Consider the following 132,989-nt stretch of genomic DNA (forward strand, 5'->3'; position numbering starts at 1 on the left):
GGGGACCTGACCATCTCCTGAAGATCACAGAGCCGCTACCCTGTACTCATTACAGAGGTGAGGAAACGGGCCGAGGAGCTACATGGCACACTGAGGATCATGGAGGAGCAAAGTTCTCACCCAGGATGACGGGTTCTGGGCACTCTTGCCCACTCTTGCCCACGCCTGAATCGCAGGAGCTCACCCAACCACGGTCCCCGTCACCCTGGAGTCATGACACCAGTGGCATTGGGGAAGGGGAGAGGATGCTGTGGACCAAGTCCTGCCCCGGAGTCCTTCGTGTGTTACCTGTGTGACCCTATCCCTCCCCGGTCCTGCTGGCTACAGGCTATCAGGCTGTCCCTTCCCATTCAGCTCACTGTCAAGGTCCCTAGATTTTTCAGGCTTTCTGCAGGCCACTGGTAGAGGCAGCCAGAGGGCGGTGGCGTTTATAATTTCCACTATGGTGGTCTGCAGCCCCAAGCAGGGCCCTAGAGCCTCCGTGTGTTAAATGCTGTCTGGGAAAAGGCGCCCCGTGCTCTGATGGCACTTTTAAAATTTAATCGCTGCCAAACAAGGTTACAGAGCAGAGGTGGGCAGGTGGCCCTGGGGGGCGGCTGTCACGGAGCCGGGGATGAGGTAGAGACTACAATACTGTCAGCTGCAAAGTGTACGCACCCTGGGCTGGTACCACCTGGCCAGGCCCCTACCTGCAGCTTCTCCCTCCCCCAGCCCTACCTCCCCATGCCAACCCCTCCTCCCCAACCCTGTAGGGCACAATCTCAGGTTAGACCCCAGGAAGGACGGTTGGACCAGAACATGACCGAGTTTAATTCTGAGATTGCTTCTTCACTGTGTGTGTGTGTGGTTTTTTAAGAGTTTCTCTGTAGCTTTGGAGCCTGCCCTGGAACTCGCTCAGTAGACCAGGTTGGCCTCCAACTCAGAGGTCTGCCTGCCTCTGCCTCCCGAGTGCTGGGATTAAAGGTGTGCACCACCGCCAGGCTATCCTTCACTGTTTCGAGATGGGGTCCCACTTGCAGCCCTGCCTAGCCTCAGGCTTGCAGCCGTTCTGCCTTCAAGTGCTGGGCTCGTACGTGTGCACTACCATGCCCCCAAAATCAGGGGAGATCTTTTTACAGCTTTTTCCTCCCTACCAAAATTTCTAATCCCTCTCTCCAGTTCAACAAGGAGCCACTTGTCCCCAGGGATGGGATTGAGAGGACCACGCAGGCAGTGGGCAGAGCTAGGCGTACTTCTCCCCTCATCTGGTTCTCACACATGTACCCCCCACACACACACACTTCAGTCGGCTTCTGGCTTCCGAAAAAGCAGGCGTCAGTTTCCATGTCCCTCAGAACTCTCGCCCCGTGCTTAGGTTTTCTTCCCGCCTCCCTCTCCCGTCCTTCCCTTCCCTCTTTTTCCCCTTTCCTCCCCCCTCTTGGCCCCTCTTCTCCCCCCCTCGTTCTTTGTCTCAGCTCAAGGCTCGAGGTCACATTCTAAACTGAATTTGCCCATTGTTTTCTGCCCTAGTTGGCGGTTTGAACCTGGAGAGTGGAGCCTAAAAATGAGGCAACAAAGTCTCACACAAAGCCAACTTCAGGCAGAGGGCAGACAATTTATATGCTGAGGGTTAAAAGTCACATGAGCACAGTGTCCAATCACAAGGGTAAACCACCTGCGTGTGGCGGGCAGTGCGTGGCAATAAACCTGTTTTCCCCTAGAGGCAGCTAAACAAAGAGCGGCCAGCTGCAAGGAATAATCTGGTCAGCTGCTCCCAACCGCTGCACCTGAGAGGGGCACGGACGAAACGAGGTGCCAAGACTCTTGTCTTGCTTTCTTAGGGTTTCTTCACAAGCACTCAGAATTCCCCTCACACCCATTGGTTCTTGGACAGTGTTCTGACAGCCCATTTCTCAGCAAAACACCCCAAAAAGTCATAAGCAATTCCCAGTGAACTCCCAGATCCCACTAATGTCCATTGAGCCCCTACTACGCGCCAGGTATGGCACTCGGGACAGCAGACACAGCAAAGGTGGTCTTTGTCCTTGAGCTGGCATTCTGACGTGAAGAAAAGACTAGGAGGCGAAATCAGGGGGATCGTGGGCAGCGTGACACACTGTGACGAGAATCCAGGGGTGCAGGGTGGGGTGGGGAGATGTCACAGGCCAAGGTTGACTGTCTTGGGTCAAATGGTCCCAGGAAGTGCCTCCTGAGGCTAAGAGGATGCTGCTGTATAGGGAGGGACTTTCAAATGAAGATCTGAGCATCCTGCGCAAAGATCTTGGGGTAGGAGGCCAGCTGGAAAAGCTGAAGCCCAGGCTCACTGGAGAGCCCCAGTGAAGGACTGAAGGGTAGAAGCCAAGGCTAGCATTGGATCCTTTTTTTTTTTTCGAGACAGGGTTTCTCTGTAGCTTTGGAGCCTGTCCTGAAACTCCCTTTGTAGACCAGGCTGGCCCTGAACTCACAGAGATCCGCCTGCCTCTGCCTCCCGAGTGCTGGGATCAAAGTTGTTTGATTTCACTGACAGCGTGGGAATTGAAGCACAGAGAGGTTCAGTAACTTGCCCAAGGCACACAGCTACTATCAACAGAGCTGGGACTTCACTCCAGGCAGCTGGGGGCAGTAGCACACCCTGCCCAGGAGCAGCCTCCCGCCCCCACTGCAGGAGGAGCCCAGGGGTGTGGGAGAGGCTGTGCGTGGCTGACTCAGGTATCTGAAGACTTGACAGGAGCTGGCCTGGGTGGTAGAGCTGAGGAAGGGGGTGGCTATCCAGTGGAAATTGCCTGGCAGGCTCTGCCTGCCCCACACTCTGAGAATGCAGGGATGAGAACCCCATTTCTCCTGCACGCTCGCTCGGTCATGTCCAATGTGTGGCCTCGATTGTCCACACACCAGTTTACCAGCAACACAGAGCCCTCTGAGGTTGCCAGCACCCTCCTAGCCTACCCAGCCCCAAACACACAATTTACTGGAGATGGCACCAGCTTCCTGCTGGTGGAGCAGGTCTGGGCACACTGCCCTCTGCTTTAGACCCTGATGCCAAGCGCAGGCCAGGAGTCAGGGTCCTGTGAGTCTCTGCTCGTGTTCAAATAACTTCTTTGAGCATCTCATGGGATTTAGGGTTTGAGGAATCTGTTTTTATTATTTTAGACATTCTTACGAAGTTGTTTTTTTTTTTTTTTTTGATTTTTCGAGACAGGGTTTCTCCGTAGCTTTTGGTTCCTGTCCTGGAACTAGCTCTTGTAGACCAGGCTGGCCTCGAACTCACAGAGATCCGCCTGCCTCTGCCTCCCGAGTGCTGGGATCAAAGGCGTGCACCACCACCGCCCGGCTAGCATTGGATCCTTTAACCCTGGCCTAAGCAGGGTCAACCCCAGGCCTGTTAGAAGACAGCTCTTGATTGTCTGGTGGGCCCAGACAGGGTCTTTGGTGTCGAGCCAACGGGCACCTCCACAGCCCTAGAAATGGCCTCAGCAGCTCCATAGCTGTAGGCGTGGGAAAGTTTCAGGGCCCAGGACAGTCTCTGGGTCTCTTTGATGGACATAGAACAAGATGGCAGTCCCTCCTGGAGACTAGCCCATCTGCTCATTTAACCCCAGTGCTGGCCAAACGAGTCCTCTGATGTCAGGGCCTCATCATTCTCCTGGTACGTGGCCTTCTGGGTCAGGAGCTGCAGATGGCCTTGGAGTCACCAGCACTGCCGCCCTGCTGTGCTCACCCCCACCCTCACCGAGGAGCAGCCAAGGCCTGCTGGGACCCCTTGAGTGTGGAAGAGAGGACTGTGGATACCAGTCTCCCCCTACTGCCCCCACCCTTCTAAGAAGAAGTCTGGGGGTGGCCACCTGGGTCCCCCACCATGGTGGTGCTAGCACACTCAACTTGAGCTCTTTGTCAAATGAAATCTAAACAGAGCTGCGTGCAACGTGTGCCACAAATCGGTCGCACTCCTCGAGGGCAGATGCCCTTGGCGTGTTCACACATGCACCGCATTCTTCTCCTAATGGGAGAGAGCAATTAGGAACACATCAGATAAGATGGGAACGATGCTGCTTCGGGGAATATAAAACAGAGACACACAGGCTTGCCAGAGACAGATCCCTCCTGCGTCGGGCGCAGCCCCGACTCTTCCGCTTCCCATCTGTGCCTGAGCTGCTGTTTATTCGTACAGATAACTGCTTGCAAGTAAATGAGGGGCTTTTCTCTTTTTCTTTTATTTATTTATTTTGCTTTCTTTCAAGACAGAGTTTCTCTGTGTAACAGCCCTAGCTGTTCTAGAACTAGCTCTCGCAGACCAGGCTAGCCTCAAACTCACAGACATCCACGTGCCTCTGCCTCCTGAGTGCTGGGATTAAAGGTGTGCGCCACCACCGCCCAGCTGGGGTTTTCATTTCTATCTACCCCTTCTTGCAATGCTTTCCAATCAAACACAGATTCAAGAGGGCTGGGGTTGTGGCTAAGTAGTAGTGGACCTGCTAGAATCTCCCAGGGAAAGGTTGGGGGTACAGCTCAGAGGTACAGCAGCTGCCTAGTGTCCCCCCCCAATGAGGGGCTGAGGGTGTGGCTCAGCATCCTTGGGGACCCTGGCTCACTCCCAGCACTGCTGAGAGAACAAAGGGAAGCCAGCCACAGTTACTCTTGAGCCTGAGGCCTTCCCACTGTCCCGCCTTGTGGCGTCCAGTTTGCTGAGCGCTGTGCCTTCCTCAGGCTGGGCTTGTCTCCAGCACAAGCCTCAATGATGAATTTGGGGCCAAATGTGTAGCTCAGAGCTGCACCCAGAGGGGCCAAGGGAAGCCCCATCTCACTCAGGGATGCCCCCTAAGGCCTGGGCCCAGCCTTTTCCTGGGGTTTCTTTCTGCCTCTCTGAAGACAAGGACAGCTAGAGAAATTACCCATGGGCATGCAGTGCGAAGCCTGCCTTCTGCAGAATCTCTTCCACTTCTCTTTGGCTCTGTTTGGATGCCTAGAATAACAGGGATCCCACTGCTGTGTGTGGTCCGTCGTCAGGTGACTGCCAGACATTTCTCCTCCCGGTATCTTTGTCCATAGGATAGCTCGTTGGGGTTGAGCATGCTGAGCTGGGGAGCTGGGTGAGATCGTGAGCTAGGCTGGAGGGTAGCTCGGTTTGCAGAGTGTTTGCCCACCATACGTGAAGCCCTGGGTTTGATCCCCACACGACATAAACCAGGCATAGTGGGGCAAACCCATAGTCCCTGCATCCGAGGTGGAGTTGGAGGCTCAGTTCAAGGTTACCTTCTTACTGTGTAGTAAGAACTCAAAGCCGGGACTGGAGAGTTGCTCAGTGGCTAAGAGCACTGGCTGCTATGCAGAGAATCCAGCACCCACATGGTAGTTCACAACCTTCAGTAACTCCACTTCCAGGGGACCTACTGCCACCTTCTGACCTCCATAGGCACCAGACATGCATGTGGCTCACACATAAATGCAGACAAAACGTTCAGACACATAAGACAAATAAATCTAAAAAATTTTAAATAGTCAAAAAAAAAAAAAACCCGATGTGCAAAGAACCCAGGTGCAGAGTTAGAATCCCCTTACATGTTCAATAGTGTGTATGCCCTGTCCCAGGTCCTGTGCCCAGCTCTGTTCCTGGCTCTGTCCCTGTCCCCAGTCCTGTCCCCAGCTCTGTCCTTCAAGGACTTGTTTCATGCCCACAGGGTTGAGGAGGAGGTAGGGTGCAGTGTGCCTTCACTGTCACAGCCGAGGGGAGCTTGTGTTCTTGGTACCTAAGAGAGGTTGCTGAGGAGGCAGAATTGGACCGAAGCCCTAAGGGCAGACAGGGATGGGACCCAGTGAGTTCCCCGGCTCCACATTCCTCATCCCTCCCACGCCCTGGAGCCTCCATCCATCTTCCCGCCTCCTTCCTGTCACAAAGCCTGGGGAGGAGGTGAGGGGATTAAGTCCCGGCTGGCCAGCACCCTGCTGAGGAGCAGGGACTTCATTACCTGCCTGCCCAGCTGTCTGCAGCCATCGATTGGCCCTGGCCCTGGTGACCTCCGATCAATGGATAGCATGTTATTTACTGAATTCTGTCCTGAGCAGGCTGCAAGGGAAGGGGCCTGGATGGAGCATCCAGAACCAGCTCTAAGGCCTTGATCTTAGGACAGAAGAGGAATGGATGTGAGTGGCTAAGTGAAGAGGGGGGAGAATAGCGGCAGCACTGGCCTGGTGTGCAGAGCCGTGGGACCTTGACTATGGTTGTATGGCCTCACAGTCCTCTAAAGGAAGCTGAAAGGGAGGGTGTCATGGCCACACAGGGCCTGTGGTAAATGGAGACGCCCTTGACTCTGCTGGGGGTCCCCCAAGACAGAGGGAGCAGCGCTCCTTCCGGAAGCTGAAGCTGGGCGGGAGTCGGGGGTGAGTGCCATCTCTGTGCTCCGCTTCCTAACTCAGGAACCCTCAGCCAACCCTCCGCCCGCCGGGCAGCCAACCCTCCGCCCGCCGGGCAGCCAGGGTGTCCCAAGGCCGTTCATGTCCTGACCGCTCATGGCCGAGGACGAAGCTGATGGACCACAGCCAAAACTTCCTACTTCCAGTGAACAGTTGCGGGGTGTGGTCTCCTCCAGCTCCCGGAAGACTGAGCCACGGTGCCCACAGTCTACACTGGCTGTCTTGTCCTTCTTCCCGCTCACTCTGCCCCACCCTCCTTTTGGGGGGTTCACCTCAGAAAGAGCAAGTCCTTCCTCAACTCAGGCTCTGCTCCAGGGAACCCCAAACTGTCGTGCATGCGACGCCACCCAACAGGAAGGCTGGAGCCATTACCTACAGAAATGATGTTGTCACCCATGCGAGGGCGCAAGCTGGCCATCCACCAACATTCTCAGTATTCACCTGTCCCCTCATGGTTGCCGCACAAGCCAGAAAGACCATCCTAGAGCTGGTCCCTTCCCCCACACACACCACGGGGAGATGTCCTGATGTCCTGCTGAGAACCAAGCCATGGTATCTGACCTTCCTAGGGAAGAGGGGGCGCAGAGTGTTTCCTAGGCATACTTAAGTGGCTTTCGGGGGAGTGGGGACTTTGAGAGACAGTTACAAAGATTATTGGGAGAGCACTCCCCTGCCCCAGTCTGCCCAGCCCCTTTGGAAGAAAGTGTGGCAAGGACACCTTATGCCCATGGGCCTGGTGATGAACCTGTCAGTCACTGGTGACCTGAGTGGTAAAGGCCTCTGAATGGGCACAGCTGAGCCCAGAATGGGGCTGGGTAGAGCAAGTGGGCAGGACGTGCACCGTCCCGTGGAGGTTTGGAGACCAGAGGAGCAGCCGATCTGACCGCTGAGGGGCCAGGCAGTGGTCAAGGCAGAGTATGGAGCCCCAACGGGCTACAAACCTGACCATACAAAGCCATCCTTAGACCAGTGGGGCCGGGCCGGTGTGAGGAGAGGCCGAGGGAAGAAGCTGGGGCAGGGGACTGGGGGAGGCTGGCCTAGACCTACAACAGAAACACAGGGCAATGTGGGGACAGAGGGGACATTGTCGTGTGCTCCTCGGGCAGCCGAGACACGGCAGGGATATTGGCTTGGAAAAGAAGCTAGGTTTGCACTGGGGTACAAGGTGCAGTTGGACAAGACGGTGTTGTGTGATTTCCAGCCCCAGCATGGTGGGTCAAACCAATATCAGAAACATCAGCACAGAGGGGCCCCAAGGGCAGAGTTCTCCAGAAGATTTCACCCACGCCACAAGGAGCAGGCAGAGGCTTGGGTGTTAACCACACTGGGGCCTCTAGACCTGACACATGGGGACATGGGTCCTGAATTTTGTCTACAGGAAGTGGCTTACCTTGTTGTTCAGGTGCTCATGGTCTTTGCCTCTTCTTCAGCTCCTGGGGGTCTCCCTGCTGTGTGGGGTCTCCCTGCTGTGTGGGGGTCTCCCTGACAGTCTTTCAGTCCCAATGATAGGGACAAGCTCCTGTCCACCATGTTCCCAGTATCACCAGCATGTCTCCTCAGGATGCTGCCTGACCATAAGCCCTCGCCTGCCTTTACCAGGCTATAGAACACCTGTTTTCTTCCTTCCCATGTGCCCAGACAACCAGTTCTTACACCCTGGCATGCCAGGACCCTTTGTGTCTTAAAACCCGGGTTGGGACTGTAACTGGGTGGACAGTGTCCTTGTATGACGCTCACAAAAGCCTGGGTCCCATGTCCATGCTCCTCATAAAGCTGGGTGTGGTGGCACACAGTCATTACAATGGGTCAGAAGTTCAAGGTCGCTTTGCTGCTGCTGTTGTTGTTTAACTAAAAAGAAAGTTTGAGACCAGCCTGGGATACCTGTGACCTTGTCCAAAAAAACAACACAAAAACAAAGAAACCTTATTGAGGTGGACATGGTAGCACAAACCTTTGAAGAACTCAGGAGGTAGAGGCAGGGGCATCTCTGTGAGTTGGAGGTTAGCCTGGTCTATAGCTAGGGCTACACAGTGAGACCCTGACTCAAAGATAAAAAGTATCAAAGACTCCCAAAGTATTGATTTGTATGGTTTCAGCAGTTCTTGATATATCAAAATAAAAACTAAGAAGCTTTTAAATATTTGATTCAAGGGACAGAAGAGATGGCGCAACAGTTAAGAACACTGGCGGCTCTTCCAGAGAACACAGGTTTGATTCCCAGCACCCGTCTGTACCTCAGGCCCCAGGGGATCTGGCGCCCTCTTCCGGCCTCTGTGGGCACTGCATGTACGTGGTGTACATACATGCAGACAAAACACATGAAATCAATTAAGAAAAGTTTAAAATATTCAATTAACTAACTCATTTAAGATAAAAATAATCACCTAAGTTCATATTAATAAAGTAATGTATTTTTGTGAAAGAATTATTTTAAAAGCAGGAGGGAGGAGGGTGATAATTAACCTCCATTATCAACTTGAGTGGATTTTGAGTCGCCTTGGAAACCTCTCTCACTTCTGAGGTTATCTTTGAGGGGGTTTCCAAAAGGGTTTAACTGAGGGGGGAAGACCCTCCCTGACTGGATGATGTCTCCGGTGTCTGGGACCCTGGACTTTGAAAAAAGAAAGAGAGTGACCTGAGGGCAGCATCCACCGCCTCCGTCCCGTGGGTGTGTGACAAGGCGCCCTCCATTCCTGCCGCCATGCCTTGCCATCGTGGTGGACTGCGTCCCCTCGTCCTGGAGCCAAACTGTAAGCCCCCTCCTTTAAGTTGCTCTGTCACCGCAGTGAGGAAAGTACCCACCAACGCGCGCCACCGCCAACGCGCGCGCCACCGCCAATGCGTGTCACATGGCTTTAAGCGCAGACAGCTGGATTCTTAGCTGCTTCTGCATCAACTCTCCGGTAATATGCTGTTTTGGGTGAAGGAGATTAAGAAACTCCGGCTGTGGGCCTTCCACTTCAAACCTTAACATATGGCAGAGCCTGGAGGGCTTACAGCCTAGCATCTTAGGAACGCAACCACACGCTCTGCACTTGGTGATATTAAAGTCCTAGCGCCGCTCCTGCAAGTGCACCCATGGTAACCACGCAAGCCTGGCCACTTGTGAGACCGGCTTTCAAGGCTGGAGAAGCCGGAAGGGCCCCTGCTTCTGAATTCTGATTATGGCCTGAAAACTCAAACTTTATCATTGGCAGTCAATCCTAACAGTGTTTACCTCAAAGGAACATACTTGTTTTTTTCTCTCAGGACTATGGGTGCCGAACATCCCAGACAGAACAGCTCTGATCTGTCTGTGGGGGTGTGGGGATGGGTGTGTTCACAGGCCACAGTCCACACGCAGAGGTCAGAGGACAGCTAACTACAGTTATTTCTGTTCCTCCACCATGCGGGCTCCAGAGATTGAACTCTGGTCATCAGGCTTGGCAGCAGGCACCCTTACTCCCCAAGCCTTCTCGCAGGCCCTGCCAGGCCCCACCCTGTGATAAGAGTGTCCCACAGAGAGTGCAATCTCTGCCTAGAGTTCTGCTTCCCTCCTCCTGTTCACTGGGGGCCTCCACATCACCCTGAGGGTTTTAGAATGTTAAAGGCTTGTACACCGGAGGAGGGGATTTAATCAGGTTTGGTTTTGGCTCAGTTCTCAGAGATGTCTTTTGTAGGGCTAACTGTCCTTTCTTCCTGGCCCGTGTGAGGTGGTGAGACAACGTGGCCTTCGGCCCTGGCTGGCGCCACCATGCCCTCATGCCTGCCTGCCTGCCTGCCTGTCTGTCTGTCTGCCTGCCTGCCTGTCTGCCTGCTGCCGCTATGTCCCCTGCCATGACAATAAGAGACTCCAAGCCTTTGGAACCATGAACCCCAAATAAACTCTTCTTTTTTTTTGGATTTTCGAGACAGGGTTTCTCTGTAGCTTTTGGTTCCTGTCCTGGAACTAGCTCTTGTAGACCAGGCTGGCCTCAAACTCACAGAGATCCGCCTGCCTCTGCCTCCTGAGTGCTGGGATTAAAGGTGTGCGCCACAAACTCTTTCTTCTTTAAGTCACCGTAGTCATGGTGTTTTTTCACAGTGATAGAAAAGTCAGACGCTTGCACTGGGGTCAGAGAGACAGAAACCCAAGAGGTTAAGAACATGGTAGGAACAGAACTGGGGTCCACTGAGTCTTGGACCCCAGAACTCGCAGATCACTGAGAAGCAGCCAGTGTTCCTGGCAGCAGGACTCACCCTGGCCCTGGTTCAGAGCTCCCATGACCTTGAGGGCCTGATAGCTCCTCCCCCACGCTCTTTCTCAGGCCCTTAGACCTTGGGAAAGGCTCTCCTCCGCTTTCCTCTGAGTGGGCTGGCCGCTGGGGCGGTGGGTGGTGGCACAGCTTCTGGACACGGTGCTCAAGCGTCCATCCCCCATTCTGTAACCAAGTCTCCTGCACGCCTGCCATGCAAGCCAGTGACCTCTGGCTTGCAAGCTGGCTGAGTGGCTGACAGAATCTGTTAGTACTGCCGATTCTCCTCCGTGTGCTAAGGCCCTTGAGGCCCAGCTCCTTCCCTCCCAGCATTGAAGGAAAGTAAATAACCACCAGGAACAGAGCCCACAGGTAAACAGCCTGGAGTTTGTTCTGAAATTTCTGTGCTCGCACCCCCAGGCTGCCACCAAGGACAGCAGAGTCCTCTGTGCACCCCTTTCTCCTTCTGACTCCCTGGTTCCAAAAGTCCACTGCCCACCACACCTAGAGCAGGTGGGACGGTCTTTGTGCCTGGGGTATAGGAAGTGGAAGTTTCTGAGGAGGGTGGGGCCACTGCCCAGAGAAGCAAGCAGCAGGCCTTGAGTTACACAGTGGGGACAGACCTGACTGGAACCAGCTGGAACTGGGAATCTTTTGTCAGGAGTGGTTCCAACAGGTGCTAAATTCTGATGTCACCTTGGTTCTTGTCTTTATTGCGTACTGTGTCTTGCAGGCCCCCTCTCTGCTGCTGAAGTCCCTCTACCCCAACCTCTGTGACCAGAGCCCGCTCTACAGTCTCTCCTGCCATCCCCTTGACCACCTCACTCTGAGGAGCCCCTGGGCCTCCTTTTCCTGCTCCGGTCCCTCCACAGCAAGCATTGAACTCACAACTTGTGCCACCTTGGCTGGTGCTGCCCAAGGTTCTGGGGGGCCGGGCAGAGCTAGGACCTGAGGGGTACAGTGCCGCTAGAGCACAGAATGCAGGAGAGACACAGGCACACTGCACTGTGAAAGAGGACCCCGTGTGTCCCCATGCATAACAATGCAATGACCACTTCCAGGCATGGTCATGCTGGTCTGTCCACAGACCCCAGACCTTTGCAGGGCTTTGAGTGACATAGGCCTGGAGTCAGGCCCCCGCGGAGCTGTGTGGTCAGGACTGGCTAATACCTCTGAGCCTCAGTTTCTTCATCTATGAGACAAGGGGGAGGGGAGGCCACACCGTGATGAGATTCCACAAGGCCGTGACTGTAGAGTCGGGAGGCTGCAGGTCCAGAGCCTAATTCCATTTTATTTTGTGCTGTTACTCGCGTCCTTTATAGCCACACTGGGACGTGGTGTTTAGGGTGCGCTGGCCCTGCGCTCCAGGGCACACTCATCTTAGCTTCCAGAACAAGCTGCCCCTTTCTCCCTTTGAGCGGAGAGTGGGTTTTCTGCATCAGCAGACACCGGGAACTTGTAAGGATACTTGTCACCAAGCAAGTACCCAGAAGGTAGACGTTCTGGGTAACAGTGATTAGTGGCTGTTACCAGTCCCAAATCCCAGGGAGTTTTGAGGGATGGTTTTTCAGAAAACTCCCAAATCCAACCACCTCTGGACCCCAGGACATGAGCGACTGGCAAACCTCAGGCTCCTGTGGCTTGTCTGGGGTGCGGGGACCAGACTGGAAATGTGACGGCTTGGATCGGAGTTGTAAGTCAGGGGTGGGGAATGACAGAATCTGACAGCCAAAGGGAGTCCAGTCTAAGAGGATTAAGACATGGAGTGTCGAGTTGTGATGTCACCACGAGGGTCAGAGCCCACATGTCACCTGCCGTGGACCAGATAAGCCCTTGTCACCACATTCCCAGGCAGCAGAGTCCAGCAGGTGGAGGGGGTTGTTTGGAGACAGAGATGACACCTTGGAGCCAGGACATAAATACAGGCAGGGACCAGGCCAACCCCGAGATCCCCATCCTGGGAGCCCATCATAGATGGGCAGCTCTGTCTTGGGCTAGAGAGACTCTGCACTTAGTGTTCATAGCTTAGTCCCCGCAGTGTGGACCAGAGAGCTGGGTGACGAAGCTATGGTGGGACTGGCCTGACCCCCACAGATGTTTCAGTCACTGTTAATGCGGATGACCGCCATGTAGCATAGACACTCTGCGCTAACCAGCAATTCTTCCATGGCACTACCAGCCACCAGAGGGGAACAGAAAGCAGAAGTCCTCATCAAGACATATCCATTTATGTTGAACCTTTTAAAAATATTATACTTGATTTATTTAGAGTGCGAGTGTGTGCATCGATGCTCACGCCATCATACGCTGTGTTGAGAATGTGGAAGTCAGAAAACAGTTTGTGAAAGTTGGTTCTCTTCTTCCGCGTGCACAAAAGTTGGTTCTCCTTCCTAGGGAATGGACTCCATCATCAGACTTGATGCAGGCAGTGACGCAGGCTCCGGGTTCAGTGAGAGATCCAGACTCAAGAGGCCACGTGGAGCTGTTGAGGTGGCTCAGTGGCTAAAGGCACTTTGTGGGGATCTCAAAGAAAATGGCCCCCAAAGGGAGAGGCACCATCAGGAAGTGTGGTCTTGTTGGAGGAAGTGTGTCACTGTGGAGGCGGGCTTTGAGGTCCCATAAACACTCAAGATACCACCCAGTGTCTCAGATCACTTCCTGTTACCTACAAGATGTAGACTTCTCAGCTACCTCTCCAGCACCTTGTCTGCCTGCACACTGCCATGTTCCACCATGATGATAATAAACCAAACCTCAATCCAACCCAATTAATTCTCCTTTATAAGAGTTGCCATGGTCATGGTATCTCTTCACAGCAATAGAAACCCTAAGACACCCTTGCTGCCAAGCCTAACCTCCCTGACTTCAGTCCCAGAACCTAGGTGGTGAAAAGGGAGAACTGACTCCCACGAGCTGTCTTCCTACCCCTGCGTGTGCCCCGTGCATGAACGAATGTGCACATGTACACACGCAGGCGCTCACAGGCACGCACGCACACACACACACACACACACACTCACGCGCGCACACTCAGGATGCACGGGGACAATTCCTTAGCAAGTGGCATGAAAAGAATTTCTAGAGTGTAGATAGTGCTCCAATCTTGGTTGAGGTTGGATTGTACAGATGTGTCACCTTCCAGAGCTCCCAGAGCGATCCACATTTCCCTTGCACACACACACACAGGGACCATCAGCAAATACTAAGTCCCGTTACCAATGTCATGCTGATGTTTGGGGCTCACTGCGAACTTCATCAGAAGTCAGACTGGGGCAGCCTCATGGGCCAGAGGACGGCTTCTCTGTCCAGCTCTCCTCACTTTCTGTGACGTGTGAAATTTTGCATGGTTAAACGAGATTGGGAAATACCTGTTTCCCTATCTCCCTTCTGTCTCTCTCCCATCTCCCTGTCTACCTGTCTCCCCAGTGTCTCCATCTTCCTCCCAGCCTTTGGTGTCCCATTGTCAGGTGCCACGGTTAAAACAGTACAGAGGCCATCTTTGTCTTACAGCATCCTGTGCTTTGTGCATTACTTGTTCCTCCGCTGAGTGAGCCCTGGGCTGTAGTCCCAGGCTGTGGCAGTGGGGCTGCCTCAGTCTCTGAGTGAAGGCTGGCCCTCTGCCTCTGCCCTTTCTCCCCCACGAGCAGGAACGGGTCTGCAAGAGTTTGACTCCCAAACATCCCCGCGGTGCATGTGTTAAGGTGCGATCTCCAGCTGGTGCTGCTGGCTGGGGGAAGCAGTGGGAAGAAGTTGGGAGAGATGTCCTTGAGGGGGAGGTTGGAACCAAGGTCCTTCCTCCTCTTCTCTGCTTCCTGCCAGCCATAAAGTGAGCAGCTTCCTCTTTCGCAAGTTCCCATCGTGCCCTGCTGCTCTGCCACAGACCCCAGTTGGACCCCAGACTTTGAACTGAAACCTTCCAAACTGTGAACCTGGACGAATCAAGTCTTGCCTCTTTCTACTCTGATGGTCTCAGGGATACTGCTGCCCACACTCAAGACAACATTTCCACTCAGCTCGTCCTGCGGGAACACCCTCGCAGACACGCCCGGAGGCGCACTCACCAGTGGCCTAATGACTCTAAATCCAGTCACGCTGACCGTGAAGACAAGCCGTTGCAGAGTACCCTGCCCCATCTGTGTTGCCTGAGTTCTGCTCTCATCCTACGCCTCCTTTCTAGGTGGCTCTTGGGGTGACCCACTCACCACAAAGAGGGTGCTGAGACACTGCTGGGGTCCTGGTGATGGCTTGAAGGATGAACTGGACCCTTAAAGGAGGGGATGGGACCAGCATTGGAGGCTGGGAAGCAGCTAGGAGTTGAAGGAGCAGCAACTGAGGATGTGGACCCATTTTTATTACCTTTAATAAAATCTCCAACTCTGCTTCAAACAGGATATGCCTGGAATTCTTTTCTTCATCAAAGCCATGAACCCTGATTTTCCTGAATTGAGGCCCCAAATAAGATTAAAGGAACCCCTTAGGCCTCAAATAGGATTAAAGGAACCCCTTAGGCTAGTGAGGGCATTGGCGGAGTTGGCCACAGAGAGCCGTGGAGACAGGGCAGCACACGGCCTGGAAGCGCTCCCCACATCAGTGTCTTGGCAAGCACTCAGCACACACCAGCTGTGTGGGAAGGGACCAAGGGCACAGTGATGCCAAAGCCTCACTCCTGCGGTCTGTGAGGGAGACAGACACACAGAAATAAAAGCCAGATGAGTGACATTTTTCCTATGCTTGCTTAGGTAACCAGAGCTCAGGAGTTGGGGAGTGCATTCTGTCTTAGAAGGGACAGCCAGAGGGTCTTAGGCTACAAGAAAGTCAGGGAGAGCCAGGAGTGTCCCCACTTTCCCTCTCTTTCAGCTCCCTCCCAGCACCATGGAAGAAGTATTCTGTCGGATCAGGTCCAAGGCTCCTCTTGCAGACGCCCAATTTACACACACACACACGCCATACCAGACACTTTTCTGCTTAGCAGGTAACCAGGACCCCAGACCACCACTGCATTCCATAACCAAGTACCCAAATGCTGACCTCCAAACCAAACAATGCCATACTTGCCTGAGCTTGGAACTGAGGTTGGGGTTGCCATCAGAAGGTGTGGTGGGGAGGGCCTTGCTCACCCTCTGCCCTGGAGCTGGCCAATGGGGGCCCTGCAGAGAACTTGCAGTGTGAGCGTCCCAGGAATACCCAGGGGTCCTAAGGTGCCCAGGCCTCCAGCAGAGTCAGGCTGCTGCGTCGGGTGCCTCCATTTCTGAGTGCCTGTCACCCAGGTGCCCGTGGTGCCGATGACCTGGTTAGTGTGAGAATTAAATGAGATGAGATCGGCAAGGTGCTTAGCCCCTGACAAGTGCCACCCGAGTGTTTTTAAATAAAAAGGGAAGTGCTTAGTAAAGTGTATTTTAGAATCACTGTCGTCCGTGTAATTGTGTTTAAAATGTTCCCTCGGAAAGGGCCTGCCCCCTTTAAGAATGACTGAGAAGAAACCGCTTCTGTCAGCACAAAGCCGAAGACTAGGAGACAAGGCTGGAGAGGCCGAGGATTTAATGAGCCCAGCCAGGAAGCCTGAGCAGGTGGCCCTAATTGGGGGCACCAGCGGGACTGTCCCATCTCACCCCACCCCAGGCCTGGCCCTCCCAGGCTGAGGAAGCCTTGGGGTCAGCCTTGGAATGCTGGCATCTGGTATGAACAAGGTCAGACTGCAAACGAGGCGGAGAGAAGCCGGGCTGCCGTGAGCAAGGCAGGGTGAGTGACAGCAGGAGCAGTTTGAAGTCAGCAGGCAGCTAGCAAGCACAGGCTCACACCTGTCAAACCCAGGCTCGGCAGGCACAGGCAGGAAGGAATCATGGGAGTTGGAGGCGTGGGCTACATAATGAACTCTAGACTAACTTGGGCTACCCAGAAAGAAACTGTCTCCAAAAAATCCAAAAAGAAATGAGGGGGTGGGGTGGGGCATGGGGCGATGGCTCAGTGGGTAAAGAGTCGGTGGACACCCATCCCCAGGTCCCCTGGGATGGGGGAAAGAACTCTGCATGCTAGCCTCTGCCCTCCACATTTGTGCTGTTGCAGGAACACACCCAAACCCACCACAAACACAAAATAAAGAAAATGATTTAAAATTTTTATAAATGATAGTTATGGTAGTGCATGTCCAAAATTCCAAGGCCAACTTGATTGACTGAATGAGATTCAGTCACAAACAAAACAGGAGGGAGGGAGGGAGGGAGGGAGGGAGGGAGGGAGGGAGGGAGGGAGGGAGGGAAGAGGGCTAGACTGTCCTGGACCAGAAGAGTCAGTATTGCTAGGGTGTCGGATTTCTCTAAAAGGATCTGTAGCCAGGTCTGGTAAGCAAGTCTGTGACCCTGTCACTCTGGGAGCCGAGGCAAGTGAGACACTTCCAGGTCCACCAGTGCTAAGTAGTGAGAGCCTGAGCCACAAAAACCTAAACAGGAAGATAAAAATGTCTGGATGCCAGCAGTACTCTGTGGAGACGGAGCAGCCTGCTTTGACGTCAGGGCTGCGTGCGGGGGGGGGGGGGGGGCAAAGCGAGGGCTTAGCATGGGGGGAGTCAGGACTACATGGGGGGGAAGGTGGGAGCGAGTGCTTAGCATGGGGCAGGAGAGTCAGGACTGCATACTCAAACACTCCTGAAAGTGGAAAGTACCTAAGAGCCAAGACAACCACAGAAAGGCTAGCAAGATGGCTGGACCAGCAGAGCCCTGGGTTCCATTCCCAGCATCACAGAAATTTGGGTGGAGGTGCAGGCCTGTCATCCCAGACTCGGGAGGTGGAACTGGGAGAATCAGAAGTCCTCAATTCATGGGCTGCATAGGGAGTTTGAAGCCAGCCTAAGACCCCGTCAATAAATAAATCCCTCAGCCTGTGTTCCTCTTCCATTTCTGGAATACTCCTAATGCTTTCACACCCTACTGACTAGCCCCCCTTTCCAGCGTCTTTCTGACCACCATAACACCACAGACCAGAGCCTCTTCCCCTCCAAATCCCGACTGGTACGTCCCAGGTCCTGAAACAGTGGGTGGCCCTCACTGGGGCCACAGTAGCAGGTGGTATGGAAGGGCCCCGGAGGCCTGCTATGGCCGGCTCATCCCTGACAGCTGGCCCAGGGCTCTCTTATCAGGGACTTCAGTCTGGGGGCTGCTGCTAGGGGCCCACACTGAGAATCTGCAGATACCCAGTAGGGGACTCCCAGTGTGGAGGTGGGGGAGTCACTGACTCGCATGGAAGGGGTTTATATAAAGTGAGTCTCCCCAAAGAAGCCAGAGCTAAAGTATGGATCTCTGCCAATCTGAGGGGCCTCCCAGCCACCTCCAGCCCTACAAGGAGGTGGATTTTGGTTAGGGAGCCCAGGTACAAAGATGTCGCCCTAGGCCTTAGCCACAAAAGCAGAGTGGGAATTTGAACCCAGGTAATGTGGGCCCTCTTCAAATACAATGGTCAAGTATACACGCACCAGCTGAGCATGCGCAGACACCTACCTATGTGTCCACCTGCCTCGGGATCCTTGAGGTTCGGGGGCTCTTGGAAGAGGATGCATGAGGTCTGTAGATGAGCCAAGCCACGGGTGCGGACAAGGGTCACTCTGCGAGGGGGGGGGGATTGGGTCCTCTCCTGATTGAACCCCGCCCCGAAGGGGCTGCAGTGGGTTTGGGAGAGCAGCGTTGCGGTCTCCATAGCTACGTGCAAGGGTGGTGGGCGCATCTGTGGATTGATCCAGCTCAGTCAGATTCAATCCCGAGCGAAAATGGATTTTTTAATGCGTCTATTAGCTGCTTTGAAAACGCAAATTGAGTTCAAGAGAGACAGACTCCACCATCAGAAAACAATTTGGCGTCGGAAGGCCCAATGGCCAAGACACCCAGCACGGGCAACGCCCCTGCAAGCCTGCAAGTCGCCTTGTGAGGGAGCAAGGACGGTCATTAGGCCACACTGCCGGCCCCCCAGTCCTGGGGGTTGTTGTAGCTGCGTCGTGGACAGTCTGCTGCAGAAATGAGCCAACTTCCCACCAGAAGAAAGCAGGTTTCTGGGACAGTTCTGGAAGGCGTCCTGGAGTTGGCAGTGCCTGAAAGCCTTTGGGAAATGAGCCCAGCAAGCCCTTCCCCACTCCTTCAGTTTGCAGAAGGCGGCCTCTTCGGCTGTAGTCTCACAGCCCATGTGCAGCCAGGCCCTGGGGGCACACTGCTCTGTGTCGGGGCACCTGTTGCCCACAGCCGACCAGACAGGGCAAAGGCAGGACTCTCCAGTCCGTAGATCCCCCTCTTCTGGAGGAAGTGCCTGGACCAGATGGCTGGCTGCTGGCCCTGGGGAGCAAGGCTGCCTCTCGGCTGCCCTGGGAGCCTGAGGCTGAGGCCAGCCAGCAGGAAAGGAAGCCCCTCAGCCCTGAGGTCAGAGGCACACTTCCTTCCCTCCATTGTCACTCTTTGTCTGCAGCCTTCTTTGCATATGCAAATGAGTTCATCCTCCCGCAATTACACAGTAATCAGGAGCAAATTACCTTCTTGCTGTTTACTTTCAGCGTCCTTAATTAATCCGGTTATTAGACGATTAATGGAGCTTGTTTGGTGAGAAACTCATAGCAAGAATGGAGAAGGCTGCTGTGGTTGAGGAGAATGTGTCTGTGTGTGCATGTGGCTGGGGGGGGCTGTTCATGTGGGAGCGCGTGCGTGCGTGCGTGTGTGTGTGTGTGTGTGTGCGCGCGCGCGCGCGCGCGCGCGTGCATGTGTGTACGCACGTGTGTGTGTGCGCGCGCGCGCGCGTGCATGTTCACACAAGAGCGCATTGGGGATAGACGAGAAAGGATTGCCCTGGGTTTTCTGTCCTCATGTGCCCTTCTCAGCCTCTCTTCTATCCCCCATCCCCAGTCTCCTCCCTTACCCCACTCATCACCCCTCTCCTGGAACCTTTGAGGATCAGGCAGGCAGCCCCACCATCCAGCCCCTGGACAGCAGAGGCTCCAAGAGGCCTAAGGTCCTGGAGATAGGACTCAGGCTTCTCTGCTCCCCAGAGCCCACACTGGTACCCAGAGCAGCATGGCACGCTGCGTGGGTGACCTGCCTCTGCATGGGTAATTGTGCCTTGTGTGCACTGACTTGGGAACTAGCAGTCAAAGAGGAATATAACTTCTGGTCCTCCTGGCAGGTGCGCCTCACTGCCTGGTTTGTCTGACCTGAAGATAGCTTTCTTGGGTACCAGCAAGATGGCTCAGTAGGTAAAGGTGCTTGCAGCTAAACCTAATAATCTGAGTTCAGTCCCTAGGACCCACATAGCGAAGGAAGAGAATCAACTCTGCTAGTTGTCCTTTGACCTCTATATCCACACACGCACAATTGTTAAAAAGAGAGAGCGCATCTTCTTGGGTTCTATAGCTCACAGTGATGATTTTAGCTCTGGGTTTCTTTGATTTTCTCTTAGAATCCCTCCACCTCCTCAGTGTGTCTTTTTTTTTTTTAATTAGCTCTGAAAAGTTCCTCATCAATATATACCATTAAATATCACCTCTCGGGGCTGGAGAGATGGCTCAGAGGTTAAGAGCACTGGCTATTCTTCCAGAGGTCCTGAGTTCAATTCCCAGCAACCATCTGTAATTCTATCTGATCCCCTCTTCTGGCATGCAGATAGAACACTGTATAAATAATAAGTAAATAAAATTAAAAAGCAAACCTCACCTCTCCCAAATCTCCTGATGTCTTAGAACTCGTTCTCTGTCCCATGACTCCCATTGTTTTTGCTTCTCTCTGTGTGCTCGTTTATAGTAATGATTTCTTCCCTTCTGTTCCCAGTTCCCCAGTTCTCTCTTCAACTGTGTCTAATATGCGGTCTGACCCTTTGGCTGGGCTCTCAGTTTCTGAGTCTCATGGCTCCTTCTCATATTTGCCTAGCGAGATGACTTACCTCTATCTGCTAGAAGTCGCCCAGCGGATCCATCTTGGTTTGTTGTAAATGCATTTCCAGAGAGTTTCACTGAGAAGATCTGTCCCGAGTGTGGGTGGCACCCGTGGGCCAGGGTCCCAGAGTGAACACAGAGGAGACAGCCAGGTAGCAGCAACATCTGGCTGTCTCTTCTTCCTGCCTGGAGGTGCAGTGTGACCAGCACCTCCCACTCCCACCACCACGATTCTCCACCCTGAGCTGTGAGCCAGGAAAAACCTCCTGGGAAGCATGGTGGCATACAGGCAGACACGGTGCTGGAGAAGCAGAAGGAGCTGAGAGTTCTTTCATCTTGACCAGAAAGCAACAGGAAGTGGTCTGAGACACTGGCTATGGCTTGAGCATATATGAGACCTCAAAGCCCACAGTGACACACTTCCTGCAACAAGGCTACACCCACTCCAGCAAAGCCACATCTCCTAATAGTGCCACTCCCCATGAGCTTGTGGGGACCAATTACATTCAAGCTACCACAGGTTGGGAAGCTCTCAGCACTGCTCTCCAGGGCTGTGCCTGTCTGCTTCCACCACGATGCTCACAAGCTAACCTGATACCATAAGCCAGTCCCCAGTTAAATGGTTTCTTTTTAAGACTGTCTTGGTCGTGCTGTGTCTTCACAGCGATAGAGCGGTAACTAAGACAGTCGGGATTTTATCAGAGCAAGAAGACAAGTAATTAATTCACACAACTTTCCTTAGAGCCACGTTATTGAAGCTCTAAACACAGCATTCTAAGTAAATATGCACATAGTTTGGACCTGGAGATAAATCTTCCTTTTTGAAAAAATGTAAGCAATTGTTTTGTTATTTTATATGTATGGATGTTTTAGCTGCATGTTTATCTGTGTACCATGTATGTTCCTGGTGCCCTCTGAGGCCAGAGGGGACTTGAGATCCCAGTAACTATAGTGATAGACACTTGTAAGCTGCCATGTGGGTGCTGAGAATCAAACCCAGGTCCTCTGGAAGAGCAGCCAGCGCTGTAAACTGCTGAGCCGTCTCTCCAGCCCCCATTCCTTATTTGATTTTTATTTGTGTGTGTGCATGTGTGTAAGCGTGGGGATCTGTGCAGTTAGAAGAGGGCCTCAGGTCCCCTGGAGTGTGGGTTCCAGGCAGTTGTCACCTCGCTGGCACAGTTCCTCTGCAAGAGCAGGATGAGCGAATTGCCACGCCAGCTCTCCAGACCTCAGTCTCCCTGTCTAGCAGAGGCTGGTCTGGACACAAATTCGGTCCCTAGCAAGAAGCAGGCTGCCTTTCTGAGATAACAAAATGATGACGGGGTGGGGGGCAGAAATACGTGAAGCCGCAGCTCCGAAGAGTTTTAAGCCACACAGGCAGCCTGAGAAGGACAAAGCTTACAAAGGCCCATCCATGGTGGTCAGGGCTCAGGGACACTCCAGGCCACAGGAGGCTTGTGGAGCCCAGCAAGACCACAGACTGGGCGGGGGAGGGGGGAACAGACCCAGGGTCCGGAGAAGGGCCAGGAAAAGAACAGAGAGAAGCTGGGGCCCCTTAAGATGAGGACCTTGGCCTCAAAACTACCTTTAGTTCACATGGGCCCCCAGGGCCAGCATGTGGCACAGTGGAGCACTAACAAGGCCGGCTTCCCTGTGGGCACACGGCTGCTCCCAAGCGTCTTCTGGAGTTCTGAAGCCAGACTTGAAAGCATCTGGCTGTTTCCAGCTCAGCCCATAGAGTCAGATCACTTTGTAGACAAAAATACCTGGTACCAGGGGAGGCCATCCGCCGTGCCTGGAGTCTGGAGCTGGGGTCACGTCTGGCTTTGGGAGACAAAGGAGGGAAGGCTTGGTCAATGAGAGACCAGCCCAAGGGACCCGACAGCAGAGATTCCAAGGCTATCCAAACAGTCTCATCATCACAGGTGTTCAAGGTCAGAGATGAACCTGTCACTGGAGCCACAGAAGACACTAAAAGGACCTACCACGCACCTGAGTGGGGATGACCCTAGGCTGAAGCTACCCACGTGGTGGGCATGACCTCAGCAGACTGGGGAGCCAGAACACAAAGGTTAGGGAACACCAGCAGTGGTGGTGACACAGGTCTAGGGATGAGGAGTTCAAAGTTATCCGTGGCTACATAACAAGTGGGAGTCTAGCCTGAGACTGTGTCTGAGATATAAATAAATAGGTAAATAGATAGACAGACTGACAGACTAAACACAGAAAGGGACGGAACAAGAATCAAGATGGCTCAGTGGGTGAAGGTTCTTGCTGCCAAGCTCAAACACCTGAGTTTGATCCTGGAACCCATGAATTAGAGAGCAGACTCCCATACCTGGTCTTCTTATCTTCACAAGAACCCCCAAAATAAATAAAATGTAATAAAAAGAAAACTTTTTAAAGAATAAAGAAGCACCTTGGAGCTGGGGACAATCAAGGCCTGGAGCATATGTGTGACAGAAGCCTCAGGAACAGAGGAGATCAAAGAGGCGACCTGAACATTTTTGAAGAAATAATGGCCCCAGATTTTTCAAGTATAATGGCAGCTATAAAAGCCCAGAGACTGGGCTAACAAGATGGCTTAGAGGCTAAAGGAGCTTGCTGTGCAAGCCAGCAACCTGAGTTTCATCCCCAGAACCACGTAAAGGTGGGTGAAGAAAGCTCCACCAAGTTGGCTCTGACCCCCGCACTGTGCTGGGCACACACGATGAAGTTTATTTTAAAATGTCCTAGAAACTAGGCAAACACGAACACAACATGAACGCTGCCCCACAGTATACCACCAAACTGTTCAAGAGGGGCCCACCTCCAGCTGTAGGAAAGGGGGTGGGGGAGCTGGGTGGTGGTGGTGACACCTTTAATCCCAGCAGAGGCAGAGGCAGGCGGATCTCTGACTACAAAGCCTAGAAGTAAGTTTAGAGACAGTAAGTGATCTAGAGAGTAAGTTTCAGGATAGCCAAGGCGACACAGAGAAAACCTGTATTAAAAAACAGACAAACCAGACAGACATGGGGGACACAAGGATGGTAGCAGAGGGAGGGGCATGGTCTTGAAGATGCTGTCACTCACAGCTAGGGAGCTCTGTGCAGACAGAAGCAACCACTGGGCACAGGGGCTGCAAGATGGCTCAGCAGGTAAGGGGCTTGCCGTCAAGCTTGAGGACCTGGGTTCAATTCTCAGAGTCCACACGTGGAAGGAGAACCAGCTCCCACAGATGTCCTCATACGTATGCCATGGCATGTATACCACAGTAGATAGGTGTAAAAAGACATAAAAATTAGAAACCCAAGTCTGGCCAGGGAGCTGTGACATGGCTGGGGCAGGAATGGAGCCAGGCTGGATGGGAAAGGAAGGTCGTGGGACCAGGCCTGCGGTGGGGAGGGGTGGAGCAGGGTCTGCCCAGGCACCAGTTTCTGCAGCTGACCTCAGAAGCAGGGGTTTGTGAGCCTCCCAGGGCGTGCTGAGAACTGTGCTCAGGTCCTCTAGAAGAGCAGCAGGCTCTCCTAGGCACCAAGCCAATCAACTGCCTTGCTTGTGGATGACTGACGGGTCATGGGGCGGCAGAGGCCCCCTCCACCCAGGACCTCAGGCTCCAGACGGTTTTCCTCTCAAGTGCCATCAAGACAGGCAACTGCCAGGTGGATCTCTGTGAGTTCGAGGCCAGCCTGGTCTACAAGAGCTAGTTCCAGGACAGGAACCAAAAGCTACGGAGAAACCCTGCCTCGAAAATTCAAAAAAAAGACAGGCAGCTGCCAAAGTGGTAGCAGCATGAGGAGACACATCAGACTGAAGCCACTGGTGCCATCTCTGCCCACAGTTACTGGTCCCACGAGTCACATGATTTAGTCCAACAACAGGCAGGCTGGGAAAAGCAGGTAAGTGCCAACAAGTTGCCAAGTGCTGAAGCTGCGGATTTGTTATCACATTCATCTGTTGCACGTGTGCATGCTCTATGGTCACGCACTCCACAGGGCGCACATTAGTGCTGAAGCTGCGGGTTTGTTGTTACATGCATTTGTTGCACGTGTGCATGCTCTATAGCCACACACTCCACAGGGCGCACATTGGGTCTCTTCATCACGTGAGCCCAGACATGGAGCCCAGGTCTTCAGGCTTGGTGGCAAAGCTCCTTTGTCTACTGATCCATCTCACCCACCCCAGAACTTTAAAATGGAAGAAAAAAACCAAAAGATGCACAGAGGCTTGGAGTACCTGAGGAGTCCCACGATCTGGGGTAAGGGAGGGAAGGTCCAGAACCTTAGAGGAGGGGCCGGGAGACAAAGGACCTGAGGACACATCGCCTACACCGAGACACTTTCCTCCCCAGCGGCTGGCTGTCAAAAGCACTTTCTGTGTCTAGTTTGGTCTGTTTCACAGATGTAGGGGCACGTGCTGAGGCAGGAGGATTGTAAGCACAGGCTACACCAGAGTCCCTAATCCTAGCTTCCTTCAGTGGCTGTGAGGAGATACCCTGAGGAAGAGCATCTTACAGGAGAACTTAACTCAGAATTCCACGTGATCATCCATCTTGGGGGGGGGGGGGTGAGGCGGAACCTGAGGCTGCCCTCACACATGAGTCAAGAGCGGAGACGTGGATGCATGTGTGCCTTGCTCAGCAACTCTCCTCCATGCAGTCTAAAGCCAGGTCCAAACTAGGGAATGGTACTACCCAACTGCAGACTGCGTCTTCTGGTGTCCAGCGAGGCCATCTAGACCATCCCCTCTGCACAGTGACCACACACACACATGCACGCGCGCGCTCCTGCCTGATCTAGACAATCCTTCACTGAGATGCTATTGAGGTAGTTCTAGGTTGTGCCTCGTGGGCAATCAGAGCCAACCATCACACCTTGTCTTATACAGAACACGGAGCTCAGGGAGGTTAGGGTGCATGACGACGTGGCTGGGGTATGCAGGTGACTGCTCCCCCATTTTCTCAAGAGTTGAGGGGTCAGAAAGGAGAAGCTCCCAGAACTCTACCCTTATATGACGCTCCTCTGTGGGATGGGGCAGTGGGTGGTCCCGACAGCCCAGTCTCCACCCTGCAGCACCATGCTCGGGTCACCTGATGCTAACCCACCCCCTTCTACTGCTCCTTTACACCATAAAGGCCTCTGCTGGTCTCAGCCAGCTTACCAAAGAAGTGGAAGAATGGTCTAATTTGCATACCCAGGCTCCTCCCTGCCCTTTATTAGGGGCACAGTTGCCATAGCAACTGTCCCTGAAGCCTCTTCTCTGCACTGTTCCTCTCCTTTCCAACGAGCAAGAATTCTATATGCTCACTCAGCTCTGTGTTCAGAACTCGCCTCGATCTTAAGGGTGAAGAAACTAGACCAGAAAGGGAAAGTAATTTGCCCAGGGACACACAGCAAAGTGAGTGGCAGAGCCTTGGCTGGAACTCAGGTCTTCTGACACGCAAGGTGCCCGTCATCCCAGGAGGGGATGGGGCAGGGTGCTGCTGTCCCATGCTTTCCCCAGCTCCCCAAACCCACCCTTAGGACCCTTAAGAGGAAGAACTGTCCCCGGAATGCCCTACAACATACCTGTTTCCTGTCCCTTGCCCTCATGACTGATTTCTCCACGCTGGACTCCAGCACAGTTGCCAGGTGAGCAGTGTGTTTTGGGTGAACGGACTTCAGAGTGGGGGGGCACCAAAGCCTGCGTCTGAGCAGTCGTTTGGGGGACGGGAGCATCTGGCTTCAGGCAGCCCCGTCAGGAAGTTGCCCACTGTGACTCAGCTGCGCTAGTTACCTACGGAAAAAGACCACCCCTCACCACCCTGCCAGAGAGACGATGGCCCCCAGGCAGCACTCGCCTTCCTGGGAGCTGAGTTTTATTTAACTTTTTATTATGGAAAATTTCCAACATCTGCAGAAGAAGTGTGGCAGGAACTCCCATGTGCCCACTCCCAACCCAAGGATCGCCAGTTCGGACAGCGTTTCTGCTCTCCCCTGGGCGGGCTCGAAAATCAGAAGCAAGCCTGTGAGGGAAGCAGGGAGAAGTGGCTGGGGGAAGCCTTCGGGACAGGCTAGGGCGGGGAGTTCCCGGGGAAACTCAGGGTGTTCTGGGGGCAGTGGCACCCAGAAGGCAGGGAGGGCCTTGCCTGGCCAAGGAAGCCAAGCCCTGGTCCAGCCCCAACCCTGCCTCTCCTTGTTTCCTTTCCCCTTCTTCCCCCCTTCACTTGCAATAAAAACATAATTATGGGCTTTGTAAGAAAAAAAGGCAAATTATGGTGACATGCTTTAATTATGAGCCAGCAATGGCGGGCTGAATTCCACGGGCAGGGCCTCAGAGGTTACCTAAAAATAAAGCAAGAGCCTCATTAGATGGTAATTGCTACTTTTGCCAACTGAAGCGAGATCCTGGCGCGTGTGCTTTTCAGCACACAGAGCTGTCTGGGGAACAGGCCCAGTGATGATCGAGGACCAGGGCGGTACAGGGAGGCTGAGGGAATCCGGAGAAGCACCGAGTCTACCATGGACGCTCAGTGGACATCTGGACTCGGGGTGGGAGAAGAAAAGTGTGGGACCCTCACGAGACTATTACAAAGGTACTCAGGCCTTTCCTCCAGATTCCTTCAGGTTGAGTCCCTGCTGGGGGCTCCCTTGGCAGGACTGAGGGCAGAGGTGATCCAGGGACAGCTGGCACAATGCTAATCAGTGTCCCCTCCGTCCTAGCTCTGGGCCCCAGGCCCTCTTGCCTCCAATTCCAGAGGCCAAGAAATTGCTGGGAGGACAGACTTCAGGCATTTAGCAGAACCAGCCCTGGAGCAGGAAGGACCCAGGACTCAGGCTGGGCATTCCACAGCTGGTCTCACCGGGTGCAAGAGGAATGGGAAGGTGCCACGTGTCCCTCTCACCTGGCAGTTCTCGGCCCTGCTCCAGGCAGGAGCGGCTGTCTCATCTGTGAACCATAGGCAAGCTTGTAGGTGAGCACGGCTGGTCCCTCCGGCTTCATATACCCCAACGCCTGGCCCACGACGAACCCATAGTACCTCAGCCATCCTGGGCAGCTTCTCTAGGCTGGTGCATATTTGTGCCTGTATGTGTCTCAGCTGTGCTGTGTAAGCAATGATAGAAAGGGTACTGCCACTTAACTCTAGGGGAATGTTCCAGGCCCTGCAGGGATTCCATCTTCCTGTCTTTCAATCCCTGTCTTACTGAAATGTAAAATCCCGGGCATCTGTGGCACCTTAGCTGGGGCGTGGGGTGAGGTGTAGACCCGTCCACGTGGCTGGGGCGTGGGGTAGGGTGCAGACCTGTTATTCCAGCTACCCCAGAGGCTGGGGAGACAGAAGTGAGAGTTCAGTGTAGAGCCGATGTTGAGAAAGCTGTCTCAGAACAGAAAACAAAAATGAGGAGACTGCTGAGGTGGACGGAGCTGAGGTGGGCGGGGCTGATGTGGGTGGAGCTCAGTGGTAGCAAGTTTGCCTACCGTGCTAGAGGCCTAAGATACCATCCCCAGCGCAGTAAGAAGTGATAATAAAATTTAATGTATAATTTCGGATGGGAGCTGCCAGCTGGCCCAGGAAGAGCTCCCCTCACCTCAGAGCAGGTCACACCAGCATTTCCATCTGCTTCCCTGACCGGTCTTCCAGCAGTGAGCACAGGACCCTACCCACTCCCCATAGAGCTGGCCAGCCTGACTTCCAGGTCACTCCTGCCAGCCTCAGGCCCACAGGCCCCCACTTTTCTGTGCCCACACTCCGGATTCAGGGGTTCGGAATGCATGCAGCCTACGGCTTCCCTACTAAACACTATGTGGCTGCCACCATTCCCCAGGAATCAGCCTTTCAGAGTTTAGTCTGGCTTCCCAAGAATGACTCCCTGGCAAGTGAGTTTCCTTGGCCTGTGCCTGCCCACGGAGTGGGGGGAAAGACCGAGGACTGACCTTGGCCCCTCCCACCATCCCCTCCTGACTGTGAGAGAAACAGAGTCCCCACTGGGTGCTGACACCACTGTAGAACAAGGGTGAGGTTACCACACATGGGCATGGGCCAAGCCGGCATCGTAGCTCTGGGCCAGGCCTTCTACCTACCTAGCTTTGCGCCTCAGAGCTGAGGGGCAAGGTGCCCAGGCTGGGACTCTGTAGGAATCCCCCAGAAGATGCCTTTCTCCCTTCGAATCCAATCCTTCCCCCATACTTACCCGGAAGCTTCTAGAAATCACCTGTGATCCGATAATCTAGGTTTGCCTGACTGAGCCTCGTGCTAGCCCAGCGCTGGGCAGAATCTAATCTGAGAGGCCTTGGGGCCAACCTAGCAGACAGTCAGAGGGAGACAGCCCTTCTGACTCTTCCCTTCACTAGCAGGTGCAGGGTGCCACACACAGGCCTGGTGATGGGAGGGAGAGGCTGAACACAGCTGGCCCCAGGAGTAAGGGCTCCCATGGGGCTGGGGCCTCAACTGGTGCACCACACGGTGATCTCATCTGCATATCTCACACGGGTCCCTGCTGCCTCCCTGCCCAGAGACCCTGCATCCCTTGGGCTATGACACGTCACATCCCTGTCATCTAGCTATAGGGTGAGAGAGGGGAGAACGGGCAGTGACAAGAACCAGGGGTGAGTCCCACTGCCAGCTGTGGCCTCATTGTGCTCTCTGACATTCTCCTGGCAGAGCCCAGCCTCTGAGCCGTGCCCCCTGCCTACCTCCCAGCCTGTCAGGGAGTCTCCTGACAACAGCACACACTTGCACACCTGCCGCACACATGTCTGTCCACACCAGACCTGCACACACAACAAAGATGTGGCACAGAGGAGCTGGAGACATCCAGAACAGACAGATATACAGACCCGCAGAGAGTCACGCCCCTGCAGCACCATGTACCAAGACGTGGGTCCCGGGTACCTTAGCACCTGAGAGATAGGAAAGTCAGGCTGTAAGGGACACTGTTGGCTGGAGGGAGCAGAGGCCAGGAGAAATGTTAACAGTAGAATAATCCCCTAGGTACTTACATCTTTGGAGATTTTTTTGTTGCTTGTTTTTTGAGACAAGGTTTCTCTATAGTTTTGGGACCTGTCCTGGAACTCATTCTGTAGACCAGGCTAGCCTTGAACTCACAGAGATCTGCCTGTCTCTGCTTCCTGAGTGCTGGGATTAAAGGCATGCATCACCACCGTCTGGCTGAAATTTCTTATTTTTAGTTATATGTGTATATGTGTAGATTATATGCATGGGTGGATACAGTACCCAAGAACTCCAGGAGAGGGCAGCAGATCCACTGGAACATGGAGCTATGCCTGATGTGAATACTGGGAACCAAACTTGGGTCTTCTGCAAGACGCCTTGTATCCACCAAGTCATCTCTCCAGCCCCAATTCAGTGTCCTGCTCACTTTATTGGGATACCAACCATCCAGATCTAAAACCACCATGGAGCCTTCCTCCCACCCCCTGCCAGCAGCCTTCTGAAGTTCCCCTTCAGCCCCCCGGCCACCTGTTGTGGCTGAGCATGGGGCCCTCAGTGGACACACAGGCCAGGTGCAAAACCATGTGTTTATCTTTATTAGAAATGTTCTCGGTATAAAAACAGTCATGCTACACATCAGGGACCATCACCAAACACCCAGGCACTGAACTCCGTGTCGTTGGCAGGAGGGGCAAGGCGGGCAGGCGGGTAGGACACACGGCAGACGGGTAGGGTGGGCGAGCAGGCTGCAGGCCACAGGGACACACAGAGGCCACCAGGAGGACGCAGCACTTTGCAACACACTCAAGATTAGTTTTTGTTTGGGCTTTCTTTGTGTTTCAATCCCTCCCCCCTTTTTTTCTCTTTTGCAACATGAAAGAATTGGCAGATGGAGCAAAGGAAACAAAGGCTGGGAGAGATGAGGCCGAAGGGACAGAAAAGCAAAATGCATGAGAAATGACATGGGATGGGGGTGGGGCAACTCAAGGAAGCAGAAGACATGGGACAGGGCAGAGGGCCGAGGAAGGGAGGAGCAGAAAGGAACATACAGAAGCAGAAAGCCCAAACAGACAACACATGCAGAGTGAAAGACGGAAGAGAAACGGAAAGACAGGGGTAAGGACCAACCAGGGTCACCAACAGGACAGACGGAGGCAGAAGGAGGAGAAAAAGCCGGGGCCGGGATCTCGAGACCAAGCCCCTGTGCCCTGGGGCTGGGCCCCAGCCACTCAGCCTCCTCCGGTTGCCCACCACGGCTTGCCCAGCAGTGATGGCCGGGGATTCTACTGTCCTCAGCACCAAGCCACATTCGTGGATGCCCATGGGGCAGGCAGGACACCAGCAGGGCCCTCAGGAACGGCCCTGGCCCGATGCACCATCCTCAGAGGTTGTGACTCTTCGACCTGCTTGGCTCAGCCCAGCTAGATTGCATGGTTGGTATAAGTGACATAGGTCTGTTTGGTTGCCAGTGCTGGAGAGAGAGCAGAGAGCCAGGCGTCAACACTGCCTCTTCCAAGGCCTCCGTCCCTAGAGGTACTACCCCATGACACTCCACCAGGCTCCCAGCCCAGGCTACCCCAGCTGGGTGCTGGACACACCTGCTCCAAAGCTGCCTCTGTTGCCAGCCCCAACACCAGGTCCCACACAGGATTCCCCGGCCCATCTTTGCTCAGGTGAGCCACAACCTGGAGCATGCCTCGTCCCCACAATGTCACTCAGATGTGACCCCATCTTTGAGCACCTCCCCACTAGAGACCCGTTATCATCTCCTAACTCTATCGTGCCTTGAAATAGTTCTTTGGGTGTATGATGTAATTATAGAATCTTAAAACATTCGCCAAGGGAAATCTTTCAAGGGTTCAGCCCCAGACAGTTGGGTAAAGAAAGCACTCATTGTGTTCGAGTGGTGACCTGGAGGAGTGTGTGGGGCTGAGAGAATCAGTGGCCATCAGAGGGGCCTGCTCTGAGATCTGAGAGGAATCAGCGGCCATCAGAGGGGCCTGCTCTGAGAGAAATCAGCGGCCATCAGAGGGGCCTGCTCTGAGATCTGAGAGGAATCAGTGGCCATCGAGGGACCTTGCTTGGCAAGCAGCTGAGACAAGCACTGGACTCACAACAACTCTGCCCAAACAAGACACAGTCCCTGATCCTGGAGACCTGGAGCACCCATCCTGTCCATGCCTGGTGGCCTGTCCCCCTCAGACATTCTCTGCTTTGGTCACTCTGGCCCTCACTCACTTCCTCCATCCCAGTTGAGACTGACACGGCACCTCTGAGGTCCTCCCACTTCCTGGCCACAGCATCCTTAGGATCCTGCCCTAGGATCCCAGCCAGATGATGGCATCAGCTCTCGGAGGCATGTGACTCTCCCCTCCCCCACCATGGTACAGACCTCCTGGCCATCCAGGAAGACCAAGGAAAGGTTGCCTCTATGGTCAGAGGCACGAGGAGGCTGGCCACACCCTTGGCTGGTCTTGCCTTGAGATGTTTGGGGTCTCCATCAGGGGCAGTGACAGGGTGCTTGGGGTGGGGGTGAAGAGGGTTTGGATGGGAAAAAAATGCTCTCCTCATCTTGGAGCTGCCTCGTTTCCCTTGGGACTCTTTCAGCTCTGAAAGGGAGGCACACCCATGGGGATGGGGTAAGGACACGTGTCCCGGAAGAGAGGGGACGGGGCAGGGCAGCACCGAGGTCCATAGCTGCCTCCCTGATCCCTGTTACCCTGGGCACGTGGCTGCCAAGTCAAGGACAACGCCTCCCAGCCTCTCCTGCAGGTGAGCAGGCTCCGTGGTAAATCTTGTTAATGAAATCCAAGGGAGGATGGTGTCCTAGTTAGGGTCACTTGACACACCTACAGTCATTTGAAGGAGTCTCAGTTGGGACATTACCCAGATCAGACTGGCCTGTGACCATGTCTGTGAGGAATTGCCATAAGGATGGATGTGGAAGGGCCAGCCCGCTGTAGGCCACACCATATTCAGGTGGGTCTGAGCTGTATAAAAAAGCTAGAAAGCATGAGCCAGAGAACAAGGCAGTAAGTAGCCTTCCTCCTTGGTTTCTGCTTCAAGCTCCTGCCTTGCGTTCCTGCCTTAGCTCAATGATGACTACAACCTTTAGGATGACAGAAACCCTTCCCCCACAGGCCCAAGTTGCTGATGGTCATGGTGTCTATCACAGTGATGAGAAGCCAGATAGGATGATGGTGTGCAGCCTCCACCACAGTCTGAGCAACACAGCGGCTCCCCCTGCATGCCTGCCCTTTCTTTTCTGTTTCATGAGGAAAGCAAACACTGGAGATAGCCAGCCTTCAATCCTTGCTGGTCCAAAAGAGCAACCAGATGGAAGGGACCTGGGCCCATCCATCATCTTCTTAGACACTAGCGAGAGATAAACATCTGCCTGATTCCAGCCTCTTGGTTCTCCTTCTGGGACCTCAAGAGGTACCAAGACCAGAGTTGGGTTCAGTTAAAGAAACAACTTTCTCCTGGCCAGGGGCAGGGGGCAAGAGACCTGAAGTGGTGGTGGGCTCCCTATCTGAAGAAGTATCAAGCAGAAGCTGGGTGCAATGGAAGGAAGCATGTCCTAACATTCAGGGAAAGGTAAGAACAGCGGTACACAAAGCAACCCCAAATCTCTCCAGGGAGCTAGATAACAAGAGAACTACAGGATGATGGGACAGAGCTGGGAGCCACGCTGGCCCTGAGATGGACTAGGAAAGCTCAGGAGAAGAAGCTGGGATGCAGGATGGCAGCTGTGCTGGATGAGAAGCATGTAGAGTTTCACTCTAGTAGAACAGAGCTTCCTCCTTCCTGGGTAACCCCAGGTGGCTCCCTCCTTTTTCTGCTGAGCCTCAGTTTCCCTTCCTATAGTTAGAAGAAACAAGCAAGAATTCTTTTCCCAAAGGACTGCTAAAACTTTCAACACTTCCACTGTCTAAACACCATTGCCCCAGCAAAACCACAGTGCATGGTCCTTCTTGCTGTCCCAGCTCCTATGAACCAGCTGCCCAGACTCCCTCATCCCCTGTGCAAATGGATAAAAACTTTCCCATCTGCAAGATCCTCCAGGAGCTCAGGGCCTGGAGATAGAAACCTCAGCAGTGGTGGGAGCTGACCCCTACAGGGAATGCAGGCCTCGGGCCCTGCTGCATCGGAGGCTCTTAAGGGGATAAGAAAAAAGTTCATGGCACGGCCATCTGGGTCCCACTAGCCAGAGCTGTCTGTTTCCTCTAATCTACCTGAATCACTGACCCCAGAGCTTGCAGAATGGGGTCTTGGCCCCCAGCTGCAAACCAGGGGGCCCTCAGGCCTTTGTCAAAGTCTGACCTGGGAAATGGGAACAGCAAGTTGGCTAGCAGTAGGCACACAGTAAAAAGTCAGTCAGCAGGGAGGGGACCTGGGTCACCATCCGGGCCTCCTCAGCAAGTGCCGTATAGCCTGCTAACAAATTAACCCTCCCCAAGCAGGAGCAGTGGCTGTCTGCCTGCAAACCAGGGGACAACAAACACAGCAGCTGGCACTCAGGTCAGGGACAGATGAAACCCTCAGCTCTGCCATGGCAGCGAGGCCAGGGTGGGTACTCGGTGCTGCAGAAGTGCCCCCTTTGTGAGAGAAGGCATGAAGGTGTGGCAGTGCCCTCCCAAGGGTTCTCAGTCACCAGCCAACCATATGGCGATTTGCGAGCCGGCTTGAGGCACAAGGCCAACAACCGCTGCTTGTTGCCCTGTGATTCTGCGCCAATCTGCCTGCAATCAGGGTTCTAAATTATTCTGTTGTTTGTCTAAAGATATGTGGCCTGAACTTGACAGGGTGAAAAATGTCCCTGCTCCGTGGACGTGACACGCCCCCACTCTCCCCCTCACACCCCTTCATCTGGGCTATCCCTGGAATTGATCACTCTGCAGCCCTGTCACACTGAGAGACAGGGGACAGAAGGAGCTACCTCCTCTGGCCCTAGCTCCCTTGAAGGAGCGGGGTTGTAGACTTAGCTTCCCCCTACCTGCCACACTTCCTTTTAGGACCTTGTAATGGACTTGAGCAGGGCAGAGGGACAGTGTCAGTGTGGCCATCAGAACGCTGCAAAGACCCTCACCCTGTGGTCCCTTCTGATTGCTGAGTGTAACAGTCTGTCACCCTCCTGAGTCATAGCATTGATACATGCTGCTCTTGATAGACGGTATGCGTGTGAATGCATGTGTGCATGTGTGTGCATGTGAATGCCTGTCCATTTGTGTGCGGAGCGGTGTGAAAAGCTGCTTCTGCTCTGCTGCACAGGTCCTTGAAGGAATAGTGCTGGACTGGGCAGATGTCCATAGGAAGGAGCCAGGAGTCTCCACGCTCAGGCCAGAAATACAGATGCAGCTGCACGGATGGGGGGCCCCTGCCCCTTCCCATCTTAAGCCGGAACATGAAGGAAGGGCCAGGATCAGAGGGCAAGGGTCACATGGTTCTATAGGAAGAGGCACAAGAATAGGGAAGCATGTTGCAGAGATGCTGCTAACACAGAGTGGGGGGACACGTCAGAAACCTGGTATATTGCCCCACACAGAGGATGGGGACCCCAGAGACAGGGAAGCCATAGCACAGGGGAAGACACCGTGTTGAGGCCAGCCTCAACTTCCTCTGGGGATCAAGGCCAGGTCAAGCTTGACCCTGCTGCCACCAACTGGCGCTGTGTGTGGCCTTCAGCTCAGGACCCTCTCAACTGGGACTTCCTACAAGCCCCTGGGGGAAATGCTGCTCCGTGGGGACATTAGTCGAAGACCCACCCACTCCATCCTCGCTCACCTGCCCCAGGATGGCCATGCTCTCGGTCCCCGTCTTTCAGACACCACTAGAGACAAAGCCAAAGACCCTTCCTGGGCCTCTGTGGCAGCCCCTCCCCCAAAGGGACTGCGAGCTGGAACAGGGATATGGTGGGGTCTCAGCACCCTGCAGGAACTAGGTGAACTGGCACAAAGGATGTGGCCGCCCACAGGGAGCCTCTAAAGTTCTCTGAAGCCACCAGGAAGGACTAGACAGGACAACTGTGCTCACCGTCCACCCACTGTCTCCTATTGGTTACCTGAGAGCAGGTAGTGATGAGGCCTGTAGCTGCCTGAGCAAGAAGTGGGTGGGGTCGGGGCCGGGAGGCAGAGGGAGGAGGCCATACACTCACCTGGGGCCTCCAGGTTCTCACACAGCTCTGATTTGGCTTCCCCGTTGGGCCTGAAGTTGCCCTTCTGCGTGAACTTGTTGGACATGGTGGCTGCGGTGACCACAGCTTTGAGGCTGCGCTTGCGCTTGGGCACGTTCTGCTCCGGGTGGAAGAGGATGATGTAGACTTTGGGCATGTAGAGCATTCCCAGGGACACAGAGGCGCTCAGACTCACGGAGACCGTCAGCGTGGTGGTCTGGATGTACAGCTGTAGGGGGCCGCAGGTGAGGGTCAGTTTCGCCCTTCCCTGCCAAGACTCCGCCCACCTGGCCCTGACCCCGCCCCGCTCAGCTGCCTTGCTTACTAGAGGGCCCTGACCTGTTCAGCACTGTTGTGGGGAATAGATACAGCTGGGATAGGCCCATTCTGTACCTGATGGCTTCGAGCAGACGGAATCATCGTCTAGAGCTGGGACTTCAGAATTCCCGGGACTCACATCCTAGCATGTGAACTTGGGCAGGTCAGTCCTTGTGCCTCAGTTTCCTCGTGTACAGCACAGGCCTGAAAACTACAGTACCTACCTCACAGGGCTGTGGCGAGAGCAGGGTTAACAGTGTGCAGGGTGTGGGGAGCATGTCTGTCTGTGATAGAGTGGTGGAGGCCTGTGGGACACCCCCACATCCAACCTGGAGAAATGTCTCCAGCACAGCTCTTGGGGACCAGAGCTGACCTTCGAAGACACAGTCCCTGCACAGGGCTGCTGTGGGTGACAGGAGCACCCGCTAGTCCCTCGGAAGGGCTCCCAGCAGCCCCTCATCCAGTGACTACCACCACGTGCCACCCATGTGGACCCAGGACACCCAGCGGAAGACGGCTCTGGCAACAGCGCTGTCAGAGCTCATTTCATGCTCGCTCGCCAGCACTAACGGTGACAGATGTTTAGCGAAATGAAAGCCCATTAATCTGGGTGTCGGATAATCCATTCTTCAATGGCGGAAGCCCTCCAAACAGAGCCCGGCAATTGCCACAGCCCCGCCCAGGTTCTCTCCAGCCTCCTCCTTTCTGGCAGGTGATCCAGGCCCTGGCAGCCCCTCTCAGCTCAGCTGGAGCCCCAGATGCTGGCATGGAGGGGACGGGAAATGCCCCTGAGCCTGGGTTCCGGCCCTAGAGTGCAGCTGACATTCCATCCTTCCGGGAAGACTGCCAGGCCCCCAGATGTGCAGCTGGCACATGTCACCACTAGCCCTGCAGTGCAGGACACAAGCCCACCCTTCTCTCTGAAGCCGTAGGGATCCTGAGGAATAGGGGCCCTCTGTTCTGCCATCTGTCCTGGCCCACAGTGAGATGCTGTGCAGGCCTGCTCCCCTCTTTGGGCTTATGGCCCCACAGGCAAAGTGGGCAGCATTGTGGACTATGTAATATGTGCCCGGAGCCTGTGTGTGCCTTTGCCCCCTCTATAAGACGCACCTAGTGCTGCATACAGTCATTATTTCCTGGCTATTTCCCCTTCTAGCCCAAGAGTCTCCCTGAAGACACAAAGGGGTCCAGAGCGGCTCAGACTAGAGTGAAAGTCACAGAAGATCTGCTCTCTAGCTCCCCGGGGTCCCTAGCCACCTCCAGGTATAGGAATGGCGCCCACCAGGACTCTCCGCTTGCCCCAGGACTCAGATTTCCCCTCCAACCTTGGCGCTGGTCTCTGGCTCCAGCACCGTTTCTGGGGTCCCCTGTGTACAGGTGTATGTGGCTACCAGGAGCAGGTGACTGGTAAGCCCTCCTAGAGAAGCCACACTCGCCTGAGTCGGGGGAAGGAGTGTGGGAGGGACCCAGCCCATAGGGTGTTCTTGAAGGCAGCAGAGTGAGGGACAGCCTGCAGTGTGATCTCACTACCTAACCATCTCCCAGCCTTGGGACCTGTGCCACCATCCTGTTACCAGGCAGGCAGCCGGCCAATACTGCAGCTTCTTTGTGGAGTTCTCTGAAGTCCTGCCAGCCACAGCCACGGGCCCACAGTGGTGAACAGGGTTTCATGGGAGACAAAGCACAGGACTTGGATGTGTGAGCCACAGTCCCCTATCTCTGTGCCAGGGCTCTGAGAGGCCCAGGGGAGCGGAGAAGCTCAACCCACTTTGGGCCTTAACTCAGGATGACCCAGTGGGGACTGGAACCTCCTGTATCCTGGCAACTCTACAGACACACCCTGCCCAAGGCTGACGGAAAGAGAATGACCACTATAGAGGGCACACCATACCTCACAGCCGTTATCCCTGGCTCACCAGAGCAGCCTGGACTGCCTCACATGACACCCAGGGGAGTCATGCACTCTTGCTAACTGTACCTGAACTCACACGCACACCTTACACCCCTTCCCGGCTGCCAGATGTACAAGCATGTAGGTGAAGGAGTGCCCCCAGCACAGCATATACACAAATCCATTCGGACAGCTGCACGGCCACCTCTATGCAACCCCCAGCACCTGCCCCTGTGCACATTCACCATACAGGCAGCTGTGGATCCTCAGCTCACACCAGCACCTGCCCCTGTGCACACTCACCATACAGGCAGCTGTGGATCCTCAGCTCACACCAGCACCTGCCCTGTGTACACACTCACCATACAGACAGGATCCTCAGCTCACACCAGCACCTGCCCCTGTGCACACTCACCATACAGACAGGATCCTCAGCACACACCAGCACCTGCCCCTGTGCACACACCTTCACCATGCAGACAGCTGTGAATCCTCAGCACACACCAGCACCTGCCCCTGTGCACACTCACCATACAGACAGGATCCTCAGCACACACCAGCACCTGCCCCTGTGCACACACTCACCATACAGACAGGATCCTCAGCTCACACCAGCACCTGCCCTGTGTACACACTCACCATACAGACAGGATCCTCAGCTCACACCAGCACCTGCCCCGTGTGCACACACCTTCACCATGCAGACAGCTGTGAATCCTCGGCACACACCAGCACCTGCCCCTACACCAGCACCTGCCCCTGTGCACACTCACCATACAGGCAGCTGTAAATCCCGCAGCTCACACCAGCACCTGCCCCTGTGTACACACTCACCATACAGATAGCTGTGAATCCTCAGCTCACACCAGCACCTGCCCCTACACCAGCACCTGCCCCTGTGCACACTCACCATACAGACAGGATCCTCAGCTCACACCAGCACCTGCCCCTGTGCACACTCACCATACAGACAGGATCCTCAGCTCACATCAGCACCTGCCCTGTGTACACACTCACCATACAGACAGGATCCTCAGCTCACACCAGCACCTGCCCCGTGTGCACACACCTTCACCATGCAGACAGCTGTGAATCCTCAGCACACACCAGCACCTGCCCCTGTGCACACACCTTCACCATACAGACAGCTGTGAATCCTCAGCACACACCAGCACCTGCCCCTACACCAGCACCTGCCCCTGTGCACACTCACCATACAGGCAGCTGTAAATCCCGCAGCTCACACCAGCACCTGCCCCTGTGTACACACTCACCATACAGACAGCTGTGAATCCTCAGCTCACACCAGCACCTGCCCCTGTGCACACTCACCATACAGACAGGATCCTCAGCTCACACCAGCACCTGCCCCGTGTGCACACACCTTCACCATACAGACAGCTGTGAATCCTCAGCACACACCAGCACCTGCCCCTACACCAGCACCTGCCCCGTGTGCACACTCACCAAACAGGCAGCTGTGGATCCTCAGCTCACACCAGCACCTGCCCCTGTGCACACACCTTCACCATACAGGCAGCTGTGAATCCTCAGCTCACACCATGCCCTCAGGACCGTTGGTGGGCCTGTGTACCTCAGACATAGCTCATCTCCTGCTGAGCAGGCACACATGAGAAGGCCATGCTTACATTTGTGCGCTCTCTCTCTCTCTCTCTCTCTCTCTCTCTCTCTCTCTCTCTCTCTCTCTCTCTCTCTCTCTCCCATACTCATTTCATGGCTCCTTGCACCAGGGTATCCCATAGCTCTGGCTTGTCAGAACTTCACACCCATGGCTGCAGAAGCCTCTATGGAGACTGTGTACCAAGTGCAAGGACTTCAAACTCAGTCTCTCCACTCTGACTCCATCTGGAGGCTAGGAGAGGGGCTAGTGTTGGGTAGCATGGCCACACTGGCGAGGGCAGCCTGTAATGTAACTCAGGGTGCAACCCCACCCTGTCTGGATTCTGAAGGGGTTATCTCCGATGGCGACACACCCTAGCAGCTCCTTACAGGTACCAAGAAGTGACCCCTGGAGGGCAGGGGTCCAGGATGGGAGGGCAGGGGTCCAGGATGGGAGGGCAGGGATCCAGGATGGGAGGGCAGGGATCCAGGATGGGAGGGCAGGGATCCAGGATAGGGCTGGCCCCAGTGTCTGAAGGCAGAGGTGTGGCCTCTGGGAGGAGAGGAACTCACTAGGCAGGGGTGAGGGAAAAGGAAGTCTAGCAGCAACCGACCCAGATACCCCTGCCAGACACACAGGAGAGACTCCCAGGGATCACTCCCCTGGTGATGCCAAAAACAATTTCTCAAGCTGCCATCTTCCTTGGGTGTGGGCCCACACCACAAGGGCACCCCATAGAGAAGTTTGGCGTCTGCCTGTACCTGCCCTCAGCATGGGAGATAAAAACCCCAGAGGGGGAAGCCCTGCAACTGAGAGAGAAAACAGAGTGAGGTATAACAGAAGGTGTCACCCGGGGCTGCCTGGGCTCTGGGCTCCTGCTCTCAATCCCCACTCGGCCATGCCCCCTGAGCCCCCACCACCCACCTTGTCGGCCGACTGTGAGGTGCCAAAGAAGATGGGGATGAAGGCCAGCCAGACGATACAGGTGGTGTACATGGTGAAGCCGATGGGCTTGGCCTCGTTGAAGGTCTCGGGCACACCCCGAGTCTTGATGGCATACACGGTACATGTGACCATGAGCAGCATGCTGTAGCCCAGCAGACAGATGAGCGACAGGTCAGAGATGTCACACTTGAGCACACCCCGGGCAAAGCGGGGGTCAAGTGTCCGCTGGTCCTGGAAGTCCACCACCGAATGGGACGGGTCCACCACAAACCACACACAGATGCCCAGCAGCTGCAGGGAGATGAGGCTGAAGGTGATAGCCAGCTGGGAGGCCGGGCTGATGAAGCGTGGCGCGCTGACCGACCGTTTGCCCTGCTCAAAGATGCGGTAAATGCGGTTGGTCTTGGTGAGCAGGGCAGCGTAGCTGATGCTCATGCCGAGCCCCAGGAAGATACGGCGGAGTGAGCAGGTCCCCAGGTCTGGCTCTGCGATCATGAGGAAGGTCGTGGCGTAGCACAGAAAGATGCCCGCCAGCAACACGTAGCTCAGCTCCCGGCCCGAGGCCTTGACGATAGGAGTGTCATTGTAGCGCACAAAAGTGACCACGACAAACAACGTGGCAGCGATGCCCACCACAGCCAGGAAGAGGGGCAGCACGGCCCAGGGCGAGTCCCACTCCAGTTTGATGATGGGTATGGGCTGGCAGCTGGTACGGTTCTCCGTGGGCCGCATGTCATAGGGGCAGGTTTTGCAGGTGTAGCGGTCCACCTGGTACTGGTACCCTGTGCAGGGCTCGCAGTGCCAGCAGCAGGCCATGCCCTTCACTGTCTTCTTCCGCTCACCTGGCTGGCAGGGCAGACTGCAGATGGAGCGCGGCAGCTGCTGGCCACTCCCTGGCCACTGCATCCGCTCTATCTGGCAATGACAGCACCACAGAGCTGGCTTCAGGATATGCTGGCAGCACCCAGACCTTACCCCCGAGATCATCTCTGGTTGCACACCTGGATCGGTCCATCACTGGCCAAACGGTCAGCTTCCTGGACTTCACCAGAGCTGACTGGCTGACAGTTGGAATCAGACAACTTACCCATGTGACCCAGACACCACTAACCTAGCTAGAATTGAAACTCTCAATACTCCTCTGGAGAAACTGAGTCTAGAGAGCCTAGAAGTGACACTCTAGAGTCATACTGAGCATCAGTGCAGGGCAAAGACCCCAAGAGTCCCGGCCTCCAAACCCCGAGGCCTGGAAAGCATGGTGCCCATTTCAACCCGCCTAGACCTCCGCCTGGGTGGAGCCCCTCCCGTGTGGTTCTTATGCCCTGAGCAGAGTGGAAGACAACAGCCTCACGGCTCAGCCCTGAGCTCCCTTCCACCCAGCAACTCCAGAGTCCTGTTCAGTTGAAAGGAGGAGCAGAGGTGTAATCAGCGGCCACTTAAGGAGAGCCCAATGGTTAGCGGTCCTGTACATCCAGCTCAAAATGAAGCTCAGTGCAGGGTTCTGAGGATGCAGTTGTGGCAAGCAAAGGGAGCCACGGGGGTGTGTCACGCCCAGGAGTGTGTCACACTACAGGGGTGTTGTGTGTGTTTGCTGAATGCCCTCTCCTGCGGGAATGTGCCCAGATAGTTGAGGCTCTTCAGAGAGCTCCAGAACTGAGTAGCAGGGAGTAGGGAAGGGCAAGGCATAAAGAAGACCTACATGAAGAGGTTTGCATGGGCTCTGTATATTATGGGATGTATCACTCCAGCAGCCAAAGGGAGCCGTGGGTATGCAGTGGTCCTGAAGGAAAGATGAGGTCCCGGGACGATGATGGATATTCTGGAAAACCCTGGTTCCCAGGAAGAACCTAGGGTCTGCACTATGCCCGGGGGGCTGCGCACCTTTGAGAAAACACTTTGACCCATTGAGCCGCTGCTCTCCACCTGTTCCAAGAGTTGCTGGTATAAAGTCGCCTTGCCTCTTGCCACTCCCAGTGACTCCCACAGGGAGTCCCGTAGGACCTCACTAGGGTAGCTTCCTTCACCTACAGATCCCCTTAGGTAGTCTTGCCACCCTGGTTCTCTCCCTCAGCTCCAGCAAGATTGCCTGCTGTGGCTCCTCTGGCAACCGAAACCTAGTCACCCAGGGAGAAAGCTGGAAAGCCCAGCCCTCATCTTACCTCACCGCTGTGACCCGGTCCCTTCCTTAGATCAGGGGCAGAACAGGCAGCAGGAGGGTGCCAAGCTGGGACTTGGAAACAGACAGACCGGCAGGGAGGGAAGAGGGGACCTCCAGAACTATACACACAGCTACCCAGCCTTCAAGTTCCAGAGCTACCAGCCTCTCAGGAAGATTCACACCGTTAGAACGGCAGTACAGAGATGCGCACGCGCCAAACTGCCACTGTGAACAGGCCTGGCTGCCTCTGTCCTCTGAACAAAGCACGCCCGATCCTCCTGCTCTCCGTCCAACCCTGGAGAACCATGTTCCAAGAACAGGCTCTGTCCCTCCAAGCCACGTGACCTCCCTAGGGCCATACCCTGAGACATTTGCTCCAGCTGTGAAGGCTCTGGGGTGTGGAATGAGGGGGTCTGTGCTGGGCAGCTCGTTGCCTTGAGAGGATACCTGGAGGAGACTGTAAAGTATCATGCTCTGCCCTCTGGAAACGCGCTTCCTGCAGTGCAGAGACGAAGCCCCAGACAACTCACTACAACAATAAAACTCCAAATAAAACAAAACTGTCTCATTGCTGGGGGTATCACCCCAAGGGTACCTCTTGGGTAAAATGGCTGCCTTCTAGTGAGGTCTTGGCAGCCAAGGACTCACTCTCAGATAGCTTGGTGTCAGCCAGTGACCTCTGACCCTGCCAGGCGCCTGCAGTCTGCCCCCATGCTCCCTCCCTGTCCTCAGGCTTACTCTGAGGTGCAGGTGGTCAGTCCAGGAGCCGATGACTTTGTACTCAGCTGAGCCATTGCGCAGTTGGTACTGGTAGATGTCATAACGTCCTGGTGCGTCTCCGTTCTCATTGAAGGTTACGGGGTTCCCTGCGATGCCTGCATGGAAGGACTTTGCTGAGCCTTCACCCTGATGCAAAGACAGAGGCGTCTCCGGGAAGACACCCGCCCAGAACATCTGCAGAGACCGCCATTCCCACCCTCATGAGCCCAGACCTCTATACCCTGCAGCTGCAAGGCCCAGACCACCCCAGAGACAAGTAGTGTCCCGCTCCAGGCCCCCACCTGAGAAATTGACGTTCCGGATGTACTTAAGCAGCTGGGTACCATCCACGGGGTCCATGCGAGGGCAGAGTCCTACGCGGCCAGGACACAGTTCACGATGCATGGCGTGCAGTGCGTGGCCCATGGCATACACCGCGTCAATCACAAACTGCACCTTCCCCTCCTGCTCGTAGGCTGAGTCCTGCCCGATGCGTTCTCGGTCTGCGAAGGAACACCATGCCGGGCACCTGTGAGGCCCTCTGAGCTCAGCACAGCAGTGGGACCCTGAGCATGGCCTGGGCTGGGCACAGCCAGGTCTCCCCATGGCTGCTTCATCACCACGTGTATAAGGAGAAAGTGCACCAATGAAGCTCAGAAAGTGACCTCAGAGGGTAAAAGGGTGAGTCCACGGCCTACACTGTACCCATTAGGCCCCAGAACAGCCAGGACAAGCCCCTTGATCCCGCCATCTTCAGTAGGCAGCCCTGTAGCATGTGCTAACCCTCTCTCAGCTGACCGGGATCACCAAGAAAACAGTCACCCCACAGGCTTGGGAGCAGCCAGGACAGGAGCTGGGTCTCTTCCGAGGGCCGTGGTATCCCAGAAGCAGCTCTCCGTGGGCTGCCACTCCAGACCACGACACCCTCTTCCTAAGACACAAACAAAGGAGGCCCAAAGAGGCTAAATCTGGCTTCCTGGTGCCCTCAATGTCTTCCTGTTACTTGACACCAGGTGTCACAGCCCTGCAATGCTTCCCAGTTCAGTCACGGCCTTCCCAGCAGCGGCCTGAGGGAACCCCCAGTAGCCATGTCACCACTGATTGAAGCGCCCCACCTCCTCCACATATCCCCCCGGGGTAGGGTACCATCCTCCCAGAAAAACAGCTGCCATCTTCATCAGGCCAGCTGTGCCTGCATCAGTAGCTCCTCACAGCTGGATCCCATCACGGAAGGAAGGGACTTGAGGGTCACTGGACCTCGCCCCACTGGACCTCGCCTGACTCTGTAACCACTTCTCCCAGCCACTTGAACACAGTTCTTCCCTAATTACATGTGGCCTTGGATAACAAGGAGGTTCTAGAGCATCCAAGCTGAGGGACATGGATAGAGGGAGGCTCCATCTCTGTGGCCACAGAGGAGCTGTCATTCAAAGTGCAGACCTTCCAGTGTAGCTACTGTGAGGCCACCCACACGCCTGCCTGTAACCTCTGTCCCATTCTCTCATCAGTCTCCCAGGTGAGCTGCGGGAGACTCAGACTTGGCTGTGACTGGGACCTTACCAGGAGGCAGTAGGGGGGAGTTACACATTCCTGGAAAGGCTTCTTACAACACTCCCCTGTGTGGCAGTCCAGACTCTTTTTCGGCAGCCGTGTGAAAGCCCTCGAGCCTCCAGAGGTCAGTGGGTCTGCCAACCCTGCTGAAGCCGTGAGGGGACGAGGCCCAGGCAAGTGGCCAAACAGTGTCACCTAGGCAAGAGTGGCCAGGATGGGGGCTTCTGAAGCAGCAGCTCCTGGCCTGGGCTCTGTGTGGTGGTGATGATCATAAAAACTATGCCTTCCAGGATCTGCTGAGCTTGCCTGAGTCAGAGGCTATGCTGGGCCCTGTATGTGCCTGGCTTCGTGGATCAGCTCCTGAGTATTATGTTTTTAACATTTATTTATTTTATGTGTATGAGCTTTTGGTCTGCATATATGCACGGGCACCATGTGCACACCAATGGAGGTCAGCAGGGCATTGGATCCCCTGAAGCCACAGTTATACATGGCTGTGTGGGTCCTGGGAATTGACCTGGGTCCTCTGGAGGAGCAATGAGTGCTCTTAACCACTAAGCCATCTCTCCAGCCCCCTTCTCTCTTTGTGACATTTTTTTGAATTACATTTATTATTTATTATATGTGTGAACTCATATACCACAGCCCACATGTGGAGGTCGGAGAACAGCTTGGAGGGGTCAGCTCTGTTTGTACCATGTGGGTCTTGGGATTGAATCCAGGATACCACAGTCCCTCTGCAATGGAGAGACTAAGGCACAGAAACACTGGGCGACAGGCAGGGTCCTAGCGGGAGCTAGATGCATGCGTTCTAACCCCAGGCCTCTCCCCAGTGCTGGGTATGGGAAGGAAGCAGCAGAAGGCTGAAAAGAGGGTCCAGGGCCTCAGAGGTGTTGGTAGGAGAAGGGAGAAAGTAGACAGGGACTCCAGAAAGCCCAGGGAGCTGGAAAGCCATAGCCCTGCACACTGCCTAGCCATGGAGCGAAACAAGGGCACCGGCTGGGTCTTAGCCACACTCCCAGATTCTGCCCAAGGACATGGAGAGCATGCACAGAGGCCCCATGGGCTGGATTACCATTCAGCCCCCACTGTCTAGGAACTCTGGAGGTCACCATGTCCATCCCCCTGCCCATGGCACCTCAGAACCAGACCTGGGGTAGGGAGAGCTCAGTGCCATTTCTAGTGTGTACCCCACTATCCAATTCCCTCACACCAGTAAGGCATTTACGGTCCCCTAAATCCTGGAGGTGGGGCTGATGGGCCATGGCACCTGTCACTAGTGGCTGGCTGGTCACTTAGACTGCTGGCCAGGACTATCCTTGGCTCGGCCAGGGTACGTATTCATTGGTTGAGAGTGGACACTGGAGATGCCAGCAGCAATAGCCTGGGGCAGGGGAGCGGCTGGTTGCCTGCCTCTACCCTCTTGCCACGAGAAAGAAAACAGAGGTCAGGAGAGGCATGCTCCTGCCACGCAGACAGGGTGGGGTCTCTGGGCGCCGTGGCGAGTATCCCGATCTTCAGAGCCAGCCTGTACCTCCTCCCACCACACTGCCCCATGCCTCCTCTGAGCCCCACTGTCTAATCTGCTGTTCTGTCAGTTCCGGGTCAAGACACAAACAGCTGGAGCAGCAGAAAGCGGATCCTCCAGTTTGCCCATCCCATCTTCCTGTCAGAGCCCCCACCACGGGGTGCTGAGAGGCCAGGAGAGAACACAGCAGCAGAAGACGGGGGCTGGGCTCCGTTCCCAAAATTCTCTCCTAGAACCAGCTCAACATCCCAGCCAAGACCCCCTCCTGGTACCCCACACCCAGGCCCTGAACCCCATTCCCTCGCAGTCCCCCGCCACCTTCACTCAGGGCACACTCAGTAAGAAGTCCGTTATTGGGCAAGGATCAGAATGCAGCAGGAGGCAGCAGCAGAAAATGTGGCTCCAAGGCCAGCAGCCCCTCTGGAGCAATATCCCTGACCTCTCCCGGCCCTGGCTCCCCCTGGAACCTTTCCACAGAATCATGACGGAGCACTGGCTCCGGGGCCACTCTGTGCTTCCTCTGGGGTCATAGGTCTCTGGGGAAAGGGATGCTAAGGACGCAGACACCCTCCAGGAGCTGTCTCCGCAGGGGTGCTGTGGAAGGGCTCCATGCAGACTCATGCCCAGCCCTCCTGACTCTCCAACTGGCAGTATCACAGGGCTGGCCACCGACGCCTCAACGTGCTAGCCCAGCTACAAATGACACAAATTAAGATGGCCATCCGAGAGTACCCAGGCTGTGAGGGCCTTCTCATCTCTCTCTTCTGTGTCTCTCCCTCTCTCCTTCCTTTTCCTTCCCTTCCCAGCCTTGGACTCCTGGCCTGTACCCCACAGAAGGTAATAATGACCGGCTAAAGTGCCCTTCAGTGGGGTGGTGATCTGAACCTCTTGCTCCACGGGCCCCCCCATACCGCTCTCTCTTCCTGCCCCAGGCCCAGACCATCCTCGTGTCTAGCCAGGCCAGAGACAACATTAGGGCCCCGTCAGCAGGTCTAGAGCAGGGAGGTGGCAGGGGAAAAGGGAATCAGTGTCCCCTCTCTCACAGATGCACAGAAGCCCAGGCCCAGCAGGAGCCTCGCAGCTCTGGGAGGAGGTGAGGCATGCGTGCAAAGAGCCACAGGAGGAAATAAATTCCAGACACATGGCGCAGTGACAGCAGCAACAGTTTGAAGATGTCCTAATTGTGTCCCGGGGCACCGTAAGGCAGAGATGCATTTGGCTCAGCCACGGGTGACAGGCAGCGGGGAAGGTGGGGAGGATTTTCTCTCTCAAAGCCCTGAGCGGTGGTTACTGCAGAGACCGCAGCCTTTGTCGCCAGGTTGTAAATTGTAATCGGAATGAGTTTTCAAGGTTGAAATAATCAGAGTCCACAGCTCCTCTCTACTCCCCCACGTGAGCCCACCCTGCCACTATCCTGAGTGTCATTCCTGTAGACACTTTCAGGATCGAGCCAGTTCCCTCGCCAGCCAGATCCACACGTTTGTATACACACACACACACACACACAAGGACATTCAAATAAACACACTTGCAATACACACACGAGTCTCCTCGCTCTGGGCAGAACCACCCCATAAGGAGGTGTGGACGAGACTCACTTCCGTGTCCTCTTCAGCCCTCCCAGGCTGAGCAGGCTTTAGACCTGACTCCACGCCCGCCCGTTGTTTATGTTTTTGTTTGGTTAGTTAGGTTTTGTTTGATTTTTGGGATAGGGTTATACTCTACAGCTCAAGATAGTCTCCAGGGTGATCCTCCTGCCTCAGCCTTCCAAGTGCTGAAATCACAGCTGTACTCCACCATGCCAGGCAGGAGCAGGTGTTTCATAGCTGACTCCAGGAAAGTGCGAAGAACTGGAAGCACGCGGGGGGGGGGGGGAGGGGGGGTGGACGGACACACGGGACAGAAACCAAGTGTTGGGGGATGGGGGATGTGTCTCCCTGGGAACCTCCAGGACATTGCAGGTGAGGGGGCCTGCTGAAGCTGGCTGAGTTCAGTGGGTGTCGCACAGCCTCCAGAGTCATACCTTTGAGGCCACTCCCTCCCAGGGTTCCTTCATTTTCTGGCAGCCCCTCCCCCTTCCCCTAACCTCCTGCTCACTCAGATGCCCACAGCAGTGTATGCTGACACCTCCCTGGGATCCTAGACCAAGCTCCGGCCTGTCCTTGGCCCACTCCTCCTCCATCCTGCCCCTCCATTGCCTGCTGAGGGCCAACCTCACCTTCTTGTCCTCTTCCTGGTCTGAAGTCCTTGCACAGGTTCCGCAGTGACAATGAAAAATTGCTGGAAACCTGACCCGTGCTCACCACTGTTGTGCCGTCCCTCCTGTGTTACAGCCAACCTCCTTGCCATCTCCACCGTCCACCCAGCAGCCTCCTTCCCTGGGAGCAGGCAGCAGGTTGAAGACCCTTGGATTGGCTAGGCTTTGCTCCCTAGCCTTCCCTCTCTAGTCTTGCTCTGCTTCAGCCCTCTAGGAGAGGCTCTCATGAGTCCATCTCAGGTCCCCTGCACACACACACCGCCCCCTGCACACACACACCGCCCTCTGCACACACACACCGTCCCCTGTACACACACACCGTCCTCTGCACACACACACCGTCCTCTGCACACACACACCGTCCTCTGCACACACACACACACCGTCCTCTGCACACACACACCGTCCTCTGCACACACACACCGTCCTCTGCACACACACACACCGTCCTCTGCACACACACACCGTCCTCTGCACACACACACCGTCCTCTGCACACACACACCGTCCTCTGCACACACACACACACACCGTCCTCTGCACACACACACACACCGTCCTCTGCACACACACACCGTCCTCTGCACACACACACCGTCCTCTGCACACACACACCGTCCTCTGCACACACACACCGTCCTCTGCACACACACACACACCGTCCTCTGCACACACACACCGTCCTCTGCACACACACACCGTCCTCTGCACACACACACCGTCCTCTGCACACACACACACCGTCCTCTGCACACACACACCGTCCTCTGCACACACACACCGTCCTCTGCACACACACACACACCGTCCTCTGCACACACACACCGTCCTCTGCACACACACACCGTCCTCTGCACACACACACCGTCCTCTGCACACACACACCGTCCTCTGCACACACCGTCCTCTGCACACACACACCGTCCTCTGCACACACACACCGTCCTCTGTACACACACACACACCGTCCTCTGCACACACACACCGTCCTCTGCACACACACACTGTCCTCTGCACACACACACCGTCCTCTGCACACACACACCGTCCTCTGCACACACACACCGTCCTCTGCACACACACACCGTCCTCTGCACACACACACACACACCGTCCTCTGCACACACACACACACCGTCCTCTGCACACACACACCGCCCTCTGCACACACACACCGTCCTCTGCACACACACACCGTCCTCTGCACACACACACCGTCCTCTGTACACACACACCGTCCTCTGCACACACACACCGTCCTCTGCACACACACACACCGTCCTCTGCACACACACACACCGTCCTCTGCACACACACACCGTCCTCTGCACACACACACCGTCCTCTGCACACACACACCGTCCTCTGCACACACACACCGTCCTTTGCACACACACACACCGTCCTCTGCACACACACACCGTACTCTGCACACACACACCGTCCTCTGCACACACACACACACCGTCCTCTGCACACACACACCGTCCTCTGCACACACACACCGTCCTCTGCACACACACACCGTCCTCTGCACATACACACCGTCCTCTGCACACACACACCGTCCTCTGCACACACACACACACACACACACACACCGTCCTCTGCACACACACACCGTCCTCTGCACACACACACCGTCCTCTGCACACACACACCGTCCTCTGCACACACACACACACCGTCCTCTGCACACACACACACACCGTCCTCTGCACACACACACCGTCCTCTGCACACACACACCGTCCTCTGCACACACACACACACACACACACCGTCCTCTGCACACACACACCGTCCTCTGCACACACACACCGTCCTCTGCACACACACACCGTCCTCTGCACACACACACACACCGTCCTCTGCACACACACACCGTCCTCTGCACACACACACCGTCCTCTGCACACACACACCGTCCTCTGCACACACACACCGTCCTCTGCACACACACACACACCGTCCTCTGCACACACACACCGTCCCCTGTACACACACACCGTCCTCTGCACACACACACCGTCCTCTGCACACACACACACACACCGTCCTCTGCACACACACACACACCGTCCTCTGCACACACACACCGTCCTCTGCACACACACACCGTCCTCTGCACACACACATACACCGTCCTCTGCACACACACACCGTCCTCTGCACACACACACACACCGTCCTCTGCACACACACACCGTCCTCTGCACACACACACCGTCCTCTGCACACACACACCGTCCTCTGCACACACACACCGTCCTCTGCACACACACACCGTCCTCTGCACACACACACCGTCCTCTGCACACACACACACCGTCCTCTGCATACACACACCGTCCTCTGCACACACACACACACCGTCCTCTGCACACACACACACACCGTCCTCTGCACACACACACCGTCCTCTGCACACACACACCGTCCTCTGCACACACACACCGTCCTCTGCACACACACACACACCGTCCTCTGCACACACACACCGTCCTCTGCACACACACACCGCCCTCTGCACACACCGCACCCTGCACACACTGCCCTCCACCTGACCTGGGTGCTCTCTGCTCTCCACACACTGCTCTCTTGACCGTCCAAGTTATCTAGGTTCCAGGAGCTCCCAGCTTCCCTACAGTGTCCCCCAGGACCAGTTCTCTCCTCTCTGGAGCTGTCAGACTATACCACTCTCCTGGCCAGACTGCCAGAACATTCTGAGGCAGGTTTGCTCAATGAGCACAGGCTAGGCAGAGTCAGCCTCTCTCCCTCTCTCCCTGTCGTGTGTGTGTGTGTGTGTGTGTATGCATGTGCGTGTATGTATATGTCCTATGTGTGTGTCGAGGACCAGCTTCATCAAGTATACCACTTACCAGGGTTGAAGCAAAAATAGGCTCATATTTTTAGGTCTCCACATGTGTGTGTGTGTGTGTGTGTGTGTGTGTGTGTGTGTGTGTGTGTGTGTAGGCCAGAGGTCAACTTCAGATGTCATTCCTCAGAAGCCATTCACATAGGGATTTTTATTTTTGTTTCTGTTTTGAGGTAGGGTCTCTCACCAGCCCAGATTTATTGCGTGGGCTAGGCTGACTGGTCACCGAGCTCAGAGATCTGTCTGTGTCCCTGTCCCTAGAACAGAATCACAGGCACACACACATCCACACATCGGGCTTGGTAAGCTCAGTTGCTTATGCTTGCAAGGCAAGTGCTTTCTGACTTAGCTGTCTCGCAGCCACAGAGCCAGCCTCTAAATAAAAGCCAGCGATTTCCGGGCCGCATAACCCAGAGAAAGGCTTGCGCATGCTCCGGTCACCAAACACCTGACAGTCTGAACAACTACTAGTTCGTAATGGGTGCAAGGTGGCACATAGTAGGTGTTCCCAAAACACTGTCCTTCCTCACTTTTCCCAAAAGGAAGACTTCCTTGGTCCCTCCATGGAGAAGAGGTAGGAAGATCCTAAAGAAGCCTAAGGCAGGACATCTCTAGAGCCCTAGGTCCAAATCCCAGCTCTGTCATTACCACCTGTACGACCGTAGGCCAGTAAGTGCTTACCTCACCCGGCCTCAGGTTCCTCATCTGTAAAGTGGGTTGCCTTAAAGATCCTAGGACAGATCTTGATGCGTGGGTGAATGCAGTTTAAGCTGTTGGGATAGCTGTGCTACTGTCGTGGCTGCAGCTAGCACAATGGGTAACCAGCGCCTCCCTACACAGCCCCTGCCATCCCATCCCGCCCTCCCTCTCCGGACTTCCAGCCCCTGGGAGCAGCCAACAGTAAATTTTTCCGATCTCCTCATAAACCGAGCCTTCCTCCGCTCAGCCATCACCTGGTTGGCAGCGCTGTCAAAAAGACGGATGCCACATCTGCTTTGTTTATGACTTTAATTCCCAAGCCTGCTCAGTGAGCTCCTGGGGAGGGGCTGGGCACAGAGGAGGCAGGTGGCAGGCACTGCCCTCCTGGGCCTGACAGCCTCAGACTGCTCCTCTCTGTGACCTGTCTCAGTCAGTGTGGGCAGCCCACGGGCCAACAGCAAGCCAGCTCCCATCGTCCCAGTGAGGTTGTGAGGGAGGGCCAATCCCGTCCCAGGGCTCTGGAGGCTGAGCAGGGTGGCAGAATGCCAGTTACAAATGAGGACCTGTTCAAGGTCACGCTGGCAAGCGGCGGCAGCGAGACACACACCCGGGTCTCCAGCTCCCACAGCTGTACTGGGAGAAACCCATGCACTCGGGTGCCTTCCTCATCTGCATTCACATACCTGTACCCATCACTGCAGCCAGCCCTCCGTGCACCCTCGAACGATGCTGAGACCTCTGAGCCCCCCAGGTAGCCCCACCACTTAACAGACCCCAGGAAATGAGCACTGCTTTTCTCTGGCCTCCAAGGACCCAGGGCCAGGTTCCACGGTCCCCAGCATGGCCTGTCTTGCTGCCTCTTCTCCTCTTTCCTATCCCTAACAAAGCTGTTCCAGAGGAAGCCACCTTCGGACCACTGCAAGGAGCAGAGCAGTGCCATAAGGGAAAGGGCTGGAAGCCAGGCTCCAACGCAGTGGGAAGGTGCACACGCAAGTCCCACCAGGCGCCTGGCTGTTTGGATGAAGATGAAAGAGGCCCTGGAGTTAGGGGGGAAAGAGGGAGTGTGGAGTAGGGTATGGCGCCTACTTCAGCTCCAAGGCCATGATACTTAGAGTCAAACTGCATCCAGCCAACTCTACCACCATAATGCTTGGGAGGGACCTCAGTTTTCTCTTCTATGAAATGGGTTCTAGGCCTGAGACAGCCTAAATCACCCGCCCTCAGGATGGCATCTTCTACAGCAGAACAATCTGTACCGACAGACTCGGGGGATAGGCAGGTCTTCCACTGGCTGCTGTCCCTCCATGGCATCCTATCCATCCGCTTGTGCCTACACCAAGGACTGCCTCCCTCCTCCCCCTCCTCGCCACAAAGCCCCTGGTGTCTGCAGAGAACAACTGGGGGATTTAAAACCCTGGTGTTCCGGGTAGTGTGGTTCCAGTAGTAGGGAGGTGGGAGCAGGAGGATCACTGTAAATCTGAGACCACGGGCTACAAAGTGAGACTCAAAAACAAACAAACCAGGCCTGGTGGCATGTGCCTACAGTCCTAGCGCTTGAGAGGTGGAGGCAGGAGGGTCAAGAGTCCAAGGTCACCCTCAACTACACCAAGACTTTGAGACCAACCTAAGCTGTAAGAGACTGTGTGAACAAGATAGACGCTCTCGGGACAGGGTGCCCGACTGCCCCACGGAGTCAAGGACGAGCATTCATGAGTTTCCCCCAGGTCGTTGCCTGTGCACTAAGCTGTAAATCCAATGCCCCGCCCCAAGTCCCCATTTTAGGCACCAAGGGAGCTTTAAAAGCCACTCCCATCCGTGATGGGGACCTCAGCACTCCCCAGGTGGCTCTAATGCACAGCCAGGCTGCAAAGCTTCGGCTTTCCAGCTCAGAGAGCCTCCATTAGCGCCCTCCCTTCCTCCTGCAGACCCCCCTGGGCTGCTCACGTCAGCCCCATTTCTCAGAGGAGCAATCCAAGGCCAGAGGGTCGCAGAGCTGTCCCCAGGCACCCTGCAGAGCTCCACACGCTCAGAAGGCCTCTGTCTGCTCCATCAGGCAGCGAAGGATCTGGGACTGCACCTGGGCACTGCCTCAGACGTGTTCAGTCTGAAGCTGAGTCTGAATCCCCACAGACAGGAGGGGACTCCAGAGATCCCTGGTCCTCACCTAAATGATGGGGCAGGACACCCCAACTGTCCATCCCACCCCACTTCCAGGCATGCCTACCCCCCCTGGGAACTGGCTCTGGGAAGCCATGATTAGGGTGTCCACACAATGTTCCCACCCCAGAGGGACACAGGCAGCAAGTGGACAGGACATATGATCCACCTGCTCATGAAGGCTCAGCCTCCATCACTAGACATGTGCGTCTCTGTATGTATGTGTGTGCGCACGTGTTTGTGGGGAGGGGCACACATGCACATGTGTGTGCAGAGGTCAGATGACAGCCTTGGGGTCACTGCACGGGTACCTTTCACCTTTTGTTTGCAAGCTGTGCAGAAAGCTAGGGACCACCTCCTCCCACATCCCCGTGCCCCCCCCCGTCTCTCCATCCCTGGGATAACAAGTGCAGGCCATGCCTGGCTTTTCTTTTTATTTGGTTTTATGGTTTAGTTTTATGTGTATGAGTGTTTTGCCTGCGTGTCTGTGCACCATGTACATGTAGTACTGATGGAAGCCAGAAGAGGGCATCGGATGCCCTGGAACTGGAAGTACTGATAATTGTGAGCCGCCCTATAGGTGCTGGGAACAGAACCTGGGTCCTCTGCAAGAGCAGTAAACGCTCTTCACTGCTGAGCCAGTGAGCAGTAGGGATCAGAACTCAAGTCCTCACATCTGCGGGGCGAATGCTTTACCCACGGAGCCATCGCCCCAGCCCTATACGTCCGTACTTGCACGGCCTCTGTGATTCCTGCCTGACACTTCTGTGCAACCTTTCACACTGCTTGTTCTCTCTGAGTCTCCATAGCCTCTTTTACACTTGGAATGGAAGGGTTTCTAGAGTTGGGAGGGTGAAATGAAATCCTGTCAATCAGAAGCCTAACGTGCAGAAGCATGAGAAACAGACTCATGAAACTCCACACGAGACCCACACACACCCCAGCTCAGGCCCACCACTCGTGCACATGCATAGTTACACACACTGCCCCCCCGACACACCCACACACATGTTCTGCAGACTGTGACCCCAAGAGGACCGCACTGCCCAGTGGCTGCTCGTCCCTGTGGGCTGCAGCCACCAGAGGGCAGCATATTTCTCATGCTCCCGACCCCCACTCCACCACTTCATGTAGCCCCCCCCCACCTAGGGAACCTCAATCTCCAAAGATTCCTTGAGGCGCATCTCCACCCGCATCTCCCGCACTAGCTGCCCAGGACACTCCAGAGGCCATAAGACAGAAGCCTTTACCCTCGGTGAGGTACCACATGAATATAGCACCCAGAACCCCAGGTCACACAGGGGGCTCCGGCCGCTGAGCTGCTCAAATCCAGAGCTCTCAGGACCTGGGTCCAGATGCACATGAAGCAAGGGCCAGGCTGCAGTCTCGGGGTGGAGAGCTTCAGGCCTTGGTTCAAACCCTGCCTTGGCCCTTGGCACCTGTGGGAACTAAGATCCCTTTCTCAGACCTCCCCCCACGTGACCCCTTTGGGGCTCAGTTTTCCCCATGGTGCTCCCTGTGGCTGTGAAGGGCGGCTGCCCTCCCCCACAGCTCTTCCTGATCCTTTTCGAATGGATTTTGTTTCTACAGCGCATCTCCCTCTGACCCAGCCCATGATTTATTTATCTTGTTTATCGTCTGTCTCTCCATTAGAATGAAAACTCCATGAGGATTCAGACGCTTTTGTTCTCCATCCTCCATAAGAACAGGCCCAAGCGGTCCGTGAGCAAGCCCAGCGCTTGCTGAGTGATCGGTGAAGCCCCTGGCGGGCGGGTCGGGGGTGCCCGGTGCTGAGTGGCAGGCATGGAACCGGCTGTGCAGGTCAGTCCAGCACAATGAATCCCAAGGCAGTGAGACACCTCTGTGAGACCTGGGGGCCAACCTCCTCCAGCTCTGCCCTCCGAGGGAACACAGTGCAGGCCTCGCACTCTGAGCTCTCAGAGCCACCGTGGACTGCGCCCTACTCTGGCTATAGCCCCGTTCCTTCAGCCCCTACCAATTCCACTCTCAGGCCTCGCCCATCGCACGTCCACACGGGAGGGGCAGCCTCCGAGTACCAGTCCTTAAGCCTCACTAGTTAGGCTCTTGACTCTTCTGGATTTGGCCAGAGAACAGGGTTGGTGCCACACGATTGGCTGGAGTTCGGGAGCCTAGCATCTATCTGGCCTCGCAGCCAGCAGGCACTGCCGCCACTCCCACAGGACCCCACCCCACCCCCACAGTCCCCACCTTCTGCAGGCTCCGCCTCCCACAGGCCCCCCCCCACAGTCCCCACCTTCTGCAGGCTCTGCTTCCCACGGGGCCCCGCCCCTGCAGTCCCCACTCCCACGGTCCCACGTTCTGCCGACACAGCCCCACCACAGGTGCGTGCTCACTGGTACACTTCTTGAGGTGGCTTCCCTTCTTGAGCGCATGGCGGCTCAGCTTGCAGTGGAAGTTGTCCTCCCAAAACTCGGCAAACCAGATGTTGCGCCTGTTGTTGTCCAGCGTGCGGCTGGAGAAGTATCGGTCGAACCCTGGCGGGGAATGGGGGTGTCAGGGCCTCCTCCCTGCCCTCCACACACACACCCAGGCAAGCAGATAACCGGGACCAGGAAGGAAAAGAAGCATCCTCTGACCTGGGACCCAGACAAAGCTAAAAAAATAAAAACAAAAACAGACACGGCATAGTTTTGTGCCATGCAAAATGAAAAGAGCTGGGTTAGGACCTGGGGAGCACATATAATTTAGGGCCACAGCGTGCATGGCAGAGATGCCCTCACGGGTCAGGCCCAGCCTGGGCACATGGAGGAAAATGTGGCCGGAGAAGGCAGGGGGTCACTTAGAGCAAACAAGACCAGGTTGCCTCCTCCGACTAGACCATCCCCATTGCCGACAAAAACTGCGGGCTTCTCTCGCCTTCTGCAAGCTGCCCAGCTCCCTTCCTGTTCAGGCAGCTCTACTTTGGGGATGGCACTGGTAGGGCAGTGCCCTCTCCCTCTGCCCAGAGACCCTCTAGGCTCATCCCATCGGGGATCCCAATGGAACTCAGGGGACTGTCTGAGTTACGAGAGACAGAGGGAAATGTAGTCTGGCCTGTGATGGGGCTGGGCAATTCTTTGTTGGGTGGACTATTATGGGATGTTTAATAGCACGGCTGGCCTCCACCCACCAGACTCCAGGAGCATCACCCAATTACTATGACAACCAATCATATCTCCAGAGGAGAACCAGCAGCCAGGTATGGTGGCGCACACCTTTAATCCTAGCACTAGGGAGGCAGAGGCAAGTGGATCTCTCTGAATTCAAAACCAGTTTGGTCTGCCTAGTGAGTCCCAGGACATCCAGGGCTACTTAATGAGACCCTGTCTCAAAAAAAAAAAAAAAAAAAAAAAAAAAAAAAAAGAACAGATGAGAACCAGTGTCCTTAAAATGTTCCCAACGTCCCAGACAGAAAGGGTACTTAAGTCTTGGGTTCAAATCCCAGTTCTTTGAGTCAATGGCAGAGCCACAGGGAGGCCAAATGAGGACCTGGCAGAGGCCGGCATCTGTCGCACGGCACCGGTTAGTCGTTTTGTGCTCATCATGGCTCAGTGTGACTGAGGGGGTGTGGAATTTTCCACTGCCTGTGCTGGCTGGGCCTCAAGGTGAAGAGAGGACACTCTATGTGACCTTCGGCAAGTGATGGAGAGGCAGATGAGAGGCTGGCTCCTGAGGTCCTTTCCAGGCCTGTCACCTCAACACTGGTTTTCACCGAGTAGAACAAAGGTAACCCTTCATGAGATGGGGTGCTACCAAATCAGGCTACCACCAGGACGCCGACCTCATGCCCCACACCCTGCAAGACTCCGGCCAGAGAGCTTTATTCCTACCCGAGATGATTGTGGCTTTCGCCCCAGAAGAAGGGGTGTGGGCAAGGCAGAAAGGAAGGGAGGCTTCACCCAAACATGCTGTCACGCAGACCTCTCCTGCAGAGCCCTCTCCAAGACAGGGGAAGGGTCCCAGATAGGAGAGGGATGGGTCAGACAGGCTAGGGACTCTGTCATGACCACATGCCTGGCTTATCCCACAACCCAAAGCAGCTAAGAAGCCACAGAGACAACCCGGGCCTGCTCTCCAGTTCCGTCATGCTAGAGGCCTCTGCATGCAAGCGGTTACAGGCCAATGAAGAGGTAGACAAGACAGGGGACAGAAGAGCATGGGAGTGGACAGGAAGCCATGAGGGAGGACGGGGGGGGGGGCATCATCTCCACCTGCTGGGCCTACCTCGGACAGACATCCTCTTGGGGAGGATGGTGACAGCACCCTCGGCCACCTCCTCCAGGCGCAGCACGGGAGCGCTCTTGGAGCCCCAGCTGTCAGAGCCCATCCAGAAGAAGTGGCCAGTCTGGTTGGCCCTGCGCGCTGCTTCCAGCACCCTCCTGTGGGGACACAGCAGCCCAGCCCAGGTATGTACGGCTGCCCAGCTGCCCCATTCTCCATGCCTATCTCCCAGGCTGTATCTGGACCCTCCATCCACACTCTAGAGCCCAGAACCCATGCCTGCTCCTACTCCCAGCCACAGAGGATACCCCACGCACAACCTAAGCTCACCCCCAGACTGTACCCTCGTCCCTCGCCCCTCGCCCCGGGCTCACAATCACTGCTGCCTGCCAGTGCTCCAGGCCTGGAGTCCCCAGCTCTTTGGCCTATGCCTATCTACGTGACTACAGTGACCTTTCTCATCCAGTAGGCTCATCCGTGAGCCTACATCTGGCTCTGCAAAGACCACCCGTGTGTCCCCAAATCTATGTCTGCCCCTACTTGGAACCCTACTTGGGTTCCAGATGACATCTGTGGAACCCCTATCCTCTCAGAGGCAGGCTCTCCGGCATCAGGCCACCCCACAGCACGGCTCTCTTTCACATGGATACCACAAGGTTCTCGTCCATCCGGCCCTCCTCCGCCAGAGGTCAGACCCTTCCAGGACTGCTCCAGTGCTCTCAGCCCTAACCGCTGCTCTTCCGGGAGGGGAGAGGGGGGAACTGATCAAGGGTCACAGCCCAAGCCCATCACAGGGCTGAGGAGACCAATGGCACTCCACTGGTCTTGAACTGGGTCTCTCTCGAGTCCAGCTCTTCAGAGGGAAGAAGAGGAGCGGGTAAAAGTCCCTTGACCTCACTCTCTTAGAGAGGAGTTGGGAACTCTCCTGTGGGAGACAAGGACCCCAGATACTGCTTGTACAGGCCCAGGGTCCTGGGGTGCGAGGTCTAGGCATGCAGAAGTCTAGGGGAGAGCATGAACTGGACTTCTAGAGGGAAATATTCTCCCCAAGCCCTGGAACCTGCTGCCAAGCCAGCCCATTGTCACCCAAGGTCCCTGCTCTCATCTCTGCCAAGTCTTGGCCCCTTAGCAGGCCACCACCCACCTTGGGCCACCACTAATGGCAGATGGGGCAGGCACATGGAATCTCAGCCACAGTCCTGTTAATGCTTCCTGAGTCTGAGAAGCCAAGGGGAGTAAGGCTCTCATTCCACACCCAGGCCATCACCTGCGTCTATTTTTACCTCAATCCGCTTCTGAAAACACCGTGGATTTCCAGAAACAGCCTGCCTCCTGCCAGGCTGCCCATGTGGCTCGGCAGAGTCCCATCCAGCCCCACCCCAGGCACAAGGACCCGGACCATCACCCTTCTTCCCAATGGGGGGCTTCTCTGAACTCAGAAGCAGGGGTCCCCAAGTGGAATGCGCAGCAAGAGGCAGGGCTGGCTCTAGGGGTGTCGGAGAGGAGCCAGGGGGCAAAGGGAAGACTCAGAGAAGCCTGCGGTCACTAAGCAACCATTGCCCTCAGGGCATGGAGAGCTCTGGCACCAATATCTGGGGGACTTGTGTGCTTTGAAGAGGTTCATAGTGCCTGCCTCTGTCCCAGAGGGTTCCACGTGAGACCATATCTGCCTGGAAGCCGTGTCTGAGTGGGTCCTTTCTCCCCCATTCCTGCATTGTTCCAGGGTCTTCTGTGTTGCTGCAAATCAGGGCTCCGGGCAGAGTATAGGGATGGGTTGGAAGGGGGAAGTAGGGCCAGCATTGACCTTAGGGGGCTCCAGGAGAGGGTCACTGAGCCTGGGGCTCACTTTCCTCTGTGAAATCAGGCCTACCTCTTCCCCCAGTTCTGTTCATAAGCAGGGTTCTCTCTCAAAGGTGAACCGCAGGGACCTGACAGGGGTTTCTAGAAGCGGAGGTCAAGTGAGAAGCGAGAGGAAAGGAGGGAAGCTGGGAAGGGTCCGCAGGGACAGTCGGTAGAGGGCCCTTGGGCTGGTGACCTCTGACCCCTGTGCAGGCGTGGAGGATACACGGAGGGACTGGCAGGGTCTCCACAGTCCTTGTGCTTAGAGTCACCAATTCTGGGGTCTAGGAAGGAGCCCGCCTACCACAGTGAGAGCAAGAGATTAGGGAACTTGGCTGAGGTCACACCTCCAGCAGGTGAATTAGGACTACGGAGCATGTCTCAAGTCCACGAGGCGACAGCCTCTCCCCTAAGTGTCCCACTGGACACTTGGCTGGCAGGATGGATGTGGGAAACAGAGAGGGGAAGGGTTCTAGCCTGGGGGTCCAACCGCTCTGATTCACCCTGTGCCCCTTCCATCTTCCTGGAGGGACATGCCTGGGCTTCTATCTGCCGTGGCCACCCTACCTGATGTCATCCTCGTTAGCAAAGATGATGATGGCCCTGGCATTGGATGTTTCCAGGAGGCGTTTGATGATCTTGTCAAACTCCCCGGTCTTGGGTTCCCGAGGAATCTTCACCGACTGGGCGATGCACACGCCTCCTGTGGAGAGGCCCCACCCATCAGCCTAAGTGACCAAGTCTGAGATCCCCACTTCTCCAACACAGCCCAGGAAACTGACTCCCAGAGACCCACATCACGGTCACAAACACCAACCAGAGAGTGAATGCAGACCCTGGGTGGAACATGTAAGTACGCTGAGCCTCGGTGTCCCTGGTGGAGACTAGCAAGAGCCATACCGCCTATGTGCAACCTTGTTCTTACCAGTTAATGCTGGGTCACCTCAAGGCAGTCGCTCAGCCTCTCTGCATCTCAAAGATTACATTTATAAAGTGGAGATTAGAAGGCGACCTAGTTCACTGGCTTCTTGTGGAACCTGTGAGTCAGCGTGAGCAAACCCGCTGTCTCTTGCCCAGCAAGGACCTGGAAGCATTGGCTATTTTTATCAGTATCACCTGAGAAGGTTCTTTGAAGGCTTGAGTCTGAGAATAGCCACCCTGGTCATTGGTGTCCCCGCACCCATGTCTGCACACTTCCTATCCCTGTCCCAGAGACCCTGCACCCCACAGGTCCTGGGGCAGGGCTGCATGTGCGGCTGCTGGGGTGGGCCAGGGTGAACACAGTGTCCCAGGATACACCCAGCTTTGTGGCCAGCGGACACCAGGGAGCACTTTGAAGTCAGTTCCCAGAGGCTCTTGGAGAGGCCTGTCAGGTGGGTGCATGCAGAAGGCCATGCCATTCATATATTAGTGGCTCACCTGCATGCCCCCTGTGGAGAGCAACTGAGGCCACCTGTGGTCACCACTGCCTGGGGCAGGTGAGGAAACTGGAGCCCAGATAGTCTGCCTGGCCCAGCCCTACCCTGCCAGGAGCTGGGGGCTCTAGACAAGACCCTCGAGGCCCCTGGTGGAGCTGGGGAGCATCCTATCTCTTAAATTGTGGCCAATTCCATAGCTGCTGTCCTATGTCCCCTGGGCTTCCACCTGGTCTGTCTGCACAGATGCCATGCCCCCAGGTGCTAATCACACTGGAGGCCCCGGGGGTGGCAGCTCCAGGAGGCTACGTCACAAGAGGACACAGAGCTGCGTGTGAGAGGGTAGGGGGTGGCTTGCTAGCTGGGCAGACATACACAATGGCATAGGCACTCACTGAGGGTGGCTGTTTCAGCCAGGGCACACATGTGTACGCGCGCGCGCGCGCGCACACACACACACACACACACACACAGAGGACCGGGTAGTCCTTTGATCACTCCTAGACACACAGCAAGTCTCACACATGGTCAAGGGAACCAGGCCCAGGGTCCTGATCTGGGCCTCCGCCCCTTTCAGCCATGGGCCACAGAAAGAGCCCTGGAACGGCCAGCTGCCCTCGCTGGCTGGCGGCGTTCTAACGATGGCAGTGCTCAGCTCCTGCCAACCTGCCATATGGTCTCTCTCCAGTTAGAAAATGGGCCAATGGCGACGTGTCTTCTCCCCCATCTGGGGAGACAGATGGACAAGAGGAAGAGGCTAGTCCAGGCAGTGGGGATGGGCCACCTGGCTCAAGGAGGAAGTGGGAAGCGGGAGTTTATCTCCTACAGGGAGAAAGTGTTAGGTTAAGATACACTTCTGGGCCAGTGCATTCTGGCCTGGCCTGCATGCCTCATCTTGCCGAAAAGGAGGAGGAAGAGGGGATGGCTCATTGAAGGGGATGTTAGTCACAGGAAACTGAGTGTTGTGCGTGGCCTTGGAGGATGTGGTATTTACGGAGCATCCCACACAAGTTGATTGTGACCTAAGAGAGGCCACATGAAGTCACTCCTCTGTGGCGTGACACCACAATCCCAGCACCGTCTTCCTCCCCACACCACTGCCCTCAGGCTCTGTTCACCCTGGAGTATGGAGCAATAGGAGCCGGCAGACAGACAAGAAACAGCCAGTCCCTCGCTCTAGGCAGACACAGGACCAAGAGGCCTGAAGGAATCTGGGACTCCCATGCCCCCCAAAGCCCTATGGGTCCCCTTTAGAGATCCCTCAGATCATTCCCCAGGTCCTACTCAACCTCCTACCAGGAACCTGGCTGCCAGATCCCTGTCCAAAACCAACCGTGCGCTAGCTGCAGACCCGCATCCTAGCCAAGCCAGGGCCTCTGTGTGCTGGCCAGAGGCAGATGCCACAGCCTCTCATTGGAGAGATCTCTGATTACATGCAGCCCATAGGGCCCGAGACCCCAGTACACACTAGGAGAACAGAGAGTCTAAGGCCAGAGAGGAACTTTGCCTTACCTGGAGACAATTAGCAGGGGCAAGCCTCCTCCACATTCTGTGCTGAGCACCGCCTGCTGTTCTGAATGCCTGAGGAGGGGGTCCCACCTCCCACACTTGCTCAGACTCCTCCCCACCTGCTCATCTCCTCCCCACCTGTTCATCTCCTCCCCACCTGCTCAGACTCCTCCCTACCTGCTCAGACTCCTCCCCATCTGCTCAGACTCCTCCCCACATACTCAGCTCCTCCCCACCTGCTCAGCTCCTCCCCAGTTTCTCACAGTAGTGGTCCTGCAGGATCCTCCTCTCATTCTATTTTCCCTTTTCTGAAAAATGCTTTTATGTAAAAACCGGGAAAAAAAATAATGAAAAGACAAACCCTAGGAAGTCAAGTGGAAAAACCTATATTGCTACAGAATATGGTAGACTGCAGAGAGGAGAGCAGGGGAGGGCAGGGGAGGGCAGGGGAGGGCAGGGGGGGAGGGCAGGGGAAGGTTTCCAGGACATGCTAGGCTCCCTGCAGGAAACAGGAAACAGGGCAGGCAGGAGGTAGTTAGGAATCTCTCTCTCTCTCTCTCTCTCTCTCTCTCTCTCTCTCTCTCTCTCTCTCTCTCTCTCTCACACACACACACACACACACACACACACACACACACACCACTTTCTCTTCCCCTCCTTCCTTCCTAAGCCAGGCTGTCAGCAATCCCAACCTTAAACCTGCTCCCAGGAAAAGAGATAGAAAATGGGCCCCTGAAGGGGTGGGTGGCCAACAGGGTCCTGCCGTGGAACAAGGCCATGCCTAAATGATGGGGTTCTGATAGTAGAGTTCAGGTATTCCCCCCAGGCTGCTCCAAGGTGAGCTCAGGGTAGGGGTGAGAGAGCTGGACTTGGGTCGCTCTGGGTCTGGCCAGACAGTGGCTCAGTCAGGCCTGGCTCCCATTGTCACCCTGCCTGTTCCTGCCCCAACCCCCTCTGTACTCAGCACTGTCAACCCGCTCACTCTCTCCCCCTACCTGTCCCGGTAAGTTCACACTGTGCAGATGTGCACACACCAACATGCGTGACATCCATGTGGCTTGCTCAGGTTGGCAGCTGCTACCTCACTTCAGGCCTCCCAGGACCTGCCTCTCTGACAACCTCTGCCCTACAAGGGGTCTTTAGGCAAGTTGCCCCTCTGGCCAGGAGCACCCTGTACCAACTGGCCAGGGATTTTCCACTACCTGCCAGCCCCTTTCCCTCACTGGGTTCCTTCTCCCCAGGACACGTGCCCAGGGGTCCACTGGGGAAAGGGAGAAGTCTGTGTTTGCTAGAGGAACAAGGGACAGGGGTGCAAAGGGACAGTGGTGAGCATGGATGACAGGCTCTGGAGGAATGCCACCCGCACCTGCCCCCCTCAGGGGTGTCTATGCCCCCAGAGCCTACAGTGATTGTCACTCAGAGCTACCACTTGTCTTCCACAGGCTCTGGGCACACTGTGGTGCCTGATGTCCATGAAGGGGACAGTCTGCCCCCATGGGCTCTAGACACACTTGTAGATCCATGCCCACGGGCATCTCTCAGTCCTGCCTTCTGCTCTGTTATTCCCTTACAGCCAGCACTGGAGGAACAGGGACATGGAACACAAATCGGCAGAAGGACATCAAGCTGACAGTGTCCCTTGGCTGTCCCAGCTCAGCATGAGACAGCTGGGCCAGAGAGGGGCGTGTGGCGCCATACTCTTCCTGGCTGATATGACTCCAGCTCCTGGTGGGCAGTGGGTCACCTGGGGAAAGACTCGTCGGGTCTCAGTGGACTCAGGTCTGTACACAGTGAGAACACAATCCCTGTGTTCAGCATTGACGTGCAACAAGGAAACCAAGCGGGGCAAAGGAAGGTGAGCTGGACTGGCTGCCCATGAACTTTCAGATGGGTTACCAAGCCTCTCTGACTTCCTGTAAAACAGAGAAGGAGGCAAACGTCCCCTGGGGGGGGGGGTTGGTGAAGGTCCCTTGCTGCCCACTGCGGCCACTACCCTGAGGTGCAGCAGAGTTTAGTGTGGCAGGGCTGCTCGGGCAGAGATGGAACTCATCACTCAGCTGGGTCAGGGCCCCTCAGAGCATTCCTGGGTCCTCAGCTTTGGAGACCAGGGTCTGGGCTCAGTATACGCTATTCCTGAAACATGGTGCTGGGCAGTCGTGGGGCCACAGCTCAGAAGCACAAGGGCTGTTCAAGGTGATGGCAGCGTCCTCTCTGGAGGCCATTAGCAGCACACACTACACACGCGCACACACACACTCAGCACACTGCTCGTGGTCCCACACTTCAGGATCTCACAGAGACACAGCTCTCCCACTCCATCCCACAGAAGAGCCAACACAGGGCCACACACCCTGAGCGGCCACACCTCATGCAGGAACCACACGGCGGCACACGTGCAGGCACCATGGCCACCGTTGATGTCACAGCCTCCACACACCACAGCTGTGCACACCACAGGACATGGATTGAGCCCTCAAGGCCACACAGTTGTGCCTCAAATGGACGCACGCCCAAGCACGGATCCCTATTCTTATATACACACAACACACAGACACAAACAACACGCTGTCACATAGACAACACAGATGCCCATGTCTCTAGTCAGTCAGACAATAAGTCTGACCACCCTGGCCCCTCACGAGGTTCACAGCCCCCTCTCCCACAGCTTCCCTGGTCTCCCATGCTCACCATGCATGTAGACTCACTCTCTCAGGCCCAGCCCTTTCCTCACGGGGAGGTCCTCTTACTGAGTGCCCGGCCCAGCCCTTTCCTCACGGGGAGGTCCTCTTACTGAGTGCCCGGCGACCACCCATCTCACACCAGGTACCATGCGACCCCACACACTCCAGAGTCTGCTGGAAGCTGAGGGTCATGGCAGCTCTCTGGAGCCTGCCCACACACCTTACAGGCCTCAGACGTCCCGTTGCTTAGGCCTTTGCACTTAGCTGGGAGCAGATCTGAGCTGCTGTACAGCACCCCGGGGTCTATGGCAAAGCCCTCATCCTCACTGTCCCCTCTCTTGGCACTGAGCCATGGCCCTGTGGGGTTAGGAATACACAGTGAGGCATAAAGGAACCTAGGCATTAGATACCAGTGAGACACTGGGAGCTAAGAGGGCGCAGATGGCCCTGGTCCCAACTCAGACACCAACTACTTCCACTAACAGTCAAGTCACCCAGCAGTAAGAATGTGACACATTTCCAGCCTGGACCAGGCCAAGTGCCCAGGGTGAGGGAGGATACACAGACCACCATGAAAGCCCTGCTGTCCCTGGCTGGCCTACAGCAAGGCTCGGGGCTTCATTATTCATGGTGTTGGGCTCTAGGGAGGAAATCCACTGAGTGATTGTCCTAATATCCAACATAAATGCATTTAGACAAAGCACCTTTGAAACAATGAAGCTGGAAAAAATCCAGAGAAGAGAAGTGCTAGAGGCAGGTGCTGAGGAGGGGACCAAGGGGACAGGATACAAGCAGAAAATTAGTGGAGGCCCTGTCCACTAATATCCTTCCACCCAAATCCCCCTCAGCAAAATGACGGTTCAGGGATGGAGACAATCCACCGCAGAGAGGGCTGGGGTTCCCCCAAGATCCTCACATACTCCTAGCTGCTGAGCGCAGACCCCGGTCTACTGACCAGTGTCAGTCTGTGGACAAGGAGGGGGCTCAGTAGCTAAAAGGCCCCCCCAGTCTGGCCAAGGTTGTCTCCATCAACCACACCCAGGGTACCACACACAGAACAAGACCTCTTCTCCTTTCTCCTCCGCCTCTGCATCCAGAAACAGGCAGACAAGGGTTACGCAAGGGCTCTCCAGCCCCGTCCCCACCCCAGCTTTTTAAACAGGACCACTTCGTCCAAGTCATGCACCCACTGCTACCTCAAGTCTTGGCCACTATGGTCCTGAGGCAAGCAGTCGCTACCTCCTTCCTGTCCACCTTGCCCACAAAGCCTCTGGGTCTGATCCCCCCAAAAGTTTCCCAGCTCTTTGAAGTGGTCCAGTCCTGCCCCTCCTCTCTCTCTAATGGCACCGGTCACCCCTGCCTTGTGCTGTGTGACTTGTCTGCATCAGAGAGAGGGCTGAGCCTGGGAGCCAGGACTCAAGTCCCAAATGCCACTTCTTAGCTCTGTAACTTTGGACAAGGTATTTAATTATCCCTGGATTTTGTCCATCATCAAGTGTGAAGAACTGGACATATAGGAGAGTGTGGTAGCACACATCTATAATCCTAGCGATCAGGAGGCTGAGGCAGGAGGATTGCCTTGAATTCAAAGCCAACCAGGTCTGCATAGTGAAACTCTATCTCGGGGGGGGCGGGGAGAAAGGAAATAAAGGAAGGAAGGAAGGAAGGAAGGAAGGAACGAAGGAAGGAAGGAAGGAAGAAAAGAAGGAGAGAAATAAGGAAAGAGAGAAAGACTGAGCAAGCAAACACGGGTAAAGGCACAGGACAGTGCCTGACGCAAGAACATAGCAGAACTGCCCTGTGTTGTCCTGAGGTTGGCTTTCCTCCATGAGAGTCCCTCAAGAGATGTATCATCCTCCCTTTCACTCTCCAGGTCCCATCAGACAGGTGAGCTCAATTAATAGTAGTTCAATATACCCAGGCAGTGGTGGTACATGACTTTAATCTCAGCACTCGGGAGGCAGAGGCAGGTGGATCTCTGAGTTTGAGGCCAACCTGATCTACAGAGTGAGTTCCAGGACAGCCAGGACTACACAGAGAAACCCTGTCTCAAAAAAAAAATAATACTAGTACTAATAATTTCCATTTGCTGTCTAGATGGGAAGCCAGTGGGTTGATGTTGGAGATTCCTGCATGTAGAGAAACTTGGGGTGCCAGGCCAATTCCACCCCCCCATAGGAGCACATTCAGGCAGGAGAGAGCAGCGGGGTCAGGAGCTGGAAGTAGTGATCCTGCCCTGTGGTTTGGCCAGAGTGGGGTGGGCCATTGCAGACTGGGATAAAATATTTAGAAGTCCACATCCCCGGGAAGTGGAAACTGATAAGCAAAATGAAATGTTAAGATGTAATTACGCAGGCAGCCCAAGCATGTCTCTCTGCAGGCAGCTCAGCCCTGAGCCTGGCACAGCAGTCCCTGGTAAGGAAGTCCTCCAGGGCCCTCCCAGCCAGCCCTGCCCTCTCTGCAAGCCAGGCTAAAGGGCAACGGCGGCTGAGCAACAGAACCAGGGGCCTGGGGCAGACCCTGCACCCCATTTAGCTTCAGCTTCCTGGTGGAAAATAAAGCTGTTGACCCATGCCCCAGAAAGGGAACCAGCTGACCTTGGTGGCTGGTAATGAGGGTGACACAGACAGCAGAAGCCAGCCTGACCAGCTTAATGGTCAGGCCGTGTGTGTGTGTGTGTGTGTGTGTGTGTGTGTGTTATGGGGGGGGACCTGGAGACCCAGCTGCCATGGGTTCCCGTTAGTAAGAACTGATGAACCAGATCAGAAACTGACCCCTCAAAATTGCCCCAGACCTGCAGCTGTTGGGCGAAGGCTTGCAGTCCCAAAGCTAGCCACCAGCCCTGAGAGGAGAAAAACATGCTAGGCAGGGAGGGAGGGGCTTCAAGCCTCAGTCTTAGAGGTGGCCTAAATGTCCACCCTGATGGGTGGGGTGGGTGGAACCTGCTAGCTCCTCTGGTTTGGCGTGGGACTTTCCTCGTGTCAGATGGCACTAGCTATGGCACGAGGGACCCTCCCCAGAATCTGACACTGAATATTGGAGATGAAGTTGTGATAATCGCTCACGTCTCTAAGAGCACCAGGAACAAGAAAGGACTGACTACCCGGCCTTTTAGCTCCTTTCTGATCTAAACCTGAGTCCGCAGAAGGACTTCAGCTTGTCCCAGGCTGACCAGCGTGAGCCAGGAGTGCACATCTGGTGTCACCAGGCTGCCTCAGGCACCCGCTAACACCCAGGCAGACCCAGCTACGGTGGCCCCCTCCCCTGTGGGCCAGCTCCCCCTCCTACTCTCCAGTCCATTGTGTTCACCCCTCCCTAAATCCACTCCAGAGTGTCCTCCAGGGGGCTGACAGGGCACCCCAGCTCTCTCCTGCTGTTCCCCACCCAGGGGCCCTGCCACTACAACCCTGTCATCCCGAAGCGCATGTGGATACTGAAGAAGGAGCAACTGGGTTGTAGCTGGACAGTGGTCCAGAAGTCCCACCCCCATCTCTAGCCCTTCCCCCCCATGCTTCCCGTGTTCCCTACCCATTCACTGTCTTCGGGCCCCCTTCCTCTCCCTCTCTCCCTCCTACCCATCCCATCAGCCCTCTCTGACCACACAGCCTCCCTTACACAGTTAGCATTGCCCTGTGCTGTCCCACCAGCCCCTCCCAATCAGCTCACATCCTGGGTATGTGGACAGGAAACTGAGCCCACCTGTGATCCAGAGCCTGCATGGCTGCCTCTGCCCACTCTGTCTCTGACTTAGGTGCTCCCTCCTCCCCACCCTTCCCCCTCCCTGGCCCCTTCCTCTATTTCACTTCTTTTAGGTGACTAGTAAGTCATCCTGCCCCTCTCCCCACATCCCTGGGCCAGGAGGAAGTTCTCCTGGCAAGGGGTGGCAAGGGCCTCAGGGCCTTCCTTGCTCCTCCTGTCCCCCATCCTCCCTTTCCATCCCCTTCTTGTCACCTTGTCCGGTGCTTCCTACACCCAAGGCTTCCCTGGGTCCCAAGGCCTCTTAGCTTCCTTCTGGCTCGTTAAAAATTTGCATAGAATTTGACTAGAGTACCTGCATGGTCGTTCTGTCTATGGTAAAATAGAGCCAGATGTAGCACACGTGAGTCAAGGAGGGTGGAGACCCAGGAATAGGAGGATCCAGGAGACCAAGTGCTCACCCTGGGTGGGCACACACAGAGGCAGGCCCACACCCTCCAGTCCTCACTGGGCCCCATGGAGACTGGTCTGCCTTTTTTTTTTCTTATCATTTTTCCAGCAACCAGTGAAAACGAGAATTACCTCTTCAGAGAAAGCAAAAGCTCAAAAGGACCAGTGGCCCAACCACATGGGAAAGCCACCAGGCAGGCCTGGTCACACTTCCTACCTAGTAGCCTGCTCCATCTGGCCTGCTCCTCCAGGACACCCTCAAAGGAAGCTCTCTCCCGTCCCAGGCTCCCCAGCCTGCAACCACAGCCCCTTCAGCCTTGCGCACTGATTGCTGGAGACCAGCACTTTCATCTCATCCTCGCTGCGGCCAGACCTGCCTAGTCACAGCAGTGTCCAGGAATAAATGTGTTTGGGTAACGAGGAAATTGGTAACAAAGCAGAGGGGAAGGGCTGTGTCTCGCAGACGCCCGGCTGGCTCGGTGTCTGCAGGCTGGCCAGGAGCAGGCAGCTTGCTACTGGCTGGAGCCAAGCCGGCTGAGCTGAGCTGCCCGGGAATGCCCAGCCTGGCCTCGCCGCCACTCTCCATGGTGCTGAAACTTGGGCTGGGCTCAACCACCTCTGTCCATGGGAACTCAAGACCACAGTCAGTGACTAGAACACAACCCACCTTCCTTCTCTCCACCTGAACCCATGATCCAAACCCTCATCTCTTAAAAAAATGGGGCGTGGTGTGTGTGTGATATGTGGGGTGTGTGTGTGTGTATGTGGTATGTGGTGTATGTGTGTACATGTATATGGTATGTGGTGTACGTATATTTGTGTGTGTGTGTGGTATGTGGTGTGGGGTGTGTGTGTGTGGTATGTGGTGTGGGGTGTGTGTGTGTGGTATGTAGTGTGGGGTGTGTGTGTGTGGTATGCAGTGTGTGTGTGTGTGGTATATGGTGTGTGTGTATATGTGTGGTATGTGGCGTGGGGGGTGTGCTATGTAGTGTGTGTGTGTGGTATGCAGTGTGTGTGTGTGGTGTGTGTGGTATGTGGTGTGTGTGGTATGTAGTGTGTGTGTGGTATGCAGTGTGTGTGTGTGGTATGCAGTGTGTGTGTGTGGTGTGCAGTGTGTGTGTGTGGTGTGTGTGGTATGTGGTGTGTGTGGTATGTAGTGTGTGTGTGTGGTATGCAGTGTGTGTGTGTGGTATGCAGTGTGTGTGTGTGGTATGCAGTGTGTGTGTGTGGTGTGTGTGGTATGCAGTGTGTGTGTGTGGTATGTGGTGTGTGTGTGGTATGCAGTGTGTGTGTGTGGTATGTAGTGTGTGTGTGTGGTGTGTGTGGTATGTAGTGTGTGTGTGTGGTATGTAGTGTGTGTGTGTGGTATGCAGTGTGTGTGTGTGGTATGCAGTGTGTGTGTGTGGTGTGTGTGGTATGTAGTGTGTGTGTGTGGTATGTAGTGTGTGTGTGTGGTATGTGGTGTGTGTGTGGTATGTAGTGTGTGTGTGTGGTATGTAGTGTGTGTGTGTGGTATGTAGTGTGTGTGTGTGGTATGTGGTGTGTGTGTGGTATGTAGTGTGTGTGTGTGGTATGTAGCGTGTGTGTGTGGTATGCAGTGTGTGTGTGTGGTATGTAGTGTGTGTGTGTGGTATGCAGTGTGTGTGTGTGGTATGTAGTGTGTGTGTGTGGTATGCAGTGTGTGTGTGTGGTATGTAGTGTGTGTGTGTGGTATGTAGTGTGTGTGTGTGGTATGCAGTGTGTGTGTGTGGTATGCAGTGTGTGTGTGTGGTGTGTGTGGTATGCAGTGTGTGTGTGTGGTATGTGGTGTGTGTGTGGTATGCAGTGTGTGTGTGTGGTATGTAGTGTGTGTGTGTGGTGTGTGTGGTATGTAGTGTGTGTGTGGTATGCAGTGTGTGTGTGTGGTATGTAGTGTGTGTGTGTGGTATGCAGTGTGTGTGTGTGGTGTGTGTGGTATGTAGTGTGTGTGTGTGGTATGCAGTGTGTGTGTGTGGTATGCAGTGTGTGTGTGTGGTATGCAGTGTGTGTGTGTGGTGTGTGTGGTATGCAGTGTGTGTGTGTGGTATGTGGTGTGTGTGTGGTATGCAGTGTGTGTGTGTGGTATGTAGTGTGTGTGTGTGGTGTGTGTGGTATGTAGTGTGTGTGTGTGGTATGCAGTGTGTGTGTGTGGTATGTAGTGTGTGTGTGTAGTATGCAGTGTGTGTGTGTGGTATGTAGTGTGTATGTGTGGTATGCAGTGTGTGTGTGTGGTATGTAGTGTGTGTGTGTGGTGTGTGTGGTATGTGGTGTGTGTGTGTGTGTGACAAGTCCATCACCCTTGCACACCCTCACATCTCTGTTCACAGCCCTCAGTGGCTCCAGGCACACTCCCCCTCTGGTGGCCCACGAGGCTCCAGGTTCCTCTTCTTTCCCCTCATCCTGTTCCCCCTCATGACTCTCCCCAAATACCAATCTGCCTCTACCGTGGACGGAGTCTCAAGTCTAGAACAGGCAGACTGTCCGAGGGGCTGGCTAAGGCAGCAGAGTCTGTTCAGCCTCAAGTGCTCTGAAGGGCACAGAACAATGAGGCAGACAGAAACGGCCCCGTGCTGGTCCCAGACAAGAAGATCTGAACAATCCTGGAGAGGTGTGACTAGGGTCACACAAGTGTGCACGGGGCAGGGGTGGGACAACGCTGCTGGCATGCTGCACAATGCCAGGGGGCAGGGCCCCAGGGAACTCAGGGAAGGAAACTGTCTGTGGTTCCTCCAACCCCTGGGACAAGGCAATGGCTCATAGCAGCTACTCCAAAAGCTTGGCGGTGGCATGGAAGGCCACAGGAGGGAGCGGCCGGGGGAGATAGGTTAGCAGACAGGAGAAAGCCACTGATCTGACTGATCTGGGCCATTGTCAGCTGCTGCTGAACAACCAGAAGCAATTAGAGGAGCCCCCTCCTGACTCTATGGGTGCCTGGAAGACACAAGAGGATTTGGGGGAGAAGATAAACTTAGAGACTTTGAGATTCAAAGACATTATTGATAAGATACTAGGAGGTGCTAAAGGAACTCCTGGCTGCAGGAGCACCCGCGACCTGGGCTTTGGGGCCAAGGGTCACTGCAGTACCTGGCCTCCAGTGAGGTAAGACTGGAAAGCTAAGGGACAGGAAGAACTCAACCGAGGGAGTCCAGAGGTCCCCTCCCCCCGCACCTTCACATCAGCGAAGAAGCTAAGGCTCGGAGAAGTACCCTTACAAGTTCAGGGCCACACCACCCCCACAGCAGGTCTAGAGCTCAGACAGACTCTAAGTGGAACCTCACAGTGCTTCTGGGGAGGGAAGGGTGGGTGCACGCGCTATTCATAATCCTGTTGGACCAAAGTGGAAGTGGAAGGCTCCGGTTCAAGGCAGTGGATCTGAGCTCAGCCTTCTGCCATAGCACTTGGACTCTGAGCCACCCAGAGGTGAGCTGCAAAGCCAAAGCCACCATAGGGGATTCTTTAAACCCCAAAACATCACCAGGCAGTGGTGGCACACTCCTTTAATCCCAGCACTCGGGAGGCAGAGGCAGGCGGATCTCTGAGTTTGAGGCTAGCCTGGTCTACAGAGCGAGTTCCAAGGCAGTTAGGACCATTACACAGAGAAACAGCGTGTTCCTCGCAGCACGCACACGGCTTCCTGCGGAAGACAGAAGGCAGCAGACTCAGAGCAGGACAGCCCAGCAAGTGACATCTCCCTCTCGCTGCTGTCAAGGCACACTCATCAAAGGCCAGCAGAGAGAACCAGAGAAAGTGACAGCCCACAAACGCGTGCACACACACACACCAGGGCCTGACGACATCTAGCCCTAGGGACTCACCAACCTGAGAGGTGTCAACACCCTGCTGCAGGCCAGAGCATCAGAGAAATCAGAGCGGACAGACAAAATCCCCGAGGCGGGCCGTGCAAGCATGGGGGTTCATCTTCGTCACACAGGATTGACCCGGCCAGCAGCAGCAGCCACATTCATGACAACACCTTGCCAATCCCCAGCCTGGCGAAGACACCAGCTGGGGCCTGGTGGGCCTCGCCGATCAGCAGGCTGATCATGGTGGTCCCCCTGTCTGATCAGCAGGCTGATCATGGTGGTCCCCCTCGCCGATCAGCAGGGCTGATCATGGTGGTCCCCCTGGCTGATCAGCAGGGCTGATCATGGTGGTCCCCCTGGCTGATCAGCAGGCTGATCATGGTGGTCCCCCTGGCTGATCAGCAGGGCTGATCATGGTGGTCCCCCTGGCTGATCAGCGGACTGATCATGGTGGTCCCCCTGGCTGATCAGCGGGGCTGATCATGGTGGTCCCCCTGGCTGATCAGCGGGGCTGATCATGGTGGTCCCCCTGGCTGATCAGCGGTCTGATCATGGTGGTCCCCCTGGCTGATCAGCGGTCTGATTATGGTGGTCCCCCTGGCTGATCAGCAGGGCTGATCATGGTGGTCCCACGGGCAGTGTCAGGCCCCAGACACCGAATGGAAGACATGCTGGGTCTGAGGTTCAGGGCAGCCTGTGGGTTTCTGGGATGCGGGGAGGGCCCCTCTCCTCCTAAATTCTCCAAGATGGGCCTCAGGCTACCTCCTCAAAGAGTAGGCAGTTGTGGAGGGGGGGGGGGCAGAAGCTGCTGAGCCACAAATAGGCAGATAGTCCAAGGTAAAGCCACAACGGTCCCCTCCTATCTCCTCCTACTCCTGACTGAACCACCCACAGAGTAGCCAGGGCTTACTCCAAGCACCCATCATCATCATAGCCTTCCTGAGCCCAAAGATGAAGCCCTACAGTACCCCTCTGGGTGCCCACTCCTGCGCCCCTCTGGGTGCCCACTCCTGCACCCCTCTCCTGCAGCCTTCGGTCCTTCCCAGCTCTCCACGAGGGAAGTGGGCCTACGTAGTCTTCAGTCAGTGTCTATGTACGCTTAAACAATGTGCGGAAGGATTTGTAATTGTCAAGGTGGAGATGGGGAGGTGATTGGCACAGGCTGGGCTCCATCAACCATGGGGTCGCCCCAAGCATGAGTTAACAGATGAGGGTGTCATGGGGCTGATGGGACAACATTCTCCAGCTCCTGTCCCAGCTCCTCCAATCTGGCTTTGTGGCCTGTGTCTCTTCTCTTTGAAATGGGGGGGGGGGATCACATTCCTCTGAAGGACCCAGAGCCATGTCCAGGGCAGAGGCCTGACATGCTCACCACTACAATGAGAAGTCCCAGCCTGTGACCAAAAGCAGAGCCTTGTCTCCCCTCCCTATCTCCCCTCCCCTTGAGTCTCCCACCACCTCCCAGATGACTTATACTTCAGAGGACAAATCAATACAATATATGGCCAAAAACATCTTTAATCTTTCTCGGGGATTAGGCTATAAGGTGTTGCGGCCTCTTTCTCCCAGTGTTCAATTCTGATTTCAATTTGGCCTGCTGGAGCTCTCCACCCTCTCCCTCTCCCCTCCTTCCCTCTCTGCCTCTCTCTCTCTCTCTCTCTCTCTCTCTCTCTCTCTCTCTCTCTCCACCCACCAAGAGGTGTCCTCCAAACCAAATACCACTTAGCAACAGGGCAGGGTGGGTACCCAATGACGAGGTGGTCTCAGGTAACAGGGAGAGTCAGGCTACGATGGAGAGCTGGATCTCAGAGGCTCAGGGCAGTATAGAGAAGTAGCCACGTGAAGGACTTCTTGCCAGACAGGAGGCTGGAGGATCCAGGGCCCAGCAAGGGAAGGACTGGTTTTCTTGTTTTTCTAGACTTTGCCATCTTTCCTGAGCATCTTTTGTGGACTATTCTTCCCCACTCCCAACACCCGATTAGGTGCTTGAAAAAGCAATTCACGGTCCTGCCTTCGGCTGAACATGGCAGACACCAACTTCTCCTGTGCCTGCAGACCATGCACACACCTTCACATGTGTCCCTGCCACGCCCCAGCTGGCCATGACCCCAGAGAGAGGACAGCGTGGGCAGAAATCCAAGTAGATAAGGACACGAAGCCGGTCAACATTCCTTGCCCTGGAACGTGGGGTTGAAGCCACACCTGCCCCCCTGTACTGTGACAAGATGTGAGGTCCTGGGTGACCCCTGAGGCCTGTGGTGACACTCTCCACAGAGGCTGAGGCCACCCAGACAGCAGGTTCAACACATGTTCTACTGCCTCCAGGTCCCTACAGCGGGGTTAAACACTATGAATAAATCCTCTGTCTTGCCGAGTCCCTTGGAGGACAGAGCCTGTGCCTTCAATAGCTCTGTGGTCCAGGGCAGGAGCAGCACAGAGTGGCACCCGGGCAGCTTTCCCACTACAATTAAAGGGTTTATCAGAGAACTGTATTGGGATTACGCCTGCAGGGCACCACCACCACCAACCTCCGGCCACTGCAGTTTTGGGAAAAGCAATTAGAGGTTCAGGCCCTGCAGGTATAAATACACACTGGCCAAGGTCGAGGGCAGCGGTGAGCTACTTAGAGCCCACAGGATGGGGCTGCCAGGAGCACCAGGGTCTCCCCTGCCCTCTTCTCAGGGGACCCAGGAAGCCACAGGGGCCTGCTTGCCACCTCAGGACCTTCCTGCAGTCACTACCACCCCTCAGGACCCTACTGATCCCTGGAGTCCCCATCCAGATGTTAACCCTTGCTGTGCCAGTCACTTACCACTGGAGCCCCCGGAGCACATACTACAGGGACAAGTGAGAACAGCCATCTATTCAGTGGGTAAGGCAGCAGAGACCCAGACACCCACTGTGGAGGGCACCCAGCAGCCGCCAGTCCTCATTCACCCATCCCTGAGAACCCCCTGCTGATCGCCATGCAACAGGGGCCCCCCATCCCCCTCTCCCTTCCCACAAAGGACAGAGCTGCCCCTCATAGCCTTCACCCGTAGCAGGAGCTACAGCATCATGGAGTGGTGGCGGGGCGGAGGGGGTGGGGGGGAGGGAGACACCAAACAGGGAAGAGCTGAGAAGCAGGAAGTAGAGGGCCCATCCCCACACAGGACTCACCGTTCTCCCGGGACTTCTGGATAAAGGCCTCCACGCCGCTCTCACCATAGCTGCCCTCTGAGGCCAGCGTGGACACGTAGTTCCACTTGAGGGCCCGGACAATGTCCACCATGGCCTGGGCCTGGTATGTGTCCGAGGGCACCACGCGGGAGAAGAAGTCATAGCGGCTGTTGTCACTCAGGTCCGGGGCTGTGGAGGCGTAGCTGATCTGGGGAATCTAGGGGTGAAAGGGAAGGCGGTACATGGACAAGCGCATAAATGGGGCAGCTGCACCCCAAAAGTCACCCCTCCCATAGACACTGCCTCCCTTCCCCTCGTCTAGTGTTTAAAGATATCCCAAAGGACAAGAAAGAAGCCATGTGAACCTCCTCACAGTCCCCTCCTCTCCAACACCATGGAGACCACAGCTCCCTGCTCCTAGGGGTTTTCAGCTGCCACACAGTCTAGGAATGGAAGAGATTCCTAGACAGGGCTACTCTGTGCCCTGTGGATGTCATCCACACCCAGCCTGTGCCCCGTGGATGTTCCATACCCAGTCTGTGCCCCGTGGATGTTCCATACCCAGCCTGTGCCCCGTGGATGTTCCATACCCAGCCTGTGCCCCGTGGATGTTCCATACCCAGTCTGTGCCCTGTACATGTCCTCCATACCCAGTCTGTGCCCTGTGGATGTTCCATACCCAGTCTGTGCCCCATGGATGTTCCATACCCAGCCTGTGCCCCGTGGATGTTCCATACCCAGTCTGTGCCCTGTACATGTCCTCCATACCCAGTCTGTGCCCTGTGGATGTTCCATACCCAGTCTGTGCCCCGTGGATGTTCCATACCCAGCCTGTGCCCTGTGGATATCTTCTACACACAGCCTGTGCCCCATGTACCAGAAGCACCTCATCCTACACTGACCACCAGTATATCTCCAGGAGGGTCAGAGGTCCCAGGGGAGTGACTGTCCCAGGCAAGAACCGATGTTTAGAAGTTTGTACTGAGATGCTAGAGAGGAAGCTGGGCAGAGGTGGCACACACCTTTAATCCCAGCACTCAGGAAGCGGAGGAAGGTGGATCTCTGTGTTCAAAGCCAGCCTGGTCTAGAGATGCGAGGCATCTAGGGCTACAGAGAAACCCTGTGTGTGTGTGTGGGGGGGGACAAGGATACATCTAGGGCTACAGAGAAACCCTGTGTGTGGGGGGGACAAGGATACATCTAGGGCTACAGAGAAACCCTGTGTGTGTGGGGGGGTGACAAGGATACATCTAGGGCTACAGAGAAACCCTGTGTGTGGGGGGGGGGTGACAAGGATACATCTAGGGCTACAGAGAAACCCTGTGTGTGGGGGGGGGACAAGGATACATCTAGGGTCTGCCTCATAGGACCCCCAGAGGGCAGGAGGAAGGACAAACCAATCGTGGAGAGCTGACGGTCACTCAGTGAAAGCCGTGACAGGTACGTGGGCCTTTGTGAACGTCTAAAATGTCCATTTTCCTAAAAGATTGCTCTACAGAATAAACCCAAACCCCATACAACCTCATCACCAATCCAACAAGACACCATGAATAAGGGGACAGCTGGGATGGGACTCGTCTGCCCACGCTTCCTCCAGATGAGCACCAAAGTCTGGGTCCACACTCTCTGTCCCTCAGCTGGTCTGCTGCTCACTCATCCTTATCACGCCCCCAAACCATCTCTCCCTCCCAACCAGGACAGGAGTGACAGACACCCAAGTCTCAGGCTGGGAGCCCAACCCCAGTGAGCCCAGCCCTGTCCCCAACAGCAGTCAGCAGCTTCACACCCAGGCCCTCTACCATACAGAAGGTACCCCATTCCCACAAAGATGGGGGTCTGCATGGGGCTTCTGCATGGTACCTAGCAGGAAAGCCAGGCTGTACTGCCCCAGCAGTCCCTGAGGCCCTGGAACAGACACCAACCTGGGTCCAGGTCAGGGTAAGGGACAGTAGACCAGTCCCTTCTCCCTGCCACAGCACAGGTTCTGAAGTACCACTAAGAAAGGTTTCAGGCTGAGATTTGGGGTTCGAGCTCAACTCTTGCTCTCTAGCTGGTAGACCTCACCAGTCCCTTCTCCACCCCAGGCTTCAGGCTCTGCAGTTACAGAATGGGCAATTAGGAGTGGCTGGTAATAGGGGAATTCCTGGTACTCCTGAGAGCAGGCCTCCGTCCACAGCCCCATCACCACCAGGGAGATATTCATGAACGCTTGCTGCTTTCTGAGGCTCCCTGCCTCCCGCTGCCCCAGCCTGAGGTGGGGGAGGGGCAGGGGCACTGCAGGGCAAAGGGACCTGTTTGAGAGTCTGCCACACCAGGTGATTCAGCCCTGCTGATTCATGGGGCTGTGTGCCCTCCTCAGCTCCCTGTCTCAGCTGGAGAGGGAAGGACACTCCATTAGCATTCTCCTCAGAGACTCACATCTCAAAATGGCGGCCCAGAAGGACTCCTGCCACTTCCTCAGCCTCCCATGCCCTGGTCCTAGACAAAACACCCACTGGATGTGAGGCTCACTCTGTTCTGGGTGCCGAGGACAGCTCATGCTACACTCTGGGGACAGGGACACCTGTTGTGCCGTGTCAGCAGAAGGATGTAAAGGTGAGTGAGCATTCATCCCTGAGCAGTGGCGGACACCCCTGCTCCCAGCAGACAGGAGACAAGGCAGGAGGCGCTTGTAGCCAAGCGCTACTTAGCAGGGAGTGCCGAGTGTGCATAGTGTGTCTGCCGCTGGCCCCGGGAGAGCTCTGATTCATGCAGGGGACTGAGAAGAAAGAGTGAAATTTCTCTCCCTCTGCCCCCCACACTCCTGGAATAATGAGAAAGTCCATGCCACAAGAAGATTAAAAGCTGCTTCTGGACCTCAGCAACAATCAAGCAGGAATCCCAGGGCATCTGTGCAGGCATGCATGTTCCAGAACGCGTGCCCAGCCGCCTGAGCACGTGAGTATGGCACACCCTTCACACTTCCAGCTGCACACGGCCACTGCACTGCAGAGTACTGCCAGGCCAGGGGACACCTGTCTCTGCCCCAGGTCTCCTGCAGGGGAGTGACAAACTGAAGAGATCTGGGGCAAGAGGAGCTGGATGTGGAGGCAATCCTGAAAACCTAGCACTTGGGAAGCAGAGGCAGGAGGATTGATATAAGTTCCAGGCTAGCCTGAGCTACATGGTGAGACCCTGTCTCAAAAGAAAATCAGAAGGCAAAAGGGAAAAGAGAAGGCAGGTATGAGGGGATGAGCCAGTGGGGTGACATGGATGTCAGATCCTAGATTTGAGGGAGACTGGTCTGCCTAGTGGGACCTACCTGGTATGCCTGCACATGGGCTGTATTGGGGAGCATGTGGGTCCTTGGGACTACAGGCTGCCATCTGGCTCTCCCCCAATAGTCCAGGCAAGCCGACCCTGGCCAGAACACAGGGGAATTCAGCACGCCACTGCTCAGGCCCAAGAGAAAGGCTCCAAAGTGTCAGAATCAAGCCCAGGGAAGCAGCTATCAGTGTCCCAGAGAATCACTAAGTACAGTCTCCATAGTCTCTAAAATCATTCAGAGTGGTAGAGAAATCTCCACCCAACCTCCACGTGACCTGTTGAGTCAGAGCCAGAGCCAAGTGGCCAGCCATGCAAGACCCTCCCACAGACCCTTCCAGGGCCACCTGACGGGAATGGCAGCAGCCTTTTGTCCCTTTCCTCCGGGCCCCAAAGGAGTCATGACCCACAGGATGAGACTCACCAAGGAACAGTCCTGCAAGTCTCTGGAAGGCTCATGATAGGCCTCAGATGGGCAGATAGACTGACCCCTGCCTCCATGACCACACGCTGGACCTTCCCCTTCAGAAGCCACACCCACCAGAGCCACCAGCTGATCCCCATAGACCTGGGGAACTCAGGCTGGGCCAGCAGGAATGGTTCCCCCAACCTGGCCTGCACCTCATCACTTCACACCAACCACAGACAAAGGCCAGCCCCAGCCTCTGGCCACTCTGGGCCTGGTTACACACCCAGCCTGGCCTCGCTGGGTCCAGCAAGTGGCTCTGCCTGACCTCTATCCAAGGAGCATCCTGTCCCATTCAGCTCTCTCATGTAAACTCCACCGTATCCAGCCCCCCTCTGTCTCTGGAGCCATAATCTGCTCCACACAGCGCCCCCCTCTCCTCTGGGGCCTCCAGGGTACCCCAGTGTGGCTGGGAGCTCCACACAGTGCCCCCCTCTCCTCTGGGGCCTACAGGGTACCCCAGTGTGGCTGGGAGCTCCACACAGTGCCCCTCTCTCCTTTGGGACCTCCAGAGTACCCCAGTTTGGCTGGGAGCTCCACAAAGTGCCTCTCTCCCCTCTGGGGCCTCCAGGGTACCCCAGTGTGGCTGGGAGCACACAAGGGAATTTCCAAACTGCCAATGTCACAGGAAGTAAATCTGGTCCGCAAGATCCAAGAGGTTCCTTCGCCTCTGTGGCTGCCATGGCCACCAGCTCCACACTCTCCACCTCCTCCACTTCCTCGCGCACCCTGGTGGCCTCTTCATTAACTCACTCACTCAGTAATGGCTTCCCAAGTACCTGCTGTGGGCTTCACCTGCCATGAACTCAGGGACAGACCTCAGTGAAGCTGATCCCAGCAGAAGAAACAGAGACAACTGCCTAAGCAATGAACACGCAGGGACTTCATGCCAGGTGCTGCTTCCCTAGTCACAGCCCACAGTTGTGGCACACGTTGGCCAGGTCACATGACACATCCGGCTTGATGAGCTGGGAGCAGGGAATGCATGTTTCCTCTGTCTACTATACACCTTACTGTGCTAAGTAGGTTCGAAGATGCAGGTCCAATTCCCGGGAACCACATGGCAACTCACAACTGTGGGGGATATAACACGCTCTTCTGGCCTCCGTGGGCACTGCACACATGTGTTACATAGACATGCATGCAGGCAAACACTCATACACATAAAAAAGTCAGTAATTAGCCAGGTGTGGTGGCGCATGCCTTTAATCCCCCACTCAGGAGGCAGAGGCAGGTGGATCTCACTGAGTTTAAGGCCAGTCTGGTCTACATAGCTAGTGAGCCCTTGTCTCAATAAACTAAAAAGATTAAAAATAAATAAATAAAATTAAATAGAAATTGAGGATGCCATAGCCTCCGGTGACAAGTGGCTGCCTGTGTCTCCCACAGGACCAAGTAGGTAGCAGCAAAGAGAAGCTGTTCCTCCGTGTACCATGCGCCTCTCCTGCCCGCCATCTCTGGGCTGAAGTGGTCCATTTGTCTCTAACACAGAGGACAGGGTGAAGCTTGCCCCAGGGCCCCAGAGGGCTGTGTGGATGGTCTGCTTTGAGAAGTAGGTAATTTCTAAACGTAATTATTAATTTCATGCTTATCATATGCAAACCTCTGCTTCCCAGACGAGATGAAATTGATTTAATTAGAAATTCCATCATCGAGCCATTTGGATCTGAGCTTTTAATTAGGATCACCAGCAGCACCCCAGCCCCAGGTTGCCAGAGGGGCTTCTGCCTGTGACTGTCCTCTAGGAGGGCACAGGCCTGGCTGTGGTGTACGGGCACCCCTACAGCGCCAGCGTCCCACAGGCCAGGCAAGCACCTGTTCCCCTCAGCACAGCGCGTGCCATGGGTGGGGCCTCTCTTTTCTCTTGGCGACCATCTTACTCTGTCGCAGTGAGGAAGCCAACATGACCGAGGTGACTTAGAGAAGAGTTTATTTGGGGCTCACAGCTTCGAAGGGCGAGTCCGTGACTGTCTTAGCAGACAGCACAGCAGGCAGGCAGGCCTGACGCTGGAGCAGCAGCTGAGAGCTCACATCTTGACCCCCAAGTGTGAGGCAGAGAGCGCTAACCGGGAATGGGTTCGCTTTGGGGGGGCACTTTTTGAGACAGGCTTTTCCTATGTAGTTCTGGCCGTCCTGTAATTCACCCTGTAGACCAGGCTGGCCTCAAACTCAGAGGTTCACTGCCTCTGCTTCCTGCCATGCCGCTTCCCTTTAGACCTTGAGGGTTGAGGTGCACTGTGCCCCAGAGCCTTTGGTCATCCCTTCCCAGAGCAGTGCATGTGACCCTACCCGAGGAATTCTCATCTACGGCAGAGCGAGTCTGCCCCTGAGTTCTCCCTTACAGCACCCACATCAGGGCAATGCCACTCCCCCACCTCCCCTTGCCTCCAGGGCTCTGCTGAACCTTGTCTCTCTGCTTCCACAGTAACACTCTGCCCCACACCCCTGCCTCCACTCTGGCTGCCCAGCACCCTATCAAGACAGGAAACTGGCACTTGGATTAATTTCCTATTCTGAATTGTTCTGCTGGGGGGAACCAGCAGCACAGGTAACGGGCCTTGGACAGAGACATCCTGAAAGACGCGTGCTCAGTCCCCGCCTGCCCTTTTAAGCAGTACAAGTTTTCACAGGAGCCCAGCACACTCCCACCCCCACCAGGAGGCAGGGAGCTGAGAAGAATGGGATGTGCCGGGAGGAGGGCGCCTGGCTCGCCCGGCGTCGCTGACAAAGGAGCCGCACTGAGGCGTCGGGAGGCAGGGCCTGGAGACAGATAAGAGCATTCGGGCAGGGAGCGGGCCCTGGGTCGAGAGCAAACAAGATCTTCACATCAGCACTTGCCCTACTTCATAAGCAAAATGTAGATCAATAAATTACACTCCCTTTCGCGGGCTTGCACGCTGACTGTACCACCTCGTCAGCGGCGATCTCGGGGGAGGCGGGTGGCAGCTGAAGCCTGGGTGGGGAGGGCTAAAGTCAAGCTTGGCACCCTCAGAACCACAGCTCCTGGGCTCTGTGCAAGGAGCTAAAACGAAGCCCCCAGAGGTAAGACGCGGGTCGCTAGGTCACTGAGCCGTCCCAGATCACCATCTCACGGCGCCTCAGTCTCCTTGTCTGTGAAGTGGGCATCGTGATGAGAATCGGGTGTTTGTGGAGGTCACAGTGAGGGGCAAACAGAAGGATAAGCAGGAAGGAAGCTGGGGAGAGGGAAGAGACCCAGATGCCACAACCACTGTCCTGTCGGGGTGCGGGTGGCAGGATGCAGGCCCTCTCTGCTCTCTTGTGTTAACCCTCGCTGTAAGTGGAGGAAAGATCAGTGTGGAGAAGGGGAAGGGGAAGGGGAAGGGGAAGTCACCAGGTCATAGACCAGCTCGATGGCCTCAGAACTCCAGGGTCCGCGCTAGGACTAGGGTTGAGTGGGAAGAGCAGGAGGAAGGACTGGGAGATGAAGTTGGCTACACCTGGCCCTGGCAGTCCTGTGAAGCGGGGAGCAGTGTTTGCGGTGACCGAGTCTGAGAGCCTGTGACACACTGAGAATCAACCTGTCCCGGTGTCTGCCCCCCCCCCACCGTCTCCTTCCTTCCCCACACAATAGGACCACTGTTTCCTACTTTGTTTTTCAGATAAGAAAATATGTCCTGAGATCATACAGCAAATTGTAAGGCAGGATTTGAACCCAGGTCTGTCTGGCTTCCCCTGAGGGGTCTCAGCCTGTCCCTCCCTGGCACTACCCTGTGTTCACACACGGCTTCCAGCCCTTCCCTCACACCATCTCCGGGCTGAGAGGAAGCCTGAACAAGGGTCAGGGTCGCTCCTGCTGCTTCCCCTGCACCCCGAGCGTCTGCTTTACACCATTGCATCTGCCCTGTTCAGTGAGAATTTAATGATCGGCCTGGCCCTCAGCCAGAACAGCGGGAGGGACTCATGAAAACCTCTCCCAAATCTGGCGACCCTCCATGGGCTGCAGGAGTTGGGGTAGGGCCAGGAGGACCTCTTGGTTTAATGCCCAGAGTGGTTGCCATTGCACAGATACCCTGAGGTCCACTTAGCAAGAGGTGTAAGCGACGGGGGCGTGGCTGGCCTTCAAGGAAATGAACCGCTGTCTGCCCACCACTCTCCCCAGTCAGCGGAGGCGCTGTGTGTGTGATGGACTGCACTATATTAATATAAGATGATATAATGGGGTGTATTAACATCATTGAACACACGAGATGATAAAAGTCACACAGCTAGCACTTCCTGTGATTTATGAGCACAGTCAGGCCATATTCAGACCGGCCAGGCAGCGAGGAGGAAGCCCCGCTGGGACTCTGGGGTTTGGCTGGGAGGGGGTGACAGCCAGAAGCAGGGCAAAGCACAGCAGGCACAGCCGTGGGGTGCCCGGCCAGGTGCCCAGCTGGAGCCCCCAGAAGCCCTCCCCAAAGTGGTTTCCATCATGGTGCTTGCCCCCACCTTGGCAGATGACTTCTGTGGCTCCTCCTTACTTGGTCCTGGGGCCCTCCTCAGCCTCCCCGGCTGGCACAGCCTCCTTGTCCTCAGCCCTACGCCCCAGGGCTCACAGCACAAAGGCCCAGGCTGCCCCTCTCTGTTCACCCCTCAGATGAACCTTGAAGGCCAGGATCCCAGCCAGCTGACCTCCCCTGGGACACCAAACTTTGTGTCAGACTTTGCGGGTCCCCAGCAGGAATTGCCAGGTCTCAAAACAGCCGCTGTATCTGTCCTTCCTGCTCTTCAGGCCAAAGCAGCATTAGGACCCTGAGTCTGCCTCATGGCCCTAGCCTGACTTAGCATCAGGTGTGGCTGGCCTTATTCTGGAAACAACCAGAACCTATCTGCCACTCACCAACTCTGTCATGTGGCCCCTACCAAGCCAACTCCCATGCCTCTTGCAAGATGGAACCCTGTCTCCTCGGCCGCCCCCCAACACCCTCTCAAACACCTGCATGCCTGCCTACAGCTGGAAGGACCTAACAAAACCCATTAACTCAGTTTCTCCCTCCTCAGGAGCCCAGCAGGTCCTGTAGGATCTGCCGGCGCCTGATCCCTTTCCACCATTCTCCCCAGCTCTGGGCTGTGCTACCCAACATCCTAGGGCCTTTTACCTGAAGTTCCCACTTGCGACAGCACACACTGCCCACAGGTGTGTGGACTGGGTGCCTCCCGACTGGAACGTCAGACCCTGAGGAGAACCATTTGCCTCTCTTCCCGCCTACCACAGCCCCAGGACGTAGACCAAGGCTATGAATGACGACCGACTTTGAGCAGGTGTCTTGGAGCGGCAATCCACTTTTACTGGCTCTCCTCAGTAGGTCCCATCAAGATTCTGCCAGAGAGGAGTTCATACAGGACGAACACGAGATGGCTTAGTGGGTAAAGTCGCCTGCCATGAGGCCGACAACCCGAGTGTGATCCCTGAGGTTCACACGATGGGGGAGAACCCATGCCCATAAGTGTTCTGACCTCCATCTCCACGTGCCATTTGCCCAGATTCATTCTGTCATCAAAACTCACTGCTGCCAGCCCACCGAAGGGGACAGGTGCTGCTCCCTTCCCTCCGAGGGGTGCAGGATCATGTTTAATGTCACCCAGGTGGCGAGCAGATGAACCACCTGCACTTCTGCTCCATGTGCCAGCAAAACCTGCCACCTCCACAGGGAATGAGTTCTGTCACCTCTGAACCCCTGGGACCTGAGGAGGAGGCCTCCTGCACGGTCCTCAGGCCAGAAATGCCAGGGACGGGACACTGCTTCTGCTGCTCCCAGCAGGTGCATACGGAGGAGGCGTCCTCAACCCCTTGCCTTGGAAGCCTCCACAGGTGCCACTCAGTTCTGCACTGCAAGCCACACGTCCATCATGCCCCAGCTCCCGGGACTCCGCAGAGCGCAGGGCAGCCCCTCTCTGGTGTGGAGGATGCGGCCCACAAAGGGACTTCCTCATTAAGACTTCTGCAGCCTTTCCCTGATGCTGCTCTGCACGTGGGTCCAGAGGTCACACAAGTAACACAACTTCACCTCAGGCCTGTCCTAGAAACCTTCCCTGTCGCCGTCGAGGCCACTGTCACCTCTGTAACTAACCGTAAGGCAGATGCAGAGACTCCAGGAGTGCCATCGGCAGCTGCTGCTGAGATCTGGGCCCTGTCCCTCCACCTGGCCTCCTCCCAAGTCCGTGAAGGCCACCAGCACATCTGAGTCTTGTCCAAATCATGTAGGCGTGGACAAGAGGTGCCCACAGGCTCCACAACACCCAGTGTGAGGTGACATGTTCTGCAGAGGGGGCCTTTTTTACCCTGAGGGCCCCAAAATTCCCAAACGGATTAAGTGGGCCCCTGAGGCCAGCTCAAGAAACAGCTTAGGGGGCTGCCATGCGCAGCAGGCATGACAAGACCTCACAGCAGACAATGGTCTTTCAGGGAATCATCACAGGAGAACGAGAGCGGAATACAGCGACTGGAATCCCAGCCCGCAGGCTGAGACAGGCACACCATGTCCTTGAGGCTAGCCTGAGCCACACAGGTACCTCCTGTCTGGAAAAAGCAGAGCTCTGTAGCTTAGCGGTAAGTGATTGCTTGCATGTTCAGGGCCCTGAGTCCATCCTAGCATAGCAAAAGTAGGGATCCCCAAGATCCTGCCCAGTCCCCTCTGCACTTCCCACCTGTGTCCCTGAAAAGACCCTCTCACCCATGACCCTCGGCCCTGGCCTCCCTTCCCACGGCTGTGTCTCTGACAGAGTTTCTCTAAGCAGGTAACTTGCAGCTTCACGGTGGTGGTCTGTTCTAGGCCCACCCTCTCAGCGCTGAATCCACCTCCCATTCAGAGGTCCTAGATCTGACCTTCACACGGGGAGCACAGCTGCACCTACCGTGCTCCCCAGCTATACCCAGTCCCCACAGGCATGGCACTCCCTGGTTCTGTTTTGTGTTCCTCTCCCTCCAGTCTGGTCTGTAGTTGTGACACAAGAGCATGATGGGGACAGAGTGGCACCTGAGACCCCGCCCCCACACATTCAAGAATACAGATGTGCATACACGCAGGGCACCAGGACCCGGGTGCACACACAGCACTCGCTGAGCTCCACACATGCGCTCTCTGCACAGCATACGGGCTTACTGTGAGAGGTGAACCTGATGACGCCCACAGTCTGTGCATACAAACATGCCTCTGCTCGGCATGCATGCTGCACGCATACCATGCATGCACACACGGAGACTCGGGACAGCAGGCAGCTGGCAATCCCTTTGAGGATGCAAAGGCCTGTTCACAACCTGTCATCCCGCACACTTAAGAGGCTGAGGCAGAAGGACTACGTTCTGTGCAAACTCGTGAGACTGTCACAAAGCGGGGTAAAGGGGGCCTGGAGCCATAGCTCAATGGTAGAGCACTTGCCTAGCACGAGCAAGGTCCTGGGTTCAATTCCCATAACTGAAGGTAGAGAAGGGGATGAAAGGAAGGGCAGGGCTGGGGTGGGAGAGAGGAGGGAGAGTGGGGAGGAAGAGAAAGAGAAAAGGAGAAAGAGAGCGATTGAGATGGTAATTTCCCACCTCCCAGCCTGCTCTCCCGCAAGTACCCCAGCAGGAGACAGCAAGAGAGCAGAAGCAGGGGATGGGGTGGGTAGGTGAGGGCCAGAAGGGCAGTGGCCAGGAGGCAGCAGGCTGGAAGAGAACTAAGGATGGGCTCTGGGCAGCCCCTAGACTGTAGCTGTGTCCTGTCTTGCCAGCCTCTTCTACATGAGGAACAAAAGATGAGGAACAAAAGAGATGGAGGAGCCTCCTCGCCTGCCCCAAGTTTCCCTTAAATAATCACGAGGGAGCCAGGACCTCCCTGAGGACCACAATCCTGCAGGGGAAGAAGGGTACAGTGATGTCTGTAATTTGTTTAAATAATCCCGCTGAACTGGAAGAAAATTAACAAATGAGAAAGCAGCTCGAAATTAATCAAACTTCTCCCTGTCCATGTCCCCCCGCCCCGCGCTTTCTGTCTTAATGAAGGTTATTTATCCAACGAGCAATAAAACAGGGAATTAAATTAAACAGGCCCTCTGTTCCCTCCTCTCCCCACCCCATGAGGCAGTGGCCCTTCTACAGCTTTATAACTGTGCAGGCTGGAACTGTGGCAGACAGGGACACCAGGCAGAAAGAGTCAGGACCCCCATTTTCCATCTCTGGTTTGCTTAACCACAAGGCTGGTGGCAGATAGTGGAGGGTCCTGTTGCTGGGTGTATCAGATGGGGGGGGCTTAACGCAGGGCCCTGTTGCTTGGTGTATCAGATGGGGGGGGCTTAACGCAGGGCCCTGTTGCTTGGTGTATCAGAGGAGGGCTGGTGCTCAGCAGGCTCCAAGTGAGGAAGATATACCAGAAGCACCACCTTGGGTCCCTGCCTCTCAGCTAGGTCAAGCATTCTCCTCCCACAGAACCTGTCCACTAGCTCCACCCTCACCGGAGAGGGACTTCCCTGACAGCCCTGCTGTGTCCCTAGCAGACCCACACATCCCATTGCCCCTCATGCCCTGATGCCCCGACCTTATCTCTGTCTAGGGAGAGTAGTCACCTTGAGGAAGCCACCTCCGTAGACCTCCCCGCCAGAGCTGCTCTCTCTGCCCCAACTGCACTTCCGCCCACACCTTCCCCATCACACTGACCATCCAAGAGCACATCACGCCTCCTCATTCCAGGAAGACAGATTCATTCACTCTGGCCAACACCCCACCCAGCGAATCTGCTCCACACCTCCCTCCAACGGTTGGAGCCCCATGGCATTTGCTAAATCTGAGGGGCCCAAGACAGACATAGGCCAGAGGATGCGCCACTAAGGGGGTCCCTGTCTCCTGGTCACTTGGCATCTCAGGCTGGTCTGAGGACACATAGGCCTCTAGATTCATTCCACTTAGCTGCTGCACACAGGAGTGAGCGGCCTGCTCCCTGATAACCTGTCTTTAAGCACTGCCTGAAAAGAAACCACGGCTCTAAAGTTAAAAGGTGCCCAGTTAAAATGAAAATGCTTAGCCCGGCCACAGCCACTGGCTCCTAACAGCAGATCTGCCTAACTCCTGGGGCATTCTCTCTCTCTCTTTCTCTTCCCCTCTCTCTCTCTCTCTCTCTCTCTCTCTCTCTCTCTCTCTGTGTGTGTGTGTGTGTTCTCGCTCATGTGTGGCCACCCCCATGGGTGAGGACAGCAGGCACAACACAGCCACGGTTGAATTATTTATTCCGTACATTGTTAGCACAGTAGAGAGAGCAACTGTGTCTCCAGGCTTCAATTAAAATATCAAGGCACCCACACTGTCTGCCTAGCCACACGACTCCCACTGACTTAGGGCGAGAGGGCCTCCATTCGCAGCCAGCACCCTGGCCAGCACCCCAACCCTGTCTCTGCCTCCCACCTCAGGTTTGTTTCTGCATCATGGACGACATTCTTGGGAGTCAAGAGCCCTGGACTCAGCCCACCAGTCTCCCTCCAGGACCACTTAGTCAATCCATGGCCTTAAAGAGCCCTGAAGTTCCCAAGGGGCTTGGCCCAGCCTTGAAGTAGGACTGATCTCTAGCCACTGGACATCCCTAAAATTGCTATGTGTGGCGTCCCCTCCACCCAGGGATGGTCACAGTCATTAGAAATTAACTTTAAAAACAAACTAACAAATTTTTATTTTATAATTTAAGTGGCTCTTTTTGATGGGCCTGTACTGTTCCACTAAGCACTGAGCCATACTTTGGATAGTTCCTAATTTCTGTGTCAGCAGGCTTGAGGCCAGAATGAGCTTGGATTTCTGATGTTCATCTTCTGAGTGCTGGGATTACAAGCGCGCGCCATCACACCTGGTTTGTGTGGTGCAGGGAGATGAGCCCAGGACTCCATCCATGCTAAGCAGCCACATCCCAGGCCCTTAGAAAGGGACTTTGAAGTCGGGCGGTGGTGGCACACACTTTTAATCCCAACACTTGGGAGGCAGAGGCAGGGGGATCTCTGTGAGTTCAAAGCCAGCCTGGTCTACAAGAGCTAGTTCCAGGACAAGCTCCAAAGCTACAGAGAAACCCTGTCTTGAAAAACTGAAAAGAAAAAAGAAAGGGGCTTTGGAAAGGTAAAATGGGAAGAGGTCAGCCACACCAGAGAAGTGGGCTTACACCAAGGTGGGTTTCTGAAGCTTTCATCACCTCCATCAATGCCAGAAACCCCTGATTCCGGATTCCAGAGAGGAGACGCAGAGGGCGAGAGCCAACGGTTGCTGTGGTCACAAGCTAACTGGGTCACCCAGCAGATCCGATTCACTAGCCCCCAGATGAGAACACGAGGCCCAGTGAAACAGAGTGGGCGGGCTGAGAAAGAGCAGTGCATTGGTGCCACATGCCCAGGGAGAGAGCGCTACGGGAGGCGGCTGTAGGAGGGGGCTGCAGGGAGAGTGGAGGGGGCTGCAGGGAGAGCACTGGGGGCTGCAGGGAGAGCACTGGGGGGCTGCAGGGAGGGGGGCTGCAGGGAGAGCACTGGGGGCTGCAGGGAGAGCACTGGGGGCTTCAGGGAGAGTGGGGGGCTGCAGGGAGGGGGGCTGCAGGGAGAGGGGGGCTGCAGGGAGAGTGGGGGGCTGCAGGGAGAGTGGGGGCTGCAGGGAGAGCACTGGGGGGCTGCAGGCAATGCCACAGACCCCCAAACCTCCATGAGTCCTTACTTTTAAAAACTTGTTTCCATTTTCACATGTGTATGGTATGTCCATATGTGAACATGTTTTGCATGTGAATGGGAACACACAGCACATACATGTGTGTGCTTGTGTGTGGAGACCCAAGTCAAGTGTCTTCCTCCATTATTTTTCTGCCTGATCACTGAGGCAGGCCCTCTCAATCAAACCCAGAGCTTGCCAATATGGCTACTCTTGGTAGCTAGCTTGCTTTGGGAGATCCTTGCCATTATGCCTACCAAGCACTAATGTGAATTCTAGGGATTCAAACTCTGATCCAGTCTCTTGGATTGCTAGCACGCTAACCACTAAGCTACCTCATGGCCTTTTGATGCTTCTACTTTAACGGATCCAGCATAGAAACCCATCTCCATTACTAAGATGCTGCATCCCAGACACCAGTAGGATCTAACATAGCAGAGGGCACCACAGACAGATCTCACACAGCCGAGGGCACCATGGACGGATCTCACACAGCGGAGGGCACCATGGACAGATCTCACACAGCCGAGGGCACCATGAGTGGATCTCAAACAGTAGAAGACACCATGAATGGATCTCACACAGCGAAGGCACCACGGACGGATCTCACACAGCCGAGGGCGCCACGGACGGATCTCACACGGCGAAGGGACCACAGACGGATCTCACAAAGTGAAGGCACCACGGACGGATCTCACACAGCCGAGGGCACCACGGACGGATCTCACACAGCGGAGGGACCATGGACAGATCTCACACGGCGAAGGGACCACAGACAGATCTCATACAGCGAAGGCACCACAGACGGATCTCACACAGCGAAGGCACCACAGACGGATCTCACACAGCCGAGGGCACCACGGACAGATCTCACACAGCGGAGGGACCACGGACGGATCTCACACAGCCGAGGGCACCACCGACAGATCTCACACAGCCGAGGGCACCACGGACGGATCTCACACAGCCGAGGGCACTACGGACGGATCTCACACAGCCGAGGACACCACGGACGGATCTCACACAGTGGAGGCATCTGTCTGTGTGCTGAGGCGTAGCTTGAAAACAAGCCCAGCAGCAGATGAGCCTCGTGGAGAGAGACTTTGGCCAGAGAAGCTACAGGGAACTTCCCGGGCACACAAGTCGCTGTGATGAGGGCCATCCATGTGCCTGCCTTCACACCTCATGGGGTAACATGTCTGCAATTCACGCTTCATGGAAACAACACACCTTAAGGTGTTCAGGAATGAGAGAAGGGGCAGCTCTGCCTTAACAGGAACGGCAAGGTAGAAGGGGGAGCTGCAGGGGGTTGCCTAAACACATTAGCCCCGTTCAAGGTTTCCTAGGGGACTTTACCGCCTCTCCACCTCTCCCGCCAAGCAAGCCACCCTGTCCTCAGCTCCTCTCCCTCACTGCCAGCCTTAGATCAGCCCCCATTTCATAAGAGGAGCTGAATATGGAGGTCTTGCCCCAAGCACTGCCAGCGACACTCTGCTCTACTTCCCAGGCTCTGCCATTCCCACCTCAATCCCACCTCCCTGAAGCTCACCTGATCAACTGCAAGACTGACTGCTCCCAAGAGATAGGTGCCCTCCCTGAGGCACCGAGGCACCTCCCATAGATACCTGGGCACCATTCTGTCACATTTCCTGTGCCAGAGGAGCAGCCCCCAAACTATACATCAAGTCAACTACCAGGAGGGTGTGAACCAGGAACAGCCGGGGCTCCAGTGTGTGGCTCTGTAGCCAGCAGAATGCATGCCTCAAAGACTGGCTAAGAACATAGAAAATGCTCACCGCTGTGGTTGGTGCAAACACTAACCACAGGTGTGAACTCAACCTGCTAAATTAACAGAAGGCCGTGGGGAATGTGCACAAATCAGGTTTCCACCTGGAAGGGAAACGGGCTATCTTTATTTGCCCCTGTTATTTTATGGATTTATTTTATGTTTATGCATGTTTTGTTTGCACAGACATCTGTACATGCCTGATCAGAAGAGTGATGATGGGTCCCCTAGCACTGGAGTTATGGATGGCTGTGAGCTGCCAGATGGATGCTGGAAATCAAGCCGGGTCCTCTGGAAGGGCAGCCGGTGCTCTCAACCTCTGAGGCATCTCTGCAGCCCTTTCTTTGCCTCTTTATGTTGTTTCTGTGTGTGTGTGATTATCCGCATGTGTGTATGCGTGGGTGTATGCGTACACTTGTCAGCATCAGAGATCAATATGACGGGTCTTCCTCAATCACTCTACCATATTTTTCAAGTTTTTGAAAGCTTTATTTTTATTTTATGAGTCGAAGAGTTTGCATTAATGCATTGCCATGTGCATGCAGTGCCCATAAAGGCCAGGAGAGAGATCCCCTGGAACAGGAGTTCTGTAGGTGCTGGGATTCAAACCTGGGCCAGCCTGTTCTTCCTCTTCCGTTTTCTTCCAAACCTACCACAAATATATGGGCTTTAAAAGCCCAACAGGAAGGAGATGGAACACTGGCCATGCACAGACGCAGGACCGGCTATCCTGTCTCAGGCGAGCAGACCTACCCAGAGGTGCTGGATTTGAGAGGGTCTCCTCTTGACCTCTGGGCACGCAGAGGCAGAGCAGCAGACTCTGACCCAGACCAGCTGCGGCTCTAATTGGCTGCATGCCCCCCCCCCCACACTTTCTATGGGTTTTGGTTTTCTCATCTGCACAGGGCCACTGTCTTGATGGCTCTGCAGGGTGTGTGGAGTGAAAGAGAAGCGACCACGAGGGCTGGGGCTGTAACTCCTCTGACAGAACGCAGGCCTGGCCTACAAGAAGCCCTGGGCTCCACCCAAACCCTGCATAAAGCAGAGGTTGTGGGGCGTGCCCGTGACCTCAGCACTTAGTGGTGGAGACAGAAGAATCTGAAGGCCAGGTTTATCCTTAGCTAAACAAGTTCAAGGCCAGCCTGGGACACAGGAGACCCTGTCTCTAAACAAATAATTTCCCCAGGCATGGTGGTGCACACCCTTAATCCCAGTACACTGGAGGATCTCTGAGATTGAGGCTAGCCTGGTCTACATACTCCAGAACAGTCAAGACTACATATAGAGACCCTGTCTCAATAAGTAAGTAAATAAATAAATAATAAAAATTAAATAAAAAACAAGGCGTTATGTCATCACAGATAACAGCAGTAGTCACTAGAGATCCCTGAGCCCTGGCTGGAGAGATAGCTCAGCAATTAGGAGCACATACATCTCACTGAGGACCTGAGTTCAGTGTCCAGCACCCAGAGCAGACAGCACACACAGCCTGTATCCAGTGGCCAGGGAGTCAATGCTTCTGTCGTGTGCACATGCCCAGACACACACACACACACACACACACACACAGACACTTAAAAGTAAAACAATAGTTCTTTAAAAACATATTTAGTGGTTGGAGAAATGGCTCAGAGGTTGAGAGTCAGGCTCAATACCCAGCACCCACATGGGAGCTTATAACCATCTTTAACTTCAGTCCCTGAAAACCTGATCCCTTCTTCTGGCTCCCTGGACATAACACTCAAGCACATTAAAAAAATAAAATAAAAAGTAATTTTTTAAAAGGTCAAAATGTTTTAACTTTAAGAAAAAAATAAAGCCGTGAAGCCCAGGAGCACGTCGGATCCACGTGCTGTGCCCGAGACACAGAGTCTGGGGACTGCCTCAGAAACTTACAAAGGAGCACAGCCACCCAAAGGGGACAGGCTGCTCCTCTGCCCTGTGCTCCAGGAGCTGTGTGTGGCTGAGGAGGCGCCAGCAGTCGAAACGAACACTCTCCGTACCCAAACAGGCTTTTCCACGCTGCCTCTTCTGCTCAAATGTCTCCCGTTCTCCTCTCTAGATTCTACGAGGGTCTAGAAAACATCCTGTTTCCGGCTGCACAGAGGCCAGGTCAGGACCAATCACAGGGCACATGTGGAAGTGCCTTGCCTGGTTGAATGCAGAGGTAAGGCCCACCACCAGGCACCATCTGGTCCAGCCTGGCCCTGTGTAGAGGAAACCGCCCTACAGAAATAGGCACAGCAGTGGAGACAGGGTCACCATCACACGTGACAGACAATCTTGTTCCAAGAAGCCACAGAAGCCAAGAGTGTCACCTTGCCACACAGAGAAAAGGGCCCTTTCACACCCGTAAGAGCGATGCTCAGAAACCACACAGATGTCAGGGGGAGGGGGTTCCCTCGAGCCCTGAGGACAAAGAAAGTCTCTATGCAGTCCCCCAGGGTGCCCGAGATCTTGACCAAGGGTCCATGGGGCCGGCCTCTCCTGTGAAATCTGGAATATTGAACTACAATCAGTCCTGTAACACTGCCCTTTAAGAGAAAGTCAGGCTGGTCTGTAGCTCCCTGGTGTCCTGGATGGTTGGTTGTTCAGGAGACCCCCAGGCTAACCCAGTGGCCTGAAAGACCCCAGCTGGATGCAGAAGCAGAGGCCAGCAGAGCTTTAGGCCAGGCCCCTGAGGGGGTGGGGCAGGTGAGGGCTCCTGCTAGGTTTGTTGTACTTTCCTAATTGGTTTTGTGTCTGTGTCCCCGGGTGCTCAAGATACTCAGGGCCATCTGAGCCACTTAAGCAATTTAAAATAATCAAAGCACTTACAAGGTACTCAACTGGTCTCCACACTCCTCAGCCCTCGGGCAGGGGCAGGGACTTCTGTTGTGTCCCCAGTTCCCCACTTCCCGCTGCCAGAGGAAGCAACCCTGAGCCTAGGCAGCCTCCCGCAGGTGGGACAGTCAGCTCTCCCAGGCAGGAACGTCAAGCTTGATGTCTCTCCTCCTACTGCCCGCTTAGTAAACAGGGACCTCGAGGGTCCGAGGGTCTGAGGGTCCGCTATCAGCAGAAGCCAGGCTTGGTGGTGGCGCTGGCCTTTAACCTCAGCACTCGGGAGGCAGAGGCAGGTAGAGCTCTGTGAGTTTGAAGCTAACCTGGTCTACACAGTGAGTTCTAGGACAGCCCAGGGCTATGTAGAGAGACCCTGCTCTCTGAGACAGACAGAGAGAGAGAGAGAGAGAGACAGAGACAGAGACAGAGACAGAGACAGAGACAGAGAGACAGAGAGAGAGATCTAGGTGTACCATGCCATCCAGACCCTGGCAGAGTTAGTGCTGCCCCTCCCTCTCCTGGACCATCTTGGGGACAGGACGTAGGTGCAGCTTCCGCTGTGCTGTGTGGGCCCAGGAGCCCCACTACTCCCCTGTCACTCTCCTCCAGGGTGGGCCTCCTGCCCCTTCAGGACAGTTTGCCTGGGATAAGTTTCAAATTCCCCCGTGCCCTAGAGGAAGGCTACAAAATGGGCCACAGCTGCTACTGGCCTGTCCCACAGGGCACCTGCTCTCGCCAGCACCAGAGGGAAACTGAGGCCTGGGAAGGACTTGACTCCAGGACCTCCAGAAGGAGAGGGCCAGGGAAACCCAGCCTCTCCTGTACACCTGGGTACTGGGTTCCAATCTTTCTACTGCTCAGTGAGCCATGGCATCTCTCCCAGCTCATGGCCCTGGAAACTGGTAGCAAAGCCAGGATTCCAACCCGGGCTGCAGCTTCCTTTCCTCAAGCAGATCCGTGCTCACAGGCCCAGCCTGTCTCCCTCACCGGGGGACCGATGCCTCGGCCTCATCCCCCCACAGCCATCCAGGCAGCCCCAAAGGCACCAGCTGAGAGAACTTTCTGGAGCTACAGAAATCAGGGGTGTCCTGGGCCACGGGAGGGAGTACAAGTGAGTCGGGTGCCCCACCCCAGAAATGGCCCGGAACTGAGTCACTTAAACAATGGGGGGCAGGGCCAGGCATGAGGCCTGGACACACAGAGGAGGGGGTGAGGTTAAGGGACTCCCGGCTCCTTCCACAATGTCTCCCTCATCTCCCTCACCCCATCAGGCCCCCAGTGGCACCCTGGGAAAGGTCAAGTATTACATCGAGCAGACCTCGGTTTCTTTTTCTTTCCGGCACGTGCGGGTCATAAAAATGCTAGTTTAATAAATTGGGGGCATGGAAAGGTCGGAGCTCATCAGAGAGGAGGCAGGCGGGGAGGCGCTGGCCCTAACTTTGAAGACCCAGGCCAGGCACTGACCCAGCTGCAAACCGTGCATCCCTGCCTGCTGACTGATCAGCTGATCTTCAGTCAGGGGCTGAAACCTGAGGGACAACCAGGAAAAGCTGCCTCCATCCTGCCACCTAACGTGCTGAGGGTGGGAAGAGTCAGAAAAATTCTAACAGGTTGAGCTGGGCCTTGAAAAAACACCAGCTAGCCCATCAGATGGCAAAAGGAATGTCCCAGGAGGGAGCAGGAGACGGCCAAGGTTGGTTCTGGAAAACATGGACCCGGTTTAGCTAAGGAGCGGGGTCATGGCCTGCCTAGTCTGATGCCCTCAGCTCCTGAGACAGCAGCTGGGACATCACAGTGAGATGGTAGTGTCGCCAAGCCATGGGCTTCACTGGTAAGGGACCAAAAGCTGTTCCCAAGCCACCAGCCCCTCACAGGGCCAGCCACTGTGGGAAGGACAGCAGGGTCCATGTCAACTGGTCCCCTTACAGGAGCCTCCGGACACCAATGGTCACCAGCCTTCCCTGAACCTCATCCTCCCCTGCCCTCCCCTGCAGCCCAGGCATCCACTGTAGTGGTTTGAATGAGATCGGCCCCATAGGCTCATACATTTGAATGCTTGGTCCCCAGGCAGCGGAACTGTTTGGGAAGGATTAAGAGGTGTGGCCTTGTTGGAGATGTGTCACTGGGGGAGGGGGGTCAACTCTGCGGCTTCACACTTGCCCCTTCTGCTGTGGATCGATGTGGACTCTCAGCTCCCGCCTGCTGCCATGCTTCCTGCAATGATGGTCACGGCCTCACCTCTAAAACTGTGAGGAAGCCCCTAGGTAAACGCTTTCTTTTACAAGCTGCCTTGGCCATGCTGTCTCTTCATTGCAACAGAAAAGTAAGACATCCAGAAACCTGTTCTCGGGACACCAGCATTCCAGACCCCGTTAAGAGCTCTGGGCACACACTGCAGGTTCTGCCAGCGAGCCACCCACACCCACTTCGGGGGCAGGAGATGGTGGGGAGGAGGCTGAGCTGGGTCCAGGTGCCCAGAGCATACTCAGGCTCTCCAGGTGGCCTGTGTGACACTGAGCACACTCTTTAGTTGTCCACACATCTGTAAAAGGAGGTTAGCCCCTGAGCGCCTGCTGCTGGGGGACTGGGTGGTGCCCACAGAGAAGGCCAGGTTGAGGCTGGTGTGCCTGCCTCTCGGAGCTCCTTTTCTTTATCTCAGTCACCCTGAGCTATGATGGACGGAGCAAACCCTATCGAAACCCAACTCTACAAAGACAAGGACAAGGAGTTGGGTGGGACACGAAGAGCATAGAGGGAGTGTTGGGGGAGGAACACAGCCAGATGGTGACCCTGGTGTGATGCACTGTGAGGTGACCTCAGCTACCCCCTCCCCATGCAGGAACTTCCAGGGGAGTTACTCAGACCTCAGCTGCACTCAGACCTCCCCTCCCTCCAGGAGCCCTGCAGCTTGACAGTGGGACCTCAGCAGCTCTGAAGCTGTAGGTCAGGAGCAGGAAGCGGCAGCTGTGGCTGTGTCCCACCGACTTTGTCACGTCATGACATGTTGTATTTGGGGGTTCCAGGTATACCCAAGCTTTGGACATGGTAACACAGCAGAGCACATACGATAACTAGGCAATTGAGGTTTTTGTTTTTTAAGCCTCAATTTTGCTGTTGTTGTTGTTGTTGTTTTTTCAAGACAGGGTTTTCTGTGTAGCCTTGGCTCTCCTGAAACTCACCAGGCTGGCCTCGAACTCACAGAGATCAAGCCTCATAATTAAAAAAAAAAAGTTATATTATTTTGTGTGTCTGTGTGTGTGTTTATGTGTATGTGTGGTAGTGTGTATACATCACAGTTCATGGGACTCAGTTCTCTCCTTCTACCATATGGTCCCTGGAGATTGAACTCTAGCAATCTGGCCTAGCAACAGGTGCCTCTACACCCACTGAGCCATCCCACTGACCCAAAATACCATAATTTTAACAATATATTTTTATTACTTATTTATATCTCTCTGTGTGCATGTGTGTGTATGTACGTGCATGCGTGCCCACAGAGTTCAGAAGAGGGCAACCGAGTCTCCTGAAGTGGTGAGCCTGTGATTCTGAGCCCCCTGATGTGGGTGCTGGGAACTGAGCCTGGTCCTCTGCAGGAGCAGCAAATGTTCTTGTGCCTGAGCCGTCTCTCCAGCTCCTTGAGGAACGTGTTACTCTAATTATTCTTTATCAATAAAAATTCAGGAGTCAGACATTGGGGTAAGAACCTGAAAGATCAGAGAAGCAGAGACCTTCCTCCAAACAGAGCCAGATCCCTCTCTGCCCCACCTTCCTACTTCCTGTCCTATCTATTCTGAGTCTTCTAAAACCCCTGTGGTTCATTTTGGTTGGTTAGTGACTAACTCCGCCCTCTGACTCCAAGCAAGTTTTATTTGTCAGAACACAATCAAAATATCACACAGCATCCCCTCAAGATGTTTAAGTAAGTTTATGACTTCGTGGTCAGCTGTATTTGTACCTGTTCTGGGGTCCATGCAGCCTCAGGCCTGGACGAGACACATCTGAGCATAAGGACCTTCTGTAACTCAGACCATATGAAAGCAGGAGCAGGCCAGATAGGGGTCTGGTCTAGAAAGGGAGCCAAGGGGAGAGCAGACAGACAGGTCCGTACGCATGCACATGACCCTGACGGTGACGGCAAGGAGTACCATGAAGAGAAAGTGAGGTCAGGTGGGAGAGGAGCCTCAAACTGAGGGCCGCAGGAGAAAGAGCCAGCTGGGCACTCAGGAGGCCGAGACAGGCAGATCTCTGTGAGCTCGAGGCTAGCCTGGGCTACAGAGAGAGACCCTGTCTAAATAAATAGAGAGAGGATTCCACATAGAGGAGACAATGGGGCCAAAGGCCCTTGGGTTGAAAACCAGTTCAATGTCTTCAGCAATGTGAAGAAAACAGTATGGCTGGTGTGGGGTACACCCTTTATGGCTGGTGTGGGGTGCATTCCATATGGCTGGTGGGGGGTGCACCCTATATGGCTGGTGTGGGGTGCACCCTGTATGGCTGGTGTGGGGTACACCCTTTATGGCTGGTGTGGGGTGCATTCCATATGGCTGGTGGGGGGTGCATTCCATATGGCTGGTGGGGGGTGCACCCTATATGGCTGGTGTGGGGTGCACCCTGTATGGCGGTGTGGAGTGCATTCCATATGGCTGGTGTGGGGTGCACCCTGTATGGCTGGTGTGGGGTGTACCCTGTATGGCGGTGTGGGGTACATTCCATATGGCTGGTGTGGGGTTCACCCTGTATGGCTGTGGGGGGTGCACCCTGTATGACTGGTGTGGGGTGCACCCTGTATGGCGGTGTGGGATGCACCCTGTATGGCTGGTGTGGGGTGCACCCTGTATGGCTGTGTGGGGTACATTCCATATGGCTGGTGTGGGGTTCACCCTGTATGGCTGGTGTGGGGTGCATTCCATATGGCTGGTGTGGGGTGCACCCTGTAGGGCTGGTGTGGGGTACATTCCATATGGCTGGTGGGAGATGCACCCTGTAGGGCTGGTGTGGGGCGCATTGCATATGGCTGGTGTGGGGTGCTCTCTGAGAGACAGGATGTAGCTGAGGGTATCAGGTGACACAGGCCTCCAGCAGGACTTGACACTGTTAAGCACAATGGGAAGTCAACACCAGGTTTGAGCAGCTGAGGCAGGGGGCACAATTTGAGCTCTAGAAAGGTTCAGGGGGCTGGAATGTGGCCTGGGGATGGGGGCTGCCTAGCACTGCAGAAGGAAAGCCCTGCATAAACTGGGCCTGAGGGTGTGTCTTGGGTTTCCACTACTGTGACCAAAGTGAACTCACACTTTCGGGTAGCACTCCATCACTGAAGGGAGCCAGGGCAGAACCCAAAGCAGGGCCGATGCCAAGGCCGAGGAGGAGAGCTGTGTCCTGGCTGCTCCTATGGTTTGCTCAGCCTGCTTTCTACACACCCAGGACCACCTGCCCAGAGGTGGCTCTACCCACAGTGGGAGGGCTCCCACGCCCTCCCACATCAATCAAGAAAATGCCCTATAAACTTGCCCCTGGACCAGTCTGATGGAGGCATTTCCTCAGCTGAGGGTCCTCTTGCCAGACAACTAACTTGTGTCAAGTTAGGGGAAAAAATGAATAAGTAAAAATAAAAAACCCAGGACTTAGTGATGCCTGTCAGTCCAGCACTGGGGAGGCAGAGGGAAGAGGGTCAGTCTTCATCTACATAGAGTCTGAGGCTGGCCTGAACCATTGGAGACCTTGTTGAAGGGGAGGAGGGAGAGAGAGAGGGAGGGAGGGAGAGAAAGAAAGACAGTTCCAAACACTTAGCAGCCTGTGGAGAAGCATAAGGCAGAGCCAAGCAAGAGGCTGGGAGGGAGGGCAGGGGAGAGGCTGGGAGGGAGGGCAGGGGAGAGGCCGTGCCCAGGATGAGTTCAGAACTAACCCAAGCCTCTGCTCACAAGAAGGAAGGGCCCAGTGCCCATAAGTCCCAGCTTTGGGCCTGGAGGCCGTGTCATGCCTTCCGGGGACACAAATGGCAACGGAGGTTGGGGACTCTCAAAGCTTCTCTCATCCACGACCTGAGACATGGTGAAAACACATGTTTCTTCCACAGGAAATCTGGTCTCAGCTCTGCCACAAAACTTCCAGGAGCCCTGGGCAGAGGCTGAGGGCTGCGCCTTGGCCCTGCTCAACAGCCACGAGCCATGAGGCCACTCACAGCCCCACGTGCCATGGCAGTACGCTCAAGGCCAGGCTGGGGCACTAGGCCCACCTGGAGCCCTGTCACTACCCGTGGCGACACGCCCAAGCTCGAGGCCCTCACAGGAAGAAACGAGAAGCCCAGCAGATGGCGGGAACTCTCCAGGATCAGCCTCAAAGGTCACCGTCTGTTGCAGCCTGCCTGCTCCCGGTGCTTGGGCATTGAAGCAGTGTCTCCCGCTGACTTGAGGCCCAGCTCCAAGCTGGGTGTGACATTTCCCGTGGGCTGACTGTGTGCCAGGCCCTGTGCTGACCTTGCTCACACCTCACCTCCTAATTCCATCCACTTGGCTGAGGGGGTCGGGGCAGTTGTCTACGCACTTTGTAAAGGAAGGGCAGGCTAAGGCCAACCAGCGTGCCCAAGCGGTCAGCCCGGCCGGCCCCTCCTCCAGGCCTCAACACTCTCCTATGAGAGGATCAGCTCCTCTGAGTTCTCTCCAGGCACAGGTTGGAGCCTGCACTCTGCTCTGGCCACCTTCAACAGTGTCTGTCCTCAGAGGATCCTACTGGCTCAGTCAAACTCTGGCGTCAATGGCTGCTTCAGTAAGTGGGGAGGTAATGACTGGAGGAACGAGGATTAATGCTAAGGCTTGACCTTGCTTAAGGCTGTCACCATTTACATGGTGTCCACAGCCTCTGCCACGTCCTCCTCAGGGGCTTCGGCAAGGTGTCCGAGGGAGAACAGGCCAAACCAAGGCCGACTGAGCAGGATGTAAATGGTTGCAAGGCCTGTGGATCCCCAGAGTCAGGCATCTGCTCCCCAAAGATGGCCAGGCCCCCATCCCACTTCACACCGGTTTGTGTGAGCAAGCCGTCTAGAGGAAGACAGAGATCTGCCCCTGACATCCCATAGCCCCCTCCAGGCACGCTGACCCATGGAACTCCCTTCAGAGGGGAGGAAAGCTTTGATCACAGCAACAGAGCCCAGGTCCCCCTGCATCTGGTGGGGAGGCAGAGTCAGACAATGACACCCCCATACACACACAGGGGAACAGATACCCACATGCCCCAAAGCTGGAGGGCCAGCTGGGGCAGTCTGAGCTTGCCCTGCCCACCTGCCCCAAGCTAACCTCCTTGCCTCTGCAAATGGCTTCTGAGTTCCTGGGCCAGCCTCTCAGCTCTGTCAGATTCATTAGCGAAGAAGCCGCTTGTCCCAGCTTGGACCACTGACATCACTAAAAGGGACCCAGGGAACACTGACCACAACCCCTTGCTGCTCCCCTCCCCCACTTCCTCTCTTTCCAGACCAGCAATCAATGCAGCCTGCCCACCTCACAAGGCAGGCGCAGGCCTGGCAGCCAGGCCTCTTCACACCTGACCAGGAACCAAGGTGGCCTGAGCCCTGGCCCCTGTCACACCAACTGTGCCATCCTTGGGCAGAACAGCACAGAAATACCAGCCACCCCCACCTCGGGGGGCCTTGAGCACCTTGTCCCCCAGATATATGTGGTCCTGTGAATGTACTTTGAAGTCTAGCACCCAGATAGACCGTTCTATGGGCTCAGCACACAGAAAGTCGGGGGGCCCTTCTCTCTTGAGCACCAGGAGAAGAGTCTCAGGGTTCCATGCAAGGCTCACTTGCATAGAGTGGGGGCTGGGCCAACATCACTGGGAGCACAGTTGGGTGGCCCAGGCTGCCTCCCTCCCAGGCCTGGCAGGGCCTGAATGACTCAGCTGTCCCAGCCATCAGTGGAATAGGCCTGGGACAGCCAGCCCCAGTTTTCCCATTGTCCCCTCCTCTCCCTGAGGCTGGAGGCCTGGGAAGACCCAACCAGGCTGTTCACTCCAACGCAGTACTCTGAGAACCCACGAGATGATCAGGATCATGAGGTCCCTAGGGACTCCCTGAAATGTCCCCTGCAGGGACATCGACTCCTTAGAGGTTCCTGCTGTTCCTACACCAGATCAAGTAAAACCACCCAGGAAAAGGCCATCCTGAGAGCACAGCAGGTGCATACGTGTGTGCACACACACTTATGATAGCTGCAGAGGGAGGCAGGGCACGCAGTCTGTAGTGGGGTATCTGAGACCAGTCACGGCTCAATTCTACCCACCAAAAGGGACCTTCCTCTCTCTTCTCCCCTCCTGGAGTACACACAGCACCATTCCAGTACCGACGTCTCCTCAGCGTTAGACAGATGAGATCCGGGTGAGAGGCACTGGCTTCCTCTCCCCCCATCCTAAGTGGCTGAAACAGCCTTTCCCAGGCCTCAGCAAGCTCTGGAGACCAGGGCAAAGGGACCCAGATGTCAGAGTCAGAGAGACCAGTGGCCTCTTCTCATCCCTTCCTCCCCCTCCCCCTCTCTCCCCACCACTCACACCACAGACAGAGCAAAGGAGGCAGGCTCGGGGGTGGGGGGGGGGCTGGTGCATAATTATTGGTAAAATGCTCGTAACGTTCTCCCTCTCCCCAGTAGCTTTCAGTTGTTTTAGCAGCTTAGCAAGCACTTGGCTCCAATTGAATTGCAAATCAGCAGCTCTTGCCCCGGGAAGAGAAGGAGGGAAGTGGTGGAGGGGGCAGGGAGGGGCTGGGAGGAAGATAAGAAGGACCATAAAAGAGGAGGGCAGAGGGCAGAGGGGAGGATGGGAGGGAGGCCAAGGTTAGGTTCAGGTAACTAGGCTACGGTTGACTAGGCCCGCTTCCCCTTCCTCGCTTCATCCCCCGCTGTACCCACAACCCCGCCCCCAACCGAAAACCAGGACACTCTTCTCTAGCTGGAACTGAAGGGCGGGCTGGGAGGGCCACCAGGGGCTTCCTCAACTAACCAGAAGAAAACAAATCTTTCTCGGGAATTGCAATTATTTGGAAACAATGTCAAAACAGAAGTCTTGCTCTATCCCCCTGGCAATCTGCAACATTGTGGTTTCCATCCTACATTCTGTCTGTCTGCCCTTCCATCGATCCCCTGTCCTCCATTTGTCCGTCTGCCTCTCTGGTGTCCTTCGCACTTCCAGCCCCACTCCAGATTCAGGGGCTAAAGGTTCAGAGCCCGAGCTGGTGCAGCTTCAGAACCATGGTCAGCGCCGAGCCTCATCCCTCAGCCCCACCCTCACGCCACAGCACGCAACCTTCAGACCCAGGATCAGGCTCCAGAGCCAAGAGGGCTGCCTCCATTCTCAGGTAGAGGAGAAGGAAGGAGTCGTGGGCCAGGCACCCTGGGCCGTGGAGGACACTAACCTTGAAAAGGCGGAGGATGTTGGCCACCATGATTGAGACTGAGCTCCCTGAAGCCCCGATGACGCCCACCACGCGCTCAGGCTTGGTGATGATGGGTGGGCCGCCGCTGCCACAGCGGACCTCAGTGCCGTCCTTTTCGATGAGCGCCTGCACGAAGGTCAGTGACTGCTCGAGAGCGTGGGTGTCCCTGGAACAGGTGTCCAGAATGCGGGCGCCCAGCGTGATGTTGGGCAGCAGGTCCGGGTCATTGTTGATGCGGTCCAGCGCGAAGAGCATGGCCTCCAGCCGGTGAATGCCCTTCTCCTTCTTTAGTTCCCCACAGGCTTTACCCTCAGAGCCTCGCCCGTGGACAGGAAACAAGCCTCCCAGCGTGATGTCCCCGTCAATGCGGATAGAGTTCATGTGGGGGTGGCCCTTGGGCTTCCCTAGGGATGAAGGCACCCAGGAGCCATAAAGGCTAAGGAGCAGGCAGAGGGGCAGCCGGGCCCACCACCAGCCCCAGCCTCCCTTCCCAGACATGTCGAGAAGGCCTAGAGACCCATGAAGAGTGGGCCCCACTCCTAGCCCTGGCAGGCCCTGGGTCCCACGACCTGGGTGCGCATGAGCAGGGCAGCTTCAGCAGCAGGGGGGCTGGAGATGGCCAATGGACTGGCCCATCCCAAAGGCCTGCCCTCCTCCTCTTTGATACTTGAATGGAGCTCAGTGGCCCACACAGGCCAAATCCCCAGACGACAGAAAGTGGCCGGAGCTACAGGAGATCTCAGATCCTTGTCCCCATGTTCTGCAAGCCAGATTGCCGCGTCTGGCTGTGGAAAGGGAAGTGAGCTCCTATCCTGGCAGGATCTTAGCATCAAGGAGAAAACAGCTCCGACCAGTGCCGCCAACCTGGGAAGAGAGAGAGACTATCAACCCAGCCCAAGGAAGACATTTACTATTCTGATTCCTCATCAGAATCCTGGGAGAGGGAGCCCAGAGGTTATCGCCAAAGACGCCATAAATCTCCACTTGATTTTCATTGCTGCGGCCCAGCTCCTGAGGAAATGCAGAGCTGGAAGCCAAAACTGGGTCATGTTTAAAGACCTTCGCTGGCCAGGACCCATTGCCCTCAGAGGCCAGGCCTCTGAGAAAGTACTCCTAGGGACAGCAAGCATGGCTGGGGAGGAATGGGTTCCTCAGCATGCCCTGGGAAGCTATAGCAAGATACCTATTCTGTCAATTCAACCTCATGACAGGAATGAAGAAACTGGCCAGGCAGTGGTAGTGCACGCCTTTAATCCAAGTACTCTGGAGGCAGAGGCAGGTTAATCTCTGTGAGTTCAAAGCCAGTCTGGTCTACAGAACGAGTTCCATTCCAGGACTGCCTCCAAAGCTACACAGAGAAAATCTGTCTCAAAAAGAAGAAAGAGGAGGAGGAGGAAAGAAAGAGAGACAGAGACAGAGAGACAGAAAGAAAAAGAGAAAGAAAGAAACAAAGAAACAAAGAAAGAAATTGAGGTCTGATAGAAGTCTGTGCCAAATCCCACAGATCTTTCTCACCTTAGCCCTAAATAAGAAACATAGCAGTTTTGAGGGGACCCAGAGTCCTGGAAGGAAAAGCCAAGACCCCAGGAGGATAGTGGTCTGTCCAAGAAGGCTAGAGTGCTGTCCGGGCCCAGGCCAGGAGCTGCAACTCCAAAGATTGGGAAGAAGGGGGAATCTGGGGTTCAGAGGCAGTCCCCCACTTCAGCCACACAAGTGCCCAAGCAGAGTCAGGGGTCCCTCCTGTCCCTCTCCCTGCCTGTCTTCTCAGTCCTCCATCTGCCCCAGTGGGGCTCCGGTTGTCATCACTGTTGTTATTGTTGTGCCTAAATATTTATCTGCAGGGTAGAGGAGAAAACAGAGCCCTTCCCCATGCTCACAGCTAATTTGGGCTAATTTCCCCTGGGAATTTTGTGCACACCCTCCAGCCTTCCCCCTAAAGCCAGCAGCCTTCCCCCTCTACTTCAGGGGCCACCAGGAAAATGGCTGATAGCTGAGTCAGGGCTGGGCTAAGAGGCGACCCCAAGACCCCTTCTCCAAGGGTTTGTCAAGTGAACGCCAGCTAGCTATTTGGCTACTCTGTGCCTCAGTTTCCCATGCACTGGAGGAGGAGCTGGAATCTGGATGGAAAACATCCCCCTAGAAATGGGGTGCTTCCATCAAGGCCCAGCAGGGGTCTGGGAGCCTCCCCTCCCCAACTCACCGGGTTCACCTACTGAAGCCCCTAGGGGAGGGAATGAAAGGATGCAGACCCAATTACAGCCCAGCTACTGAGCTTCTCTGGCCTTGGGAGCCTCACAGTGAGCGCTGGGGGATAGGACTGAACCCAGGGTCTGGCACAGCTAGGCAAGCTCTCCACCCCTGAGCTATGAGACCAGACCTCAGATCTCCCACTGGCAGTCAAGCCTCTAGCAAGGACTCCACCTAGCGCCACGCTACCAGAGAACTGGTAGCCCAGAGGCATCCCACAACCCTCTCATCAAGACGTGTAGGTCTAGAAATGGACACATAGAGAACCTGGAAGATCCACCTTCTCCAAGACCCAGGGACCCAGGGCTAGAGTCACGGCCGGCATCCTGTTCAGAGGCTATCTCTGTTCAGAGCTGCCATCCCTCACCCCTCATGAGAATGGCTTTATGCTCACTTTCGAGGTGACTGTGGGAATGGCTACATGGGCACTAGGCAGTTCACAAGCCGATGGACAGAGATTGGTGTCACCATGGGGGTCCCAGAACCCTGCCCTGCCCTGCCTTGCCAGGTAGACACATCTCCCATGGGTCTCTCTTGTGTTTAGATATGTAAGTGGGGTCAGTGGGGCAAGCTCTAGTCTGGGCACCATGCTGGCCCCTTGGGTAATGACCTGCGTGCCAACAGGGCATGGACATGCCAAGCAACTGCCAAGGGGTTACTGAGCAGTTCAGACAACCACAGGGCAGTGGAGGAGCACAGCACACTGCCCTGCAGTGGGGTGGAACATTCAGCCCGTCCCACAGAGGGAGCAGCTGTAGACTGAGAGCCACACAGAGCCCAGGAATCCAGAGTGTCTCCGGTCACTCCACTGCTGTGGCGGGCAGTCCCTCAGGCCTGCTGAGTTCACAGCCATTCCCATGAGTGTCACATGGAGGGGGCTCGGCACCCTAAAAGAGTATGAGCCATACCAGGGCCAACTGATGCAGGCACAGCTTCTGACAGTGGCCCTGAACAGGCCTGAAGCCCTTTCCCAGGACTCACTGCAGTTCCTGGAGGCTCAGCGCACCGCCCACATGTGGGAATGATCAGGGCATGAGGGAAGCAGGCCCAACACAAGCAGGGCTAGAATCGGGAGCCCCAAAGGCAACTTCTCCAGCTGCCAGACCTGCCCCATGGGCTCCTTCCTCTCTGACCATATCAGATCCTCGGGGCAGATTGCAGTTCCTGTTAGGGGATTGGTGGACGCACCCCCTTCAGCGTCCACACCATCTTTTGATGCTGTAACAGGAACATGGGGGAAGTAAAAATACCCTGAAAGGAGGCAGAGACATCCCTGGGGATATCTGTCTCCACCTGCAGGGGAAGGGGGATCTTTGAAGTCCATTCTCCAGGCCTTGGACTCTGCACACGCGCACACACACACACACACACACACACACACACACACACACATTTCAAAATAGCCAGGGAAACTCAAACGGAGCAACAAGGGGCACCTCCCTGCAGAAGGAGCCACCAGGATGGCTGCAAGTCCAGCATCTCCTCCTCTTCCCCTTCTCCCTTCCCACCATCCCTGGCTTAGTCCTCCCTACTCCCTCCCACTGGATTCAGGGTGGACGGTGGCAGTACTAGAGGAGGAGCAGAGCAGAGAATCCTCCCCCGTAGAGCACTGGCTCACGGGCCAATGGTCAGGCAGAGAGTCCTCCCCCGTAGAGCACTGGCTCACGGGCCAACGGTCAGGCAGAGAGTCCTCCCCCATAGAGCACTGGCTCACGGGCCAACAGTCAGGCATTTTCCAGAGCAGTCTCTTCAGGGAATGGGGGTGTAGAGGTAACTTGGGGAGGGCTGCACAACAAGAGGGGCGAGGACCAACTGTCTCATCAGCAGCTCAGAGTCCCCTAAAGCAGGTCCATCATGCTGTTCTGATCTCAGTCCTTCCGGCCCAGGCACGGCCCAGTCCAGGAGGAACTGGGGCACAGAGCAACAACCAGGCCAGGAGAAGCAGGATTCACCAAAACTCCAGGAGAACCAGGATTCACCAAAACTCCAGGCGTCCTTCACTGAGCTGCCATTCACTCTTCTAAACCAACCAAACAGAACAAAACCCAAACACCAGACTCGAGGGCAGGAAATGGGGGTAACCGCGTACCTCGTCACAAGACAAGGTGAGAATCATTATACTTGATCCTCTGAGGGCTGTGCCCTAGGAAAGATATGGGCACTCGGAGGACCAAGCCATCCCTGGGGTGCCATAGGGAAAACTAGAGGTTTTCCATACCGTCAGCCCTCCTGAGCCTAGCTCCATCACCTCGTGACCTGCCCCACCTTGGATACCTCTGGTTTCCATCCAGCCAGGTGCTCAGAAGCTAGAGACTGTGAATGGCTGAGCGGGGACCAAACAGACAAAACGAAGGGGAACCAGAGGCCTCTCCCCTCTTGCTGCCTGAGTCTCTCTCCACCACCCAGCAAAAGATCGGCTTGTGAGTCAGTACCCTCCCTAAGGGACATGACCTGTGCCCAGGCACAAGAAGCAGGCCACTCAAAATCTCCCCTGGCCAGCAGTAAGTCCACAATAACCCTGCCTGTCTGAGAACAGCTTCGCAACCCACCTGGCACACAGCCTCCCACGAGGAGTCTGTGCCTCCATGGCCTCTGCTCCCTGGCATACCAGCCCTATATTCTCAGCATGGTATAAAGAATGGATGCTGTAAAGGGACAAACCCCAGGGGCCTGCACTGCTCCCCAGGGGCCTGCACTGCTCCCCAGGGGCCTGCACTGCTCCCCAGGGCCCGGCTCTGTATTCACAAGACCCTGTAATACAATAACACCGCTAGTTCTAAAAGTGGATCTTGCAGTGGGTTTTCAGGCTGTAAACAGGACTGACTGGCAAGGCCAAGGCATCGAGGCAACTGGAACTTTCCACCCACCCAGCTGTCCGAGATTTATTCTACAGAGAAACTCTGGGTGCCTCAGCATCCCCACAGCCACAGGCTGGCAACTGGGAGTGTCATGCTGGTGCCCAACTCTAGAAGCCCCCAACCCAAATAGCTGAAGCCCCCAGACCGGGAACCCACCAAGTTCTAAAACAGTCCACACCTGCAGGCACCCATCCATTCAGGTTCTGCAAGAGCACAGGTCTGATCCAGAGGTTGTCGGGAAGCCCGGCAGAAACGTGTGGAAGGAGGTGGAGAGGACACAGGAAGTAACTCCTCAGCTTAACATCGGTGGGAATTCAGAAAAGGAAAACATGGCATCCGAGGTCCTGTACTTCTGCCTTCCCAGAGGCAGCCGGGAGCCCTCCTCCCCCAGGAAATCCTGAAGCAGATATTACAGCCTCGCTCATGCTGAAGCTGATGCTGGGGGTTGTGGCACACTCGGGGCCCATGTGACCAGCTCCTTTACATCTCCTGCGCTTCATCCACGGTTCAGAAGACAAAATAACACGCTCAATCAATGACAGGCAGAGACAGGTCCCCGCCCAGAGTCAGCCATGCAGCTCCACTGAGGCAGAGCCCAGGACAGTCTGCAGCATCGCCTGCCGTCCACAGAGGGGGACTCAGCCCTTCAACCAAACCCTTGGGACCCTCATGTGTGGCCAAGCACAGACTGCGGTCCCCTCTGCCATGACCATCCCATCAGTCAGGGTGCTCTGCCCCGCTAAGACTCAGGCACACATACCTGTGCAGCTGAGTGGAGATGAAGGGGACACAAGAGACACGAAGCACTGGGGGGGGGGTCAGGGAAGGGTACCCACAAGAGCCACACAGCATTGCAGGGGGCCAGGGAAGGTACCTGCAAGAGCCCTTTGGGGAGAGGATCATGGGGGAAGTTTCTCTGAGGAATTGCATTCAAACAGAAAGTAAAACAGGGACAGATTAGCCCTGTGGGCTTCTGGAGCAGAAGCCAGGATGGGGACCACAGGGACAAAGGCCCCACGGATGGTGCTTACCTTTTTGTCAAGGAAGCGCAAGAGGACAGGGTGGAGGCAGAGGGATTGCCAGGGGGTGGGAGGACATAGTCAGAGAGGGTGACTGGCTAAGGTCAAGTCAGACTCCACGGCTACTGTTCAGAAAGAGAAATGGGGGCTTTGAGCCCAGTGACAAGATGAGAAAGAAACCTGAGGCCCAGAAGGACAGCTACCTGTGCAGGCCACAGCTGCCCATATCAGCAGAAAGGGCCATTCCAGTTCAGCGTGTCACCAAAGCTCAGGACATCAGCCATCCGTCCTGCCTACAGTGCCACCTTCTCTGGGGCATCGAAGTCCATGCTGCCTCCTCCACCTTCAGGCCCAGGACCCACTGCCCAGCCCTCTCCTCCCCGTCTCATCTCCCCATCTCCTCGCTAGGGTCCCTAGCCCTCCCTGCACAAGACCCAAGCGCACGGGTGTCTGAGCCGACAGCTGGTGCTGCCGAGGCCCTGACAGTGCCCCCTCCTTGTCCTGTCCTCTCCCTAAACTCAATGCCCCAGGCCCAAGTACTGCCTGGAGCAGGGTGCTCAGCGCAATCTGAATCATCCTGTCGCAGAGCTACAGACATGGCCACATCCAAGAACAAGACTCCATCCCTAGGCCAGCCACACAAAGGCCATGGACCATAAGTGGCCATGCTGATAACAGTGACAGACAGTGCTGGCAGCAGCTGCAGAATTCAGGCTGAGTCCCTGACTCTCATCTCTATATTTGAACCTAAAGATGGCTCTGCATCCGGGGCAGAGATTTTTGTTTTACCTAGAAGTCCTACCTCAACCAGTAGGTACAAGGGCTGGTTTCTGTCACCTAAGAATGTGAGGAACTCTGGTCCCATGCCCCCCCAACACACACACACACACACACACACTCACACACACACTCATGCCTTGGCACAACCCATAGAAGCAGCCGCTGGTTTCTCCTGGCCCCATAGTTATCACTCTCAGCCCAATGATTGTGGCCTTACCTTCTCCAGGAGAGGAACAGCTTAACTAGACTGTCTCGCTAAGGCCTAAAATGGCACAGGCTGTCATTATGGGCTGTCATTTTCCAATTACTGCAGATATTATCTGCTTTAATTGAACAGGGTCCTGATAATGCCATTATCCGCCAAGTTACCCAATTCATTTAATATCTGCGTGTATACACATATTAACACCTGGCTGCCACCATGAGACTGAGGTGCAGTGACGTTCATGGGATGACACTTGGATGGGAGGGATCAGCTTTCATTTAGGGTCACTTGTCCTCTCTTCGGTGTGCTGGTGTTACCGAGAAGCCAGAGGACCGGGGGAAGGCAGAGCAGCCTCTCTCGGCCTGCAGCCTCACAGGGCTCAGAGAGGATGGCTGCTTTGGGCTAGCCCAGCAATTGCTTCTCTTGGGGTCCTTTTCACCCCCTTCCCTGCAGGAGCAAAGCTGCTCAGAGAGAGGAACCAGAGCCTGGGGAGGGAGCAAAGGGCGAGGTTGGAGGGAGGTGTTACTGCATAGAGAGCAGGTGCACAGGACGGGGGGAGACAGCCTGCTCTCCGAGGGCCCAGGCAGGGATATCTCCCAGTCCTGCTGTGTGCACAGAATAGTAGTGATCTATGTTGTCTATGGGTGGTGCACATACGCGTGCACACTTGTGCACATATGGAGACCAGACGTGGACGACAGCTGTCTCCCTCAGTTCCTCTCCTCCCTATTCATTGAGACAGGCTCTTCCTCACTGACTAGGAAGCCCATATGGTTAGGCTAGGCTGGCTGAGCCATGACCTGCCTCTGCCTCCCCAGTGCCGGATCACAGGTACATCACCACATGGCTTGCTCACCCAGGTGCCAGCACCCAAACTCAGAACCTGAGGCTTGCCAAATGAGCCATCCTCCTGTTTCCTATCAGTCCATTGCCTGGTGACCCCAGCTGACTAGGGCAGAGCTGGCACTCTTGGGAGTGACAGGAAGCTATTGTCCCCACCCCAAGCTCCTCTGCTTCTTCTCCAGGTGGCACGAGGTGGGCTCAGCAGAAGTGTGCAAACCACCTTCCAGTGGCAGGAGCTGCCAGCCCAGCTGCCCAGTCTCCCAGCAGGGCCTGCCCACTGGAAAGTTGGGTTCTGGGCCGTGAGGAGGAGGACAGCAGGGGTAGGCAGATGTCTTGGGGTGGGTGGTAATTAGGGGCTGCCTGAGCTCCCAGGAAGAGGACAGGCCTGTCAGCTGTAATTACAAGGCTCTGGGGTCCATAGGTTCTGCTCCACGTCTTCCCGGCAGCTGGCCCTGCGGAGGGGTAGGGATGGTCCAGCAGCCCCAAGGTGGGGCTGTGGAGGCCTCGGGACAGGGACAAAGCTGTGCAGAGCCTTCCAGGCTCTTCTGGCCAGCAAACCATTCAGTCACAGGATGACTGCCAAGCTCCTGGAGACACCATGCCTCCAACAGAAAGATGCAGAAGCCATGATACAGGTCAGAGGAGGGGAGGATCCTCAGCTAGGCCAAGACCAGGAAATCTGCCCAGCTCCTGGCCTGTTTCTACAGTCCTTCCTGCTGCGGGTCTGTTCTATGTGAGCCCTCTCTGAACCTGCTGGGAAGTCCACCATTCATGGAATGTCCCTCTAGGCTAACCACTGCCAACTTTCAGGGTGCAGGAGAGGCAGGTGAGAAAAATCCAGGAAAATGGTAGCCGTCTTTCCCCAGGGAGGGGGCTGGCAAGGCATGCAGCTTAGGGCTGAGAAGAGATGGGAGGGCACCATCCCCCAGGGCAAGAATCTGATCAAGGCTGGGGCCTACTTCAGGAAGCAGTCTTCTGCTGAGAACTAATGCCCACAGCCCCCTACAGCCTGCCCAGGGCCTGTCCTGATCCTCTGTGACCCCCCCACCCACTGCCTGTCCTGGTCCTCTGTAATTCACACACACACACACACACACACACACACACACACACACTCACACACTGCCTGTGCTGGTCCTCTGTGACCCCCCACCCCACGGCCTGTCCTGATCCTCTGTGACCCCCCACCCCACGGCCTGTCCTGATCCTCTGTGATCCCCCACCGCCTGTCCTGATCCTCTGTGACCCCCCCACTGCCTGTGCTGGTCCTCTGTGACCCCCCACCCCACGGCCTGTCCTGATCCTCTGTGACCCCCACCCCACGGCCTGTCCTGGTCCTCTGTGACCCCCACCCCATGGCCTGTGCTGGTCCTCTGTGACCCCCACCCCACGGCCTGTCCTGGTCCTCTGTGACCCCCCACACTTGTCTGTGCTGGTCCTCTGTGCCCGCCCCACACACACCCCGCCTGTGTTGGTCCTCTGTAATCCAATTGTCCCCTGCCCCACCTCCCATCTCTGAGCTCCTATAGAAGCCCAGGAAAGCTCCCAAGAGTTCTCGGCTCCTCACCAAAGGCCTGTCACCTCCTCCCGTGCACAGGGGAACTGAGCCCAGGGGAAAGAGGGCCAAGACCAAGACACCCTGAGAGGTAGAGAGCTGGCTTGAGAAGGGAGAAGGGAAGTCCTCTCCCCAGGGCTGGTTAGATGTTAGGTTCCGCTGCAGAAACGCTCCAGCGGCCTGAGGTGCTCAGAAGGGACACCCTCAGAGTACTGGCCTGCCTGTCTGCCCTAAGTCCAACATCCAGAGAGAGCGGGTGACTGTGAGCACACATACACACACGCCTGCCGACAGACTCACAGCAGGACGGCTACCACACTGCCACACATGTGACTTGGGGTACCCTAGCCCTGAAAGCCCAGCTCAGAGGGTGCCACCAAAAGCCAGTTTTCTCCCTAGTCAGGGGTAGGAGTAGTAAACGAAGCAAGAAGAAACCAGGTGCCCCCTGCAGAAAAGATTGTCTGCGAGTGTCGCCCAGGGCCAGGGGCAGAGGGCGCTCGTCCTTTGGGCTCAGGACTCCCCGCCGCCGTACTGCTGCCCCAGCTCAGCACAAACAGCCTCGCAGCGCGAGGTGCGGGGGCGCAGCGCACAGTCGGGCCTCCACCTCGGCCCCGCCCCCGCGCGGGGAGGGGACACGGCTGCCCGGGCTCGGGGATCCGACCCCGGAGCAGGAACCTCCCCCGCCACACGAGCGCTCACACAGATTCCTTAGAGACTCTCGGTTCACCAGGGTTTCGGGGATGGTATGATTCCAAGTGTTAAGAAAACCTGACACCAGGTCCCGGAGCTGTGGAGAGACCCCAGACCTGCAGCGCCACCGCAAACCACGGCGGCTGCTTCGGGCGGGAGGTGCTCGGGCTCCAGCCAGTGGCGAAGGTGGTGCCGGGGCTGGACGCGGTTCAGAGAAGGGAGCCTTAGTGCCGCGCTGGCGCTGCCCTCCGGCCGAGGACCACGGGGCAAAGGCGCACACCCTGGCCCGCGCCCCCACCACCTAGCCTTTCCGCAGAGGGAGCACGCGGGTGTCGCCGTCCCCATCGGGGCAACTCCACCTGTCATCAGGGCAGCCCCCACCCCACTTTCCCCCAGATCCGCAGACAGCTGTGCCCCATCCCCGAGGGGCATCGGAGAGGCGGCCCCAGCCCGGAGAGGAGCCCTTGTACCCGGGTCCCGAGCCCTCCTCCTGGAACTAGGGAGCTCGCGGGGGCCACCTCCCCAAATGCTGGGGTCCCCACCGCAGCCCGCGCTCCCGGAGACCGGAGGGCATAGTCCCCTCCGCCCGTTCTCTCGGACCACAACTCACCGCGCATCGGCGAGGTGAACGCGGCGGCCGGGGGTCGGCTGCGCCCGGGAAGCGCAGGGAGGCGGAGGCCAGCCGCTAGCTGCTCTCGGTGCCGGGAGCCCGGGCCAGGGCGGGCGGCGCTGACGCTGCGGACCACGGCGGGCGCGGAGCCGCCGGCAGTCCCGGGCGCGGCGGGGAGGAGCTGGCGGCCGCTTTGGCCGGAGCCCCGGAGCAGCGCGCGGCGTTCGGCGGCAGCTCCCGGAAAGCTGGAGCTGGGAGCGGCCGCCACCGTGCCGCTGCTGCTGCCGCCACTGCCGCCGCCGCCGCCGAGCCCGAGAACGCGGGCGAGGCGGTGCGGGGCGCTGCGTGCGCCGAGGCTCGGGGCTGCGGAGCGAGCGAGCGCAGCCGGCCGGGGTGCAGGCACCTGACGGCAGCGGCAGCAGCGGCGGCAGCGGCGGGGAGAAAATGAGAGCGTGCGAGCCAGGCACGGGGAGCCGGGCGGCGCGGGAGGGGCGCGAGCGCCGGGAGCGCGGGCCGAGGGCCGAGGGGGCCGCACCGCTCCCGGCGCCCACCGCCCTGCCGCACCGCACGCGCGAGCCCAGCCCGCAAGTTTGCGCTGCGAGTGCGGGTAGAGCGCGCCACACTTCCGCCAGCCTTTTAAAGAGCGAGCGCCCGGGTCCTCCCCCCCCCACCCCGACACACACACCTGCACCTCCACCTCCGGAAGCTGGGACTCGCCACCCCTCTACGCCCGCCCCGCCCGAGGCTCCCGCTGCCACCGCACCCGTTTGTCACCCGCTCCAGGAAGCCTCCCCTCCTACCCCTCAGCCCCATGCACGCGCCAGCTCACCACCCCCTGCACCCCAAAGACATGGCGGAGACCCCTCCTCACCCCCACAGGTTGAGGGTCAGGGAGCCCAGCTTCCCGGCGCATACCCGGCAAAGTACAGCAGAGCTCAGGGACGTAGAGGGGCGCACTACACCCACCCGGTGCGTCACTGGAACCCCCACCCGCAGGGCCGCTTCTCATAGCCGAGCACACACGTGGCATATGCCCCCCTGTGGCATGCTCATTTACACACTCCTGTCACAAGCATGCCGAAGAAGGAAACTGAGGCCCAGAGAGGCGGCTCCTCCTGCCCCAGGTCTCATGGCCTGTGAGCACTCTTAGAACCCCTAGCAATTCTGTGCCCCCAGACCAGGCTAGCAATTCAGGGCCGCACCCACTGAACACGGTGTAACAGGTGGCCTGGAGCTAGCCCCAAGAACAGTCCCTCAGCCCCAGAAGCTGATAGCTGGCTGCCCCCTTTCCCTTTCATGGGCTTTGGTGATCCCGAAAGGGTGCATCAGAGGCCGGCTGAGGAAGCCAGGTACAAACCAAGCAGTCCTGTAGACCGGCAAACGCTGAGCCCAGAGTACAGAGCCGGCTTCCTTGAGAGCCCAGAGAAGTGCCCAGCCTTGTCCTGGGAAGACTGGGGAGAGGGTGGCTAACAGAGCTGGGGAGGGTCAGGGGCCTCCTTCACCCTGGCTCTCATGCAGAGAGCCACCAGGCCTTGGGCATTCGGCTATCCTGGCTGCTGCACCCCTGATTTCCAATGACTCTAGAGGAACGCTAGGGAGTCTTGGGAGAGCAAGGACTGAGCCCCTGTGTTCTGTCTGCTTCCCTCCCTGAGTCCCTTCCAGTGCCTGCTATGCACCTCCAACTCTGAAGACGATGAAGGCCCGTGCTGTATCTGTTAACCATCTTTCACGCAGTGCCTGGCACCGAGCCTGGACCACGGTGAGCTTAGGAGTGTTTGGTGAATGAATAACTATTGGCAAACCGTGTTCTCTCCTTGCTGTCCCAGGTAATGACCCAGCCAGTCTGGAGTCTCTGATGGGAGTGGCCAGATTGTTTATTCATCTTTGCTTTGTCTGTGTGTGACTGACACCGGGGACCCTGCTTCACGGGCAGACACAGACAGAGCCACTGGTGACCTCAGCAGCCTGCACCTCCAACTACAGACGCAAAGGCGGCGGAATTCCGCTGCAGCCGTGTGCATGGCTGTGGTCTGTGAGGAACTGGAGTCAGGGGCTCCTCCACCCATTGTACCCAGGCACCCATCTCCAAGCTGTCCCAGCCCTGGGCCCTCCTACAAAGCCAGCATAGAGGGAATTGAGTCCACGGCACTGGCTGCCTCTCTGGGCTCCTGTAAGTGGGAGCCACAGCACTTCCTATACAGAACATAATCCCCTCCTCCTTTGGTTGGACGGGCAGATAGAACTGAAAATAACACAGGCTATGGTTTAATAGACCCAAAACTACTACTCTCAGCCACTCCCTACTCCTGCCCCCAGTGTTGCCTCCTCTCTGGCCATAATTATCCCCCATCCGCCACCAGCTGTGTTGCTAAAGCCTGGGCAGGCTGTGGTTTTTTTCAGAGATTAAAAAAAGAAACGGTTGCTGGCAGATGCCGAGTCTGTGGCTGGGCCGGAGGTAGGTCCCCAGCAGAGAGGAGATCTGCCCGGTAGCCATGACACCTCAGACCACCAAAGCCCAGAGCACTCCCCCATCAGACATGGGCCCCTGCTGGCCTGACTGGTTTGGTCATGGAGAGAGACAAACATGCCCTTCAGAGAACTTCCATGGTGGCTTCTGCCAGGAAGACAGGCACTGTGGAGGAAGTGACCTCCAGTGACCTGCGGCCTCTGCTGGACCCACATCTCCAAGCCTGCACTCAAACTGCTGCCCCTGAAGACCAATTGCAGACCCTCTGAACCTCAGAGTTGGACCAGACTGGAAAGGAGGGGGACAGGGCTGGGCCCCCTGTACTGAGAGAACCCGGCTGAAGGCCGCTCTCTGAGCCTCCTGCAGCTCCGTGACTACAGGACAGGAGTGTCACCAACATGGCGTCCACACCGTCCACAGGTCTCCCGTAGACTGTCACCATGTTAGCCTTCCAACTTCCAGTCCCGCCTGGTCCCTTAAATGCCTGTGTGCCCCTAACATGCCATCCAGGCTCCCAGTGTGCCCCTGACACTCAGACCCACAATTTCCATCTGCTCTGACTGGCTAACAGCACAAAGTGGGACAAGGTGGGACAAGAGGGTGTCAAACACACCTCTGCGAAGCCACCACAGGACGATCAGGATGGGCTGCAATTCAGCAACGTGCCAGGTGCCCCTTAGCACCTGAAGCATGGCAAGGGGAGGCAGAACCAGCAGTCGGGGGTGGCAAGGGCCTGTGTCCGCTGCCACTAGCAAGAAGGCTGTGCACAGGGATCAGGGCAGGAGGAGCTCTGGGCAGGGAGGCAAGGGGAGCGAAGGGGCCCCCAGGCCAGCACTTCTCCGCAACTGCTGCTCCAGAGTCTCCTGGTCTGAAAGAGAAGCATCTGATTCTTTCCTCAGCCTCAGTTTCCCTCTGATGAGGGAGGAAAAGCAGGGGAGGCTGGGAGCAGGGGTGGCCTGCCTCAGCAGCCATGGCACAGCGGCCTAGAGAAGACCAAGTGAGATCTCGAGAGGAGGCAGCGGTCCCCAGGCTCTCAAGGACCTAGACCTTTTATGGAACATCTACTGTCTCACACCTAAGGATTCTGGGAATGAGGCCTCAGGAGCAGGGAGAGTTTGAATGAAGCCTTGAAAGATGCAAAGGCTTAAGAAAACAGCTCCAGATGTGGCGTGTGGCAAACACAGCTGGACACACCTGAACCCTCCAAAGGCCTTTGATTCTGCCAACATTCAGTTCTACAGTGGGTGCTCCGTGCATACAGGTGGCGCTCAGCAGTGAGCGGCTCTCCTACCCTGCTCCTTTCTGCTCGCCTCCGCCTTCCCTCTCTTTTTTCTCAAGACTCAGGATTTTCCAGCTTCTTTGCCACTCTGCAATTTAAAACTACTTATCATTGCTCTCCCCACATGTCCAGGGGCTGTCAGCTGCGAGCCAAATGTCATTAGGATGGATGTCACAAGCCCAGATGTCAAAATACAATTAACATTTAAAAGCTCCTCCCGCCCTCAGCCTGGTGGCCAGCCACTCTGTGGCTCCTTCGGCTGAGTGGCAGGGCCTCGGGCACCAAAGAGAGCTACCAGGTGACGGGCACAAGAGAGCACCATCCAGCCTCCTAGCTGTCCTGATGCACAGGCCTGCCAGATAAGGTGGGGAAGAGGGAGGGACCTGGAAGCAGTGCCCGGCTTCCCAGGACCACGGAAGTCCCCTTCATCCGGTCTCCCATCTGGACCTTTTCCTGCACTATCTGCCGCCCATACCTTAGGACTCTGGGCTTCTGTCCCAGCCCAGCACTGTCTGAGGCCGACTGCCCTTCCTGGGGCCGTCCCAGCCTTGGTTATCAACTGGGAGTAATAATACAGCCACACACTCGACTGCATGGGGAGAAAAGGAAGGAACAGGCATAAGAGACCCCATGATTGGGCCTGGGGACCCTTGTCCTCCAGCCACACAGCCTAGCCAATGGATGGTTGGGGGCCCCCTCTGTCAACTGCCCCCACCACACTACAGCCCTGGCCTATTTAGGAAGCTGCTGGACAATGGCTCCCTCCGTGTGGAGGACCAGGATGGACAGAAAGCTGGAAATGCCCCTGGGACAGCTCACTGCCAGAGCCTGGAGGAGGCCATCGATCCAGATTTATCTGGAGCTCTCCACCCTGCTCAAAGCTTACCTTCAGCACAGAGCACAGAACACCGAAACACTGGACTGACCCAGAAAAAAAATCCCCGTGGAGGTGAACAGGAGGGTACTGTGTCCTGGCAGGGAGCAGAGCTGAGGGGCTGAGGTCACAGCTGCAGGGACACGCACCCTCTCCCCACCAGCCCCAGATTACCTCTTTCTCCTCCCTGCCTCCGGCTGCTGCCTCTCAGTCACCCTGCCACGGTTCCCTTACTCCTCCGGGTGCTCTCTCTGTTGGCCACTCCGCCACAGTGCAGACCCCCAAAACAAAGCAGGCTGGGGAAGAAAGGCTTGCACTGCCAGTGCCTACCCCGTGGGCTGCATTCTAATGGCATTTGATTGGATCGGATGCGCTCTTAATTCCCTCCTGGGACATCAGAAGGAGGGTAGGAAAGAATCTCTAATTCATCAAACTGAAATATTAATAGACTTTCAACCAGCTGGAGAGGGGCATGAGGCCCCCACAATGGAAAAAGAGGGGGACAGGAAGGAGGAGTAGGAACATGCCTGCAGAGGAATGGAGCTGAGCTGGGACAGTTGTGTTACTGGGTACCAGAAGAGAAAGTTTGTGTGCCTTCAGGTGCACTGCTAAGACCACACAAGCCAGCCACTCCCTGACAACCTGCAGCAGGGGATTTGTGTAATCACCCACTCAGAAACAGATGCTCCGAAGCCAGGTTAAAGTCATTAGGCCCGTGTGGCACACAGATCGACCCCGGGTCCTAGGAAGGGGTCCACTGAGCACCGGGGCCCTCCCACACCCCACCCCAGTGCATGCCTGACTTCTCACACCTGACTTACTGAAGCCCTCCCTGCCTCTGAAACGGCATTTCCCCTCCTGTTCGGATGCGTGTTTGGACCCAGAGAAGCCAAGCCATGCAGCCATTCAGTACAGTGCTCAGGCTGCCCTGGGGATGCAGGAGTCTTGGAGACCCTCCTGGTTCCCCACCTGACCCCAAAGCCTTTTCAGAGGTAGTCGCTTTCCCTGCCCAGGTGCAGGCTGCCAGGGGCTTTCTCCAGGAAGAGGGGACAACCCTGACCGTGACTGTGAACAGAGCCCAAGGAGCCTGGGACACTCAGTGGGCAGGGCCACTTAGGGACACATCTGTGGTCTCGGGGCTCAGGAGGGACTGAGGAGCACCTAATTTGAGGCCAACCTGGGCTACATAAGGAGACCGTATCTTAGGGCACAGCCCACCTGCTCTCAGGCCCACTGACTGCGTCTCCTCCAGGCCTCCCTGGCCTTGGTCTCCTGTTTGAGGAGGAAAAGTGTTCCACAACCCAGGCTTGGCTGACCAAGAGGCGGCACCCAGCGTCTCCCACAGCCTCACAGTCCTCCAGCTCCACATGGGCTCCTAACCCTCTGTCCAGACGCCTTCTCCACCCCCAAATTTCTCCCCAACTTTAAAGGCCCAAGTGGAAACTTTAAGGTACCCAGGTCCATGGTTCTCCTCCCGCAGATGGAGTTATATGCCCCTCCTGTTTCTTTGGCTTGTAGGGGGTGACATTATCTCAGTGATCTCAGTGCATTGCGGAAGTGGACCAAAAACAGCAGCCGGAGGATGAACATAGAGACCTGGGGGGAGTCTGCAGGGTCCCAACCCTCTCCTCCTGTACCCATAGCAGCATGTGAATTGTTCTAAGCGTCCTCCACAGGATGAAGGCCCATTTGGCCACACACCACCACCCTCAAATAAGAAGCCATCGGTTAGGTGCCCGCGAGCAGAGCCTGGATGCGCTCCCATCGCGGGCCTGCAGCGCCGCCCCGTGGCCAATGCCCTTACTGCACGCGCTGGCCAGCCCCGGGCTGATCTACGTCTGAGCAGGACCCAGGCCCAGGTGTGAGCTGCCCGCGGGAGCGGGAGGAGGGTAGGCACCGGATGGAGAGAGTTGTTTTCACCTGAACAGATTCTGGGAGGAGGCAGCGGGGGTGGCAGGGGGCCTATTTCAGGACTGTTTCCCAGCTGGGCCGCCGCCCTCAGATTCGTGCGCAGCCACTCACCTGCAATGACGGCAGAGAGCTTTTTCTAATCCACATGTGCCCTTTAAAAAAAGACCACAGGTCAGGGGGGTCCTCGGTTTCTTGAGCAGCATGTAATGCCAAAGGTGGAAGCCAGCAAGGACGGGCAGAAAGTTGCAACCTTCAATCCTTCCGGTCATCCGCACTCTCCCTCTTGGCCAGTGTGCACCCTTGCTACACATTAGAGCTACAAGGACTCTTACTAAACTCCAGGCTGTACCTCAAACCAGCTAACTTAGATCTGTGCAAAAGGCCAGCGCTTTCGTTTTTGTAAACGTGACACAAACTACAGACATTTGGTAGCACACGCCTTTAATCCCAGTAGAGGCAGGGGGCTCTCTGTCAGTTTGAGGCCAGCCTGGTCTGCAGAGCAAATTCCAGGACAGAGAAACACTGTATGGTAGTTTGAATAGGTATGGCCCCCATAGATTCATGAGTTTGAATGCTTGGCCTGTCCTATATATAGGGAGTGGTACTATTAGGAGGTGTGGCCTTGTTGGAGTCACTGTGGGGTTGAGCTTTGAGGTCTCATGTGCTCAAGCTGTGCCCAGTGTGGGACGTAGTTCACTTCCTGTTGCTGTGGATCTAGATCTAGAATCCTCAGCTCCTTCTCCAGTACCACGTCTGTCTTCAGGCTGCCTTGCTCCCCACCATAACAATGGACTAAACTTCTCAGACTGGAAGCCAGGCTCAAATAAATGTTTTCCTTTATAAGAGTTGCCATGGTCATAGTGTCTCTTCAAAGCAATAGACATCCTAGGACACGCTATCTCAAAAACAAAACAAAAATAAAAACAACAACAACAACAACAAAAAAAAAACAGCCGGGCGGTGGTGGCGCACGCCTTTAATCCCAGCACTCGGGAGGCAGAGGCAGGCGGATCTCTGTGAGTTCGAGACCAGCCTGGTCTACAAGAGCTAGTTCCAGGACAGGCTCCAAAACCATAGAGAAACCCTGTCTCGAAAAACCAAAAAAATAAAAAATAAAAATAAAAAATAAAAACAATCCAGGCAGTGGTGGCTCACGCCTTTATTCCCAGCACTTGGGAGGCAGAGGCAGGTGGATCTCTATGAGCTCAAGGTCAGCCTGGTTTACACAGCAAGACCCAGGACAGCCAGGGTTACACAGAGGGATCATATCTCGAAAAGAAAAGAAAAAGTAAAAAAGAAACCAAAACAAACAAATGAACAAAAACTAAGGAAACTTAGGCACTCAACTTTTGGGATATGAATTCACAAAAAAGCCATTTGTCTGTGGCTTTGTAGCCACCAACATAAGCCGGAGCTATACACAGCTGGAATCACTGCCCTGCTGGCTAGATTTTCCCTTCTTCTCTCCTGGTGGGCTTTCCCTGGACCCCTTTCTCGGACGGCTGCCAAGCTTGGTAGTGGCCTTGTCAGGCTTTTACTGTCTACACAGAAGCAATAAGTCACACATCTTCTTCATCATCATCAGTGGCAGATTTGGTGAGAAAATTGGGAATTTTTTTTTTTTTTAGGTTTTTCAAGACAGGGTTTCTCTGTAGCTTTAGAGCCTGTCCTGGAACTAGCTCTTGTAGACTAGGCTGGCCTTGAACTCACAGAGATCCACCTGCTTCTGGCTCCCTAGGGCTGGAATTAAAGGCGTGTGCCACCATCGCCCGGCAAAAATTGGGAATTCTTAAAGGGAGAAATTGGTTAAAATGGGGGAGATTTTTTCCCCCACATTAAAAAAAAATGGGGAACACACTGGGCAATGGTGGTGCATGCATTTAATCTCAGCATTCAGGAGGCAGAGGCAGACAGGTCTCTGTGAGTTCGAGGCCAGCCTGGTCTACAAAAGCTAGTTCCAGGACAGGCACCAAAGCTACAGAGAAACCCTGTCTCAAATAAATAAATAAACAGAAAAACTTTTCCATCGTGTGGCAACAAACCAAGGAAATTATAAGAAAATGTCTTACTTGTTCTTTATACAACCAAACACCACTACCTGCAGGAAGTAACCCAAAGAGTACTCAAAGGAATGAAATCCAGTCAATGGATGTGTTCCATTTTGTAGAATTTAGAAAACTAACATATGTGCACCACACCATCGATACCTATTCGGGCCTTCAGTGGACGACTGCTTAGAGTTTGGAAAAAGATGATTTGGTGAGTACACATTTACTAGAAGTTATAACCATCACGGGTAAACCTGTACAAATAAAGACAGACAATGGTCCAGCATATGTGTCTAAGAAAATGAAACGGGTTTTTGCTTATTATGCTTATTATGGTGTAAAGCTTATTACAGGTATACAACACAATCTACGAGGCAGACAGTTGTAGAAAGATCAAATCAAATTCTAAAGAATGTGTTAGATAAACAGAAAGGGGTGATAAGAACCCCATAAATAGATTTCATAATACTTTATTTGTTCTGAATTTTCTAAATGCTATTGAGAAAGGAACAACAGCTGCGGAGAGACATTAGATAATAGAAAAAACTATGGAATTGAATTAGATGTACTGACCTCAGACTGGAAACCAGAATGTGTGTTACATTGGGGAAAGGGGGTTGCTTTTGTTTCCAAAGGAGAAGAAAAGCTACGGCTATCATCAAAATTGATGAACATCCGATTTGAACAAGAGAGATCTCTTAATTAGAAGAGATGATAGTTCATCAAGCAGCATGGCTGTTTGATCTAAACTAACAAATGCTTTTCATTTGATCAGATATAACTTGCCAAAAGGAAGCCCTCCCCCCCCAAAAAAAATTAGGGTTGGGAAAGGTTTTGTTTGTATCTTTTCAGGAGAATAAAGGCATCCAGCTAAGGAATCTGAAGACCACTGGACAAACGAGACAGCTGAAGAAAAAGGAGAGATCATCCCAAGAAAATGAGTAAACTGGCCTACTGGCATATCACATTTCCAGCAGGGTAAAATTTCATAAATCTTCCCAAATGTTTGTTTCAGCTGTTCTCTACAGACATATAATGCAAATGGTCCTTTTGTAGTCCCAGTCCAGTTAAAGATTAAAGGTGGCTTTGGAGCTGGAGTGTGGCTCTGTCCTTCTCTAAACCCAAGCATGCTTGTTAAAGTAAAATCCAAAATCTGTGTCATGTCAGAAGAGCCACCGGATATGGGTCAGGAGAAATAAAAATTAAGGATTATTTTATTGCCACTAATCTCATAATCCTTTGGTTTTATATTGACTTTTTAACAGCTTTTCTTAGGGCTTAAATACTATCTCAAAATTTATAATATTAGTATATATGTATTTTAAATTTTTGTCATGATATTAATGGTCATATAGAGTACAAGCTAATTCTGGGGAAAGGTTTCATCTCCCTTCCTGTACATGATCTTAGGTTTGAGTCTCTATCTGTTTTCTGCAATGAACCATGAACACACCTGAAAGCAACCTATGAAGTCTCCAAAGGGAGGATGGAACCCCACAGTGACGATTCCTCCAGGACTATGATAACACCATTAAGATGAAAACTCCACCTAAAGATCAGTGTTGGACCACAAACTGCTTAGAACAATGTCAAGGCTGAGGTGATCCAGCCTGGCAGTCTGCTCCAGCCAGGACTGAGACAAGCCATGCACTTTCCCATCACACAGAGACTGGACAACAGATAATACAGCCACCTCTCCTGAGACTTGACATTTAACCCAGATTTTCCTTTTCAGGATCCCCTAAAGATGCCATCACCCCAGAAAGCAGGAAGTAAGTTTAAGAGCACTATGCCCACATTCCCAAGAGGTGGGAGGGTGGTTTTTGGTCATTCCACGGGTTATGGATGTTTGTTATCACTTAGGGGATTGGTTGTAAGCTGTTATTGGTAATGGTCAGGAAAAAAATAAACAAGGGGGATTAGATTCCTGGTTCTTGTTTTGAAAAGAAAAAAGGAGGATATAGATATGATAGGAAAAAGGGTAGATTATTAAATCTACTCTGAAAGAAAAAAAGGAGGATCTAGGTATATTAAGATAAAAAGGTAGATTCTTAACCTACTTTTTAAAAGCAACTACTAGTTTTAAATATTTTATATTGGATTGGATTTTTGTATATTGTATACAAATTTTGTATATTTATAAAAATTTGAAATTAACTTTGTTAGAACATACTGTACATACATTTGTAAGCCTTTTAGCTGGGCAGTGGTGGTGTACGCCTTTAATCCCAGCACTCGTGAGGCAGAGGCAGGCAGACGTCTGAGTTCAAGAGCAACCTGGTCTACAAGAGCTAATTCCAGGACAGGCTCCAAAGCTACAGAGAAACCCTTTCTCAAAAAAAACAAAAAACAAAAAACAAAAAAAATCCTGCTTCACAGAAAAGTCTGTCATATATGCTAGGCCAGTAGGCCAAAGACGGATGCCCCAACACTGCAAAGGAACCCTGGGTGATGTCCAGGTAGCCAACTGTTTCTGTCATTATAATTTTTTGGAAGTCACTTGCTCAAACTTCCTGCTTACTCAGTTAATATTATTTCCTTCTTGGGTCTCTGAGGGAGTTGAAGACCAGACAGTTATGGTTTTCCTGTTTACCAGAATCAGAAAAGAAACTCATTAAAGATGTGTAAAGGGCATGAGGTTGAAAGACACCAAAAGACAGTTTTGGCCAGGCGGTGGTGGTCCCCCTGGCCTGCTTTCACAGCCAGATCCTGACGACTTCCAACTCCAGTCCCCAGCCGATAGACGGAGGGCACCTGAGGATGTCTGTCTGTGTGCTGGGAAGCCAAGGGCCAGGTGGGAACTCTGTGAGGGGGGCAGCAGAGGGGGACACAAACAGAATAACCCTAGAGAGAGGGCTGTCTATCAAGCAGTTTGATAAGATTGAGAGTCACCATGGAAACGGACCTCTGGGCAAGTTGGCGAAGGAGTTTCTAGATTGGGTTAAGACGATGGGAGGAAGACCCACCCTAAACATGGCAGTGCTATCCTTCCAGGGTAGGGGGGCCTGGACTGGAAAGAGGAGAAAGGGTGCTGGCCTTCTTCCTCTCCTTCTTCACTGTGGACACAAGGAGACCGGTCAGCCAGTCCCCCAAACTCCTGCTGCCATGATCTCCCCACAACAGGGGACTGTGCCCTTGAACTGTGACACAGAATAATCCTTTTTTGTTTCATTTTGTTATTTTGTTTTTTAGTTTTTCAAGACAGGGTTTCTCTGTGTAGCTTTGGACCCTGTCCTGGAACTCACTCTGTAGACCAGGCTGACCTCAAACTCGCAGAGATCCGCCTGCCTCTGCCTCCAGAGTTCTGGGATTAAAGGTGTGCGCCACCATGCTCCAGCAACCCTCCCTTCTTGAAATTGCTGCTGTTCTCGTCACAGCAACATGAAAAGTGACTGATGCAGGGGAGTGACAGATGCAGAAGCCCAGGAGCTGGAGAATGGTGAGCAACAGAGTGGGGGCCCAGCTGAGGAGAGAAGGAGGGGGAGACAGAAAGCTAAGATGGGGGAGTTCCTGGGCCACAGACCCTAGCGAGTTCGCACCTCTTCCACCTGTCTCATGCATCCACGGCTAGCAGGTCAGCTGGAGAGTCAGGCAGCAGCCGTCTCAATCCACAACGGGGCAGACAGAAAAGTGGGCACTTGAGCATCTCGTGGGATGAAAACTCTTTCCCAGTAAAGTACTAAACACGGCCCTCTGACCTGGGCTCAGTTCTCTCCGGCATCTGTTACAGATGTGACTTTGGGGTGGTTAATATTGCCATCCACTCGACAGCATCCAGAAGCTCCTAGGAGACAGCCTTGGACCAGCCTGTGAGGGGCCATCTAGATCGGGTCCCATTAGGAGGCATTGTCCTGTGGGCAGAGGCCCTGGACTGGTCCTGGCCACCTCTTGGCTTCCTCAGACACAACGTGAGCCTCACACCGCTGCCGTTACACCTTCCTGCCATGGCAGAATGACCCGCTTCGCCTGAGTCTTTTGTCTTGGTTGCGGGCCAGCCTGTAGCGGCTGAGCATCTTCCAGCCCTGAGTATTCTGTCCTAGCCACCTGACAAGTCAACCCCAGACTTCAGACAGGAGCCAGGGTTGAGAGTGTGGTGCAGGGACCAAACCTGGCTGTGCACATGCTAATATGTATGGGTGTTTTACATGCATGTTTATCTGTGTACCGAGCACAGGCCTGGTGCCCTTGGAGGCCAAAAGACGGTGTTGGATCCCCTGGAACTGGAGTTATAGGTTGTTGTAAGTCACGATATGGGTGCTGGGAATTGAACCCAGGTCCCCTGCAATAGCAGCCAGTGCACTTAACCACTGAGACATCTCTCCAGCACCACGCCCCTCTTTTTGAAACAGGGGCTCCCTATGCAGAGCAGGCTGACCTCAAACTTAGCCATCCACCTGCCTCTGCTTCCCCAGTACTGATTGAAAGGGTGTGCTGGGGCCACCAGGCTGCAGTCTGCACCTAAGCACAGTGCATCCTTCCAGCCCAAACCTGGACCTTAAATAGTTACAAAGAACATTATTGAAACAAGTCTCAAGATAAACTATCTTTTCAGTAATACAGTATCAATCTTAAATGTGGGCGGAGGAGATGCTCTCTGGGTAAAGTCCCCACTGTCCAATCGTGAGGGCCTGAGTGTGGATCTCACACCCACGCAAAAGCTCAGTGTGACTGCTCATGCCTCTAACTGTGGGAGCGGGGCTGGCTGCCAGCCTAGCTGGAAAATAGTGAGCTCCCAGTTCGTGAGATTCTGTCTCGGAAAAAGGCAGAGACAGCCGGGCGGTGGTGGCTCAAGCCTTTAATCCCAGCGCTTGGGAGGCAGAGGCAGGTGGAGCTCTGAGATGGAAGCCAGCCTGGTCTACAGAGTGAGTTCTAGGACAGCCAGGGCTACGCAGAGAAACCCTGTCTCCAACAATGACGACAAGAAGATTAAGGCAGAGAGCAACAGAGGAAAATGCCAGGCACAAATACATATGCACACACAGTGATGGTGATGGTGATGATACAATTTTTGTAATAAGTATATGGAGCATATGGCAATTTTTAAAAAGATATTTATTTATTTATTTATTTATTTATTTATTTATTTATTTATTATGTATGCAGTGTTTTGCCTGCATGTGTGTATGCACACCAGAAGAGGGCACCAGATCTCATTATAGACGGCTGTGAGCCACCATGTGGGTGCTGGGAATTGAACTCAGGACCTCTGGAAGAGCAGTCAGTGCCCTTAACTCTGAGCCATCATCTCTCCAGCACCGCATATGGCAATTTTTAATATATTTCTCGCGCAGTGAGGCCACCTTGACTCCTGATATACAAACTTGCAGGGGAAGCTCTGATTGGCTCCAGCTGAGGGGGCTGGGCTCTGTGACTGTTGTATGTATAAACACAGTGTCCCCTGCGGGTGCTAGGAGCCAGGCCTGAAGAGCTGACACCTCCCCTTCCTGCTTCTTGGACCGCAGCTGCATGCTGGAAGGCAGGCCAGGCCATGTGGAGAGGGACTCAAACATGCTCTGGCCCACAGCCAGCTAGAGCCCCAGATCACAGGCGGCCACGGCATGTGGAAGAGGAAAACAATGCGAGGCCCTAGCATCTACCGACAGCCGGAGAGATGGTGGGCGGAGCTACCGGCTAATCCTTAGAACGGGAAATACCTTTGGCTTGCTGGGGACTGAGGCCACTTGATGGTTGTGGAAAGGAACCCTGGTTCTCAGGAGGATCTGCCGAAGGACTTGGGGATGAGATATTGTCAACACATAATTCAGAGAAGTTAAAAGTGTGTGCGTATCTGGGTATCACTGGCAAGCTTGAGAGGGCACCCCTGATAGCGTGTGCTACACCCTCCTTCCCAGCGGCCACCAGTGAAACCGCAAAGGTGAGAAGCCCCAGCCACGCAACTCAGTCCTTTTCTGGGCAGATTCAGATTCTCAGGGAAGGCTGTGATTGGCCAGCCCTGATGATAGGCACCCTCAAGCACCCACCAATCCTATGCAAGGAAGAGAGAAGGGCCATTGCCTAAAAGAATATATGGAGGCTGCCTCTTGGGTGTGAGGCTGCTGCCACGGACGTCCTGCAGCAGCCGCGGAGCGTCCTTTAAATCTTACGGCTTGCTAGCCCAGGCACTTGCGCTGCCTGAAAACAGCTCAGTGAACGGCTGAAGGAATGTCTGGCAGGATGCGGTGGAGCAGCACGTTAGGCTCCCTGGGTCTGGCTCCAGCCTCTCCCCTCCTGCCGCATCTGGGCCCAGTGTTGGTGGAGACCCTACGGGTTGAGTTTGGGAGGTGGATTTCCGTGTCACATGCACACAGGAGGCTATGATATCCCTCCCCACGCAGACTGGAATTATTCCCCCCTTCCTAGGTGATCCAACAATTCTGCACCCACAGTAGGGACTGTCCGCAGGGGCTGGCGGGTGTTTCTGACGCAGCCCTGGACTCCACTGGCCAGCAGAGGGCGCTCCCGCACCCTCTCGGTCACGGCTCCTTCTCTCTCTTTTCTTGTGACCGGAACTCATCCTCCAGGCAGGATGGTGTGGAGAGGGGAAGAGCAAGAGGGATGGAGGAGAAACAGTAGAGAGAGGAAGGGGAGGTGAGCGAGGGAGTGGCCCCTACAGCCGTGTCCCTTTGTGGGGAAGAAGCCACCTTCACCCACTCTGCAAACCAGGGACTGAACCCTTGGAGAACAAGATGAGCGCCTGGCCAGGAAGCGCACCTGTAATCGCAGCAGAGGCAAGCACACCTCTGTGAGCGGGAAACTACCTGGTCTACCAGAGAAAGTATGGCTCTAGCGAGGGCGAAGGGGCCACCCAAACCAAAGAGCCATGAGGGACAGAAGCCATTGGCGCTTCACACAGCCTGCCACCACAAAACAGTGGCCACAGGCCCTCTTCAGAGCCACACAGCTGCCTCTGGTCACGTGTCCCCCAGCCTGGGTAAGGAACTCCTGGGGTGTCCAGCTCTGGCCTCTGCTGTAAGCTCCTGCACCCTGCTCCTCTGGGTCACTACAGCCTACAGCTGGCAACTGAACTTGCCTGCTCCTGACCCCTCCAGAGGGAGGATGCAGGGCAGGCTGGCCCCTGGCCAAGCCCAGCTGGTTCAGTTTAGTGGCTTCCTTCCAGCTCAGCATCACCAGAGCATGCAGAGTGGCTGCCCTGAGTCACAGCTGGGATGGGGTCAGGACATCATCTAAACTCTCTGTCCTGTAGTTGTTTTGTTTGCTTGTTTGTTTTGTTTACTCTTTGGGGGCCCTCCACCCAGCTCCCAGATAAATACACAGAAATTTATTCTTACTTATGAATGCCCAGCCTTAGCTTGGCTTGTTTCTAGCCAGCTTTTCTAACCTAAATTATCCCGTTTCTCTTTAACTATGTTTTGCTTCTAGGCTTTTTACCTTTCTTTAGCCTATGGCTTTCTTTTCTTCTTACTCCGTGGATGGCTGTGTGGTTCTGTGGCTGTGTGGCTGACCCCTGGCGTCCTCTTCTTTTCTCACTCCTCTTTGATTGAGCATAGATTTCTCCTCCTATTTATTCTCTCTGCCTGGCAGCCCCACCTATCCCTCTCCTGCTTAACTATTGGCCACTCAGCTCTTTATTAAACCAATCAGGTGTTTGACAGCTTTACAAAATTGAACAAACGCAGCACCTCCTTGCATCATTACAGAAATATTCCACGGCATAAATGACTGTAACACATCTTCAACTAATACTCCACAACACTGTCCTTCAGAACCCAGGACACATCCAGTGTGGGCAGGAGGCCAAGCCTCATCCCAGGGTTGTTCACCACCATTCATTGTGCCCCCTGGAGGCTGAGCCCCCAGGACACAGGATGCACCAAAAAGAGCCATGGGGATGGAGAGATGGCTCAACTCTTGCAGAGGACCAAGGTCTGATTCCCAGCACCCACGTCCATTTACTTCCTGTAACTTCTGCTCCAGGGTGTCCAATGCTCTCCTCTGACTCTGAGGATATTCACATACACATGGTATACAGACACAGACATATATAAAGATATTAA

The 132,989-nt window shown here is 55.3% G+C and overlaps 2 protein-coding genes and 2 long non-coding RNA genes across 5 annotated transcripts; all 4 read right to left on the reverse strand.

Annotated features, from left to right (window-relative positions):
* Nucleotides 1-16,903: 16,903 nt before the first annotated feature.
* Nucleotides 16,904-18,188, reverse strand: LOC142853966 (uncharacterized). Its single transcript, XR_012911290.1, has 3 exons — nt 18,092-18,188; nt 17,260-17,388; nt 16,904-17,037 (listed from the first exon to the last, which is right to left on the reverse strand). It is a non-coding gene; the product is annotated as an uncharacterized LOC142853966 (long non-coding RNA).
* An 8,486-nt stretch (nt 18,189-26,674) lies between these two features.
* On the reverse strand, nt 26,675-27,587 carry LOC142853615 (uncharacterized). The gene is made up of 3 exons (XR_012911222.1): nt 27,494-27,587; nt 27,359-27,402; nt 26,675-26,798 (listed from the first exon to the last, which is right to left on the reverse strand). It is a non-coding gene; the product is annotated as an uncharacterized LOC142853615 (long non-coding RNA).
* A 2,389-nt stretch (nt 27,588-29,976) lies between these two features.
* On the reverse strand, nt 29,977-106,452 carry Grm4 (glutamate metabotropic receptor 4). Of its 2 annotated transcripts, XM_075979653.1 has the most exons (10): nt 105,568-106,452; nt 77,154-77,370; nt 60,990-61,125; nt 58,587-58,741; nt 56,717-56,857; nt 43,574-43,774; nt 43,251-43,387; nt 40,334-41,269; nt 35,562-35,808; nt 29,978-30,878 (listed from the first exon to the last, which is right to left on the reverse strand). In XM_075979653.1, the coding sequence occupies exons 1-10, from the start codon at nt 106,084-106,086 to the stop codon at nt 30,829-30,831; spliced, it is 2,739 nt and encodes a 912-aa protein (XP_075835768.1). In that variant the 5' UTR covers nt 106,087-106,452; the 3' UTR covers nt 29,978-30,828. The 2 variants fall into 2 exon arrangements, with proteins under 2 accessions (XP_075835769.1, XP_075835768.1); XM_075979654.1 differs by lacking the exons at nt 56,717-56,857; nt 58,587-58,741; nt 60,990-61,125 and having other exon boundaries at nt 29,977-30,878; nt 105,568-106,225.
* On the reverse strand, nt 106,315-117,404 carry LOC142853568 (uncharacterized). The gene is made up of 3 exons (XM_075978727.1): nt 117,267-117,404; nt 116,396-117,119; nt 106,315-106,452 (listed from the first exon to the last, which is right to left on the reverse strand). Exons 1-3 carry the CDS (start codon nt 117,402-117,404, stop codon nt 106,418-106,420), a joined length of 897 nt encoding a protein of 298 aa, XP_075834842.1. The 3' UTR covers nt 106,315-106,417.
* Between the last annotated feature and the right edge of the window lie 15,585 nt (nt 117,405-132,989).

This window comes from Microtus pennsylvanicus, chromosome 7 (assembly GCF_037038515.1).
Source record: "Microtus pennsylvanicus isolate mMicPen1 chromosome 7, mMicPen1.hap1, whole genome shotgun sequence".
NCBI lineage: Eukaryota > Metazoa > Chordata > Mammalia > Rodentia > Cricetidae > Microtus > Microtus pennsylvanicus.

Coding starts and splice junctions, on each gene's coding strand:
- Grm4 (XM_075979653.1), bottom strand. CDS start 106,086: ATGTCTGGGAAGGGAGGCTGGGGCTGGTGGTGGGCCCGGCTGCCCCTC. Junction 58,742..60,989: donor GCTAACGAGGATGACATCAG/GTAGGGTGGCCA, acceptor GTGTCCCCACAG/GAGGGTGCTGGAAGCAGCGC. Junction 56,858..58,586: donor CAAGAGGATGTCTGTCCGAG/GTAGGCCCAGCA, acceptor ATTCCCCGCCAG/GGTTCGACCGATACTTCTCC.
- LOC142853568 (XM_075978727.1), bottom strand. CDS start 117,404: ATGAGAAGCGGCCCTGCGGGTGGGGGTTCCAGTGACGCACCGGGTGGG. Junction 117,120..117,266: donor CTGACCCTCAACCTGTGGGG/GTGAGGAGGGGT, acceptor GGGCGGGCGTAG/AGGGGTGGCGAGTCCCAGCT. Junction 106,453..116,395: donor GTTCACCTCGCCGATGCGCG/GTGAGTTGTGGT, acceptor CTCTCTTCCCAG/GTTGGCGGCACTGGTCGGAG.